This window comes from Pinus tabuliformis, chromosome 8, assembly GCF_031772625.1.
Source record: "Pinus tabuliformis cultivar Carrire ecotype Pingquan chromosome 8, CPIR1, whole genome shotgun sequence".
Taxonomy (NCBI): Eukaryota; Viridiplantae; Streptophyta; class Pinopsida; order Pinales; family Pinaceae; genus Pinus; species Pinus tabuliformis.
Genome location: NC_142294.1, coordinates 396,473,212 through 396,617,390, shown reverse-complemented (window position 1 = coordinate 396,617,390; position 144,179 = coordinate 396,473,212). Strand labels below are relative to the sequence as shown.

The following is a 144,179-nucleotide window of genomic DNA, read 5'->3' as shown; positions in this document are numbered from 1 at the left end:
TCAAATTTGGGTATGTGCACACGTGAAGCCCTATTTCGAAAATGGTTCCACTAGAAGTACCCATATACGTAGTCATATTCATTTCTCAAATCAAAATAGGTTAGTGTAGAAAATAAATAAATAATGACAAATAAATGCATTATGTTTTTTGTAAAAATAGTTGTTTTTGTTGCAACACGCTGTCAAAATCAACATCGGTGATAATTTTTTTAATTCATTTGTGTATGTAGATGAATCATAATGGAAATAATAAGTTCTACAAACACTCATTTTCATTTTTATCACCAATTTGAAAAATTGCTTGAATATCATTTTTTTTTGCTTGCGGGCTTGATGAAATTTTTGAAAAACAGTTGGGACAGTCATATTTTGAGGGACCAAAAGGGAATATTTTTAAAACAATTTTCTATCCTAAGTAGCCCTTGATGTCTACTTTCCAACCCAATTTGAATCACTCAATTTGGATTTGAAACGAAAAAGTTAGAATCGAAATATTGACAGGGTGTCTATTGGGTAACCGAGGAACAGAGTTGGGACAATCAGTTTTTGGAGGCCTAAATGACCATATTTTTAAAACCTATTTCTATGGTATATTCCCTATGAATCTAGTTTACAATCAATTGGAATCACTCATTTTCGATACTGTATGAGTAAGTTATGATCAAAATACTAACTGTCTATAATAAATCAACACTCTTAAAACTTTGTCTTTCCGGTTGTTCCTTAGAATATTTTACCTATAAATTCTTCTTGTCTTCAAAACATATTTCTATTGGAGATACATAAATGAATCTAATTTCATTTCCAATTTGAATCATTCGAATCCGACATCAAACGAAAAATTTATACTTGAAATATCAACTGTCGGTCTAAGCTGGAAAATCGAAAATGACTTTGTTATGCAGGTTGTTCTAAGTAAAATTGACATAAAATATCATTGAATTTTTAAAAACCTATTTCTATTAGAGATAAACCTTTGAATTAGATCTCATTTGGTTTTGGAATCACTCAAATCGGACGAAAAACAAAGAAGTTATGATTGAAACGCTGCTGGTTAGCATGATTGGCCACTGCTCTCCCGCACGTAATAAATTAATTTTACTTTGTCCGTGGATTTGTTCTACAGAATAACTACTTGTTAGTTTTTTGCATAATTCTTGGATTAGGGGAGCCCGCACAGGCCTCTTTCTCCATGATTTAATGTTTTACTGCAGGTAGATACTTGTTTTTTGTAGGTCCTAGGAAAAAAAGGTCAATTTATGGACAAGTGATTCTTGAAAGAAATTTTAATGAAACAAGGGAATTCTATCCAGCTCATTACTCAACAGATTCATAATAGAAGAAATGAAGAATTGATTTTCATTTGAAAATTCATGTCTTGTCATTGCTGCCAAAACATTTTTCAAAAAGATCATTTTTTTTACATCATAGGTGTTGTAACTTAATTTATTTATTTACATAATATTTTTAAATAAAATGTTGTTTCTTTTCTGATTTCTCTTATATTTTGTGTTTCACGTGTTCCTTCCTTCAAATTATAACCCATCCTGAGCATCAATACCCTGAACAACTAATTCGTTTTTTTGCGTGTTTGCATTTTATGATTCTGCATTTCGTTGTTCCTTTTCAAAAAAAAAGAACAACATTTTCACACTTTTGTTGTTCATTTTCAAAGGAATAGCACTTCTGCATTCTGTTGTTCCTTTTCAAAAAAGGAATAACACTTTCACAATTTTGCTGTTCATTTTCAAAGGAATAAAACTTCTGCATTCTGTTGTTCCTTTTCAAAAAAGGAACAACACTTTCACATTTTTGCTGCACTTTCACGTTTTGTTGTTCTTTTTTAAAGGAACAACACTTCTACACTTTCACATTTTTGCTATTTCTTTTCAAAGGAACAACATTCTGCACTTTCACGTTGTTGTTGTTCCTTTTTAAAGAAAGAGCACTTCTGCATTTTCACGTTTTTGCAGTTCCTTTTTAAAGGAACATCACTTCTGCACTTTCACATTTTTGTAAGCAACAACATTTTTGCGCTTTCACGTTATTGTTGTTCATTTTTAAAGGAACAGCGTTTCTGCATTTTCACATTTTTGTTGTTCCTTTTTAAAGGAACAACACTTCTGCACTTATTTCTTTTCAAAAAAGGAACAACACTTTCACATTTTTGTTGTTCTTTTTTAAAGGAACATCACTTTTGCACTTTCACATTTTTGTTGTTCCTCTTTAAAGGAACAACACTTCTGCACTTTGTTGTTCCTTTTCAAAAATGGAACATCACTTTCACATTTTTGTTGTTCCTTTTTAAAGGAACAACACTTCTGCACTTTTACGTTTTTGCTGTTCATTTTTGAAAGGAACAACACTTCTGCATTTTCACGTTTTTGTTGTTCCTTTTTTAAAGGAACAACACCTTTACATTTTTTTGTTCTTTTAAAAAGAAACAACACTTTTGCATTTTGTTGTTCCTTAGAAGAATAGAACTTTCACGTTTTTGATATTCTTTTAAAAAGGAACAGTAGTTCTGCACTTTCACGTTTTGTTGTTCCTTTCCGAAAGGAACAACACTTCTGCACTTTCACATTTTTGTTGTTCCTTTTCGAAGGAACAACACTGTCTTGTTTCTCTTAGGGAACAACACTTTTCACATGCATTTTTTTTCTGTGTATTTTTTGTGTGCATTTGCTTTGTTGTTCCCTATATGGAACACCACTTTTTTTGAGCGTTTTTGTTGTTCCTTCAAAAGAGAAACACTTTGGGAGTATTTTTGAGAACAACCCTTCCTTCCTCTTGTGGGATTATTCATAATTCATCTCAACCACATTTTACTGATTCCCTTTCATGGCATGAAATACACTACTTTTATGAGGAAAAGAATTATGGATTCTATTGAAGCAAGTTAATGTCATTCACGTTATGATCTTTAAGAGGACAGCTCCTTGATGATAGCTTATTTTCAAAAGGGACACAATTATTTATATACTACTTTACTGCATTGTTTTCTGCTATACATGATACTGATTGATCATCTTAATACCATGTTGGTTCCACCCTTCCTGATTATAATCTTCTCTATCTGTAATAAATAAGATTATGGGTATATTTTTTCTAATGACATATTCAACTTCTTTCACCATCCCTGCTCTTAAAGAGTACTAAGCCTCCCTCTTTTTATCATAAAAAAGTGTAATAACAAAAAAATGTTGTTCGCAAATGGAAGATAGGGGGTTCCATTACGAGCAAGCCTACCATGTTCATAAGGTTGTAACAAAGTGACATTCCCATTATGGCCACCACACCAAGGTTATGATCCATTGGATAGCCTAATTATCCTTGGAACATGAGGTCTCATCACGAGTCGTCCTAATCACTTTTGCTACATCCCAGTGAATGGCAGTGTGGTTATCTGGTTACCACACCAACACATTGATCTATTCTGTAAAACAGCACTGGAACTCTCTATTTATAAATTGAGGATCCTTGCTCATACGGGTTAAAAAGCAACCCTGCCGAGGCTATGGATGCCTATTGGCAGCAAAGGCTCTCCTTATTGTATTGAAGTTATATCTTATTGTCAATTATTATTATAATACCACTTTCTTATTTTTTCTTTTTATCGAAGAAGTTATTTCTTTAATTTTTTTCCCTATTTTGAACCTTTACACATGAGAAATTATTTTCTCATTAATCACATTATTTTTCAGCTAGAATACCGTCAACAAAGCATCTTTTTGGCATATTGTTGTTCTTTTTCTTTTTCGCATAACTTATCATCAATCCCAAGCATCCTATCTTTTATTCATAACTATCTTGACAAACTCTACTCTCATTATAACCATAACTCTTGTCGTCCTATCTTTGATATGTGTACTCTGCTTTATTTACTATTGTATTGTTTATTCCCTTGCCTTTCCATCAGCATAACACCTTTCATATGCTTTATGGTCATGGAATCCTTTTTCCAATTGGAGAGGAGAATGTATGCATTATGGGATAGTGTGCGATATGATTATTGCACTCTGCCATAACTAGTTGATTTGACAAAATATCAGTATTGCATGTATAAAAAAGTTTTTCTGATTGCAATTTTTGCATGCATCTTAATCTGTTGTTATTCATTCAAGCACATTGTATGCAAAATAGTTATTTGTTTACAGGAGAACAACAAGTATTGGGGGGGAACTATATTTGCACCATGAACACACTATTGCAACTAACAGAAGAAGCTTGAGCAACTCACGAACATGAACAACTGTTCAAACGTGGCGTGCTTGCTTGGATTCCACTTTTTGCATCACTTTCAACACCAACTCTGCCTACATAAGCTTCAACAAATGCCACTACATATATGTCATTCTACATTTTTCTTTTTGGAGGTAAAACTTAAGGTAAAATAACATAATTTTCTAATTTATTATGAATTTAGGAGAATTTAATGAAAATCCATTTTGAGAATTATTTATCATCATTCATTCCACATCTTTACCACTTCCCATTTTTTTCAGTAGCATATCATCTTTCAGTTTGGGGGAGTGTTGCTTTCATTCAATTTTTTTTTTTATGACCATATCATTAATATTCATTATCATCCATTGCTATTCTTATTCATTCTCAACACCTCCCTTATTCCATGTTGTTTTACACCCGGCATAGATTTCAACAGATGGTAGCGTCCACCTCAATTTGTTTTCTATTGCATGAGGGCATGCTAATTCTTGAGAGAGGGGGAGGAATTGCTACTCATGATGGATGTTTTCTACTTTGTTTCTCATTTAAGGCATACAATTTCAATGCAGAAATTGATTTCCATATACACATAACTTAAACATCAATGTAAAAATTGTTATGCCTTCATCAAGATTGCTAAAAATGAATATTCATTAATTAAAGAAGAATACATTTGTTCTATATATTTCATGAGGTGGGATGAATAAATTTTTTTATTTGCTTGGTTAACACATGGGTTTTGTCTTTGGATTGCATGAGGACATGCAATATATTCAGTGTAGGGGTATGTTGGGCCTTGAATACCACCACTTTTTAACACTTATTTCATCCATTTTTACTCTTCTTTATCATGTCATTTATTATAATTTATTATATAAATCCATTTTATAATGATTTATGCTCTTATGGAAAAATATTATTTATTCTCATTTATTTATAATAAATTGATGATTATGCAATATTTTATCAATGATGGTTTATTATTAAATTGATTGTAACATTACTCACCATTTTTAACCTCCAAGATAATTTTTCGGTGGAATAAGAAGTGACAGTTTTGTGATTGAGATTCTGGGCAAATGAAGAAGAATCTGGAAAATCCGGAACATGGGTTTTGTCGAGAACGGACCAAATTAACTTTTTTGAAGAATAGTTTGCCCAAATTGGGCTTGTATTGAGAGAAACGCAGGGTTCTTTGAGAAAGATTCTCTTAGATTTACTGTGTGGCCGTTTTCCAAATCTCAGCTCCAAAGCCAAATTCGCCTTGCTCTTGTTGAAAGATGGATGGAAATATATTTTCTTGTTGGTCAATTGGTTAGAAACAACCCAATTTTGTAATAATGATCATATTGTAATCATCACAATTATAAATGCTCTCTGCTTTTTGTGTATTTAAATGAGAACAAAGATCAGAGAATGATGAATTCACTAGAGGATGGCTGAGAGAATGTAGAATTATGATTTGAGAATTAGAGATTCAGAATTATGATTTGAGAATTAGAGATTCAGACTTAAGGATTCATGATTCATGATAAGATAGTAAGAACAAGAGATTCTTGCATTACCATTGTAATTCTCACGGCTTTTGTTGTTGTAATAATTTCTCAATTTGATGATTAATATATAATTTAGAGGTTGTTGTTCATTTGCCTCATCTGAAGTAGACCAACAACATCCAATGGTGGCTAATGGCCCAGCCTCTAATGGATTATGTTGCTGCTATTGTGTATTATATTTTTACAATTTCTTTGGAGTGATGGTCTCACTTTATTTTTCTTCTTAATAGAAACCACTACTTTTTGCAAGCAGATTGTTGTGTTTTTCATTTCATCTACAGAGCTAAGCTGATTACTAGAGTAATTTAACAATTTTCTAGTCAATATAGCTATAATAGTTTGGTTGTTCATTTCTAATACTTAGCACTGTTGTTCATTTAATTTATGCAATCATTTAACCTTGCCTTTCAACATTCTTATAGTCAACACAATTGTGTCATTTCTATTAAGTGGGAGTAGCACGATTGATTTAGTTCTTTGAAATTTTCAATTTGTTATTTAGTGTTGTGTGTGACACCAACAACTGTAAATGACATTGGCTATCACTATCTAAGTTCTCAGATTGTGGATCTTATTTATGATTGATTTAATTTATATCAGTTAAACAAAGAATGAGTTATTGTTAGTACATCTTTGACTCATAAATTGTTGTAGTTTTCTGAGTGAATGGTTTAATTTTCAGAGTGTTAAGTTTCTTTTAGTTGTAAGTAGATTTTGTTTCAGGTATTCATTTAATTTGGATTTAAAGCACTATACTGCAAAACATTACTCTTGAATAAATAGCTGCCACTTAGTACACTCTTGAAATAAAAATTCGTTCATAAATTGAAAATTACTGTGAAGATAATTAGGAGTTAAAAAGACACATTTTTATGGTGCAACAACCCCGATTACATGAAGCCAACCCTATTTATAATGGACTTAAACATTGGTGGTTGGTACAAAATAATAGAGTTACCAGACCCTTCGAAATTTGTTACAAAATAACACATTAGCCAAACCCTTCAAAATATAAAATCACACTTACATACAAAATCACAATTACATAGAATAGATACAAAATCACAATTACATAGAATAGATGCAACCATTGGATTCAAAATCATTTTCCCTTTGCTATTCAAAAATCTTGAAAATATAAATTCTTTTCAACTTAACTTTGATTTTCCATATTGATTATCATTTTCTTTTGACAAATTTGAAAATGGTTTAATCTAGAAGCTATCATACATGATAACTACCTCTCATCATTTTTCTGGAAATTAATAGAAATCCTCATTGATATCAGAAAATTTATTTCTTCCACAGATTGCTCCCTAAAAAATGAGAGTGAGAAAGCATCAAAACTGAAAGTAAGGAAACCGAAACAGTAAAGAAGAAAAGTTCATAGATTTGATAAAGACATCACTCTTTTACTTACCGGAACAAAGAAAGGAGAAAAGCACCTTCAACGTAGCTCAGGGAATGTTCTCCTCCAATCTATTTTATGAATATTTCAAATCTAACTATTTGAGTGGCCAGACAAATCAGTAACGCTGGCCTCACAAATTCGCCCCTTCCATTTTAACTATTATTCATTCATTACTCACCAGGTTAGGAACCTTCTCTAAGTAAAGAATAAGGGTAAGCAGATCCAAGAGTTGGGCATTGGTTTTCAAACCAGGAGCATAAGCAGGAGAAGGGACTGAGGGGAGGGAGATCAAGTGTTGGGCATTGGCTTTCAATTCAAGAGCATAAGTTCGAAGAGCTATTATAGCATTTATCCTGGGAGCAAGCATTCATCTCATCATAGAAGGGAATCCGAAAAGTATCAAAAACAGCATGCTTAATAGTTATTTGCCAATGTAACAAATCATAAAATGAGATCTTGTGAGTACAACCAGAAACCCAATCCATTCAACATTCCAACTCACTATTGGGCTTCACAGTCTACAATAATTGTACCAGGCAGATTTACCAGAAAGGATTACAACTATAGAGCCTAATCCCTAGAATGTTATTTTTAAAGAATTCAACTTGTGACTTCTTAATCCTAGAGGCTATTTACCCATCTAAACTTGACCAATTGAGCTAACTCCAAAACTAAACAAACTTCAAATGTTTGAAGAACCCTCCTCAAAATTCATCCATAATTCTGCCTAATCTACCAGATTGACAATTTTCTCAAAATCTTTATTTACCAATTTTATTGAATCAAACCAATTGACAATTTTTTTGAATTTTTTTACTAATTGGCTGAATTTGGAACTATAGTATAAAGAGCAATTTTTTTCAAAAAAATAGGGGAGCCTAAATTTAGTTTTTAATTTATTTATTTTTAACAATTTGGAAGAATTTGGTAACCATAATGTAAAGAAATTATTTCGCAAAGATAGCTGGAACCTAAATCTAAACCAAAGATATTATCAACATTACTCCTGTTCTTCAAAGTTCAAAGTGCTAGACAACAATCTATTTCACCAGCTTAACAGTGGTTGAATTTTAGAGAGGCCATATGAAGACATATGCCAATGGAATGAAAATCTTGAGCAATTTCTTGTACTTGCGCACCTTAGATTTACAAGCTGTTGCAAAAATCAATATTCTGAATCAAATACACGTATAGCTTGTAAGTAGGAGGCACATTCTGATTTTGAGCGTCTTTGTTCTAAACTACAACAACCTCCATTCTTTGATTTGTTTGAACATAACTAAAAATATATTTACTGCACATAATAGACCCGTCTCTAAAACTTCAATCCAATGATAAACACGGAGGAAAACAAAAACAAAAACAGAGGCTTCAATCCAATTCTAAACACGGAGGCAAGTTCAATAACCTTATATGCATTGCCTACACCGTAGCCTCTCTTTCTAATTCTGAGTTCAGCGCACATAATAGACCCGTCTCTAAAACTTCAATCCAATGATAAACACGGAGGAAAACAAAAACAAAAACAGAGGCTTCAATCCAATGCTAAACATGGAGGAAAACAAAAACAGAGGCTTCAATCCAATTCTAAACACGGAGGAAAACAAGTGGGTACCAATAACCTTATATGCATTGCCTACACCGTAGCCTCTCTTTCTAATTCTGAGTTCAGCGATCCATCCTTTGGGCCGCCATTGTGGCGATTGAAATGATATGAAAGTCTTCCGTATTTTAAATGAAGTAGTCATACCAGGCCAACTGTTAACTTGCTCTCCAGTGGTCTGAGCTTCAGATTTTGAGATCTGTGAACAGTATGAACTTCATTCTCAGCTTTTTCAGTTTTGGTTTCCTCATGAGAAGGTGAAGCCGGCTTGGCATCCACATTGTTTTCTGACTGAATTTTAGAATAAATGTGTTTAGTCTGTACCGTGCCGAGTATTTCCACAGTGGATTTACAGGGTTAAAAGGTTCAAATTACTGTATAGAAGAATGCAAATTTGATTGCAATTTTGAAAGTAGTTATACTTCCATTTTGATGGTAATTTGCCAAATTTTTAATTCCAGAATTTTTGGCATGTTTCAAGAAGATTCAAATAGGTTTCTTTATTGAAAAATAAATAAATAACCCAGCTTAATATGGAATTTATTTATTTATCAATTCATTCTAGAATTTATATCTTAATATCTCTGGTAGGATTTTGATAAAATTTGGTGAATATTTTTCGAAGTTTGGATTACAATTGTTAAGTATCAGGATTTTAGATTTTGGTTGTAGCTTAAATGTTTCATGATGCTGATTCATTTCCACCATAAAAATGATTTAGTCAAACTTTTGAAAACAAATATCAAATTATTACTAAAAATGACAAATGTGCTGGACATTTTTGGAAGTTTGGGTTACAACTGTCATTAGGATTTTAGATTTTGGGTGTAGTTTAAGTTTTTGATGGTGTTGATTCATTTCCACCATAAAAAATGATCCAGTCAAAGTTTTGAAAAAGAATATCCAATTTCTACCAAAAATAACCCTACAAGTGAAATTGTGCTTCAATAAAAAAAGTGCCAGAAATCCATTTCTTTGTTTAATTTTTCCTCTTTTATTTTCTTTAAATTTTTATTTTATTTTTTTTATGTTTTTTTTATACCATGCATTTCAATTTATTGTAAGTAAAAAGCAATGAATAATACAATTTTACTATGGTTTTATCATTATTTCATTATTTTAATAAAAATATTAATTTTATTTATGGTTACTGTTAAATTTTTATTAATCCAAATTTTTTATAATTTTTTAATATTATCATTATTTTATTATTTTAATAAATAAATATTAATTTTATTTAAAGTTATGGTTAAAATTTTATTAATCCAATTTTTATATAATTTTTTAATATAAAAAATATATATATTTTTAGAAAACAATATATATGAATGATTTCCCACTGTTTTAATTAATATATATATATATATATATATATATATATATATATATAATTATATTGTAACTATGTATTAATTATAATTTTCATTTTTTGGGAGAGCTTTTTAGGCGAAAATCACATGATAAACCAAAATCACATGATAAACCATTTGTCTAGGTGTTTGGAACCATTGTGGTTCATAAGTTAATATTTTATTAAAATTAATTCCTACTTTATTTAAATTATTTATAAAATATAAAAGGTATTAGTTAATATAGTGTATCTTTATAATATATTCTTATCTTAAATGTATGATAATTTTTGGAATGTGTGATAATTATTTTAAATTTTATTAATATGGATGTTTTTTTAGTTGAAATTTTCTTAATATTAATTATATTCCACAGTGAATAGTTATCTTTAAGAATAATGAATATTTATCTCTAAGAAATTTTTTTGAAAGTATGGACATAATTATATTTTTATTTTGTAATACACAATATAATTGGAATATGCCATAATTATCTAAAACTTTATTATTATCCGTATATTTTCATCTTGAAAATTGTGTAGTTATTTATAAATTTTCAATTACTATAAATAATAACAAACAAAAATAATATATTCAATAAAGTCTTTTGGTAAAAAACTCACATTCTTATTTTCATCTTGAAAATTGTGTAGTTATTTATAATTTTTCAATTACTATAAATAATAAAACACAACAATAATATATTCAATAAAGTCTCTTGGTAAAAAAATCACATTTGTGGATGAGTCACACCTAGTGACATCCTTAGGATTGAGGATGTCTTGAGGATGTGTTTTGTGGATGAGCCACACTGACTGGTTTGAAACAGGTCAACCCACCAATAATTTGAAAGTGATTTTTTACCCAAAGACTTTCTTGAAGACAAAAGTAATATTTCAAGTTAAATACTATTAGTTAATATAATAACGCTTTTTTGAAATAAAATATTATGGAACCGATGTATATATACTTTTGTGGGAAGAAATCCACATAATTATATCTATGTTGGAAGAAGTCAACATAACTATATCTTTATAATGTTTTTATTTTGATATGTACGGTAATTATTTAAAAAAAAATATTATTGTTATGTTTTCATCTTGAAAGATATGTAATTAGTTATAACCTTTAAATTATTATAGACAAAGAAAAATGAAAAGTAATATTTCAAGCTTAAGCTTATTTATTTTATTACATAATTTTTTCTTAAATAAAATATTATAAAAAACATATATCCTCTATTTACCCCACAATACAGAATAATAACTTTTTAAAATTTATTATTATTATTATTATTATAAGAAGATTAATACTTTTTAAAATTCATTATTATTATTATATATTATCTAAGTCCTCGTTACTAGGTGCAAGCCCGGGAAGTGATGATTGACACTATGTGATTCATTTTACTAGTTTCAATCCCACTTCTTCACCCATGTGAGCATCACCCTATGCAATGAGTGTTAAGTGGACTATTCAAAAATCATGAGAAATTAGTACCTCTCATAGAAATGGTCATACATGAATGACTTACTTAACCCACTTGAATGCCAAAATGATATCTAATATAATGCATTGTGAAAACCCCAATACTTAATTCAAAAGAGTGAAGGGAACTCTACATGAATGGTTCATGAGGCACAATACTTGCTAAGGTTTTTTAAATGGGGTAACAAGCTAAGTGGGCTTGAGTGTGGCGAAAACTCGAGAGTTATGCACAACTCCAAAGTTAAGCGCGCCTGGGATGGGTGACCTCACCGGAAGTCCTCGTTACGAGGTGCAAGCCCCAGAAGTGATGATTGACGCTATGTGATTAATTTCACTAGTTTAAATCCCACTTCTTCACCCCAACCCCTATGAGCATCACCCCGGATGTGATGATTGATGCTATGTGATTCATTTCACTAATTCCGATCCCACTTCTTCTCACCTGATGCAATGAGTGCTAAGTGGACTAGTTGAAAATCATGAGAAAGTAGTCAGTTACGACTACCTCTCATGGAAATGAAATTGGAAGTGATGATTGACGCTATGTGATTCATTTCACTAGTTTCAATCCCGCTTCTTCTCACCCAGTCAAAAATCATGAGAAATTAGTACTACCTCTCATGGAAATGAAATCATGAGAAATTAGTGAGTTATGACTACCTCTCCTGGAAATGGTCATAGAGGAATGACTTACTTAATGAAGTTGAATCCAAAAATGATATCCAATGTACAACTATTTTTTAAATTTTAATATAATAAAATAAAAAGTAAAAAATAATATTTTAGATCAAAAATTCATACAATGTTAATGCTATGGAGAAACATACCCCTCACTATCAAAAGATGCATTCATAATTTTTTGTTACCAAGATTGTACCAACATAATTATACGTTTATATCATGTTCTCTATCCGTGAGAATTATGAAGCCATGTTCTCATCTTGAGATGTACAAGAATTATAATATTATGATGCATGAGAATTAGGATACTATGTTCTCATTTCTAAATGTAAGAGAATTATTATACCATGTTTTCATCTTGATATGCAAAAAAATTATTATACAATATTATTATATTTAAAATTAAGACAATTATTTGAAACTTTTTTATGACTACCTTGCTTTCACCTATAAAAATGTGTAATCATTTATAAATTTTTAATTCTTAAAAAAAAAAACAAAACATTTTAGTTCAAAACCTATGCCACTTAACCTTTTTCCAAATAAAATATTATGGATAGATATTTACCCCTTCATTTAACTCACAATCACAAAGCAAGTAAGGTACATCCAACCATGTAATCTTTTTATATAGAATTAAGTTAATAAATAGATTTATTTTTTTGAGTAAAGTGAATTTATACTTTTTTCTTTTTCTTTTTTCTTGAATATTTTTTAAATAAACTAAAATCTCATGAACAAAATTCCTTAAATAAAGTTCTCATTAATTAAATGAAATCTTAACTTTTTAATAAAGTTTCTACCTTTATAACATCTTTTCATCTCAAAATGCATAATAATTATGATACCATGTTCTCATGTCAAAATGCATGAGAATTATTATACCATGTTTTCAAAATTATTATAGAATTTTATCAATAAAAAATGTATGATAATTATTTAAAACTTTACATACATTTTCATCTAAAAAGATGTGAAACTATTCATAAATTTTTAATTTCAAAAAAATAAAAATAACATTTTAGTTCCAATCTCACCTTGCTTAGCCTTTCTTTCCAAATAAAATATTATAAAGAGACATACCCTTTCATATAAAAAAATATGGAGAGGTATACCCTTTTATTTGATTCATTATCACAAAGCAAACAATATGTATCTAACACCTTAGCACCTTGAGATAAGTTGACATAATAAAGTAAACAAGAGTAAAAGTTCGTTGAATTTCAGGAGTGATATAATAAAACTGCAAGACATTATATAACAAGATCAAATGATACAATTGTAATTATGATGAAAATGTTGAACTAAGTCCTTGGTGGTTTGATGCCTTTTCTCAAAATTATCGCTATTATCATAAGCTGAAAATGGCAATATACATATATGTACATGTATAAGGGTATGAGAATATGAGAAACATTTGACAATGAACGGGTATATCACATTTTGTTGTCTTAACATGCCTATGGATGGTGGGTTCAAGTAAAACCATGATTAAAATGAATAAATCATGGAGTAAGATATGGCACCTAGTTTAACTAAATTTAAAATCGAGAAAGGAGAATGTTAATGGCACATTAGCAAAAGTAGTATTCACACTTGCTTACATGGAATAAATAACTCAATCACGGCCTTGTAGATACAAATGGAGTTGAGTTAAATGATTGACTAGAACTATTGCTTACAAATACCATGTCGAGATAACTACACCAAGGTAATGTATTGAGAAATATTGTTGCAAGACTTGGTGATTTTAAGAATAATATATTATTTCACGTAGTTCCTTTAAGTCACCATATTGATTCTATTAGCACTATTATGTGCTTTTAAGCATAAATAAGAACAAAATTAAAGGAGGGAACCTTTTAAAAAAACACTAATTGAATTATAAAACTTTGATTAAGAATTCTACGTGAAATGGTAAGTGGTGAGCGGATAAATAGTGTGAACAAAATCATGTCCACTTAAGCAGAACAAAAAAAATTGTTAGCAAAATGAATACTGCGAAGAGTTAAGAATGTTAATCCTTTTACCAAACCACATGAACCTAAAGGCTACATGAATTAAGTAACTTGCTAACTGAATGAAGTGAGTATATATATATATATATATATATATATATATATATATATATATATATATATATCACTTCATTCAGTAGCCTTTAGGTTCGTGTGGTTTGGTAAAAGTTGATATATATGGGAGCAAATGATGTACAACATTTATGCAAGTAAGCCAAAACTGAATGTAGGTTGGAAAGTGAACTCTGTGTTGCATTAGATTCCAAATAATTCAATTACTAGATAAAAAGGGGGCAATCGAGGATGAACATAATTAAGCTACTTTGAAAAGTAGACATCCTTATATTAAAGGAAAAGAATAGAAGGCATCCTAAACATTACTCATGTAAAACTAGTATGCATAAACATTTGAATGAAGGTAAAGGCATAGTAGTGATAATTAGTACAATTTCTCATGAGGGACAAGAATGATTGAATTTTGATCATATTATTATTGATTAGTAAGTAGCACAAACAAAGTTGATACCTTTGTGGATAGAAATTTGTAGAACTACTTGGAGTGGTCTTGTCGATTGGTGAAATCATTGAGTAAATAAAAGAATCTACAATGATGTGGTTATAATGATGCTAGTAACTCATAATAAGTTCAAGTTATTGACCCTTGTTGTATTATGATGTGTGCTAATGATATTTGATGGGTATATAAATAACAACCTATAATGTAGTAATGAAGATTGAAACAATATATGTATATATGATCTTAAATAAGTATTGATGAGAAACTAATGACCACAAGGGTGGTGAATGTAAGCCAAACTAGAAAGGACAACCATAATTGAACCTATACGTGTTCTCATTTAGAGGAAATGATGCTACAGAACAAGTAGTTATTGCGTTAAATACAACGAAGGTACTTTAGCCGGGAAAGATGATCTGATTGGGAAAATTAGTTTTGTTGTGCTAAAATTCCTTTTTAGAATATGTTAAATGTGCTTGAGAATTCATAATATTGTTTGCAAGTTTAAACATGGGTTTTTGAGTGCTTTTATGTAAATTTTATGTGAAAATTAACATAAACAAATGAATTAACAACAAAATATAACAAACATAAACATCACCATAAACAACATCACAACAACACATGATGAAGGAGTTGACCGCTCCTAGGCTACGTTTCCTTGGTCAAACTTCCAATGGCTTGGCCCTCTCTATTATGCTCAAAAATGTAAATACATCAGTTTACAATGTTTAGAAAGCTCTCAAACCTATTCCAATAGCTTCAGAATGCCCAAATTGTCTGTGTATCCTATTTCTACTCCTGATTTGGTAAAAAACTGAAGAAGTTATGACCTTTCCCAATATTCTACTATCGCACTGTAAATTCCCCAAAATTTGGCACCATCCTACAAATTTGCCCAAAAACACACCAACAGAGCGACAATTTCACCCGAAAACGGCGAAATTGTCAGACATTTTAAATGTCCTCTAACACCTTATATCCGAAAAATTTGGGCACGTGGGGGACTAAGGCCAACGGCCGGCCCCCGTTGACCGCGCCTCCGCTCCCCTCTAGTAGTGGCCATACGATCGTGTGAGACCAAGGGTTGGCCCCCATGGGCTGGCCCTACCCCCGAATGGCGCGTTTGTGAAATTCAAATATGGGCGGAGTTCTTATGTAGTTAAGAACTACATGCATTGCGCAATGGTTGAGCCTTTGGACTTGTGTTGTGAGGTCATAGGTTTGACCCCCATTGTTGCTGCCTAGACTTCGACCCATAACTTTGGTGGCCCTCGGGCTACCACGTGGCAGCCTCCAGCTTGGCCATGTGTCAGCCCGTGGTTGGCCACCAATCCATCCAATCAAAAACATTGAATTTCACTCAATGGGAATGTGCCACCTGGCACAATACCATTCGCTAAGCTTGTTGACTAGTCAAAGTGCCATATAGACCTCCCCAGTCAGCACCATGTCAGCAGTACAGACTACTGACTGGGCAATCAAATTTTTACAAAACTTCGCATGTTTGGGAAATTGAACAGAACATGATTCTGGAAGAATACGGTGTCTATTTCGCTCAAAACAAGTTGTTCTGGACTCAAGATGACGAGCACTACGCGGCCATCTAGGTTCCACACTGATTTAACAACTTTGAATTTTAAGCTATTTTTTTGAGCACCTAATCATTCCTCCCCACTAGAAGGAGACTTAGGCAAGTATACGAAACATGCCTCAAATGGAGATGTTTGAATTGAAGAGTGCTTGGCCCAGTTGTAAGCATGTTGAATGTAGTATAAATGTTCATCCCACAACTTAGGATGCTTGTTGCAATACCCATGAAGAAGATGTATCACTGTCATGTTCACCACCACTGTTTGACCATCTGTTTGCGAATGAAATGTTGTACTCTTTTTCAATTTGGTGTCTATGAATCCCCACAAGCTTGACCAAAAATTCCCAACAAAGCGAGAATCTCTATCTCTAACATTGGATGTGGAAAATCCAAAATGCACCCATACATTCTAAAAGAATAACTGAGCAATTTATTCAGCTGTAATTTTATTTTTACATGGCATCAAAATACACATTTTGTTGAACCTATCCACAACTACATACAAATAATCATGACCTCTTTTTGACAATCGAAAAACTCCTACAAAATCCATAGAAACACTCTCCCACAGTTGTGAAGGAACCCGAAGTTGTGTGCAATCCTAACTTCCTATTGCTAGGCTTACTGATTGCACATAATGAACATCCTTTAATAAAACGTGACACACTTTCAAGCATACGAGGCCAATAACAGTACCTCTGTAGATCTGCCACCGTCTTACTTACACTGAAATGGCCAGCAATAAGAGAAGTATGTTCCTCTCTTATGATGTTGAATCTTTTTGTTTATGGAATATGAATCTTGCCAAGATGGTACAACAAGTTATCATGCAAATGATAATCCAATTCCTCTACTTGGTTACCTTGACTCAAGCTTGCATAAACATCCCGAAATTAACTGTCTAATGCATATTTCTCAATATAACTTTCATGCAAAATAGAATTATGCTTGAGTAAAGTAGCTGCACTAATAATAGGCCTAGAAATCATATCAACAACTTTATTGTAGATACCTTTCTTATATTACCAAGTGGAATTGTTGAAGAAAACCCATCCATCGGAAGTGATTTGATTGCTGCAACTTAGATTGAGATTACAAGTATTGTAATGGCTTATGATTAGTGTGAATGATTGTTTCCTTACCCATAAAGTAGTGTTTCCACTTTTTCACACTTTGCACCAATGAATACAATTCCTTGTCATATGTAGAATAATTAATCATTGCACCATTGAAAGTTTTCGAATTATAACAAATAGGCTTACCATGTTGCATGACGACTGCACCCATGGTGTAGTCACTAGCATCAGTCTAGATCTCAAATGACTGTCTAAAGTCTGGAAGTGAAAGTACTGGAGTTGAACTGATCTTTTCCTTCAATTCATCAAAGGCATTTTGTTTTTTGTCTCCCCACTAGAAAACCTTTTTCACACTTGTCAATGCATGAAAAGAAGTAGCTATAGAAGAAAAATTAGCAATGAATTTCCTCTAATATTGGGTTGCTCGCAAATTTTTTTTTATCTCAGTAACTGTCTTAGGACTTGGCCAATTCAAAATGACATCAACCTTGGAGGGATCTATTTTCAGCTCACCTCCTCCAACAATATGACCGAAGTAAACTAAAGAATTTTTTCCAAATTCACACTTTGACATCTTTAAATACAATTGTTCTTTATTTAATACATCAAGTACTTTTCTCACATGCATGACATGTTCATCACGAGATTTACTGAAAATTAAGATGTCATCTAAGTAGACTATTAAAAACTCATCAAGAGACAGCCTCAATGCATCATTCATCACACAAATGAAGGTAGCAGGAGCATTACATAAACCAAAAGGCATAACTAGCCATTCAAACAAACCTTGTTTTGTTTTGAATGTTGTCTTCCAAATGTCTCCTTCAACAATTCTAATTTGATGGTAGCCACTGCTTAAGTCCAACTTAGTAAAATACTTTTCATATTTCAATTGATCAGGTAAATCATCTATTATAGGCAATGTGTAACAGTTCTTTACCATAATCTTGTTCAATGCATGGAAGTCCACACACATGCACTATGTTCCATCCTTGTTTGGCACCAAAACAATAGGTGACCCACATGGTGAATAAATTGGCCTAATGATGCCTTTATCCAATAATTCTTGAATTTTCTTTTTAATTTCTACACTTTCCATCACTGACATCCTATACATGCCAATGTTATGAAGAGGACTATCTTGTTGCAATTGTATCTCATGTTGGATTCCTCTCTTGGGAGGCAATCCTTTTGGCTCCTGAAACATCTCATCATATTGGATAACAACATCAACCAATTCAAATTGCAATCTTGAATCACAACCTTGAAAAGCTTCATTATCAACATCATTCTTGGGTTTGATCATTAGAAGCAAAAAATTCTTGCTTGAATTCACTAGTCTTTTCATCTACCCCACATTAACAAGTGAAAGATTTAGTTTCTTACTATGATCTCTCACAATGTATTCTACTCCATCTTTGAACAAATGTTATTTGTTTTCATGTCTATGGAAGATAGCTTTTCTGTCATAGAGATACAGGTTGCCCGAAACTATATCACATATGTCTAATGGCACAACATCAAGCTCCACTTCTTTTATGAAATTTGCAGTAATGGCAAATTTCAATTTACACTTTCTAGTTACTTGCAATTGTGCATTGTCGCATACCCATCCTAGTGGATATAGTTTATGATGTGGAATGGTTTCCAGGTTTAAACTTTTGACAATGTTTTTAGAGATAAGATTGGCTTGAGAGCCACTATCAAAAAGAATATCAATTTTTCTATGTTTTGAGATTACCCTTATTTGAAAAAGTTCTATCCTCATCTTTTCATTTGGATTTTCATTGTGTAAATTTGAAGTACAAGTGCTAGAAATGGATTATTTTCCTTTCATACCAATGGCTGTAATTTTAGTTTCACCACCTGAAGCGGATCCCAAATCCTATTGAGTGGTTGCAGTTGTCTTTTGTTTTCCCTTTTTGTTGAATTTATTCGGTTTCATCTTGGGATGAATCTTCCAACAATGAGCTTCATCGTGACCCTCTTTGGAAAAATGCTTGCATTTTAATTTCTCTCCTTCCTTCTTAATGGATGCATTTTTCTTTCCCTTCCCTTTGAAACCAATTTCTTTTCCTTTACCCTTAAATGGATTTTTACTACCCTCTTCTCGAGTGTTTTTCCCTCTTGCCTCAATATGAGTGGCTTGCACATACACCTCATCTAGCTTATTGTGATTAGACATAAGGATAGTATGCCTAAGATAACTACGTAATTCCCCAATGTACTTTAGCAACATGTCTTGTGATTGCAAATCTACACCAAACATTAGAGACCTTTTTCTGAATTATTAGGTGTAATCTTGCACATTTTGACCTTTAAGTTGTCTAAAGTTCTGCCAATTCATGATCACTTTCTACATATAGGATAGAGGGTATAATTGTCTTTTAATTGCAACAATGAAATTAGACTAAGGAATTGGGATCTTACTGTGTCTTTTTATCTCTTCTTGTGTCTTTGATTCCCACCAAACTAGTGTTGCACCCTCCTGCCTCAAGGAAGCTAATTGAATCTTTATGTCATCCTCTTGAAGGTTTTGAATTCTACAATAGACCTCCAAATGATGAATCCAATTTTTAATCTTCTCTGCATTCACTTCACCATTATACATGAGCAGTTCAAATTTAACATCAAGTTTTAATAAGGGTGATTTATGAGTTCCTTTTGAGGTATGTTGATGAGTATGAGTAAGGTTTGTGTTAATGGAAGAGGGTGAAGATGCCTATGAAGAAGAAGTTGAAGAAGATGGTGGAGAGGGTGGAGGTTTACCTCCATTTCCATTACCTCCTCCTCTTGAAGAACCTTCACCTTTGGGAGGTTTGGAGCTTTCACCATGTAGTCTAGTATTCCTCTCTTCAGAGAGGACCTTCACGATCTCTGTCATATCAAAGAAAGCCTTCCTAGTGAACTTCTCATCCTCTATCATGTTTGTAAGCTCTCCTTCATGAGAAATTCTCACTGAAGTCTCAATTGCAATTTGAGGAAGAACTAGTGGTGGAGATTGTGGCAACCTTGCACTTCTTCTCCTTGACACAACTTCAAGGCCTTCAACCAGCTTTCTTTCTCCTCTCTTGAGCTTCAACCTTGTAAGCATGAAATTCACTTGCAAAACATTTCAATCCTTCTTGCACAAAGAAAACCAAGATCTCTGATACCTAACTTGATCTAATTGGGAAAATTAGTTTTGCTGTGCTAGAATTCATTTTCAGAAATGTTAAATGTGCTTGAGGATTCATGAGATTATTTGGAAGTTTAAACATGCGTTTTTGAGTGCTTTTATGTGAATTTTATGTGCAAATTAACATAAACAAATGGCTGAACAACAACATATAACAGACATAAACATCACCATAAATAGTATCACAGTACCACGTGATGAAGGAATTCACCCCTCCTGGGCTACGTCCCCTTGGTCTAGCTTCCAATTGCTTTACCATCTCTATTATGATTAAAAATGTGAATACATCCATTTACAATGCTCAAACATCTCTGAAACCTATTACAATGGCTCCAGAATGCCCAAAAATTCATGTGGCCACTTTCTACTCCTGATTTGGTCAAAAACTAAATAAGTTATGGCCTTTCCCAATATTCTGCTAATCGCACCACAAATTCCCCAAAATTCGGCACCAACCTAGAAATTTTCCCCAACACGCGCTAAGAGAGAGACAATTTCACTAAATTTCAGGCGAAATTGTCGAATGTTTTAAATATCCTCTAACGCCTTATATCTGAAAAATTTGGGCATGTGGGAGGCCATGTACCTGGGGCTAAGGCCAACGACCCGCCCCCACTGGCTGGGCCATTACTCCCCTCTAATAACAGTCATATGATGTTGCAAAACCAAGGACCGACCCCCATGGGCTAGCCCTACCCCCCAAATGGCACGTTTGTGAAATTTAAATATGGGCAGAGTTCTTATGTAGTTAATAACTACATGCATGGCGCGATGGTTGAGGCTTTGGACTTGTGTTGTGAGGTCGCGGGTTTGACCCCTGCTACTTCTGGCTAGACTTCGACCCATAATTTTGGTGGCCCCCAGGCTGCCACGTGGCGGCCTCCGGCTTAGCCACATGTCAGCCTGTGGTTGGCCATCCAACCAATCAAAAACATCGAATTTTGCCTAATGAGAATGTGCCACTTTGCACAACACCATTCACTGATCTTGTTGATTAGTCAAAGTACCACATAGACCTGCCCATTCAGTGCCACATCAGCAATACAGACTGTTGACTCGGCTGTCAATTTTTTACAAAAAATTGTCTGTTTGGGAAACTGAACAGAACATGATTTTGGGAGCATACGGTGTCTGTTTCGCTCCAAACAAGTTGTGTTGGATTCAAGATGACGAGAACTACACAGTCGTCTAAGTTCCACACTGATCCGATAATTTTGAGTTTTGAACTATTTTTTTTAGCACCTGATCAAAACATTACCTGTGAATATGGGAATAAAGATTTTATCCATAAGCAAATTCCAACCTACGTTGAAGGCTAGGAAACACCAAGGATGGTGTTTCACTCAAGAGGGGGAAGATGTAACACCCCCAGTGAAAAGAAAATAGTTAACTTACTTTTACTTTAGTAATTCTATGAACTTTGGGAAATTTAATATTTTACTATTTACTGCAGTTAAAAGAACATGGTTTTAATTGTGGGTTGAAAAGGCTAAGCCATATAAATGGACATATACAAATGCATGTTTGATTTTGTTAAAATTTCATAATGTATTTTCCTTGTTATGAATCAGGATTGGGATGAAATGCTAGAGAAAGCTTACCCCAGGTAGTTGGACAATTATGGGCAAGGTAGTTACCTACCCAAACTCCTCCATTGGAAATAAAAACTTCCAAGAGAAAGCCAAGAAGGTATTGTGTGAACTTGAGGCAAGAGGAGGAAAGAGATAGAGGAATCAAACTCTTGAGTTGGTTGGCCAGTGGAGTCTGTCTGAGGCTTTAAAGCTCAGACTTACGGTTTTGGGTTAAGTTTGGTTAGGATCATATAGCCTAAACAAAGTTTATTAAACTATCCTGTAACCTTCCTGGGTGTGTAGCAAGATCGGGGGAGGTGCAAGGGAAAGTTTGGTCTCAAGGTTGGGAGGAGCATTGTTTTCCCAATAGTTGCAGTTATAATGATTTTAGAAGAATAATAGATAAGTATTTTTGATAACCCTGTATCTGAATGTGATTATAGATTTGGAATGTGAAGATTTATTATTTGAATATAATGCTTTTAATAGAACAACAATTAGATCTGGAAACTTTATTGATCTCACAGGAGGTAGTAACCTCTGAGAGAGAGTATGAAAAGTGTATTCAAAAGAAAGAAAAATTGCGTAATCTTAGAATAATTGTAGAGAGCATGTTGTCATGTGATAATCCTTGGTTAGGTTAGGGTTTTAGTAAACCATTCGAGGAAACAAAACAAGAATTAAAATAATAATTAACTAAGTTATTTGAAATACATAGTTCAATATTACAATGATTAGGCCATGGAGGAGAAGGGTTAGTCCTCGGCCCCAGCCAAGGAATGGAAGACCTAGTGACAGTCCCTAAACTATCCACGACAAGAGAGTACAAATCCATATTGGTGGTGTTATAATGTAAAAATGAAAAAGGGAAATACCCGGTGTTCTTTTACAAATACAAATATTCGATTCTTAAATACGAACAATAAATATAAATAGTGATTCATGTGTTCATGCATAAATGCCAGTTTCAAGTGCTTCAATGCAAACAATAATTGTAAGGGAACAGTCTCATTAATTTCTTCCAAGAATAGACAGTAAAAGGTAATCAAGAACAAGAAAAGCATTCAACCAAATTTCATAAGAAAATTTTATCTCTATATTGATAAAAGGAGACTCACGCTTAATTATCATATATGCTTTCTTGACAGAAAAGAGAACAATTTAAATCACTTAAAGAGATTATCTGTATTAACACATTCTTTCCTTCTCCTACAAAGGGTACGAATGTATAATTGGATGAACAATACAGAGTGAACCCATAGGGTTGTTCTGTTTTAGTGGAGACTATTACAGTCTATCCTCAAAATTTATAAAAAACAAAACTGTGAAAACATAGAAAAATTCCCTATTGGGTTTTCTTCATTGAAAAGCAAAAATTGCAAGTTTATGAACTTCTTCCCATCTGGAATTTGGGAGAGGAAAATTTCACACCGGAAACCATGTAGGGAGATCAGACAAGAATTTGTGAAAGCTACAAAACAAATTTCCCAACACAACCTAGACTGTGGCATACATGTGTCATACAACAACAGTAGAAAGGATAAGCTTAGTTTGAAATTGAGGATTCTTTAAAAAAAAAAAAACCATACGTAGAATAACCTGTTGAAATATGGCAACAAGAATATTCAAATTTAATGTCCTTGAAATAAATTGTGAGTTAAAATCGAATTTAGTCTTAACAGCTACTTGGAAATAATTAATTAATTTATTTTAAATTAATTAATTGGAGAAATTAAAGTTAGAAGTCTTTCTGAAGTCATGCAATAGTTATCCCTTAAATTAAGGAGATAAGATTGAGTTATATTTGAGTTGTAATTAGTTAACTCAGTTTACTGAGTTAAGTCCAGTGAAATTAGTTCCAAACTATTTGAGGAAATAATAGTGAGTTAACAGTTCATTGATGCATTAATGAAATCAACTAGTGCTACTCCAGTTAACTAAAGATTACCTCATCAGAAACTCATGCATGTCTATTTTGAGAAAGACCCAATTGAGATTAATGTTTAAGGACAGTGTATTATCAGATGCATGCGTTTTCTCATGGAGAAAAATCATGCATTCATTCAAGGATTCATCCTTGAGGATTGTGTAGTTTTGAAGGCTTGCTTTTCCACTTGGTAATAGGCTAATCATCCACAAGGAATAGCGCAAGGAAATAGGAGCTTTGAGGGTGGAGAGGAAGGCTAGAGAGAAGCCAAGATTGCCTCTGAGCATCTGTGAGGATTGTATTGAGAGTTGGCTAGTTGTGAGAGCTAAGGTTTTGTATAATTCCTATGTATTTCCACCATGTATGATATTACAATAGTGTGGGGTTTATGTATGATATTACAATAGTGTGGGGTTTTTATCTGAGACTTTCCCCAAAGTATTTTCATGTGTATTGTGCCATTGAGTCTTCTTCTTCTAGTTATGTTGTTTAGCTCGATCTTTAAGCTTCCACAAATTCATAGTAGAAGTAGGTTATAGTATTCTGTTTTTATTTATATTGCATTATCGAGTTAACTTATCACAGATTTTCTACATGGTATCAGAGCTGTGAACAATATACTAAGAAGAGAATTCGAAGTTTGAAGTTCGGGGTTGCATGTGAAAATCGAATTCATGTCATACTTCAAGGTTGGCCAATGTCGTTCTATGGCTTGAGATTCGAGTATGCCTTGGAAGGTAGCTCGAATTACATAGCATGGAAAGATAGAATGGGGGCTGTATTAGAAGACAATGACTTGAAGGAATTCATTGATCAAGAAATCCCAAAGACAACTTCAACTAATGCACAAGAGTTGGCTGAGTGGAAGAAGTGTGTGGCGAAGGCGAGACGGATCATTCTTGAGGGATTTCGAGACCATATTGTCTTGAGTCTCCATGGGAAGGTGTTGTGGCCAGCAACAACCCCCCTTTTTATTTAGTTTTAATAATAAAGCTAAATAAATGGGGACCCTCCTAAAAAATAAAAAACTAGCACTTATGTTTCCCTTTGAATAAAACATGCTATCATAAACTTAGGAAAACACCTGCAAAACCTAAAAAAACTAAGTTTTATGATAAGTTCCGAATAAAATCATTCTCTTAACAATAAAACATCACATCACAAATGGTAATGGGGAACATCATATAAACAAGCTTTCGAAATTGCGAAAACGTGATGCAAGATCACACGCCTTAAAGACTCATCACACATCACAACTTTCATACGCCGCAGGTATCACCTAAGGTAATATATCCCGATCCAGCGATATGCGATAAGACATCTCCCAAATCGCATCTCGCAGACACATAAGATGATGAATGATTGTTGACAAAACATATTAGTGATATTTCAATCTACGATATTGCGATCTGCGATATTGCGAAGCAAATTGAAAAATTGCTTTATCATAGATCTGCAGGGCTTATCCTTCAATAAAGTTTTTCTCGTAATCCGATACCGAGTTATGGGCATTAATGTCAATTTAGTGGTTAGTTGGTGGTCATTTATGAGATAAGATTTGAATCTGATCAAAAGGTTATTTCACGTAGGGTGGTATATTGGATATGATTTCAAAATTAAAGAGCTTTCCCATCACTTTATCTCTTATCATTATTTTTTCCTGACTCGTAAATTTGCAGGAGCGGCAAGCAGAGTAATATATGCAGCTATGTGCAGAACATAATGGGAAAGAAGGGAAAAGCTCTCATTGCAAAAGACAAAGAGATGGCGCCCTTATACATATACACCACCTGTAACAAAGATGTCGGCATAACTACTTGGGAAGGCATATACAGTCTACTCGAAGAAGAAAAGCCAAGAATTATGGAGGTTAAAGCAATCGCAGAGTCACGTGGGTCATCTGAGGCATCAATCACTAAACTTGCATGTTTGTTCTTGCACCGAATAGCATCAAGACTGAAGATTCTTCCATACACAGACATGGTCAAGTGGGTACTAGATAGTGCCAATATAATAGACAGACAATTCAAGACTCGAGGCCAAGATCTCATTGGGTCATTCACTGCATAAGATTTAAGGCTTATTTATCGTCTACCAGAGCCACAAACAACCTACAACAAGCAATTCATGGAGAATTTTACCAAAGAAAATGAATATTTGGCAGAGTGCACCAAGAACTGGCCGGTAAGGGAAGAACCAATTAAAAAAGAGAAACTTGCACTGACCAAGGCCCGTCGAGATTGTGCAAAAGGCAAAAAATAGCACCTGGGAAGCTGGGATCAGGAAAAGGAAAGCCCCCGAGTGCTCAATCACATGTAAGCTAGAAAATTGGGGGGAAAAGCGCTAAAGACTAAAGGCGGGACCCACGCTTCAAAATCGATGGTATTTATCAGGCATACCCTTAGGCGGTAAGTGGATTTGGCTGAAATCTAGCGATTCTATTCAGCACTCGACGCGTAGCAGCAGAAGAAACGGCTACAGCGGAAAAAAAAATGAAAACCTTCACAGAGAAAACATCATTTCAGACATTGCTCCCGGATTCCTCCCAAAGGCACAACAACAATAGATAAGCAGGAGACAGAAAGCTGAGGAAAGGGTAGAGTCCATGATCTGGATTTAAACAGGAATGCAACAGATTACAGAGATAACCATATACACAAAGATGCAGCGGAAATAATACTTCATTTCATTAATGGAAAATACTGAAATATGCTTACAATCAAAAATGGAAATAAACCAGCTAGGGCGATGGTAGCTTATCTCTGAGAAGAGATGTGATGGCTACATGCCTCTAAACTGTGTTACAATGAGGCTCGAAGGCCTATTTATTATTGAGAAACAATGGAAAACCCTTAACATTCCAAAACCTAACCCTAGGAGATGAAACGCCAAACTATGGGCCGCATTTGGGGGTAAGTTGGTACATCAACTTCCCGGGGTCGTAACTTTGGCACATGATCTCCGTTTGACGCATACAATAGCTCATTAGAAAGATCTATCCGAGCACTATCATTGTTGGAACGGGCAACATCGGTCCATTCGATGGACCCATGTTGCCCCCGGATTCCCCAAAAAACGTCATTTAGGGCCTCAAAATGGCTCCGGAAGTTCACGACCCGAAAAACTGCTAAAAATAGTAAGTTGTGCTACAATTAAGGAAACTGAAAATGTTGAGAAAGACAATGGTGGGGGTCCAGGTGGACTTGGCAGGTGGCCACCAATATCCACCTGGACCAGTCCATTAAGAAGTTAACCAAGTTAAACTGGGATACTTACTGGCAGTACTTGGTTAAACCACACAGTCAATGCATGACTCTCAAATTCCTTATGAACTTTGTCGAGAAGATAGCGCCACCACTTGCCGATTTTGTTTTCACAGGGCAACTAAAATTGGAGGTCGGCCAACCGACGCTACTTAAGCCGATGCTGAATTCTTACGACCTCAGAGAACATATACATAGATAGTTAATTTCCAAATTTAGTTTTAGTTTTAATTTTGATTTATTTTTGCCTTAGATGAGGATGGTCATTTAAACCTCCTCCTATATTTTTGTAATAAACTATTTTTAGTATTTAGGAAGTAGTATTTTAACCCCTCTCATGCATTTAGAGAAGGGTCGTGAAATTTTTCAAAAAAATTTCCTCAGAACATGCACTTTTGTACCCTCAGAGGAGGTTTTGATGAATAAATTGAACGAGATTTATTGATATCTTTGTTTAATATCTGTTACTAAAATGCACTTTTGTACTCTTAGTAGATGTTGAATTAGGAAGAGATAAATCTATGTTGAAGCTCATGAGTAGAACTTGTTATCAATGGTACTTCTATCTCTTAATGATTTCTGCTTATGTGTCAAAGTAATATTTTATGCTTAGTTATTTATATATGAAAGCTTGAATGTTTGAGTTATTATTTGGCACTTTTGTACAGTAATGACTATTCTATTTATGCTCAATATATGAATGACTTATTATGCGATATGCTTCTCACAATTGTTTTGGCTAACTTTTTATACAAAACAATTCATTTTTATCGAATTCTTTTCTTGTAGCAATTGAATGATCTTTATTACCAATTGTTGTTCGAAATTATTTTAGATCGCATAAGTGAATAGTGAATCCCGGGTTAGTTTTAGACTTAAATAATTTTGTTCATTAGAATACAATTGCATTTTTTAAATTAGACTTAGAATAAAAGCATTTTACTTAGAAATCTTTAGAAAACAGAAATATCAATTCTTATCAACACACACAAATTGGGAAACTGGTCCCATTATCCCCAGTCAGACCCACCATCCCAAACGGAAAAGGAGATGCTTTCAAGGTCCGGACCAGGTGGGTATCCCCCTTGTTGTAGACCCGATTTTCGGGGCTTCAACAGAAGAATACTCCATTTTCAATGTGGAAGACATTAAAGGACCTCTACCAAAATAGTAGTGACTAAAGGAAATTGATGCCCGAGGATAAGCTTCGAAGAATCAAGATTGAGAAGGGTGATACTATTTCCACATATCTGAACAAGCTCACCACCTGAAAAGATGAGCTTGGTAGTGTGTGAAAAACTACTACCGATGATGATATGGTGAGCCTCACTCTCCTTGGCTTTCCAAAAAGTTGGAATAGCTACCAGGACTCTGTGAATGGAAGGGAGAAACTGTCGGATTGGGAACGAATGTGGTCAGATCTTATGCAGGAGAAGATTAGGAGGAGCACACGAGATGGTTCTTCATCCAAGAATGATGATGAAGAAAATCTGGCCTTAGCAAGTAAGGCAAGGAAAGGGAAGGGGAAGGCTTCCCAATTCAAATCAAATTCTTCTCATGGAGGGAAGAAGGGTGACATGTCTAAAGTAAGATGCTTTAATTGTCACAAGATGGGACATTATGCGGCTAATTGCCCATTGAAGAAGTCAAAGAAGGGATCCTTGGAAGGATTGGAAGGTGAGGCATTAGCCTCTCAGTTCGAAATGGAATTTACCCTCATTGCATGCATGGTGTCGTCGATGATGGGTTGTGTCTGGTATCTTGACAGTGGAGCCACATTCCACATGACTGATGATAAAACTTTATTCAGTGCCTTAAAGGAGAAAGACCTCAATATTTGCATAGAGATGGGTGATGACGGAAGGTATAGTGTTTCAGGAGTGGGCATGGTTGCTTTACAGAGGGAGCATGGAGATCCTCTCACCTTGACAGATGTGATGTATGTGCCTAGACTGAAGAAGAACTTGGTATCGATCGCGATGTTGGAGGAAAAAGGCTACGATGTTGTCTTCAGTAAAGGAAAGGCAATCCTAAGACACATAGCCACGTTTCAGACCAAGAGGATAGGGATTTGGGTGAAGAATCTCTATAAACTAGAGGTAGATGATTGTGCAGCACTGAGTACGAAAGTAGAATTGGTGCAAAGCCAATACATTGGTGGTTGTGGCACAGACAGTTGGGCCATTTGCATCATGGGGCTTTGAAGATAATGCAGCAGATATCTACAAGACTTCCCAAAGGTAAACTTGAGCAATTTGACACATGCAAAGGTTGTACCTTGGGAAAGTACATCAAGTCTTCCTTTCATGATTGAGACATTTGAGCAGAGGCTGTCTTAGAGTGAGTTCATACTAATTTGTGTGTACCAGTCTCGACAACATCCACAGTGAAGCAAAGGTATTATGCTATTTTCATTGATGACTATTCTCATTAATGCTGGATTTATTTCATGCAGAAGAAGGACCAAACTTTCACAAAGTTTTGTGAGTTCAAAGCTTTGGTCAAGAAAGGGTCAGGGAAGAAGATCAAGGCCGTGAGATGTGACAATGGTGGAGAATATGTCTCTCAAAATTTTAAGGAATTCTGTGCAGTGGAAGGAATTAAATGAGAGTTTATGGCACCTCATAACCCACAGTAAAATGGGGTGGCCGAGAGGAAAATAGAACTATTATAGAGGCAGCACGGGCAATGTTACATGACCAAGGGCAACCACATCACTTGCGGGTTGAGGCATGCAACACAGCGATCTATTTGCAGAATAGAAGCCCGCATCTCATACTTGGGATGAAGACACCAGAGGAAGCTTTCTCCAGTAAGAGACCAGATGTGGGTCACTTCAGGATCTTTGGCTCATCAATATATTTCCATGTGACAAAGGATGCATGGAAGAAGCTTGAGCCGACAACAAAGTTGGCGATATTTGTGGGGTACACTGATACACCTCATAACTATCGGGTGTACTTGCCTACTAGTTAGAGGATAGTGGTTCGCAAAGATCTCAAGTTTGATGAGAAGAAGGCCATGTGAGTTTCCCTTGAGAGGGAGATCCAATTACAGGCTATGGAGCAATTGTTGGTTCCTAAGGAGGAGGAGCCTCAGACTGATGTGGAGCAGCCGCATGCAGAGGTTCCAAGAGTTGAGACATCCACTCAAGCAGAGTCTTCCAGAGATGGACTAAAGTGCACAAGAGAAGCTGATAGATTGTTGGAGGATGCGAGAGAGAATGTGGGAGCACCATCTTCTCAGTGAAGATAGAAGAGATCACCTGAGAGGTACATTAGATACATGGCGCTTGCTGGGGAATGTGTTGAGACCAAGCCATCTTCCTTTGAGGAAGCAGTGCAACAACCGATTTGTGTTGATGCTATGGTGGAGGAGTATGACTCCATAGTTCATCACAGTGTTTGGGACATGGATTTGAGATCGAGAACAAGTCAGTTGTGAGTTCCTGATGGCTTTACAAGGTAAAGCAAGTTGTTGATGGTAGTGTGGAGAAGCATAAGGCAAGATTTGTTGCCCATGGCTTTTCACAGGTCAAGGGGATTGACTATGTTGAGACTTTTTCTCATGTCGCATGGTACTCATCTATCAGATCTATGTTGGCACTATCAGCACAGATGGGTTGGAAGATCCATCAGATGGATGTGAAGACTGCATTCCTCAATGGCCAGATTGAGGAAGAGGTGTACATAGAGCAGCCAGAATGTTTTGAGACCTTCGATCATGAGTTGCATGTTTGCCAACTCAAGAGAGCGTTGTACGGGCTTAAGCAAGCACCTCGTGCTTGGTACACCAGGGTAGACAACTATTTCACCGGGTTTGGCTTCACAAAGAGTGAAGCGGATGCAAACCTGTACCACATCATGGTGAAAGGTAAGTTTTTGATCATCGTACTTTATGTTGATGATCTCATATTGACTGGTGATGATCAGTTGATCATGTCTCTCAAGGAGGACCTTGCAAGAGAATTCGAGATGAAAGACATGGGTCTCATGCATTACTTCCTTGGCATGGAAGTGTGGCAAAATGATGGGGAGTTTTTTGTATCTTAAGGAAAGTATGCCAATGAGATACTCAAGAGATTCCACATGGAGAAGTGCAAGCCCATCTAGACTCCTCTAGCAGGTAACTGGAGGAAGGAGGGTTCTACTTCAAGAGAAGTAGTAGAGGCTATTGTCTACATGCAGCTTGTGGGTTCGCTGATGTACTTAGTGAACACATGACCAGATTTGTGTTATGCGGTGAACTAGATGAGTCAAGCGATGGTTCAACCTACTAAGATGTTTTGGAAGGTGGAAAAGCATGAATTGAGATACCTTAGAGGCACATTTCAGTATGGATTATGGTACAGATGGAAAAAGGGAGTGAAGCTACACGGCTTCACTGATGCAGATTGGGTAGGGATTCCATCATATCAAAAGAGCACATCAGGAGGGGTTTTCATCCTTGGGTCAGCGACAATTTCTTGGTACAGAAAGAAACAGAGGTAAGTTTCACTCAGCTCGACAGAGGTAGAATACAAGGCTACAAGTTAGGCATCATGTGAGGCCATTTGGATGTGGAAAATCCTAGGGGGTTTGTTTGATCAGAGGATAGATCCAACCGTGATCTATTGTGATAATCAGAGTTGTATCAAACTCTATGAGAATCTAGTATTTCATGATAGGTCCAAGCATATCTACATCTGGTATCATCATCTTAGAGATTGTGTAGCGAGGAGGATCATGTTGTTGCAGTATATTTCAACAAAGGAGCAAGATGCTGACATTTTGACAAAGGCATTGTCAAAGTGTAAACTCGAGTTCCATAGAGACAAGATCAGGGTGGTAGATAATCCCTTTCTTGTTGAGAGGGAGTGTTGAAATATGGAAACAAGAATATTCCAATTTAATTTGTCCTTGAACTAAATTTTGAATTAAAATCGAATTTAGTCTTAATAGCTACTTGGAAATAATTAATTAATTTATTTTAAATTAATTAGTTGGAGAAATTCAACTTAGAAGTCTTTTTTAAGTCATGCAAGAGTTATCCCTTAAATTAAGGAGATAAGATTGAGTTGTGATTAGTTAACTTAGTTTACTGAGTTAAGTCCATTTCAATTAGTTCCAAAATTGTTTGAGGAACTAATAATGAGTTAACAATCAGTTGATGCATTAATGCACTCAACTAGTGCTACTCCAGTTAACTGAAGATTCCCTCATCAGAAACTCATGCATGTCTATTATGAGAAAGTCTCGGTTGAGATTAATATTCAAGGACAATGTACTATCAGATGCATGTGTTTTCTCATGGACAAAACTCATGCATGCAGTCAAGGATTCTGTATAATTTCCCGCAAATTCTCTAAAAATCTACCTCTGAGATCTATGTAGAAAATCTGACTGTAGATTAACTCAATAATGCAATATACCAAAGCAAAATACTTTAATCTACTTTTACAATCAAACTTGCGGAAGCTTAATATATTTGAGCAAGATCAAGCGGAACACATATAACCAGAAGAAGAATCAATGCACATGAAATAGAGAAAATACTCAAGGGAAAGCCTCAGCTAAAAACTCCACTATCTGTATTATCATACAATATGGAAATATCTCAGAATTACACAAAGCTTTAGCTCTCGCAGCTAGCCCGCTGTCAGTACAATCCTCCTGGATTCTCACAGGCAAACAAGGCTTCTCACAAACCTTCTCCTCTACCCTCCAAGCCTCCTATTTCCTTGTGTTGTTCCTAGTGGATGATTCTCACCTCGCCAAGTGGAACACTACTCTTACACACTGTAAAACTGTGCAATCCTCAAGGAACCTTATTCCTTCTACATGGATGACTTTCTTGTTAAAATTGGCAAATAGGGCAAAACTTCATGTAGGTCATCTTATTCATGGCTGATAATATTTTTATTAGATTCCTCTTGTCGAGAGGTGTAATATTTATATAAAGATCGTCTGATTCCGATAAGTATTCATAGAGGTATGAATTTATTTTGATTATGGAATTATTATCAAGCCGACCTACAACTCATGTAGGCTCAAAATCCCAAAAATTGCATCTATTCAAACACCAACATTGTGTATAAATATAGGAGGAATTTTCCTCATTTCGACTCACTCATCTTACCACATATCTCTCTCTCTCTCTCTCTATCTCTCTCTCTACTACGTAGAAAAGGGTCTCTCCCTCACACATGTGAAGCCAGAAGCTGCTGAATCTGAAGGTGCAACTGCAGAAGTAAAGTTTGACCTGTGTGGACTATAATATATCCTAATCTAAACTATGTTGTAGTTTCATCTGAACCTCCTCTAAAAGCCGCAACTTTTGGTGGTCAAATCAAGTCAATCCAACGGACGGTTTGCAAGATATCGACTACCCTAGTTTGAAGGAAGTTGTTGAAATTGAAGTTGTAAGTGCAGAAGTGAAGTTTGACCTACATGGACTAGAATATCTCCTCATTTGAACTATGGTGTAGGTTCATCTGAACCTCCTCTAAAAGCCACAACTTTTGGTGGTGTAATCAAGTCAACCCAATAGAGAGTTTGCAAGATATCGACTGCCCTAGTTTGAAGGAAGCTGCTGAAACTGAAGGTGGAACTGCAGAAGTAAAGTTTGACCTATGTGGACCAGAATATATCCTCATCTGAACTATGTTGTAGGTTTATTTGAACCTCCTCCGAAAACCGCAACTTTTGGTGGTGGAATCATGTCAATCCGATAGTCGGTTTGTGAGATATCATCTGCCGTAGTTTGATGATGAAGCCGCTAATATTGATGTTGTTGATCTAGGCTTTTCTACTGCTGATATAAATCAGATTTATTGTACTAAGTAGAGAAGAGAAGGGTCATAAGAAGGGTCAGATTTATTGAGACCCTTTGCTTCTCTACCCTTATTTCCTCCAAGGGCTCAGATTAAGCAGTTGAGACCCTTTGCTTCTCTACTTTGCTTCTCACTATGCAAGGGAATGCCCTGATAGAAAGGACTCTCACTGTGACGATGATCAAAATCCCTCTCATGGTAATTGAAGGGATGGAAAATTCAATAGCTTTTGGCTTTTGGATCTCAAGCAAACATGCAGTTTTCATTTAAGCTTTGATGGAAATGGAATGAAGCTAAAAGTTATTGAGCAGATCCCAATCTCTTTAAGGGATGTTAGTGAGTGTTTGTTGTGAGGGAGCAGAGGGGAAGTTAGACATACAACATCTGATCTATCATCACACCTTTGGCATGGCATTAGAGATATCCATGAAGTAGATCATATTGAAAGAGATGACACTACTGACAGACTTGTTTCTGCAACTTCAATCTACTTACCCATTCTACAATTCCTACCATTGTTTCTTCCTTTTGATTGGGTGCACTTGAACTTGCAAACCCTAATTTAGCTCTTTTCTTTTGACTGTCCTCCTATCTAGTTCTACCATTATTGCCTCCAAGGGCTCAGATTAAGCAGTTGAGACCCTTTGCTTCTCTACTTAGCTAGTTGAGACGTATTTTTTTTCTTAGCATGAGAAGAAAAGGCAGCAAGAGGCCCTTCTCTTCTCTACTTAGTGGAATCATGTCAATCCAATAGTCGGTTTGTGAGATATCATCTACCGTAGTTTGATGATGAAGCCACTAATATTGATGTTGTTGATCTAGGGTTTTCTATTGCTGATATAAATCAGATTTATTGTACTAAGTAGAGAAGAGAAGGGTCATAAGAAGGGTCAGATTTATTGAGACCCTTTGCTTCTCTACCCTTATTGCCTCCAAGGGCTCAGATTAAGAAGTTGAGACCCTTTGCTTCTCTACTTTGCTTCTCACTATGCAAGGGAATGCCCTGATAGAAAGGACTCTCACTGTGACGATGATCAAAATCCCTCTCATGGTAATTGAAGGGATGGAAAATTCAATAGCAAAGGTAAAAGGAATGCTAGAAATCAAGGAAGAGGACAACCATTCAAGAAGGCTAGAAATTCGAGGATGTATTAAATGCACCTGACCTCAAAAAGAACCTGGTGTCCATCTCGCCAATGGAAGACAAAGGCTACAAGGTAACCTTCAGCGATGGCAAGGTACGTATATGAAAAAATTATGTTAAATATGCCTTTACTCTTGGGTTTCGTGCTAATTCATTATATCAGGTCGATGGAAGCCCGCTAGGTGTCATGTCTTATGACACATCTCTTTAGTCCAAACTTTGGCATCGGAGGTTTGCCCACCTTCATTATAAAGCTCTACTCGGTGTAAGACAAATGGTGACAGGTGTTAGGTTCCTATACCAATAGGTATCATTTCTCATGATTGACTATGGAAGTGCCAAATATGATCATCCTTTCCATGCTACAAGGATTCCATATTTCGTATATAGATAAAGAGAATTAAAAAATGTAAAGAGGGTATTCCCTAAAAGAAAAATCAAAGGGCAAGAAGAATGAATTGGTCGACAAAAGAAAAAGAAAATGAACCCCAAAGAAAGACCAAGAAAGTGTCCAGTCAAAATGCCACTACTATATTATTTGTGCAAAGCAAGTTCACAAAGTGCAAACATTGTTTCATCAAACTTGATGGATAGCCCAGCAGTTCAATCTGGGCCAGTCCATATTTAAATTTCCTGGTTAGAATAGAGAATGAAGGTTTGTCCAAACAGTTTAAGCTTAGCAGATCACTAGCTAAGTAGAGAAGCAAAGTGTCTCAACTGCTTAATCTAAGCCCTTGGAGGCAATATGGGTAGACCTAGATAGGAAGGCAATCAAAAGAAAAGGGCTAAATCAGGGTTTGCAAGTTCAAGTGCACCCAACCAAAAGGAAGAAAAAATGGTAGGAATTGTAGAATGGGTAAGTAGATTGAAGTTACAGAAACAAGTCTATGAGTAGTGTCATCTCTTTCAATATGATCTACTTCATGGATATCTCTAATGCCATGGCAAAGGTGTGATGACAGATCGGATGTTGTATGTCTAACTTCCCCTCTCCTCCCTCACAACAAACACTCACTAACATCCCTTAAAGAGATTGGGATCTGCTCAAAAACTCTTAGCTTCATTCCATTTCCATCAAAGCTTAAATGAAAACTGCAGGTTTGCTTGAGATCCAAAAGCCACATTTCTTGTGTAAAAGTTTTGTTTCTCCTAACACCCTAAAGCCTAGGTGATTCAGTTTTATACACCTAGCACTTCTCCCTCATATTCATATTAATATTCTAACTTTACTATATAAATCCCCTATATTTCCCCTCCCGTTATTATGTATAAAAATCCACAAAAACACAAAAATATTGTAAATACCCCACCCCGGCCTAATATGGCTATAAAGATTTTTTCGGGAGTCATTGGTCCACCTGGGACCAATAACAACCCACCATTTGTCACCCTGGGATTCGTTAAACCTCCGGTTGAACGAATAACCACAACTGCCACACAAGAAACATTGGAATTTGGTTAATATTTGGTTAATCAAATAACCACAACTATTAAAAAGCTCTTAACCCAAAGTTAATAACCCCACTAAACTTTATTAAGCATTAAAATAATGTGTGGGTCCCCCGGCGTAAAGCCCCACCACCTACCTCTCCCGTCAATCGTCTGATCCGGCATTGTAGATCCAATGACCCTCGTTGATATCAGAGCCGCCCCCGCACTTGCACGTTAGCTCCCGATGGAAATGGTTTTGTCGTCATACGCGGGGATGCGTGTCCCATTCCTATTTCATGGGGCCTGCTCCGACAGAAACCGCCCCCGTACCAAAAGTGGTCCAATGGAAACCATTTGCCGCCTGTTCTCCCCGCCGTGCACGTTGTCCCCACATCTGCGTCTGCCTCAGCACCCCCGCCACTGTGTCCTCCACCGTGTCTATCCCGTCACCCATCCACATCAGCTGCCACGTTACCCTCCATACCCGCTATGCAACAAAGCTACGTCATGATGACGTCATCCCAAAAAAGCGCCAAAAAGGCCCAAATTTTGTCAAAAGTCGCAAAAGTCATGGTTTTTTTTTTATTTTCTATTTTATTGGTAGTGGAGACTGTGCATGTGAATTACGTTGAATCCACCATCAACGTCCCCGTCCGCCACCCAGGCGTCTTCATGCTGCAAACCTGACCTCCTCAGCTCCGTCTGCAACTGCGTTTCACACCAAACTCTCGTGAAAACAGGTATTTACCCGTCAGTCACCCATAAACCCTATTTTTTATGTGATTCCTCTGTTAAGATCACCGAGAGAGATGAATTCAACTAAAATACGCTGTGGCCTGCAAACCTCTGCTCTCTAACTCACTGTTTGACCGTGTTTCCGGGAAAAAACTTGCCAATTCTATGGCCCTCTGATAAATTGTCCATTGAACTTAAGTTCGAGCTCATGTCCGCTGGCAAAACCACCAAAAACACTTGCAAAAGCTGCATTTTTTCCACTATTTTTTAGCTCCCTCATTAAAAGAACTCTGTAGATTCTGTCCTCCCTTTGAGTTCTACTCAGTAAGGCCACTTTCATACAGAACTCAAATTGCAGAATTCCTGTTAAAAGCCCACTGTCAGTACTCTATTTCCTATTGAGACACAGACACAAAACCCAATTATAAACATAGTAAAACATGGAGGCTCCAGTGGCCCTAAACATTGCAACCGTGGATGCACCTCATAAGCAGTTGGAGTGGTTACCTCTTGCTGATAGGGATTTCCAGATGGATGACATGGAGGGTCAAAAGCCTCACCTACAAGCTTTTTGTGAAATAAGGAATAGTCATAAGAACAACACTGACATATTTAGAATCTGGGAGTCTAATATGCCTATATACTACCTGCCTTCAGTCAATGTCTTCCCTGACGTCATCCATCAATGTTGTCCTAATTATGAGCCTTCTCAAAGGGCAGTGATGGACCCTACTAGAAATGTCCTCTTTTATATCACCCCTCAGTCTATAAATGAGATGTTGTACTTCGAGCGAGCTCAGCCTTTGGTCCCTCTCACCATGAAAAATTTGCTGGACCAAGCCTCCAAGTTGTCCTCTGCAGAAGTTGACCGAATTTCCAAGTTGTTTATGCCACCAGATTGCTACTCCAGGTACAAAGTCCCCTATCACCATTCCTGGTTTACTGAGGCTGGAAAAATGCTCATAGACATGATTTCCTACATCTTGGGATTCAGAACAAGTGAGATTGTAGATGAGACTGTCTTTGCTTTCATGTCCATGTTTGCTCTAGGACAACCCCCTACTGTCAAATATGACTATGCCACCTTCATATCTAACAAAATTCACGAGCAGTTCATGAACTTAGAGAGGGAGAGAGTGTTCAAATACACTGCATATATATACCATTTGATGTTGTACTATCAACCTGATAGTTTCCGAGTTCCCCTTAAAAAATTGGATGCTAAGGGGGAGCGAAGTTCTGTAATATTTTGGTCCTCAGTATTCCATCATGTTGGTAGCTCCCCATACACATATTGTGAGTTTATTGACCTTTTCATATATCCAGCCACCTGTTTATTGTCAATAACTCCTCCTGCCAGGCTCTCTATTGAAATCCAGAAAATCTTACACCCCTCAAAGGAATACAGCATTGGTGATTGGCATTTTTACCAAAACCATACAGTGATCAGGATCTATGGTTGTCAATTGACTCCGTACAAAATTAAAAAATATGTCCCTATGAGACTCTTCACCCTGGAATACTACCGACAATTCAGTAGTTCAGACTTGACTCATTTCTATGTTGCTAGGAAAAAGGCATAGCTCAGGATAAGGCACTAATTGGGCCCTTTTATCTTTAATAAAAGGGAAGAAGCATGGAAGGAGGCTGATACTATTTTGAGAGACAAACTTAAGCTGAAACAAAGTTTTCTTTGGTCCCCATATGACCCTGAACATTTCATAAGCTTTAAGAGAGTCAAACACAAACTTATAGGATATGTGCACTATAGTATCCCTCAAATTGAAAAATATGCTAATCAACAGGAGTGGATAGAAGGCACACTAGTTGAGGAAATTACTGAAGAAGAGAGATTAGAAAAATAAATGAAAGAGTTTGAAAAGACACTTGACCTAAACTTTGTTGGATAGGTGTTTTTTACATTTCCTCAACACCTTGGAGCCGGCACATCATCTTCCACAACTTCCCAGCAACCTACCCAAGAAAATGCTCCACTTGTAGGGACATCTAAAGGCAAGGACGTGTAGCATTCATAGCAGCATGAGATAATGGCAGACCGACCAGATACAACAAAAGAACAAGGACAAGCGCAAGCCCCTTCAACACAAGCAAAAGCACCTGAAGTCCCTGTCTTACAAACTCCTCTCAATAAGGAAAGAGCCAAGAAAAGGGACAAGCAGGAAGAGACACCCAAAGGAACCTCCACAGAATAGCAAGGAGAGAAAATGCAAAGGTTGAACCCCTACTCTGAGGAAGAATTTACAGAGGAGACAGCAGGCAATCAAAGAGGTGAGGAAACAACCGAACAACGGATTCCTCCAAGCATGGAAACATCAGCTAGCTCCTTTCAGCAGGAGCAAGAGAGACAAAAAAGTGTGGAGGTTACCTCCACCAAGCAGCAGGGCAAGCAAGGGTCTGACATAAAGAAGGCATTCACTGAAATCAAGGCCTGAAATGAGTCGGTAAGGTTCAAGCTCTATAACCAATTACTAAGAATGGCTCCCACCAATCAACAGAGGCTAATGGCAGCCTATGATATCTAATAAGGGAAAATGACCCTTAGTCATGTTAGGCCTATAGTACAGCAGCCCCAGTCAGCTACTGATTATATCAGGACCAATCTGGAAGTCCTTGCTAAAGACATCCACCCAATGGACCAGATTGAGTTACACAAACAAACTGGAGAAATGGTGTACTCCAACCTGGAAGATAAGGCAATATTGGCCCACAGATTACAAAACTCACTTCACAACACTTCTGCCCAATTGGAAATGGAGAAAGCCTCATCACAAGCCAAGGACAATAGAATCAAATCGTTGGAGGAGATCATTATGGAGCTGGTACATGATCCCAACGATCCCAAGGGGGTACAAGCTTTAATTAAGAAGAAAGAAGAAGACATAGCAGCCCTCAGAAAACAACTCAGGCTTTGAGCCACAATACATCCTCAAACTACAGAAGTAGCACAATGGAAAGAATAGGAGGATGTAGTAAGTTTTCTTATGAGGATGCATGAAAGACTGATAGAAACAGAGAAAGCCTTGGAGGCATCACTGCAAGGAAGACAGGGAGAGTTGGCCTCTCAGCCAGCTCAAACAGCTTTAACTCTTGGAACTTCTCCTCTTACACTCACCACAGCAGTCCCTCCTACTGATCCAACATCAACAGCAGGTACCTCAACTCCAGCCTCAACTTCAGCAACAGTTACACCAACAACTACAACAGTAGCAGAACAAGAAGCCAACACGAGTATGGAGGAGATGATGAAAGAAATAAAGTCTCCGGAACTGCAAATGGCAGAATTAAAAGAAGCCAAAGAAAAATTTGCCAAGATTGAGGTGAGTTATGACAAGTCAAAAATGGCAGTGGCTGAGAAAAAAAGGGAAATAAAGGCCTTGGACAATAAAATAAAGTCCTTAGAAAATTAGCTTACTCTAGATAAAACTCTAGCTGAAATCAAGAAAATTTTGTGTGCCAAAATCAGCCAATCTATCACTGACCAATGGCAATCGATTCAGACTATACATGAGCAAATAGAATTGATAGGCTTAGCTCAATTTGAGACTCAAAAGGCCAGAGGATCATTGGGAAATATGCCTGAGCAAGCCAATAGAATGATTCAATTTTTGAACACTCATACCAAAGAGCAGTTGGCAGCTCTAGATATCAGGAACATGACATACACCATTTTGATAGTGAAAAAGGTGCTGACCCTGAGGAATTTTGTACAGACTTTAGAAAGAAAGTGCCAAGAAATGCAGGCAGAAATAAATGCCTTCAAGCTAAAGTTTGCAACATTGCAGAGCAAGGGATTACCCAACTTGTTAACCAACAGTGGAAGACTGCTAACACATGAACAATATGCCAACAGGGTAAATAAGTATGTCTCTAATCAATTTAGAACATCCTCAAGCACCTCAGGAGAAACAGGGCCTCCCTCTGGAAAAAGTCTTTATGAAAAATTAGAAAATTTGTTCTACATTGACCATGAGATAAACCATCTTTTTGAAGTCTAGCCCAGTTTTTATAGATACACTGAAGCTGATGAAACACTAATAAAAATACAAAGACATCAGTTGCCTATAGAGGACTGGTAGAAAGGAATGCTAGAGGTTTTACCGAGGTAATTTTGTTTCTGTTTCCTTTTTTTGGTCAGTTACAGGTTAGCAAACTCAAAAGCACGGGCCACCTGTCAAAGGGTAAAAACAGCAAAAAAGAAGAAGTCAAATTGTGACTATAGCTCATTAATGAATAACCAAGCACTGATGACAAGGCCAGCACAGCAACACAGCAAGACATCAAGGCAGCGAATGCAGGAAACGTAGAGTAAAGACGCAACTACCAGCCGACTCACTCAGTCCAAAAGGTCAAAAATCTCTGACAAATTGGACAGCCAGCACACCAACATTTACCACGACATTTATTTCTCTCATCAACTTCTTCTGAAGAGTTGGTAAAGGAAGTTATGGCTTGAGAACTTATCTACACGATATTTCGTATCCCCTTTTTGTATAAATACCTCCCCATAATATGTATTTGAGGTTGGTGATTTTCTCTCTAGACTGCGCTGTAACTTTGAGACTGTCTAATACAAAGGTTGTTGAAGTTCATTGTTGCTGGACCGTCTGAATGTGGATTTGATGTTCTGGGAACTGTTACAGAATTCTTGTGTCTTTCTATGGATCAATAAGTTTCTCTAACCTACGTTTATGTTTTCTATGTTTTCAAATTTCATACATGTTTCATGATCTTAGTAACAGAGAAAAAGAATAGCCCATAATTTGTTTAAATACACTATGTGTTCAATCTATGCTATTAATTATGTTTTTTCAGAGTTAGTCATAAATAGGAATTCTTAGCTGCTCCTATTTTCACTAATTCTTTCATTTTGAATACTAGTTAGGAATTCTTAACTGCTCCTTGATAATATTCAAGCACCTTCCCTCTACCAGCATGATCAAGGATCCTTGACTGCCCTTCATCCACTGGCTTATATTCCATAAATTTCCATATCTAAAATTGTTCCAAGACTGGTTATCTTGCTCTGTAGCATTTCCCTTTAGCAAAGAAACATTTTCAGCAGTACATCATCATTGACCTCATTGCCCAATGGTATAAACTATTTTGGACTTGCATCCCAGCTTTATTTGAGATCACCATCCCACAAACTTAAAACCAAACTCTGTGCATCATAACTAGCATAAAATACTTCAAATAAAATATAAATCATAAAGAGAGAGCCCTCTCTGGTTGCAGATTGGCTATAATCTGCAACTAAAAGATTGGTTAGTGGTTACCTCGGTTGTATTCCCTTCTGGAGGCAGGGAACAACCTGAGTGATAACATCATTGGTGACTCCGCTGGGGATCTGAATGATTGTTTGTTACTAATGTCTATTTTCTAAAGCTACAGATGGAGCCTGAAGTTAGCTAGGTAGCCTTTGAAACTATTTTTGCTCTGCATTTACAGTAGTAAATAAAAGCTGCTTCATTCAATCTCCAGTATAGCTTTAGGCTTTAAACAGTTGTCCCAAAGATTTGATCAGTTACCTTGTTTCAACATATTCAAAGGAAAGCCCAAAGCCTCCTATATTTCAAAGAGTTTCCTGCAGAATATTGTCAAAAACTGTGATCCCTAAACATTCCCAGAAAATACCAAAAAACGCATTTAGAAGCTAGCTCCAAAGAAGAAAACTCGTTACACCAGGTCGAATCCTGACCCAGACCCTCCAGCTATTTTTGAAAATCCCAAATTGATCTCTAAGACCCTTAGAAAATAAGAAAAACTTGAAAAATCTGTTGATTTAGACCTTGATAGACTTCAGCAAAACCCTACAAAATCTAAGTTTTCCCCTGGGAGAGCAACATTCCTTTCAACAACCTCTCCTAGTTCCTCATCCACACCTCAAAGTATCCTCTCCACTCCCCCATCCACTGCACATATTTCCACTACTGTCCCTGTTGTTCCAGCTGTCTTATTTCTTCATGTTGTCCCATTTATCCCTGTAAATATGGCAAACCGTTATGCTCCTCTCTAGTTACCTGGAAATCCAGGGGCTATGCCTCAAGATTATCAGAGCAAAATCACATATTTTGATGGTACTAGCTCTTATACAACCCAGCAACACACTAAGAAAATGCAAGATTATTTTGAGAATTATGAAATTGATGATGATGATGTGAGAGTGAAGATCTTTGTCCAAAGTCTAACTGGCGATGTAAGGATTTGGTTTAGAGCACTTGCTGCAAATTCTATAACTGATTCAGAAGCTCTTTATCAATCCTTTTTAAACAGATGGGAAAAGAAGAAAGACCCTTTACACATTTTAACAGAATATGACAATTTGAAAAGAGGCCCACAAGAAACCGTCCAAGACTATTGTACTAGAGTCAACAATATCTATAATTCTATTCCTCAGAACCTTAGACCTCCACCTGATTTGGCCTTGATCAAATTCCCTAATGGATTTGATTCTGACATGACATATCAACTGAGGGAAAGAGCCCCTCCAAGCTTAGCAAACATGCAGAATATAGCCATTAATGTGGAGGCAAACCTGATTGCTAAACGAAATCGGGCAAGAGCTGAAAGAAGAACAACTTTCAAAGAAGAGCCTTCAGCATTTGAACAAAAACTGGATGCAATGATCAAAGGTATGGACAGGCTTGGAGATAGAGTGGAAACTATTAAAAGGAAATCATCTTGGGAAGGTCAACCAAGTAACACTGCAAGAAACCCAAACTTTAGAAAAAATCAAAATCCAAATGTCGGAAGGGCTGGCCTTGACCAGAACATCAGACCTCCATTTCAAGAAAACTATGTCGAAGCCTCAACATCTAGTGAACCAACAGAGGACACCCAAATCAATCTAATGGGGTTAAAAAGTCAGCAACAAATCTTCCTAACCCAAGATGACCAAGAAGCTCATAATTTCAATCAATTTCAAACCAAATCCGGAGAGTCATTTTATTTCATGGAAGGCTATGATGCAGCGGTCTATGAGGTTCATAAATAGTACAAATTAAGAAGCAGAATGATAGATGTGCCTAAACCTGCCAAGCTGAAAGATACTAAGCAGCCAAAGAAAACAAAAGACAAAGTTGTCCTGAGAGAACTCCCAGCTAGAACAGATCCCAACCTTAAGGAGGCCACTGTTGAGGACATATCAGAGTTACAGCCCTAAAAAAATCAACCATGCACACCCTCTACTCCGAAAGAAAATGTAACCAGCCCTGCTGAAAATAATTTCAAAACAGATTTAGTTCGAAACAACACTCATGATCAAGAAAAGGTCACTGAAAATGCAGCTGAAAAGGAAAAGTTTGATGTCCATAACACAAGAATTCAAGTGGAAAAACCTTTTAGCCTAGAGACAGAAATAGGAAAACTGAAAATAGCCATCCTCTATCTGAATTGGCTAAAAATGAAGTGTATAGGGAACAAATCAATAGGTCAATACAAATACCAGAGAATATGGATGCAGTCAATGTTCTATATGATCAACCAGAACTGATTTTTGGTCCTAAAATCAATGGTAAAACAGTAGATGGACGGGTTCCTCCATTCTATGTGAGCTTAAACATTCATGACAAAGTGTTGCATAATGCAATGTTTGATTCGGGAGCTTCCCATAACCTAATGCCTAAGTCGTTCATGGAAAGACTAGACATAGATATTACAAGGCCATACAAAGACTTGTTCTCATTTGATTCCAGCCAGGTAAGGTGTCTAGGCCTAATTAAAGATCTTTGTGTATCTTTGGTCCAATACCCAGCCAAGACAATCTTTATGGATGTGGTGGTAGTTGATATTCCACCTAAGTATGGTATGATTTTGTCCAGATCTTGGGGTGCAAAACTCCAAGGATCTTTGCAGCTGGACATGTCCTATGCCATTATTTCAGTATTTGGCCAGCCAAAGATATTATACCAGGAAACATTAATGAAATATGTGGTTAGCAGTCAAGAGAAACCCCAAAACTTCCCCATCTATTCGATGCATTCCGATATGAATTCATTCATTTTATATAATGCTGAGATGTGTTCCAAAACTGATGTCAAACTCCTAGAAATAGCACAAACAAAAAGCATAAATGAACAATCTAGTGCCCAAGATAAAAAGCTTGATGTGACTAATACAAAAAAGGAAAATGACATATCTTATGAGTTACAAGAGCCAAATCTTCCCATTGAACAAGCTTCCAAAGCTCTTAAAGCTATTCATAACCAAAAAAGCTTATGGTACTTAGAGTTTGATGTCTCAGTGAACAAATTAGGAGCAGGGGTAGGAGTTTGGACACACAACATGCAAAATGACCATGCTAAAGGTCATGCATATAGGTTAAATTTTAGATGTACAAACAATATGGCCGAGTATGAAGCCCTTTTGCTAGGACTCAAACTGATCAGAGGTCTAGGGGCAACCAAGGTTTCAATTCTAGGGGATTTAGATTTGATTATCCAACAAATGAAGGGAAATTTTGTTACAAATGATCTTAGGTTGAGAGCTTATAGAGGGGCAGCCATTGAAATACTTAACACCTTCTCAGAATCTCAGCTCACCAAAATTCCAAGAAAGCACAATTTACATGCACATAGCTTGGAAACCTTTGCCAGCACTTGCAAGCTACCTTTTGAGCCCAACCACCACTTCACTGTTGAAATCAAACACAGACCTACTATCCCAGATAATGTCAAAAAGTGGCAGGTCTTTGAAAATGATACACAGATAAATAATTTCCTGACTTCGAAAGAGGAATTCTCAAGTATAAACATTGACACTAGCACCATTGATGATCAACACCAAATAGAAAAAAGTGAGCAAAGTATATCAGCTGAAGCAGCAAATTCAATTCTGCATCCAACAACCTTTGACTGTAAAAATTTACAAGAATTGAAGCAAATGGACCTTGATGAAATGGCTGAGGGAGAATCTGAAGTAATTGAACTAAAGGATAATTTTCTGCCCACGGGCTTAACTCCTTTGGAGGATATATTTGATTCAAATGATATCCCAAGAAAACCAAAAATGCAACCACTGAATGTTGAAATTGAGGATTGCAACATTGGAACCACAGAAAATCCCAAAATGGTAAAACTATCCAAAATATTGCCTCCTGATTAAAAGTTGAAATACATTGAGTTGTTTAGGGAGTTCCAAGATGTCTTTGCATGGAGCTATGAGGACCTTAAGTCCTATGATACTTCTGTCATCCAACATACTATACCTTTGAAAGAGAATCAAAACCCTTTTAAACAAAAGCTTAGAAGGGTGAATCCTGTCCTCCTTCCCCTGATTGAAAAGGAAGTTAAATGAATGTATGAAGCCAGAATCATTGCACCTATCAGGTTCTCAGAGTGGATTTCAAATCTAGTACCTACTAGGAAGAAAACGGGAGAGATAAGACTGTGTGTGATTTGAGAAATTTGAGCAAAGTCTCTCTCAAATACCATTACCCTTTACCAAAAATGGATCATATCCTACAAAGGGTAGTAGGAGGTTCTAGGATCTCACTATTACATGGATTCTCAGGATTCAATCAGATTTTAGTCCACCCAGATGATCAAGACAAAAATGCCTTTACAAAACCTTGGGGAACCTTCAAATATGTGAAAATGCCTTTTGGACTAAAAAATGTTGGGGCCACATTTCAAAGAGCAATGGACATAGCCTTTTCCAAGGAGATCCATGATTTCTTAGTCATATGCCTTGATGATCTCACTGCTTTTTCAAAATTAGACCAAGAACATTTAGAGCATCTGAGACAAGTGTTCCTAATTTACAGAAAATATGGCATATCATTGAACCCAAAGAAATCATTGTTTGGCCTAGAAGAAGGCAAACTCCTAGGTCATATAATCTCAAAACATGGCATTAGAATTGACCCAGACAGAATACAAGCTATCCTCCAAGTCCCTCACCCAAGAAACATCAAAGAGCTGCAAGATTTTTTAGGGAAGATCAATTTCCTAAGAAGATTCATTCCCAATTTGGCTGAAATAATAAGACTATTGAATAATATGCTGAGGAAATATTCTAAAGTCAAATGGACAATGGAAGCTAAACAATCCTTTGAGGACATTAAAACAGCTTTAACAAAAACACCAGTCCTCACAAGCCCCAAGTTTGATAGAGACTTCATGATTTTTTCCTTTGCATCTGAGCATACTATTGTTGTTGTCCTATTGCAAAAAGATAACCAAGGATGTGAAAATCCTATTGCTTTCTTCAACAAAGCACTTAGAGATGCTCCACTCAAATATCAGATCATAGAAAAACAAGCTTATGCCCTTGTAAAGGCCATCAATGATTTTTGAGTTTATATCTTGTACTCACATGTGATAGCCTATGTTCCAAATGTCGTGGTTAAAGATATTTTAACTCAAGAAGGAACTGAAGGTAAAAGGGGCAAATGGATAGTCAACATCTTAGAGTATGACATTGAGATCAAGCCTACAAAACTCATGAAAGGACAAGGGTTAGCTAAATTAATGACTGAAACCAATTTCCAAGCCCTTGACATCAACGAACTGGATAATGAATAGGAGATGGCGACTCCACAGATCAATCAAGCCTTTTTACAGTCACCTTGGTATGCTGACATATGTTTTGTATTGTTAAACCTGCAAGCTCCTCCAGGGTTATCCAGGACTAAAAATAGATTCTTGAGAATGAAGGCATCAAAGTTTTGTATTATAGACAATGTTTTATTTTGGAAAAACCATGAAGGTATTTTGCTGAATTGCCTATTTCAGGATGAAACTGACAAAACACTCAGGGAATTTCATGCAGGGGACTATGGAAGACACTTGTATTAGAATTCAACAGCTGATAAAATTCTAAGAGCTAGCTTTTATTGGCCCTCCCTATTTGCTGATGTGAAAATATTTGTAGTTTCATGCCACAAATGCCAGATCTTTGAAGGCAAGAGAAAGTTGTTGCCTTTACCCCTCAGGCCCATTTCAACTAAAAGACCATTTCAACAATGGGGTCTAGACTTCATTTGATAAATTCATCCTTCCTCTTCTGGCGAACACAAGTGGATTTTGACTGCCACAGACTATTTTACCAAATGGATAGAAGCCATCCCTTGTAGGCAAGCCAATGACTCAATCATCATGCAATTCTTAGAAACCAACATCTTGTATAGATTTGGCTGTCCGGAGAAGATTATCACTGACAATGCTGCAGCCTTTAAATACAAAAGAATGATCAATTTTTTTCATAAGTACCACATCACCATGGGCCACTCCACAGCCTATTACCCTCAAGGTAATGGCCTAGCTGAGTCATCCAATAAGAGCCTGATCAACATCATCAAAAATGTTTTGGAGGAGAATAAAAAGAATTGGCATAAAAATCTTGTAAATGCACTCTGGGCAGATAGATTGACCACCAAAAGATCTATTGGTACCAGCGCATATGAATTGGTATATGGCTTGGAGGCTGTGTTCCCCTCCTCCTTGGGAATCCCGGTGATAAAGTTATTGCAAGAAATACAAGCAGAGCCTAATGATATTCATAGAAGGATCAATCAAACTATTTACTTGCAGCAAACTAGAGAGGAAGTATATCAGAGAACATAGGTCCTACAAGATAAACTCAAGAAGATCTTTGACAAAAGAACAAAAGCTAAAGATTTCTTCATAGGAAACAAAGTGCTGAGGTGGGACTCTAGGAGGGAAGACAAAGGAAAGCATGGCAAATTTGATTTCCTATGGAAGGGACCTTATGTCATTCAGGCTGTACAAGGAAACAACACCTATTTTTTGAAGAGTTTGGATGGCACAGAAGCTGAGGAGGGCCCAGTCAATGGGCGAATGCTCAAGCATTATTTTGATTCTCTTTGATCAACATAACACAACTGTATATTGTACATAAATAGTTGTCTTTCCAGCACTTTTCATTTACAACAATTAGATAAGGGACAAGATGCAGCAGAATTTGAGAAAAATGTCAAGGAATTATACCACCTTTATGTATACTTTGAATTCATCAGAAGAGAACAAAAGAAAACTTGGGAATTATAAAGATGATGATAAACACTCAGAGAAACCAGCAAAAATAGAGCTGTAATTTTGCACAGATCAGCTCATGAGAAGTGCACACATGCTACAAAGGTTCAGATTATTGGTCTCTAAGAGAAGGAATTTTCAGATTACAGCAAGCAACTAAAAATAAGGCCATCTAACCTATTGTTCTTAGCTTTTCGCCTGGAAAAGCAATCCCCAAGATGAGCCACTGTTAGGTTCCTATACCAATAGGTATCATTTCTCATGATTGACTATGGAAGTGTCAAATATGATCATCCTTTCCATGCTGCAAGGATTCCATATTTTGTATATAGATAAAGAGAATTAAAAAATGTAAAGAGGGTATTCCCTAAAAGAAAAATCAAAGGGCAAGAAGAATGAATTGTTCGACAAAAGAAAAAGAAAATGAAACCCAAAGAAAGACCAGGAAAGTGGCCAGTCAAAATGCCACTACTATCTTATTTGTGCAAAGCAAGTTCACAAAGTGCAAACATTGTTTCATCACACTTGATGGATGGCCCAACAGTTCAATCTGGGCCAGTCCATATTTAAATTTCCTGCTCAAAATAGAGAATGAAGGTCTGCCCAAATAGTTTAAGCTTGGCAAATCACTAGCTAAGTAGAGAAGCAAAGGGTCTCAACTACTTAATCTGAGCCCTTTGAGGCAATAAGGGTAGACCTAGATAGGAGGTGTATTGGTTCCAGCTAGGGTACTAGACTGGACTCTATATTTAATATCGGCTGAGGTGCGTAAGCTTAGAGGCGTGGTCTAAAATATATAGACATAAAGAATTACCGCCCAGGTGATTATGAGGTAGATTGCAAGGCTTCTTTACGGAAGACCGTTATATGCAGCCTATCCTTCACACACCTAGATTACCCTATTGATATATTTGACTGCAATGCTGGTTATGAGATGCATCTATCAAGGCAAACTATGAATCTAAGTACTGTGTATGACTGTGGCAATGATTCTAACCTCCTTACAGAAGTATCACTTAGAAAACCTTTGCTTGGTAAACACACACAGCATGCAAGATATTTACACTATTAAACTATATAAAAAGAACATAAATAGACTGTGAAATGAAGCAGAGTTTATAAGCATGCATCTATAAATCACACAGAGACCGAATCCCTTACAAGACTCTCGTTCCAGATCCTAGTGCTGACCATTCAACATAACCATAAACCCTTCATATGCGCACACCATATACATGTACTGAAATTCAAAGGATAAAGGAATCGAAAGCTTATATGACTGCAACCCGTATGCTATGTAAATCAACAGTTATGTAAATTGAAACTATGATGCAACCCATGTGATACATAAATCGAATCCAATACAACATTGTGCAAACATATAAATCGAATCTAATACAACGTTGTGCAAATATATATGAACTGAAATGTAACAAAACGAAGAGCAGTATACCAAACGAAGAACGCAGGGCCCGTCCGCGCCTAAGGGTATACTGACTACCACCGTTTAGCAATCAACCAATGCAGAAAAAGGGTATACACACGTTGTGACTGTAAATGGTTCTGTGTATTAACTAAAACTCTGTTCTGAGAAAATGTTTCAACGATTGATTAACCTTCAAACATTGAACTAACTGTATTTACACACATGCGTACACACAGCCATGTCATCGATACATTGAATGTACATAGTGTTGTTGCCGCGTTTATTACATAGCCTTTTCAAAATGTTTCCATACCATATGTTTCAAAAAGAACAAAAATCAAAATGAAAATAGAACGATGTTGTTGCTGCTTTTATGCGCCAGAGTACCCTTCTTTGACTGAAGTTGACCGCATGCATAGGAGGCTCGATTTGGCTGGGTGAGAGGTGTTTGTCCATGCTTGGACATTCTGCTTTTCGCCCATGCCTTTCATTCTCGCTCATCTGCTGCGCCACATGTCAAACGGTAAGCCCATTATAGGATGTGGGTACTTCCTGTAATCATGTCATCAAAAACCTCTAATTCTGGAACATAAAACCCCTAAATTAATTTCTATGCAATTTAATAACTATAGAACAATTAATAATCAATATTCAACGATTTTGAGGGAAATATGATGAAAATGTATGGAGAAATGATGTGTTTTTGGGAAGGAAAAAGGATCTTAGGATGATACCAACATCTCTCCCCGACTTAAGGACTTAGCATGTCCTCATGCTACCCCAGAAGTACTCCCCTTGAACTCTGTGCCTGCATGGATCTCTGCTGCCTTGAGCAAGGTATCTACATTCTTCTTCACCTGGTGATCCTTCTGTCCCTTGAGTTCCTGCTTTAACTTTTTATATTTCTCTTTAAGAGCCTTCTTCTGATTGTACCACTTAGTGGCCCAGTTGGAAATCTCAGATTGCTCAGTCTCCAACTCACTGATTCTTTCTTTGAGCTTTTCATTTGTCTTCTGTGTTTCTTTGCTTTGTGCCCTGAGCATTTCATTTTCTCTTTTAATTACCTTTTCCAACATGTTAGCTTCCATGAGCTCTTCTTTCAATTCCTCAATTTGTTTTTCTAACTTCTTCTGTCTTTTCGTGGGAGGTGGTGAACATTTTTCTTGTTTGTTATGGCTTTCCACCTCTATGTCAACTTCTGGTGCTGGTGGTGAATGAGCACCACTTTCAACATCAATTTGTACAAGGGCATGAGATTCGAATTGGTCTTCTTGCAGCTGAGTTTTTGGTGTCCTCCTTGTTCTTCGGGAGTAGGTGGTAAAAATTTTGTCTTTCTCAGCCCTCTTGGCATCCTCTTTTTGCATGTTCCTGGTCCTTATGATGCCCACAGCTTGAGGTGCTTTGCTGGCCTTGGACACTGGAATTTCCTCATCTATGTCCTTCATAAACCCAGAATCTTCTTGCACTTCTTCTTTTTCCTCCTCATCTCTGATTTGGTTGACAGTTAAGAATTATTTCCATGGCTTCCCTCGCTTCTGCAACTCATGTTCAATGAGGATTTTAATTAGGCCAAAATGGTACAGGCTTTTATCCTCATTCCCTTTTTTTTTCTGGATAGTTTTGGCCATCTTTGTTAAACTTTGCAGCAGAAAATATGGCACACTGATTACACATTGTTTCTTTAAATGGAGGAGTAGCTTGATGTGATAGAGATAAACAATGTTGTATCTACCTTCACATGTTATAAACTTTTGGATAATGTAAACCATTTCATCCCAAGGACGAACTAACCAGCTTCTTGGAACTCCCTTTTTCCAGTTTACTGAGGAAACTCTAGACCTGGACATGAACTGTGTCCATGATTTCTCCTTGAATTGTTTAGTTTTAAAGTACTTTTCTCCCTCAAGGCTGAGTCCAATTGCCTGAGCTATGGTATCCTCTGAGATTTTGAAGGAGAAGGTGCCTATTAGGGCCTTTTCTCCATTGAAGGTAAAGGCAAATTGTTTTGTGACTTCTTCATTACTCCCATGGAATTTTTCCAGAAAAGGTAACCACTGTGCTTCTTGAAGAATCTCAATGCAATCGTTATGGTATTGTGAGCTATCAAATGTACTGGGTTCGACCCTATTAGTCATGGATGTTATAGACATTTTTGTGCCTAACAGCATGGAGCATGAAATGTCAATAATCTGAGGGATCCAAAGTCCCTAAACATGTTGTTCTTACCCTTAGAGGAACAAGGTCAGCAAACCACAGCACTGAAAATCAGTTCTCCACCTGAAAACACTCAAAAACAAGCTATTTCTGGATCATGTCAGCTACTCCACTCTGTACTTGCGCTAAATGTCAAAACTAATGAAGGCTACCTGCGCTGGGCGAGATTGGCCAAGTGGCACAGTCATTCTGCAAGGTGTCAACTGCCCAGGAAGCTTCCAAACTGACACTTGGGTCAAGGAATTCGCCTTGTGATGAGTAAGAGGGTCTTGATCTCCAAGTGAAAGCAAGAATCTCCAAGTGGACTCAAGAACTGAAGATTAACTGAAGTAGGAGAGGACACTAGTCAGCTTCATGTCAGTCTCAAGCTGACTCATGCTTTCTCCAAAACTTCTATATATAGAGCTCTCTCATGAGGTTTATGGAGGCTGGAATTTTGTGCAAGTAAGGAAGTGCTGTTGGTATGAGTATAGAACTATTGGGTGATTTGCTTGAAGGAGGTGAAGAGGAGATTTCTTTCTGCTGGGAGGTGTTGCTGGATTGGGCCTATTATGGTTGTAACCCTCTCAGAACTTTACTTCTATTAATAAAGTATTTGAGGTTCTTCTATATGCATGCGTCTTGATGATGAATTGATGCTTGTATATTTGATTTATGCTAATCCCTGAATCGATTATGGATGTATGCTTCTTGTAGTTTCCTTTTCTGGAGCTTTTACAGGATCTTTGTGTAGCTGGGTCGGTGAAAGAGCAAGGAGCTAGGAGCAAGCAGCAAGGAGTGAGGATTGGATCGACTATTAGCGCAAGATAACGGTTAGTAGATCATTCTTATCTTCTCTCTCTCATCTCATAAAGAAGGAATCTTGAATAGCTTTGCATTCAGTTGTTGCTGAGGTACTATCACCCTTAGAGTGGGATAGGGTCATTCCGTATTGGATACTTTTCCCAACAACAAATTGGCGACTCCGCTGGGGATCATATCTTGTTGGTTGTTTGTGTTTTTGCTATTCATTTCATAAACAAAGGGAGTACCGAATCGAACTGTATTTGGATCTTTCAAATAGAAACTAGAGGGCAGCTACTCTAGCTCAGTTTCTGGGCAAGTTTATGATTTGAAGAGCTGATCCACAAGGACTCTAATAAGCTCTTAGTGATAGATTTTCATCCTCCTTTCCATCCCTTAGTGTGTCCTTGACTGATAGCTTCTGATTTGAGCAAAAACTGTGAATTTTTGAGCAATCTGTGACCCGGAAACCAAGAGAAACGAAAGTTTCATTCTTCAGTGCAGGCTATACAAAGGTTGTCTGCATTTCAGCGCAGTTCCCGAAGGGGCTACCTGCGCTGAAGGTCAAACAGGCAGTCTTCCACCTGCGCTGGGCCAGTCTTGCCTTGTGCTACTGGGGTTTCCTGTTGTTCCTTGCCCTGTTTTCACTCTTGTTTTTGTTGTTTGTTACCAGTCAAAGTGCCTATCTGAAACCAACTTTCCTTATCACTATTCTGCCTCGGTTGTATAAAGAAATTGTGTTTTTTCTTTTTGTATTTCTTGTGCATTTACAGTTTCCCATAACGAAAGTGAACCAGTCTTGTTGTGGCCTCTTAGATCTAGACCTGTGATTAAGTGTCGTTTTGATCTTAAGAGTTAGTTTGTTTGTTGTTCATAGCTGATTGAGCTTGTCACTTTTGTCATATGGTTTGAATTCATATATTTCTAGTGTCGAATCAAGTAAATCTTAAGGTGTCTTTTGATTTTGGACGAACTTGTTTTCTTTCGCTTGAAATTGAATTCAAAGTTATACAACAACTTTCTTTTTGTATTGCACAAACATTAAGGAAGAGAAAACAAATACTTGCATTTTGCATTTTGCATATCAGTTTGTATGTTGATTTAGGGAAAAGTGCATTAGCGAGTGCTCTTTGATCTGTGTGAAAAGATTTTTGTCTCTCTTTTCCCTCAGTAGTTAAGATTTTCATAAGTCGAAAAGATTGAAAAAGCTTGCTTCTCATCTTAGACTGCATTTAGGAATTTGTATCAAAACATCTCGTGGTGAACCTTGAAAGGAAAACTTTAGAAAGATCAACTTAAAATATATTGAATGAACCTAACAACGCTTTGAAACATAACGCAAACATCTAGAGGTCTAAGCTAGAGACGTGCTCCGGCGTCATTAAACGTAGTGACTGTTGATCTTGACGAAGGTGGGTGATTCCTCCTGAGAGTCGGTGGCACTAATACGGACTTGTGCTCCCACGTACCGTCGCGTATATATTGGGAGACCCCTATCGGATCAAAGCCTTTATCCATAGGAAACCGTGTCGGCCGCCCTACTGATCGCAATGCAGTGAACACAGCATTCACGAAGATCGACCACTCGTACCGTAAAACGTATTCTATGGTTTTGCGAAAGGTTTGACACACCCTCTGCCTAGATCTCCAGAGAAGTTTCTTTTGGCCTTTTTCAAACTCTATAACTGAAAAATTCCAACCGAGAATTTGTCACTTCGGGCTCGTTAATACATCGAAAGAGACTAGAGTCATCTTTAGCTTTTTCTCGACTCTTAAAACGTGAAAAAGCAAGTTGTGTCTAAAAGCGTCTAATAAAATTCATTCGATTCGGAAACACAAATTTCCCCTTTTAATATTTTGGTTGATCGAGTAATCCGCAATCGTGGAAGAAAGTCAATTGAAACCCCGTCGTTCGCGGAGGCTTACGAGTCAACCGTCTTTTTCCCCGGAATCGAAAAATAGTACGGGAAAAGCGAACTCGTTTAACCGGTTCAAAATCTCCTTTGAAAGTTAGAACAAGTGTTCCAACTACATCTGAGGTTCTGGTTACTCCTAACATTTCTGGAAACCCTGCCTCTCTAGAAGAAGTTCAACAGCCACAGAAGGACAGTAATACTAATCCTAGTCTGGGGATAAATACTTGTGTAACTGAACCAGTTCCATCTGTAACCGGTCCAGAGAGTTTTGTTCCTCAAACAACTGTCGTTGTCGAAACAACCACTTCTTCGGCACCAGAAATATTTTACGGACCTGACGGTCTTCCTCTTCCACCAGGTTTGATTGCGATAGAGGAAATTGCAGAAGATCCGCAAGCAAGTACTCCAACTCATTTTGGAGTCGAGGTCACTCTATTTCCTTCATCAGAAGTTAATCCACCACAAGTGGAAGTTCCTGTAGAATCATTAGGAAATCTATTGGATAGACTTAAAATGTCTGAACAACCGTCATCATCTAGGACCGTGTCAAATGACACAGTGACAGCAGAAGCTCCTGTCGTCACTCCGACGATGTTTGCCGGCATACCAGCTGTCCCAACTAGTTCTCAACAGCTAGAAGGAGTCCACCAAGGGACTATTTCGACAGTGTGGTCTGTTCCAATTTGTTCATCCGGAGTAATGCCCAGTAACTCATATGTTGAGACTCAACAGATTGATCCTCATGGGGGTCAATCTGGGCCATCAATCCCTTTTAATTCTGGATTGCTACCATATGGGGGGCAATATGCCCTTTCATTACCCCCTCCGGGAGGGTACCCATACGTGAGTTCGCAACAATGTTCAGGTTATGCTGGAATTGCATCAAGTAGTTGGGTACCTATGCTACCTCAACAACCAAGGATTGTATATTCTATGCAACAGTGTGTACCTGTGACGAACATCCTAACCACACTGGCAATTGTAACCGTGTCGCAAGTTCAAGCGATACCTGTTGCGTGTCAACCTCAGATTTCTCAGGTTGTAATGCAACAGTCGCTTGACCATGGGTCACAACCACAATCGCCAACTGGTGGGTCGACACAAGTAAAAATAGGTACAATTACCCCACACCTTGGTCCAATGGTTAGCATGGCGCAACAAAACATGGCGTCACAACCATGGCTTGTACAATACCAACAACCGCAGTTCCAGCAAGTATACCAAGGTTCTGAGCAGCAGATCTTTGCGAATAGTGGACAACCGTATATCCAAAACGGTCAAAACCAACCACTTTACAGTGGTCAAGTCCACCAACCGTATCAATCATACCAACATCAATTACATTATGCTGGTATGCAAAGACCCACGGCTCAAGTGATTCCATCGTACCCTGGTTACGCTTCGCCTAACCTGAATCAACAGTTACCATTCGTGGCGACTCTAGAGTTACCTGATTTACATCGGTTAACGAACGATCTGATTGCTTATGCCCCTTGGTGGCCAGCGATTCCTCATAAACTTCCATCTGACATTCCTAAATTCAATGGAAATCCAGGTGAAGACCCGTCGAATCACGTGATGACCTTTCATCTGTGGTGTTCGTCGAACACCCTTAACGACGATTCGATAAGACTTCGCCTTTTTCAGAGGACATTGATAGGTCCAGCGGCTAAATGGTATATTGAATTGCCAAGAGCCTCTTTCGACAACTTTAGTTCCCTAGCCACGACCTTCTTAACCCACTTTCAATTACCGATAAGGTATGAAACGGGAACAAAAATATTAACCAACTTCAAACAGACAACTGCTACCCATATATCTGATCATATACCTGAGTGGCGTCGTCGTCGTAGGATGGTGAAAACATATGTTCCCGATCAGCTATTAGCTGAATGGTTTATAAAGTCGTTACTTCCAGCTATTACAGAAGATGTGGCCAAGGGGGGAGTCATAACAGAGGAGCAAGTTATTGCTCGTGCACAGTATTTGGACTTGGTTTATACCCAGTCCGGCACACTCTATGACAAAATACCTGACGCCCCTAGACCGGAATTTTCAATTCCTCCCCCTCCTAAATCAAATAGTGACTCTCATGTCGGTGATGGCGTGATTGGCACCGCAAACACGAAATCGATAAAGGCTTCCGCAAAGAAGGCCCGTAAGAATTCGGATCAAAATGCAAAAGGAGAAATTCTTGCTTCGGAAGTAAATGCCGTATCGGAAGATAAAGGCAAAGAAACCAATCAACCAGGAAGCAAGAAGAAAAAACAAAACAAAGGGAAGAAGAAAAAACAAGGTGAATCATCGCCTAAGGAGAATTCTTCAAACCCTCCTGGGAAAGGGAAACAAATTTATCCATGTCAGATATGTGATGATGAGGATCATTACACAAGGAATTGCCCATTCAAAGCTGAGTTAAAGAGGTTCTTTAAAAGTTCCCAAACATCAGCTGTGTTAACTGATCCATTTCCTAACCCAGGTCAAAATCTGGTTAATAGTGGAAATGCTTCCCCGTCACAAGTACTTATGTTGTCGGTCTCGAAACAGCAGAATGATGCTTTGATTTCGACAAGGAACAAAGATTATGGGAATCCTCAGGTGTCGAACGAAAAAGGTAAAGATCAACCAAGTAGTTCGACAACAACTTCGACAGAAGTTGTACCACCCATCATCCCTGAATTAACAATAAAACCGCCAAAGGGTGTAGTACATAAGTCGACATTTAATCCTCGCGCCAGAGCAGCGCAGCATTATAACATAGTGGAAGATTTGGCCCAATCGCCATCCGCTATGTCGAATCTTGAGGTGCTACAAAATTGTCCAACCCAAAGGTAGGCGTTGTTATCAGCAATTGGTGGGATAGATCCTAAGGATTCAAATCTTGTATCCTTTGATCACAAGGGATATGATCCTCAGTTACCGACTCAACTAGCTTTCCTTATTCAAGTGAAAGCCCTCAACAAAACTGTTCACAAAATGATTATTGATGAGGGGGCATCGACATGTATTATGTCGATGAGCTGCTGGAAAAATTTAGGATCTCCAACCTTGTCTCGATCATCTACGACATTAAAGGCTTTCGACGGAAGGACTTATACCCCCTACGGTATCCCTAATAACTTGAAAGTTGAACTTGGAGGAAAAAAAGTAGAAATTGATGTTGAAGTCATTGATGGAAATCTTGATTATAACATCCTACTGGGAAGACCATGGATTTATGCCATGGCAGCTGTCATGTCGACTTATTTTAGGAAGATCGCATTCCCGTTTGAAGGAGGGATTACTATCGTCGACCAACAGAATTTCCTCCCAAATGGTTCACAAGTTACAGGAAGCATTCCCATGATCCATGCGAGTAACCACTCAATTCAAGATATCGGAGTAGGGTTATTGAAAGACCCCATTTTGATGGGAACTTTCGTGCTACCACCTCCTGTTTATTCAGGAAATGTACCGTTTGTAGCAACCTGCAACATGATATCTTCCACGAAGGTCAACATGGATCATGCAATGGTATTGTCCCCAAGCCCTTTGGAAATATTGTAGCAATCAATGTCAGGCATGGGAGGCGAGCCCAAATCAACGCTCGTCAAGCGTTTGGGTAGATAGGTCTAGAGAATATGGAACCCCACTAGATCCTTGGTCGAAAGTACATGGGACTGACGAAGGAATCTTACGATCAATGATGATTGAGGGGGCGCCATGGAATGATCACCACCATCGTTCCCTTCTTCCGGAATATGAAGAAGATACTCAAAGTGACCTTTATCACCCTTCAGTATTTGAATTCCTAACAAATACTGTAAATACGGTGGATTCCGAGCGAAACCTATCCAATATTGAAGAGACTATAGCCATAAATATCTCGACCAAAACAGATGTTGTAGAGAATATTTATGTCGGCAAAGGTTGTTCCCCTTCAGAACTGGAAATATATAACGCTCTTTTTCGCAAATTTAGAGATGTCTTTGCTTGGTCATATGAAGAAATGCCAGGCATCGACTCGAGTATAGTTGAACATGAAATTAAAATGTATCCCGATGTCAAACCAGTAAGACAACGGCTTCGGCAGGTGCACCCGAAGAAAGCCGCTGCCATTAAGGCAGAAGTTGAGAAACTTTTCCATGCTGGATTCATCTACTCGGTTCCTCTAACCGATTGGGTATCGAATATTGTCCCTGTTATGAAGAAACAAGGGACAATTAGAGTGTGTGTCGATTGTAGGGATGTAAACCATGCTTGTCCGAAGGACAACTACCCTACACACTTCATCGACCAGATAATTGATGAATGCGCCGGATGTGAAATCTTTTCATTTATGGATGGATTCTCCGGGTATAATCAAATAAATATCCACCCACAGGACTAGTCAAAGACTGCATTTATTTGTCCGTGGGGCACATTCGCTTATCGAAAATTACCCTTTGGTTTAAAGAACGCAGGGGCGATGTTTTAGAGGGCGATGAATTATGCCTTCCATGACATCAAGAACATTGTTCAACCTTATCTTGACGATCTTCTGGCTCATTCGCGAAAACGGACTGATCATCCGCAGCATTTAAGAGCGATATTTCTACGTTGCCGACACTACAAGATAAGACTCAACCCACACAAATGTGTGTTTTGCGTCAGTTCTGGTCATTTACTTGGCTTTATAGTCTCTAAAGATGGGATTCGTCTCGACCCCTGTAAGGTTCAGGCAATCATTAATTTGCCTCCACCTTCAAATTTGCTTCAGATTCAGAAACTCCAAGGGAAAGCGAACTTTTTGAGGAGGTTCATTCCAAATTACGCAGAACTTGCTAAAGGTTATACTCGTCTGTTGAAAAAGGATGTACCTTTTGTCTGGGACCAGGTGGCGCAAGCTTCCTTTGATGCTCTGAAAGATTGTCTAGTAAAAGCATCATTAATGTACGCCCCAGACTATCAAAGAGATTTTAACCTGTATCTGGCTGCAGCGGATACGACCATTGCAATGGTTTTAGTTCAAGAAGTCGATGGAATTGAACATCCTATCTATTATTTAAGTAAAAACTTAAACGTTACAGAGAGTAAATATTCTTATGTTGAAAAACTAGCGCTTGCAGTTGTTCAAGCGATTCAAAGGTTTCGACATTATGTCCTCTTTCGAAAAACTACCATCTTGTCAGATTGCAACCCCATGACTTATATACTGTCGCGACAGTTACTGGGGAGCAAATATTCAAAATGGATAGCGATCCTTCAAAAGTTTGATCTGGAATTTGTAAAATCCAAATCAAAGAAAGCTCTAGTTTTCGCAGAATTATTATGTGATTTCCCATCGTCGTCCAACGATGAAACATCGGAAGAGTCAATCGTGGACGAAAGTTTGTTTCTCATATCTGCAAGCGATGAGTGGTATGGAGATATCATAGTTTATCTCCAAACCCAAAAATTTAGGTCTAATACCTCTCACTCAAAACAGAAACGTATACGATACCAAGAAAAAGACTACATGATCGTCGGTGATACACTTTACCGTCGTGGTGTCGATACAGTTCTGAGGAGGTGCCTTATCCATGAGGAGGCTGAAAAAGCCCTTAATGATTGTCATTCAGGCACGTGTGGGGGGCATCAGTCTGGATATGAAATAGCACAAAGAATCTTACGAGCAGGATACTTCTGGGCAACCATGTTCAAAGATTGCATAACAGCAGTCAGAAGTTGCCATGCTTGTCAAATCTTTGATAGCAAAACCAGACGACCACCCACACCCTTGCAGCCTATAGTTGCTGTTGGGCCCTTCGCCAAGTGGGGCATCGATTTCATGCAATGTAACCCCACCTCGACCGGGGGGCATGGGTATATAATAGTCGCTGTTGACTATTTTACCAAATGGGCCGAGGCAATGCCTACATTGGATAACACTGGTGAAACAGTTGCCCTTTTCTTTTTCAATCATGTAGTCGCCAGGTTTGGCGTACCACAAGCTATAGTTACAGATCATGGATCGCATTTTTGCAATCACATGATGGTCGAATTAGCTGCCAAGCTAGGGCTATCTCACGACAGCTCTACCCCATATTATCCGCAAGCCAACGGACAAGTTGAGGCAATCAACAAGGTCCTGAAGCGTATGTTGCAAAGGATGATCGGGGTTCATAAAAGAAGATGGCACCTAATCCTGTACTCAGCTTTGTGGGCTTACCGGACCTCGGTAAAGAACACAACCGGGTTCACACCTTTTCAACTGGTGTATGGCCTGGAAGCAGTCTTGCCAATCCAGTGCGAAATTTCGTTGCTTAAACTCGCGATCGACCTCCTCCCCGGAACTTTAGAGGAAGAGGCTCGTTTCTTGGAATTAATCCAGTTGGATGAAACCGTTTGTGATGCCGCTTTGGCTAGCGAGGCCCATAAGAAACGAGTCAAGGCTCAGTTCGACAAAAATGTCAAACCCCGTGTCTTCTCAGAAGGTGATTTGGTCTTGATTTATGATCAAGAATCTGATAAATTGGGAGCAGGTAAATTCAAGTCCTTATGGATGGGCCCCTATATTGTTAAAAGGGTGTTAGCAAAAGGATCCTACGAGTTAATGGATTACGATGGAATTCCACTGGCGCAGCCCCGCAACGGGTTGTACCTCAAGCGTTACTATGCTTAAATAGTAACCTGCATGCTTTTGTTGTATTTTGTTTTCGCTAAAGTATTTGTTCTGGTCGAGTGATCCACCTTTTTCACTTATGGCATATGTCGAACCTTATGGAGACATGTGTTGGATACGCCGACGGAGCGATTCGTAGTTCGCGAAACCTGTCTTCCATAGCCTGGGCCATTTTTGATCCAAGCGGCGAGTTAGTAAGTTTCAGAGGTGTATGTATTGGGCAATCAACGAATAACATCACTGAGTATAGCGCGTTGATAGAACTACTCTCTGATGCCATCACACGTGGCATACGCCGACTAATTGTCAGGCTAGACTCACAGCTCGTGATACTACAACTCAATGGTATATACTCTGTTCGCAATCCATCTATTTATCGCATGTTCCTAAGGGTTAAGATCTTGGGAAGGCGATTTGATTCAATTCAATATCAACATATTTCAAGAAATTTAAACACGTTAACCGACTCATTAGAAAACTATGTGTTAGATAGACATTTGCAACATTTATAAAAAGGACACATCATCAAAGATTGTACATATGGATCACGTAAATCAACCAGAATAAAATCCGAAAATCAAAATATATAAGCTGTTTATATAAGTTCATACATAATGTTCTGTAACCAAGAAAAAATTGGTCATGTGACCTAAAAACTCAAAAAGATGCTAGGGGGCACCCTAGCCTAGTGGTGCTCATGATAGTACGTCACGACCTGTGCAATCATGCGCAAGAGACGAGTCCATCGTCTAGGCACGCCAATGGTATGACGCTGCATCTGTAAAGGTAACTCGTCGATCTGTACATCCGGAAGGCCACGAGTGATCCAGGTGGATATTGGTGGCCACCTGCCAAGTCCACCTGGACCCCCACCATTGTCTTTCTCAGCATTTTCAGTTTCCTTAATTGTAGCACAACTTACTATTTTTAGCAGTTTTTCGGGTCCTGAACTTCCGGAGCCGTTTTGAGGCCCTAAACGACGTTTTTTGGGAAATCTGGGGGCAACATGGGTCCATGGACCGATGTTGCCCTTCCCAAAGTGGTAGTGCTCGGATAGATCTTTCTAACGAGCTATTGTACGCGTCAAACAGAGATCGTATGCCAAAGTTACGACCCCGGGAAGTTGATGTACCAATTTACCCAAACGGGGCCCACAGTTTGGCGTTTCATCTCCTAGGGTTAGGTTTTGGAATGTTAAGGGTTGTCCATTGTTTCTCAACAATAAATAGGCCTTCGAGCCTCATTGTAACACAGTTCAGAGGCATGTAGCCATCACATCTCTTCTCAGAGATAAGCTACCATCGCCCTAGCTAGTTTATTGCCATTTCTGTTTGTAAGCATATTTCAGTATTTTCCATTAATGAAATGAAGTATTATTTCCGCTGCATCTTTGTGTATATGGTTATCTCTGTAATTTATTGCGTTCCTGTTTAAATCCGGATCAGTGGTATCAGAGCGGTCTGCTTTTTCTCTGTTTTTCTTTGCATGTCCCCAACAAGGTCGGGATATAAGGAGTTAGGGCTTGAACTGGTTGAACCTTTGCAAGACCAGCCTCGCAAATCCCGACGGCCTCCCATGGCGGACGAGAAGAAAGACGAGGGGGCAGGAGATCCCATCAAAATCTTGCTCGAAGAAGCGCTCGAGCGACAACGGAACGCGATGATGGACAGCTTTGCGCAGATCCTTCAGCGGCTACCCAGAAGCGGCGCATCGGCTTCCAGTAGCTCCTCTGGAAACACCACACCCTTTAAGGTACAAGTTAATTTTGAAATCCCCATATTCGAGGGTCAGATAGACGCCGATGCCGTAGATAAATGGTTAAATCTGCTAGAGGGTTATTTTTCTGTTCATGAATTTTCGAGTCGGGAAAAGATTGTTTTTGCTCTTCTCAAAGCAGCCCCCCACGTCAAGGACTGGTGGGAAACCTACTGCGAGCAGAAGGATGAAAGTACTGGCTCACTGTTTTCAGCCGCACCCACCTGGGATTCATTCCGGGATGCCATCAAGGAGCAGTACTACCCTGTCGGAAGCTATGAGGATGAATACATAAAGTGGACCACGCTGCGGCAGGGAAGGGACCAAGACGTGCCGGAGTTCACCAATCTTTTCCATACCCTTCGCACAAAGTTGGGTATCAAGGATTCGGAGCAACATTTGATACTCAAATACCGTGGCTGCCTGCACAAGTACATCCAGGAAGAAATACAGTTCTTAAACATCCCCTCGCTCGGCGCAGCATACCGGTATGCCGTCAAGGTCGAGCAGAAGTTTAAACAAAAGAAGCGAGACTTTGGATCTGCGAATCCAAAGCAGGGGAAAGGTGCCCCTAAACCACAGAACAAAGGACAAAGCCAAGGCGGGACAGCCCAAGACAACCAGCCGAAGCTGCAAGCAAAGAGCAACGCCGCGAAGCCGAGAAAGGACACTGGAAAATGGTGCGAGTTCCATAAGAGCTCCACTCACAACACAAGTGAGTGTCGGGCCAAGCAGTCACTGGTGGCTGAGCTAAAGGTTTCAGAATCAGATGCATGTTCCGACTCTGAGTCAGAACCCGATAAGGGGTATGAAAAAGGGAAGCATATCATTGATGCGGATCCCAGCGCCACTGTTGCTACCGCAAAGATCCAGAAAAATGAACCCGAAGATCCAGAGGAGGAGGAGCGTCTCTTCCACTCCCAGATGTGGGTAAAGGGCTCCCCGATACAGTTCATTGTTGATAGCGGGAGTCAAAAGAACCTCATTTCGGCAGAGGTCGTGAAGCGGTTGGGCTTACCGACCACAGCACATCCACAACCATACACCATTGGGTGGCTTCACCAAGGGCGAGATCTTCGCGTGAGCCAGCAGTGTCGCCTTCCATACAACATCAAGCCCTTCACGGATGAGGTATTGTGTGACATTGCTCCCCTTGAAGTTTGTGATGTATTACTAGGACAACCATACTTGTGGAAGCGACATGCTGTGTATGAATCAAGGCCCCGTGCTGTTATTATTACATTGGGAAATAAGTTGTTCAGGATACCAGAGGTAGCACCACCTGCCGCCATCTCTTTGATTACTGCAAAACAATGCAGTAAGATCATTTCCAAAACCAGGAAATTTGTTTTCCTGATGATACGCCCTCAAGGGAAGAAGAAGACAGTGGCCACGGCCTCCAAACGGGGTTCCTCTGCACGGCAGCTACAGATGGACAAGATTGTGGAGGAGTACGAAGACATTTTCACCTCCCCGGCAGGGGTTCCTCTGCACTGTCAAGTCAAGCACTCCATCGATCTGACCCCAGGTGCGCCGCTACCCAATGGACCAATTTATCGGCGCTCCGTACTGGAGAACAATGAAATCAAGAGACAGATTCAGGAGCTCCTGCAGAAAGGTCACATCCGTCCGAGTTCTTCGCCCTGTGGTAGCCCGATAGTGTTGGTACAGAAGAAGGATGGGACGTGGAGACTCTGTATTGACTATCGGGCACTGAACAAGATCACTGTCCGTAATAGGTACCCGATCCCGCGGATTGATGACCTCCTAGACCAACTAAAGGGGGCGAAATATTTCAGCAAGATCGATCTGAAGTCAGGATATCACCAGGTACCAATTGAACCCTCAGATGTGTGGAAGACTGCCTTCAAATCCAAGGAGGGCCTCTTCGAATGGTTGGTCATGCCTTTCGGATTGACGAATGCTCCTGCAACCTTTATGAGGCTAATGGATGACATCTTGCGGCCATTCACCAACTCCTTTGTAGTAGTATACTTGGATGACATTCTGATCTTCAGCCAGAGTTGGGAAGAGCACCTCCACCACATCCGACAGGTTCTCCAAACACTGCGGCAACACAAGCTATGTGCCAATTTGGAGAAATGCACTTTTGGCATGACCAAGGTTCAGTATCTGGGATACATCATTGATGAACAGGGGGTGCATGTCGATCCAGCCAAGGTCCAAGTCATTCGGGATTGGCCCTCTCCAACCACTCTAACAGAGCTCCGCAGCTTTCTAGGTCTTGCCAACTTCTACCGCAGGTTTGTGTTGGGATTTTCTCATATTTCTTGGCCCTTGAGTCAAGTCACCAAGGGCGGGGCGAAAGCAAAATTCTTTTGGTCTGAATCTCAACAGAAGTCATTCAGGGAGTTGAAGGATCGCCTCTGCACGGCACCAGTGCTCGCGTTACCAGATTTACAACAACCATTTGAGGTCGAGACAGATGCCTCTGACTATGCTGTTGGGGCAGTCCTTACTCAACATGGACATCCAGTGGCATATCACAGTGAAACACTTTCAGACACAGTCCGGAAGTACCCCACTTATGATAAAGAGATGTATTCCATTGTACAGGCCTGTCGACAATGGAAGCATTACATTTTGGGGAAGGAAACGGTCATCCACACAGACCACCGACCTCTGCAGTTCATACAGACCCAAGGGAAATTGCAGAATGATCGCCATCAGAAGTGGTCTACATACCTGCAACAGTTTCACTTGAATATCAAGTATAAAAAGGGCAGCACCAATAATGTTGCAGATTGCCTCAGTCGACCACCGATCATGGCGCTAACCACCGTGCTCAACTCTTGCGGGCACGAGACTTCTGATTGGCCACTTCTCTACAAAAGCGACCCAGAATTCGGCCACACATACCAGACACTCTTGGAGGGTCGGCAAGTTGCAGATTTTCACCTCCAGGATGCCCTATTATGCCACCTCGGTCACCTCTGTGTTCCTTCAAGCGAGCGTGCCAAGATGATTTGGGAAGCACACTACAGTCGGGCTGCTGGGCATTTCGGGGTCGAGAAAACAGTGGCAGTACTGCAAAACTATTTCTATTGGCCGAATCTTCGACAGGATGTTGGGAAGTACATCCGATCATGTACTGCATGTGCCATTGCCAAACCGACCATTAAGAAGCAAGGCCTCTATACCCCGTTGCCTACCCCTAGTCGACCTTGGGAATCCATCTCCATGGATTACATGTCAGGCCTTCCTTCCACTAAGCATGGAAATGACTGTGTTTTTGTGGTCGTCGACAGGTTCTCAAAGATGGCCATTATGATGGCCTGCAAGAAGAATATCACAGCAGAAGCCACTGCTAAACTCTTCTTTGAACGAGTGTGGGTGCACTTTGGGATCCCACAGTCTATCATCTTAGATCGGGACAGTCGGTTCCTCAGCACCTTTTGGTCCAGTCTCTGGTCAATGCTGGACACCAAACTCACGAAGTCCACAGCCTTCCATCCTCAAACTGATGGCCAGACGGAGGTTGTCAATAGGATGATTGTGCACATTCTGCGCATGTATAACTCAAAGCATCCACGCACATGGGACGAGAGCCTCCCCTACGTTCAGCACAGCTACAACCGAGCTCTTCACAGCTCCACTGGCCATAGCCCTTTTCAGGTGGGTTTGGGATTCCAGCCACTATGCCCCATTGATGTGGCCATGCCACTTGCAGCTACTCACATGAATTCAGCTCATGTCCAGTCCGAAACAGATAAGGCCACCAGCTTCATTGAGCGAATCCAACATATTCGCCAGCAGGTCCATGACATTCTTGAGAAATCAAATGCCAAGTACAAGCAGCGACATGATCAACATCGGGTGCCACACAAGTTTCAGGTGGGCGACAAAGTCTGGTTGCATTTGCAAAAGGAACGCCTTACTGGAGCCTATCGAAAATTGAGACCACTCCGATATGGTCCTTACACCATTACTAAGGCTATGGGAGACAATGCATTTGAGCTCAGCATTCCCCCATTCCTTGGCCTGCACCCAGTATTTAATGTGGACCGCCTTCGGCCATACTTTCCACCATTGTTAGACACATCCGACATTGCAGAACAGCTCAAACCCACAGAATTAAATCCAGATTGCATGGAACAAGCTGCAACTGATCGGATCATGGACACACAGATCAAGAACACTCGCCAACAGAAGATCCAACTGTATCGAGTTGTCAAAGCGGGCCAACTCCTTCAGCAGGGCAAGTGGCTCACCAGGGAACAAGTTCAGCAGAAGTTTCCTCATCTCATGGAGGAGCTCAACGCAATGGGGACCATTGCTTCCTAAGGGGGGAGGAATGATCCAGGTGGATATTGGTGGCCACCTGCCAAGTCCACCTGGACCCCCACCATTGTCTTTCTCAGCATTTTCAGTTTCCTTAATTGTAGCACAACTTACTATTTTTAGCAGTTTTTCGGGTCCTGAACTTCCGGAGCCGTTTTGAGGCCCTAAACGACGTTTTTTGGGAAATCTGGGGGCAACATGGGTCCATGGACCGATGTTGCCCTTCCCAAAGTGGTAGTGCTCGGATAGATCTTTCTAACGAGCTATTGTATGCGTCAAACAGAGATCGTATGCCAAAGTTACGACCCCGGGAAGTTGATGTACCAATTTACCCAAACGGGGCCCACAGTTTGGCGTTTCATCTCCTAGGGTTAGGTTTTGGAATGTTAAGGGTTGTCCATTGTTTCTCAACAATAAATAGGCCTTCGAGCCTCATTGTAACACAGTTCAGAGGCATGTAGCCATCACATCTCTTCTCAGAGATAAGCTACCATCGCCCTAGCTAGTTTATTGCCATTTCTGTTTGTAAGCATATTTCAGTATTTTCCATTAATGAAATGAAGTATTATTTCCGCTGCATCTTTGTGTATATGGTTATCTCTGTAATTTATTGCGTTCCTGTTTAAATCCGGATCAACGAGTAAGGCTCTCAACCGGCTCCTGCACAGCTGTAAGGGTCTCAGTGTCGTCAAGATCGCAGATAACAACTCTCCTAGCAGGCTCCCCTGCTGGGGCAGCAGCTGGCGATCTCGGACGAACTGCTGGACGAACAGGACCAATATCTGCATGCACCCAAGAGTACAATTAAAAGTCTTGATAGAATAAATCACAGGAACGTTATGAATAAAAACAATAAACAGTAATGTGGTCAAAGAGTTTACCAATGGCACCCCACTGCTCGCCATCCGGTAGAACGAAATTCGGATCACCTCGGAAATCCATACCCACATATGGATACTCACAAAACGCCATCTCTTGGTGCTCGAACCACCTAAAGAAGGCCTCAGTAAAAGTAATCTGAGGTTGACCTGCATGCCTAGACATGTGGTCAACCCACCTCTGCATGCATGGCTCGGTCGGAGAAGGCAAGTCAAGTATGATGTACTGAGGCTGCATCAGTGGGATTTTCTCCAAGGCAAAGGCAATCAGAATAGAACCAAATCCAAAGTTCTTCAGCTTCCTGTCCTTTACCTTGGTCAATTGACTTTTCATCTGAACAAGTACTGCATCACACCAGTTGAATACTTCCGGTTGGAGACACTCCAGGGCGTGCTGCATATAGGACCTGTTGGCAACATGTAAAGCTGCGCTGCCGGCCATCCTACCAATAGTGAACAAAATGGACCTGAGAGCCCGATCAGTAATCTCACAGATAACAATCTTGCCGTCTCTGCTCAACTGAGAACCTTCCCTGCAATACTGGCGGACATAATCTCTGGTGGAATCAGTCCCCCGGGTCGTACCTGATAAGGAAACGAAGGCACATCGTCTTGACAACCCAGTCAAGAAGTACTTGTCCTCTATGGTCAAGGGGATGGTCTTCCCCCTAATCTGGAATACTTGGTTAACAGGATCCCAAGCATCAAGCATATACTGCAGTAAAGAAATCTGTGCTCTCATACTAGAGATACAGAAGAACTTCAGCAGGCCACAGTTCTACAGCGCGTTCACCGTGACCGGGTCATGGAGGGAAATCATGTCCTCCTCTTCATGTTCTCGTTCTCTCCATGTAAGGGACATTTTGTTCAAGTTTCCCTGCAAAGCAAACAAGAGAAAGAGTGAATTCCTGTTTTGGTGAAAAAACTGGCGAAAAATCATCAAAATGACCTGGAAACTCAGTCCTTTTGAGCCCAGCGCAGGCAGAAGGTCCTCTACCTGCGCTGAGGGTCAGACTGCCTTAAGGCAGGTTGACCTTCAGCGCAGGTTTCGAATGGGGAACCTGCGCTGAACCTAGGGCGCCCTGGAAAAACCCCAGGGGCTCAGAAAGACCAGAAAATAGGTGAAAAACAGGGAAATGAAACCGTGAAAAGAAAGAGCTAGGGTTTAGCTCCTACCTGGTCCAGACGGCGCCGAAAATCGTCCGCAGAATCTCCCGGAATCAGCTGGTGAAAATCAAGGGGGAAGAGGCACCTCTAGAGCTCCAATAAACCAAATGCAAATGAAATAGTAAATGAGAGGTAAAAACACCTTTTAATGGCTTTTTACATAGTACAAAGTGAAAAATTAGGGTTATAATCTCATTTTCATGCAAATATTATTCATTTCTAACATAGTTTGTTGCAGCAATTGAAAATACAGTACTATATTTGAAAAGAGAAAAGCTAGTGATGGTAAAAAATAAAAAATTTGACCATATATCGAGAAGTTTTAGCATACAGTTCATGCTCGTTAAAAAATAAACGCAAGATCCGAGCAGTTTTACGGCGGAATTTATGCTCGTTAAAAAATAGAAAAGCGTGAGCAAGGGTTCCACCAGAGTTCAAGCTCATTAAAAAATGAACCTATCTCGATAAATAACCATTGTGATCGTAAATTTATTAGCCATAAAAGCCTTGGTCGTGTTTGCACTTGCCACCTCCATTCCATTTGGCCAATCATTCACCCCTATATGATTGTTTACCCATTTTGAGGAACAGCTGCGAAGAGTGATTTCACTTGGCCATCCTTGTGACACTGCCGAGATTAGAAAATTCCAACGTGTACCTGGAATCTGCTGCTATCCCTGTTTATCACTCGTTCCTCAAAAGACGAGTCTTCTTTGAGCTCTTTTCAATTGACTCGTAAAATATGAAAAGTTTGTCGAGTTTTGGCCTTCCAGCTCGTTAAAAGGACCGGAAGAGCTATCCCTCCTCTAGATTTTAATCTTTTTTGACCTGAGGGATTATTGCACAAAAAGGTCGAGCGCTTGTTTTATTAGGCTCGTAAAAGTTATCGAAAACTCATCCCTTTTGTATTGTTTTATACTTTTTCGGACTTAAGGGATTAGATGACAAAAAAGGAATTTTGGAGTTAACTTTCTGTACCTTTTTAGACTCTCTAAAAATGAAAAGGACCGAGTTGTCGTTGTCGCTAGACTCGTTAAAATGATTAAATAGCGACAAACTTGTCTTTAGACGAGAACGAGTTTCCCTATCGCTAGGCTCGTTAAAACATAGCGATGGGCTTGCCCGAAGGGCAGGTTATAGAACAAGCATATGTTATCCTCCTCAAGCTTGACAAAAATAAAGAGGTACTGGTCAGAAATGACTGGGGAAAAATTGGGAGAACCTCAAAGCTTTAATAGTAGCAAGTCACTCTTGAACATGACACTCTGTCCTCCGTATCACATCGGGTTGGGTTGTTTCATTCACCGGTCTCATCACCATGGTCTTCGCCAAACCATCCGTATTTGGGGTAATGCTACCGATCCATCACATCAGTGTCGTTATATGTTCAAGAGATGTTGTTCACAAAGAGTCAACCGTGTCCCATCCACTGCCATACATTATCCTTCATCCACCCATGATCACCACCCTGAATCATATCTCACAGATTGTTTTCACCTCCACTAAAATCATTAGCTCTGTTCTGTGTCACTGATGTGGGATTCATTAAGGCCCTCCTTTGACGGATCGCTTCTTGTCGACTTCAGCTCATTATCCAAGAAGTTGATCTAGGAACACCCCCCCCAGTACTTTGAAGCTTGCATGCCTCAATGGCAAGTTTCTCACTTCCGGCGACAGGTATACATCAATGACATTCGACCAGAAGATTTTGCGTGGTGTTCGACGCCAAGTCCTTTATTCACACCACGTGAATTGTACTGCAGTACCTTTAGGGTCATTGTCATTATCGGTGATTCCTCTCGTGCTTGTTAACAGTTTACATTATTGGCCGGTAATCAAGCGATGTCTTTCCATGTTCGACTTCAGCGTAATTCTCACATGGATCGACTTGTACTTAGAGTGAAGATCGAACGAGATTGAAGACCCCGAATCTAGTTTCATACATCCGGGTTGCGATATATATTCCGGAAATATAAAGACATTTGATATGTACATTATTGCAGCAGATGATCATCCTACTCAAAGGATGATAATTTCAGCAGAGAATTATCAGTCTATCATCAGACAGCCGTCTGTTATATGTACCAAAATGAATTTATAAAGCTGAGCATGGGAATGCCCACCTCAGCTAGATCATGAAAGCAGAATGAAAAAAATAATGTATTGTATTGTATTTCATTGCAGGGCACCTCTCAGCGATTGAATGAACTTCGGATCCTCCTGATAAAGCATTTCACCCGATAAACGACCTCATACTTTAGGGGGCAACTGTTATAGACATTTTTGTGCCTAACAGCATGGAGCATGAAATGTCAATAATCTGAGGGATCCAAAGTCCCTAAACATGTTGTTCTTACCCTTAGAGGAACAAGGTCAGCAAACCACAGCATTGAAAATCAGTTCTCCACCTGAAAACACTCAAAAACAGGCTATTTCTGGATCATGTCAGCTGCTCCACTGAGCATATGCGCTGAATGTCAACTGCTCCACTCTGTACCTGCGCTGAATGTCAAAACTAATGAAGGCTACCTGCGTTGGGCGAGATTGGTCAAGTGGCACAGTCATTCTGCAAGGTGTCAACTGCCCAGGAAGCTTCCAAACTGACACTTGGGTCAAGGAATTCGCCTTGTGATGAGTAAGAGGGTCTTGATCTCCAAGTGGAAGCAAGAATCTCCAAGTGGACTCAAGAACTAAGATTAACTGAAGTAGGATAGGACACTAGTCAGCTTCATGTAGGTCTCAAGTTGACTCATGCTTTCTCCAAAACTTCTATATATAGAGCTCTCTCATGAGGTCTATGGAGGCTGGAATTTTGTGCAAGTAAGGAAGTGCTGTTGGTTTGAGTATAGAACTATTGGGTGATTTGCTTGAAGGAGGTGAAGAGGAGATTTCTTTCTGCTGGGAGGTGTTGCTGGATTGGGCCTATTATGGTTGTAACCCTCTCAGAACTTTACTTCTTCTATTAATAAAGTATTTGAGGTTCTTCTATATGCATGCGTCTTGATGATGAATTGATGCTTGTATATTTGATTTATGCTAATCCCTGAATCGATTATGGATGTATGCTTCTTGTAGTTTCCTTTTCTGGTGCTTTTACAGGATCTTTGTGTAGCTGGGTCAGTGAAAGAGCAAGGAGCTAGGAGCAAGCAGCAAGGAGTGAGGAATGGATCGACTATTAGCGCAAGATAACGGTTAGTACATCATCCTTCTCTTCTCTCTCTCATCTCATAAAGAAGGAATCTTGAATAGCTTTGCATTTAGTTGTTGCTGAGGTACTATCACCCTTATAGTGTGATAGGGTCATTCTGTATTGGATACTTTTCCCAACAACAATGGTGATGGCAGAGGGTTATGCCTCGAACCCTTCTTTGTCTATGCTCTTTAAAATTTAAACACAGAAGTGTCAAGTTGGTTACCTGGCATATATCGCTTCCTTCAGTCTTCAATTTATGGTGCTTGGTTGGTCGATGTGACTGTGGTGGGAGTTAGAGACAGAATGGTGATGCTTCCCTTTTCGGCGCTCACCGGTTTCACTGTGTAAACCGACCTCGAACAGTGATACTCTCCTCGGCGCTCCTTGTTCAGATTTTCACTTTGTAACCCCACTCAAATGATAACAATCTCCTCGGCATTCCTTGCTTCACTCTTTTACTTTGTAACTCTACTCGAATGATAACAATCTCCTCGCGTTCCTTGCTTCAAACTTTCACTTTGTAAGTTATGGGAACCGAGGATGTGAAATACCCTGTACTCGCCTTATAATGCAATCATTCAAAAAAATAGAGTGTTGTACGCTTGTATGCATGTTAGCATAAGAACGCTGAGAGCGTACCCATAGTGCTGAGCTATAATGCTGGGTGGCGAGGTCATGATTCGGGTGTGTGCGGTGTAAAACATATAGGCTGCTTGTTATAATTTGACTGTATGGAGTGAAGAATATATATAGGCCGCTTCTATCTCATCCTTTATATTTTTTTTTTTATTTTTTTTTTTAAAACACAAACAGCTCACCACGTGCCCTTTTTAATTATACTCGGTCATGTAGAGAATGTTGGTATGCCTGGAGGGTATATGACATGGTGAATGTGTTGGTGATGGGTTTTAGGGATAGGTTGATGTAGGGAAATGATGAAAATTGGTGGGATAAGGGTGATGAGTGGATGTATGAAGATGTCCTTGAAATCAATTACAATAGCTTATAGTCACTAAAATTACATTAAAAACTAATCTAGGAAATTAAATGCCCAAGAACAGAAATACATTACTCTTTTGTTGATCATTTGACATGCTGAATTGCTAATCCTTTTGACTGTTCTTTTTGACAGGTCCTCTGAGGGAGGTTGAATACAAAGGTCCTTTGAGAAAAGTTTTGAAGATGTAACAGGTCCCTCTGAAAAATTGGAATGTACAGGTCCCTTTTTGAAGACTGAAGATGCAATAGGTCCCTTAAGAAAATTTAAAGATACAGGTCCCTTCAGAAAACTGTAACATGTTCCTTGGAAAAACGGAAGATGTTCATGCAGCTCTTTGTATTGTTACAGGTTCACGGAGCTTGCAGTTTGCTGGAGTGTTGGTGCCCAAATCTTTGTAAAAGCTTGGTGGAAGTCTGTTGAAGTAGCCTTTGATGCCAAGAAAAAAATTTTAACAGGTCCCAACTGAATGTTTTAAACAGGTCCCTTACTGCTGGTTGGAATGTCTCAAACAGGTGTCAATTGCTGCTGGTGTTAGTAGCATAGATGTCTGATCAAAACAGGTCCCCCTGCAAACTATTTATAACCAGGTCCCTCTGAAAATCATGACAGAACAGCTTATTTGTTAAAGTCTAGAATGCTGGAAACAAGCTGCTGTTGAAAATTTACAGTGAAATATAGGATAAGAAATCTGAAGAATTTACAAGGGAGAGATAAAAGTAACAGAACAGATGTCTCCCTCTCCCCGACTGAAAGTTTGACTTGTCCTCAAGTCATGATGCAACCGAGAAATGAAACAATGAACAACATAAATAGAATTCATACCCGCCAATAAATTGGTTTTCAGGTAGGAATTCGAGGTTAGAGTGTGCCAGATATTGGTTTTCACATCTAACCCATTATTATTATTTTATTTTTTTTTAGTTTTTGTTTTATTTAGTTTTTATTTTTATTTTTTTTTTTATATTTTATTTTTTTTTTTTATTTTTTCTTCTTGATTTTGAAATTGAAAGAAAATGAAACTAAGGCAGTGATACTGCAGCTGAGGGTTGCAGTACCTCAACCTCTTCTTGGTGAGATAGTGTATTGAGAAAATCTTGCTTGCTGATGGGCTTGTTGTACAGCTTCAGGCGATGACCATTGACTGTGAAAGAATGACCTTTGGCATCAATAGTTTGGAGTTTTACTGAACCATTGTCATAAGCCTGAACAATTTCATAAGGGCCCATCCAATGGGTGGTGAACTTAGCTTTATGATCCTTGAATTTTGAATCAAAAAGCAGAGCCCAGTCACCTTCTTTGAAGTTCTTCTTCTTAATGTGTGAATCATGCCATTGCTTCCGGTGCTTTTGCATGAGGGTGGTGTTTTGTTCTGCTTGCTGCCTCATCTCATCCAGCTGGTTCAACTGCTAGATTCTCTCTTTTTGTGCTTGATCCAAATCAATTAGTAAATCTGCAGCTAATTTAAAAGTGTGAATTTGGAATTCAATAGGAAGCATGACATCCTTACCGTACACCAACTGGTATGGTGTAAATCCGGTGGTATCTTTCCAAGTAATCCGGTAAGCCCAAAGTGCCTCTTTGAGCTTTTCCTCCCAGTTTTTGCGGTTCATTGCAACAATTTTGGTAATGATCCCCTCCAAAGTCTTGTTGGTGGATTCCACTTGCCCATTGGCCTGTGGATGGTAGGGGGTACTTTTCCTATGCTTTATGTGGCACTTGTCTGTGATGTCCTTCATGAGCTTTCAGGTGAATTGGGTACCTTGATCAGTGACAATTTCTCTTGGCACCCCATACCTCACAAAGATCTCCTCAAAAACGAAATTGACTACTGTGTGTTTGGTTGCTCTTACCAGTGCTTTTGCTTCTACCCACTTTGTGACATAATCAGTACACACTAAGATGTACTTCTTACCATTAGAGGCTGGGTTGATCGGTCCTATGAAGTCCAGAGCCCACTTATCAAATGGTTCCAAGTGAACTTGGGGCTGAAGGGGCATCTGATCGGTAGCTGTGGGTCTGCCCATCCTTTGGTAGCTGTCACAACTCTTTACATACTTCTTGGCATCCTTGAAAATGGATGGCCAATAGTATCCAAGAGTAAGAACTTTGAAGGTTGTCCGCTTCGCTCCAAAATGCCCACCACACGGTTCATGATGGAAATATTTTAAAATGTCAATTACCTCATCATTTCGTACACATCTCCTAATGATCATATCAAAACCAGTGTAAAAGATATCGCCATTGAGCCATGAATATCTAACACTTTGTTTGATCAGTCTTTTCCTTTCCTTTGCAGTGAAATGTGGAGGTGTCCTACCTGTAGACAAGTAATTAGCTAAATCAGCAAACCAAGGAGTTACTATGGAAATTGCGAATAAGTGCTCATCCGGAAAAGAGTCCTCAACAGGAACAATCTCACCTGGAATTTGCAGTCTAGAGAGGAAATCTGCCACCTATTTTTCTTTGCCTGGTCTAGCTAACACTGTGATGTTAAATTCCTGCAGCAATAGTAACCATCTGGTAACTCGGCCACTAGTTATTGGTTTATTCATGAGATGTCGAATGGCAGAGTGATCAGTATGTACAAAGACTTCATAACCAGTTATGTAATGGCGAAATTTATTCACAGCATAAATAATGGCAAGTGTTTCCTTTTCTGTAACTGTATAGTTTAGCTCGGCAGGTGTGAGATTTTTACTAATGAAATAAATTGCATATGTACAAGATTCTTCTTTTTGGCCTAAGCATGCACCTATGGCAGTGTCAGATGCATCGGTAAAAATATGAAATGGTAAACTCCAATTAGGCCCTCTCAGGACTGGTGCAGTAGATAGTTTCTTCTTAAGTTGTTCAAATGCATGCTGGCAGTTCTCAGTCCAATTGAAAAATACATCTTTGGCAAGAAGTTTAAACAAAGGTAAGGCTATCTTGCTAAAATGTTCAATGAATCTGCGGTAATAGCTAGCATACCCGAGAAAACTTCTTACCTCTCTCTGGTTCTGTGGAATAGGCAAATCGGCAATAATCTGTATCTTGGTTGGGTCAACTTGGATGCCTTGAAAAGAGATATAATGGCCCAACACTATCCCTTCATTTAGCATCATAAAACACTTTTTGTTGCTGAGGGACAGGTTAGCTTCAATACGCCTTTTCAAAACTCTCTCTAGATTTTTTAATGCATGTTCAAAAGAATTGCCATATACTGAAAAATCATCCATATACGCTTCAACACAATCATGAATCAAATCAGCAAAGATAACTAACACAGCTCGCTAAAATGTAGCTGGAGCGTTACAAAGTCCAAATGGAAAAAAATTGTAGGCATAGGTGCCCCAAGGACAGGTGAAGGTGGTTTTGTCCTGGTCTTCAGAGGCAATCCGTATCTGGTTGTAGCCACTGAAACCGTCAAGAAAGGAAAATGATGATTTGCTTGCTAGGGTGTCTAACACTTGGTCAATGAATGGCAGTGGGAAGTAGTCTTTGAGCGTGGCTTTGTTTAGCTGTCTGTAGTCAACACAGATATGCCACTTGCCATTCTTCTTAGGCACAATAACCAATGGGGATACCCACTGACTGTCAGAAATAGGATATATAAAGTTGACTCTTAAAAGTTTTTTCAACTCCTCTCTGACAATGTCTTGGAGCATGGGGTTCATTCTTCTTTGTGGTTGCCTCACCGGTTTAATGGTGCTGTCAGTGTAAATGTGGTGAGTGCATGTGTCGGGGTGAATCCCATGCATGTCAGTGTAATCCCATGCAAAGGCTTTTTGGTACTTCGTCAAGAGTCTAATCAATTTTTCTTGTTGAGATGAGTCAAGGTTGTTGCCTATGTTCAAAGTTTTGCCTGGACTGATCTCTATGACTTGACTCTGTGCATTGGTAATGGATTGAACTGGAAAGATTTCATGAAATGTAGATTGTAAGGAATGGATAGTGCATGTTTCTTGAAAGTTTTGAGCTAGAAGTACATCTGCAGCATTATATTGTTCATTCCTCACATTTTCAGATATATCAGGCTGTGAGAGAAATAATTCTACCAAATCAGTATTGTCTTCATGGAAATCATAGATCTGGTCAATACTAAAAACAGATTGTACCTCCTCTTTGTCATTAAATTTGTCATCAAGCCACAAGTTATGTGTCACTGCAGGTGATTGTGCCGATGGATAGAGGGTGAGTTGTTTCCTTTCGGTCCCTCTAGAGATAATCATGTTACCTGATCGGCATCCAATAAATGCATCAGCAGTCGCTAACCATGGTCTGCCTAGAATGATAGGATGTCCTCCTAGATTGGATTTGGGTTGAAGGACTAGGAAATCCACCGAATACTCCCAGGAGTCCAGTGAGACAATGATATCTTCCAAAATCCCCTCAGGAATGACTTTGGACCTATTAGCTAGTTCAAGAACAATTGTGGTATGTTGCAAATTCACAAGCTGGAGTGTTCTCATAGTTTCAAGGGTCATGACATTGATTGCAGCTCCAAGATCTATCAAAGTGTTTGGTATCCGTATGTTGTTAATGATGGTGGTTACTTTTGGAATGCCTGGATCAACATACTTCTCCATGGAGATGGTATTTGTCATAAGGCCTGCTAAATTTCCTAAAACATGAATGGTCTGAGGATCAATCCTCTTTCTAGCAGGTTTCTTGAGACACATGTCTTTGATGGCTTTGGTGTAAATAGGAATGTCCTTTATAGCTTGCAGCAAAGGGATTTTTATGTAGACATTTTTAAGTTCAGCCAAGACATCAAATTGTGGTGGAGGCAATGGTGGTTTTACGTGAACCAAACGGTCCGGAAAAGGTGGTTGCAGTGATTGCATCTGTTTGTCCTTGGTTTCACTGCTTGGTTTTGTTTGAGTGGTCATTTCATTTTCTTTTTCTAAGTTTTCTTCTTGCTGATCTGTTATTAGAGAATCCTTCTGGAGCACCCTACCAGACCTCAGATTAATGTTTTGCAAAGGCAGTGTGGAGTAGGAGGTTCCTTCCTCTACATTATAAACTGGCCTCTCTGCTCTATTGTTCGGATTTGGGACAGTTTGAGCAGGTATTTGTGTGGGTCTGGGAGGTTGTGGGTTAGTTGGAAATTGAAGTTGTGGTACATTTATTTGTGGAGGAGCAGGTAAGGTCTGTTGAGAAGGTTGGGGCTGATAAACAACCGGTTGAGGGTGCTGCTGATATGACTGTGATTGTGATGGATATGGTTGTTGGTACTGCTCATATGGCTGTGAGTAAGGTGGGTATGATTGAGGATACTGATGGTAGGATTGGGAATACTGTTGAGATGGTCTCCATTGATTTTGTGATTGGTTTCCATGTTGCCATGGCATAGGTATATTCCATGAGTTTTGTGCATACATCTGATCATTCATAGGAAATTGCATATTTTGATTAGGAAACATACCTTGGGGTGCTTGCCTTGGTTTCCATGGTCGCTTTGCACCCATGTAGTACACGTTCTCCATCTCTGTGCTGGCTGCCATGTTACAGTTCTGCACAATTTTAACTTTAGGACAGTTAAACATATCATGATGCTAAGTACAGAAAGCACATACTTGTATATTGTCTAGAGGACAGTCTTTTAATGCATGCTTCTTGCGACACTTGGGGCAGAAAATAGCCATTATATTGTCTTCTTCCTCTTGTTTCTTTTTGGCTTTTAAGGTATCAATTTGGTTTCCTAGAGTACTCAACAAATCTGTTTTGAACTCTTCTAAAAGATTACCAATTTCAGCTCGGGTGACACTAGCAGAGGTAGTTTTTATGACCCTAGATGACAAGGTCCTCTTTCCCATTTCGGCTTTACTTCTTGAATATTTTTCACACAGTTCAGCTATTTCTTCAAAGGGTAGGGCAGAGATATCACCTTTGCCCATTAAGTTGAGATCATCCATGTATTCTTCCCTGATACCTTTCAAAAAGATTGTGCGGACTAGATCAGGAGGCATGGTTCGGTGTTTAGATTTTTGCAAGTTATAGACAAACCGTTCTAGATATTCTTCTAAGGTTTCATCCTCCTGCTGACTCATTCTAAAGATGTCATCTTTAGAGTCTTTGGATCTGCAATAAGGCTGATATTTCCTCAGAAATATTCTCCTCATGCCATCTCAATCCACTATGGCATGCTCGCCTAGCCCCATAAACCATTTCAAGGCTGCTGCCTTTAATGTGGCTGGAAACAATCTCAGTTTGTGAGCATCATTAGTATATCCATAAGTTCGACACACAATATCGAACTCGAATAAGAATGAGTCCGGATCCTCTGATGCCATTCCATAGAAATTGGGTAGCACGAATGGGGGTATATTTTTCATTTTGATCTCTTCATCCTCCTGTGGTTCTTGTATAGGAATTTAAAAGTGGATTCCTCCTCCTCTTGATGGGGAACTGATCTAGATCCCTCCTCAGCCATTCTACTTGGTTTCTTAGTGTCTCTTGGTGGAAAAGAGAGAAAGGAAAATTGTTTGGTAATGGTGCTACTTTTCCCTTGTGTAGAAGAGTTAGGAAAGGGTGGATGCTGTGATTTATGTGCAAATAGAGTTTCCCTCTCAGCAAGAGTAATGTGATGTCCTGAATAAAATTTCTCAGCTATTGTTTGAATATCCTCCTCAGTTGGTGTTGTTTTCCCTAGAGAGTCCGCTCCTGATGATGATGGGTTAGTGTTGAGATGGTGGGGGGTTCTCACAAATCTCCCTTGAGTGTCTCTAAGTCTAGGCATATATGAACATGATTCTAACTGTGTTTTTGGTTGTTTTTGTGTATTGAAATTTTTTCTCTTTTTGTTTGAATTCTTTACGTACGCCTCCCCGGCAACGGCGCCAAAATGTAGTGGTTCCAGCTAGGGTACTAGACTGGACTCTATATTTAATATCGACCGAGGTGCGTAAGCTTAGAGGCGTGGTCTAAAATATATAGACATAAAGAATTACCGCCCAGGTGATTATGAGGTAGATTGCAAGGCTTCTTTACGGAAGATCGTTATATGCAGCCTATCCTTCACACACCTAGATTACCCTATTGATATATTTGACTGCAATGTTGGTTATGAGATGCATCTATCAAGGCAAACTATGAATCTAAGTACTGTGTATGACTGTGGCAATGATTCTAACCTCCTTACAGAAGTATCACTCAGAAAACCTTTGCTTGGTAAACACACACAGCATGCAAGATATTTACACTATTAGCTATATAAAAAGAACATAAATAGACTGTGAAATGAAGCAGAGTTTATAAGCATGCATCTATAAATCACACACAGACCGAATCCCTTACAAGACTCTCGTTCCAGATCCTAGTGCTGACCATTCAACATAACCATAAACCCTTCATATGCGCACACCATATACATGTAATGAAATTCAAAGGATAAAGGAATCGAAAGCTTATATGACTGCAAACTGTATGCTATGTAAATCAACAGTTATGTAAATCGAAACTATGATGCAACCCATGTGATACATAAATCGAATCCAATACAACGTTGTGCAAACATATAAATCGAATCTAATACAACGTTGTGCAAATATATATGAACTGAAATGTAACAAAACAAAGAGCAGTATACCAAACGAAGAACGCAAGGCCCGTCTGCGCCTAAGGGTATACTGACTACCACTGTTCAGCAATCAGCCAATGCAGAAAAAGGGTATACACACGTTGTGACTGTAAATGGTTCTGTGTATTAACTAAAACTTTGTTCTGAGAAAATGTTTCAACGATTGATTAACCTTCAAACATTGAACTAACTGTATTTACACACATGCGTACACACAGCCATGTCATCGATACATTGAGTGTACATAGTGCTGTTGCCGCGTTTATTACATAGCCTTTTCAAAATGTTTCCATATCATATGTTTCAAAAAGAACAAAAATCAAAATGAAAATAGAACGATGTTGTTGCTGCTTTTATGCGCCAGAGTACCCTGCTTTGACTGAAGTTGACCGCATGCATAGGAGGCTCGATTTGGCTGGGTGAGAGGTGTTTGTCCATGCTTGGACATTCTGCTTTTCGCCCATGCCTTTCGTTCTCGCTCATCTGCTGCGCCACATGTCAAACGGTAAGCCCATTACAGGATGTGGGTACTTCCTGTAATCATGTCATCAAAAACCTCTAATTATGGAACATAAAACCCCTAAATTAATTTCTATGAAATTTAATAACTATAGAACAATTAATAATCAATATTCAAGGATTTTGAGGGAAATATGATGAAAATGTATGGAGAAATGATGTGTTTTTGGGAAGGAAAAATGGTCTTAGGATGATACCAACAGGAGGGCAGTCAAAAGAAAAGAGCTAAATTAGGGTTTGCAAGTTCAAGTGCACCCAATCAAAAGGAAGAAAAAATGGTAGGAATTGTAGAATGGGTAAGTAGATTGAAGTTGCAAAAACAAGTCTGTCAGCAGTGTCATCTCTTTCAATATGATCTACTTCATGGATATCTCTAATGCCATGCCAAAGGTGTGATGACAGATCGGATGTTGTATGTCTAACTTCCCCTCTCCTCCCTCACAACAAACACTCACTAACATCCCTTAAAGAGATTGGGATCTGCTCAATAACTTTTAGCTTCATTCCATTTCCATCAAAGCTTAAATGAAAACTGCAGGTTTGCTTGAGATCCAAAAGCCACATTTCGTTTGTAAAAGTTTTTTTTCTCCTAACACCCTAAAGCCTAGGTGATTCAGTTTTATACACCTAGCGCTTCTCCCTCATATTCATATTAATATTCTAAATTTACTATATAAATCCCCTATATTCCCCCTCCCCTTATTATGTATAAAAATCCACAAAAACCCAAAAATATTGTAAATACCCCGCCCCGGCCTAATATGGCTATAAAGTTTCTTTCGGGAGTCATTGGTCCACCTGGGACCAATAACAACCCACCATTTGTCACCCTGGGATTCATTAACCTCCGGTTGAACGAATAACCACAGCTGCCGCGCAAGAAACATTGGAATTTGATTAATATTTGATTAATCAAATAACCACAGCTATTAAAAAGCTCTTAACCCAAAGTTAATAACCCCGCTAAACTCTATTAAGCATTAAAATAATGCACGGGTCCCCGGCGTAAAGCCCCACCACCTACCTCTCCCGTCAATCGTCTGATCCAGTGCTGTAGATCCAACGGCCCTCATTGATATCGGAGCCACCCCTGCACCTGCACGTTAGCTCCCGATGGAAAGTGGTTTTTCCGTCGTACGCGGGGACGCGTGTCCCATTCCTATTGCATCGGGCCCACTCCGACAGAAACCGCCCCCATACCAAAAGCGGTCCAATGGAAACCATTTACCGCCTGTTCTCCCCGCCGTGCACGTCATTCCCACGTCTGCGTCTACGTCAGCACCGCGACCACTGTGTCCTCCACCGTGTTCACCCTGTCACCCGTCCACATCAGCTGCCACGTTACCCTCCGTACCCGCTATGCGACAAAGTTACGTCATGATGACGTCGTCCCAAAAAAGCACCAAAAAGGCCCAAATTTTGTCAAAAGTCGCAAAAGTCACGATTTTTTTATTTATTTTCTGTTTTATTGGTAGTGGAGACTGTGCATGTGAATTACGTTTAATCCGCCATCAACGTCCCCGTCTGCCGAGGCATCTTCATGCTACAAACCTGACCTCCTCAGCTCCGCCTGCAACTCCATTTCGCACCAAACCCTCGTGAAAACGGGTATTTACCCGTTAGTCACCCATAAACCATGTTTTTTACTTGATTTCTCTGTTAAGATCACTAAGAGAGCTGAATTCAACTAAAATACATTGTGGCCTGCAAACCTCTGCTCTCTAACTCACTGTTTGACCATCTTTCCGGGAAAAAACTTGCCAATTTTGTGGCCCTCTGATAAATTGTCCATTGAACTTAAGTTCGAGCTCATGTCCGCCGACAAAACCACCAAAACCACTTGCAAAAGTTGTGTTTTTTCCACTATTTTTTAGCTCCCTCATTAAAAGAACTTTGCAGATTTTGTCCTCCCTTTGAGTTCTACTCAGTAAGGCCACTTTCATACAGAACTCAAATTATAGAATTCCTATTAAAATCCCACTATCAGTACTATGTTTCCTGTTGAGACACAGACACAAAACCCAATTATAAACACAGTAAAACATGGAGGCTCCAGTGGCCCTAAACATTGCACCCTTGAAAGCACCTCATAAGCAGTTGGAGTGGTTACCTCTTGCTGATAGGGATTTCCAAATGGATGACATGGAGGGTCAAAAGCCTCACCTACAAGATTTTTGTGAAATAGGTTATAGTCATAAGAACAACACTGACATATTTAGAATCTAGGAGTCTAATATGCCTATATACTATCTGCCTTCAGTCAATGTCTTCCCTAACCTCATCCATCAATGTTGTGCTAATTATGAGCCTTCTCAAAGGGCAGTGATGGACCCTGCTGGAAATGTCCTCTTTTATATCACCCCTCAGTCTACAAATGAGATGCCGCACTTCGAGCCAGCTCAGCCTTTGGTCCCTCTCACCATGAAAAATTTGCTGGACCAAACCTCCAAGTTGTCCTTTGCAGAAGTTGACCGAATTTCCAAGTTGTTTATGCCACCAGATTGCTACTCTAGGTACAAAATCCCCTATCACCATGCTTGGTTTACTGAGGCTGGAAAAATGCTCATAGACATGATTTCCTACATCCTGGGATTCAGAACAAGTGAGATTGTAGATGAGATTGTCTTTGCTTTGATGTCCATGTTTGCTCCAGGACAGCCCCCTGTTGTCAAATATGACTATGCCACCTTCACAGCTAACAAAATTCATGAGAATTCATGAACTTAGAGAGGGAGAGAGTGTTCAAATACACTACATATATATACCATTTGATGTTGTACTATCAGCCTGATAGTTTCCCAATTCCCCTTAAAAAATTGGATGGTAAGGGGGAGCGAAGGTCTATAATATTTTGGTCCTCAGTATTCCAGCATGTTGGTAGCTCCCCATACACATATTGTGAGTTTATTGACCTTTTGATATATCCAGTCACCTGTTTATTGTCAATAACTCCTCCTGCCACGCTCTTTGCTGAAATGAAGAAAATATTACACCTCTCAAAGGAATACAACATTGGTGATTGGTATTTTTACCAAAACCATACAGTGATCAGTATCTATGGCTGTCAATTGGCTCCCTACAAACTGCCAAAATATTTCCCTATGAGACTCTCCGCTCGGGAATACTACCGAAAATTCAGTAGTTCAGACTTTACTCATTTTTATGGTGCTAGGAAAAAGGCACAGCTCAAGATAAGGCACCAATTGGATCCTTTTAGCTTTAATAAAAGGGAAGAAGCATGGAAGGAGGCTGATACTATTTTGAGAGACAAACTTAAGCTGAAACAAAGTTTTCTTTCGTCACCATATGACCCTGAACATTTCATAAGCTTTAGGAGAGTCAAACACAAGCTTACAGGATATGTGCACTATAGTATCCCTCAAATTGAACAATATGCTAATCAAAATGAGAGGATAGAAGGCACACTAGTTGAGGAACTTACTGAAGAAGAAAGATTAGAAAAAGAAATGAAAGAGTTTGAAAAGACACTTGACCTAGACTCTGTTGGACATGTGTTTTTCACATTTCCTCGACACCTTGGAGCAGGTGCATCATCTTCCACAACTTCCCAACAACCTACCCAAGAAAGTGCTCCACCTGCATGGACATCTAAAGGCAAGGAGGTGCAGCATTCAAAGTAGCAGGAGACAATGGCAGACCGACCAGATACAACAAAAGAACAAGGTCAAGGGCAAGCCCCTTCAACACAAGCAAAAGCACCTGAAGTCCTTGTCTTACAAACTCCTCTCAATGAGGAAAGAGCCAAGAAAAGGGACAGGCAGGAAGAGACACCCACAGGGACCTCCACAGAATAGAAAGGAGAGAAAAGGCAAAGGTTGAACCCCTACTCTGATGAAGAATTTACAGAGGAGACAACAGGCAATCAAAGAGGTGACGAAACAACCGAACAACAGATTCCTCCAAGCAAGGAAACATCAGCTAGCACCTTTCAGTAGGAGCAAGAGAGACAACAAGGTGTGGAGGTTACCTCCACCAAGCAGCAGAGCAAGCAAGCGTCTGACATAAAGAAGGCATTCACTGAAATCAAGGCCCAAAATGAGTCGGTAAGGTTCCAGCTCTACAAACAATTACTAAGAATGGCTCCCACCAATCAACAGAGGCTAATGACAACCTATGATATCCAAGAAGGGAAAATGACCCTCAGTCATTTTAGGCCTATAGTACAGCAGCCTCAGTTAGTTGCTGATTATATCAGAACCAATCTGGAAGTCCTTGCTAAAGACATCCACCCAATGGACCAGATTGAGTTACACAAACAAACTGGAGAAATGGTGTACTCCACCCTGGCAGATAAGGCAATATTGGCCCACAGATTACAAAATTCACTTCACAACACTTCTGCCCAATTGGAATTGGAGAAAGCCTCATCACAAGCCAAGGACAATAGAATCAAATCGTTGGAGGAGATCATTATGGAGCTGGGACATGATCCCAATGATCCCAAGGGCGTACAAGCTTTAATTAAGAAGAAAGAAGAAGATATAGCAGCCCTTAGAAAACAACTCAGGCTGCCAGCCACAATACATCCTCAAACTACAGAAGTAGCACAACAGAAAGAAGAGGAGGATGTTGTAAGTTTTCTTATGAGGATGCATGAAAGACTGATAGAAACAGAGAAAGCCTTGGAGGCATCATTGCAAGGAAGACCGGGAGAGTTGGCCTCTCAGCCAGCTCAAACAGCTTTAACTCTTGAAACTTCTCCTCCTACAATCACCATAGTAGTCCCTCCTACTGATCCAACATCAAAAGCAGGTACCTCAGCTCCAGCCTCAACATCAGCAATAGTTACACCAACAACTACAGCAGTAGCAGAACAAGAAGCCGGCCTGAGTATGGAGGAGATGATGAAAGAAATAAAGGCTCTGGAACTGCAAATGGCAGAATTAAAAGAAGCCAAATAAAAATTAGCCAAGATTGAGGTGAGTTATGACAAGTCAAAATTGATAGTGGCTAAGAAAACAAGGGAAATAAAGGCCTTGGACAATAAAATAAAGTCCTTAGAAAAAGAGCTTACTCTAGATAAAACTCTAGCTGAAATCAAGAAAATTTTGTGGGCCAAAATCGGCCAATCTATCACTGACCAATGGAAATCAATTTAGACTATACATGAGCAAATAGAAGTGATAGGCTTAGCTCAATTTGAGACTCAAAAGGCCAGATCATCATTGGGAAATATGCCTGAGCAAGCCAATAGAATGATTCAATTTTTGAACACTCATACCAAAGAGCAGTTGGATACACTAGATATCAGGAACAGGACAGACACCATTTTGATAGTGAAAAAGGTGTTGACCCTAAGGAATTTTGTACAGACTTTAGAAAGAAATTGCTAAGAAATGCAGGCAGAAATAAATGCCTTCAAACTAAAGTTTGCAACATTGTAGAGAAAGGGATTACCCAGCTTGTTAACCAACAGTGGAAGACTGCTAACACATGAACAATATGCCAACAGGCTAAATAAGTATGTCTCTAATCAAATTAGAACATCCTCAATCACCTCAGGAGAAACAGAGCCTCCCTCTGAACAATGTCTTTATGACAAATTTGAAAATTTGTTCTACATTGAACATGAGATAAACCATCTTTTTGAAGTCCAACCCAATTGTTATAGATACACTGAAGCTGATGAAACACTGATAAAAGTACAAATACATCAGTTGCCTTCAGAGGATTGGTGGTAGGGAATGTTGAAGGTTTTACCGAGGTAATTTTGTTTTTGTTTCCTTTTTTTGGTCAGCTACAGGTCAGCAAACTCAAAAGCATGTGCCACCTGTCAAAGGGTAAAAATAGCAAAAAAGAAGAAGTCAAATTGTGACTGCAGCTCATTAATGAATAACCAAGCACTGATGACAAGGCCAGCACAACAACATAGCAAGACATCAAAGCAGCGAATGTAGGAAACGCAGAGTAAAGACGTAGCTACCAGCCAACTCACTGAGTCCAAAAGGTCATAAATCTCTGACAAATTGGACAGCCATCACACCAACATTTACTACGACATTTATTTCTCTCATCAACTTCTTCTGAAGAGTTGGTAAAGGAAGTTATGGCTTGAGAACTTATCTACACGACATTTCGTATCCCCTTTTTGTATAAATACCTCCCCATAATATGTATTTGAGGTTGGTGATTTTCTCTCTAGACTACGTTGTAACTTTGAGACTGTCTAATACAAATGTTGTTGAAGTTCACTGTTGTTGGACTGTCTGAATGTGGATTTGATGTTCTGGGAACTGCTACAGAATTCTTGTGTCTTTCTATGGATCAATAAGTTGCTCTAACCTACGTTTATGTTTTCTGTGTTTGCAAATTTCATACATCTTTCATGATCTTAGTAACAGAGAAAAAGATTAGCCCAGAATTTGTTTAAATACACTCTGTGTTCAATATCTGCTATTAATTATGTTTTCTTCAGAGTTACTGATAAACAGGAATTCTTAGCTGCTCCTGTTTTCACTAATTCCTTCATTTTGAATATTATTTAGGAATTCTTAACTGCTCCCTGATAATATTCAAGCACCTTCCCTCTACCATCATGATCAAGGATCCTTGACTGCCCTTCATCCACTGGCTTACATTCCATAGATTTCCAGATCTAAAAATTGTTCCAAGACTGGTTATCTTGCTCTGTAGCATTTCCCTTTACCAAAGAAACAATTTCAGCAAGACATCACCATTGGCCCCATTTCCCAATGGTATAAACTGTTTTGGACTTGCATCCCAGCTTTATTTGAGATCACCATCCCACAAACTTAAAACTAAGCTCTGTGCATCATAACTAGCCTAAAATACTTCAAAACAAATCTAAATTATAAAGAGAGAGCCCTCTCTAGTTGCAGATTGGCTAGAATCTGCAGCTAAAAGATTGGTTAGTGGTTACCACGACCGTATTCCCTTCTGGAGGCAAGGAACAACCTGAGTGATAGCAACAGGGATGCCTAAACTTCGAGTAGAGAAAGAAGGTTTATGTCCAGGATGTGCTGAAGGAAAGCTCAAAAGGGTACCATTCCCCTCAAGCCTAAGCAAGACCTCTGATATATTACAGTTGGTTCACTCAGGCATATATGAGGCTGGCATTAAGAGGGAGACTACTACAACACATACTCTTGAGCAGAATGGTGTTGCGGAAAGGAAGAACCGTACAATTATGGAAGTTGTCTCTATGGGTAGATGATGTAACAATTCCTGATGTGGAGGAACCCATGGATCTTATTTATCCACTTGAGCCTCCCTCTTCTAGGAAGAGGCCTTCATGGCTTAGGGGGATACTTGATGATACTGAAGGACATGCTACACCCCGAGGAACCTTCCATGAAAGTAAGAAACCTATTAGGTATCAGGGATACCTAACCATCATGAGCACGATCATACAAAATGAGCCTTCATCATTCTCAAATGTCGTCAAGCATCAAATATGGAAGGATGTTATGACCTAAGAATATGAGTCTATTATGGAGAATGATGTCTGGGAAGTAGTTCCCAGACCCCAGGAAAAGATAATTGTCATTTCTAAATGGCTTTACGAGATAAAGCATGCAGCAGATGGAAGTACAGAAAAGTATAAGGCTCATTTTGTTGCTCATGGTTTCTCCCAGAAGGAAGGTATAGACTATGATGTGATATTTGCACCTGTTGCTAGATATACGACCATCCACTCGATCTTAGCCCTTGTAGCTTCACCAGGATGGAACCTACCTCAGATGGATGTCAAGACCACGTTCTTGCATGTTTCGATCAAAGAAGAGGTCTACGTGGAGCAACCCGAAGGATTTGAGATTTAGGATTGAAAATCTCATGTATGTAGGTTGAAGAATTCTCTCTATGGGCTGAAGCAAGCACCCCAAGCATGGTATGAGAGGATCGATAGCTACTTGATGAAGTTGGGATTCACTAGGAGTGAAGCCGATCCTAACCTTTACCTTAAGGTTGAAGATGACAAGCCTATCATACTAGTGTTATATGTGGATGACCTCTTTCTAACGGGTGTAGACCCTCTCATTCACAAATGTAAGAGGGAGTTGGCTTCTGAATTTGAAATGAAGGACCTAGGACCGATGCACTATTTCCTAGGACTTGAAGTGTGGTAGAAGCCAAGGGAAATTTTCCTATCTCATGGAAAATATGTGGCAAAGATATTGGAAAGATTCGGTATGATGGACTGCAAGCCTGTGACTACCTCGAGGATCTTAACTTTTCGAAGTTATATGGTAGTGATGTCAGACCAGATTTGGGAAATGCTTTTGAGTTTCATAAACTCATTCACATTGATGTTCTTGGTGAACCTTCGTCCGAACATATGTTTTGCAGTTAGCATTGTGAGCTCATATTTGGTTGAGCCTCATTGGATTGATGCCAAGAATATTCTGAGATATCTTCATGGCACAATTACTAATGGTTTAAGATACACTTCCAGAGATGTCAGACTGCCTGGATATACTGATGCTGATTGGGCAGGCAGTGTGGTGGACCGTAAGAGCACTTCCGGGTGCTGTTTCACCTTGGGATCTACTTCGATATCCTAGATGAGCATGAAGCAGAAGTCGGTGGCTTTGAGCACCGCCAAAGCAGAGTATATTGCTGCTAGCATGGCCTCTTGTGAGGCAATCTGCTTGCGAAAGCTCTTTAGTGAGTTGTTTGCATTTACATTGGATACCATCGTGATCCTATGTGACAACCGGAGGTGGGATTCAATTATTGAAGAATCTCATATTCATCGATTACTCCAATAGATAGACATCATCTGGGATATGGTAAGTCGATGAGCAAGGAGGCTTCATCACATTAAGATGATGTACAGGTTGATACACCTTGTCAAAGCCCTGAGGAAAGATCTAATCTGTGATTTTCCCAAACGACTTGGAATCGTCAAGAAATTGTTGTACAAGGGTCCTGCATGTTTCATACATTGAGCTCTGAGGGCTTGTGGTTCTTGTGGAACTGGATGATTCGCTCTCCTGTGTAGTAGGATGATTAGTTCTCCTATGAGGCCTGGATTGATGTGTTCTCCTGTGAGTATAGGATTGATTAGTTCTCCTGTCGAGGCATCCTACCCATGCAGACTGGGACTCATCGGACGTACCTCTCATCTGATCAATGAGTAGGGAAATGAAGTTAGGGACCATAGTAGTACCGATGGACACATCGTTGTATCTACTATACTCCCTATTCTAGGATGACCTCCATTGATCTAGGATAAATAATACTAGTCTGGGACCAGTGGTAGGAATTGTACCATACTATGACACTGACTTTGAGTTGGTTGAGACTGGTCTACTACCAGTGGTACATACTTTGAGACTGGCTTCGTGTCAGTGCAATACTGGTCTGGGACCAATGAGAGTGGTACATAGTATGACACTGACTTCAGGTCCGTTGAGACTATTTTGGGACCAATGGTACACTCTCTGAGACTGCGATACTGGTCTGGGACTAGTTGTAGGAGTGGTACTTACTATGAAGCTAACTTCGGGTCAATTGAGAGTAATTTGAGACTAGTCTAGGACCAGTGGTATGCACTATGAGACTGACTTTGAGTCAATATGATACATGCTCGATCATTTCTTCTTCTTCATAATTTGGACAAAAGAAGAGCAGAACATAACAATGTAAGGGCAGAGTAGAACAGAGAAAAACAATGCATATCAGTACAAGGTAGAACAAGACAAAGCAGAATAGGCAGAATAGAGCAGAGCAGGGCAAGGGTCAGGCTGTACAGGGTAGTACATTTGATGGATGAATAGTAACGACCAATAGATAGATTGCAGATGAAGTTATCCCTAGTTGAGAGGGAGTGTTAAAATTAGCAACTAGGACCAAACTTCATGTGGGTCATCTTATTCATGATTGATAATATTTTGATTAGATTCCTCTCATCGAGAGGTGTAAGACTGATATAGAGATCATCAGGTTCTGATAAGTATTCATGGAGATATGAATTTATTTTGATTATGGAATTATTATCAAGCCAACATACAACTCATGTAGGCTCAGAAGCCCAACAGTCGCATCTATTGAAACACCAACATTATGTATAAATATAGGAGGACTTTTCCTCATTTGGACTCACTCATATTATCACATCTCTCTCTCTCTACTGCGCAGAAAAGAGTCTCTTCTCTACTGTGCAAAAAAGGGTCTCTCCCTCACACATGTGAAGGCAGAAGCTAATGAAACTGAAGCTGAAACTGCAGAAGTAAAGTTTGAACTGTGTGGACTAGAATATCTCCTCATCTGAACTGCGTTGTAGGTTCATCTGAACCTCCTCTGAAAGCCGCAACTTTTGGTGGTGGAATCAAGTCAATCCGACCTACGGTTTGCAATATATCGACTGCCCTAGTTTGAAGGAAGCTGCTGAAACTGAAGCTACAACTGTAGAAGTGAAGTTTGACCTACGTGGAATAGAATATCTCCTCATTTGAACTATTTCATAGGTTCATCTGAACCTCCTCTGAAAGCCGCAACTTTTGATGGTGGAATCAAGTCAATTCGACAGCGGGTTTGCAAGATATCGACTGCCCTAGTTTGAAGGAAGCTGCTGAAACTGAAGCTGCATCAGTAGAAGTAAATTTTGACCTGCGTGGACCAGAATATCTCCTAATCTAAACTACATTGTAGGTTCATCTTAACCTCCTCTGGAAGTCTTAACTTTTGGTGGTGGAATCAAACCGATTTGACGGTTGGTTTGTGAGATATTGTATGCCCTAGTTTGATGATGAAGCCGCTAATGCTGATGCTACTGATCTAGGGTTTGCTACTGCTGATATAAATCAGATTTATTGTACTATTTATCTCTATTTAATTATTGAAGATAAAATAAGATTTGATCAAAAGGTTTCCCTACACATTGTGGGGTTTGTCCCTGGCTAGCCTCCACATCTTGTGTCTCTTGTCTTGGCTTAATTTCTGTAGATCGTTTAATGTTCTATATGCACTTTACTTTATGTAAATGTGATTGCTAATCTATGGATAATAATAAGAAAGAAAAGTAAACTGCTATAAGCATAGAACATACCATAACTTAACATTTCCTTTATAGGAAAACTCATGCAACTGATAGTAACCTGTCCCTTTCTTTAATCTCAACTGGGTCTTTCTCTGAATAGACATGCATGAGTTATTTATGAGAGAATCTTCAGTTATCTGGAGTACATTAGTTTGATGCATGCATGCATTAATTGACTGAACTCACAATTAGTTCTTCAAACCGTTTGGAACTAATTTAACTGGACATAACTGGTTTAACTGGAACTAGTTTAATTGGACATCGCCCCACCTCACACCTAGAGGTATGGCTGCAAGTGATCCCATTGATAACTTGGCTTGAAATTTCCCCCTATTGGAGGTCTCTGTATGAGTGGATGCCTCCACTCGGTCTCCTCTTAGCATCTCCAATTTTGGCTCCTCCACAATTGTCTGAAACTTCTTCTCGGTCTGCATGTTGAGAGGTAATTTACTCTCCTCTCAACCACCAAGTCTCTAACATTTGCCTTGCTCCTCAAGGCTTTGCATGCATCTTGAACCTCAAGAGCATACAGGTTCTTGACTCATGAACCGATTTGTTTCACTTGTCTCGTGGTTATGTGTCTAAGGAAAACCTTTCCCTTACTGAAGACAACATCGTAACCTTTGTCCTCCAACATCGTGATCGATACCAAATTATTCTTCAATCTAGCCACACACTTCACATCTGTCAAGGTGATAAGAGCTCCATGCTCCCTCTGAAAAGAAACCATGCCCACTTTTGAAACACTATACCTTTCATCGTCACCCATCTCTATGTGCATCTTGAGGTCTTTCGCCTCCAAGATACTGAATAAAATTTTATCTTCGGTCATGTGGAATGAGGCTCCACTATCAAGAAACTGTTGAGGGCCCCGAAGTCGGGTCAACAACAAGGGGGATACCCACCCGGTCCGGAACCTGGTTGGCGGCTCCTTGCCCGTTTGGAGTAGCGGGTCCGACTAGGGATAATGGGACCAGTTTCCCAATGTGAAGGGTGTGTGTGTGTGTGTAGAGTTTGATGATATTAATCTAAAAGGTTTCTCTGAACTAGTCTTAATTCTAACAGCTAAACTACTTCTATACTAATGTGATCTAATGAAGAGAAAACAATATATCTAATCTACGCTAACCCGGGGTGTTCTCTTTTGTTATGCGATCTAGAAAGATTTCTAACAACAGCTGGTAATAAAGATCATTCAACTGTTATCAGAATATAAATCGATAAAGATAAACCATTCTGCATAAGAAGTTAGGCAGAGCAGTTGTGAACAACATATCGCATAATCAGTTTTCTATATGTCAAGCATAAATAAATGACTCCACCGTACAGAAGTGCCAAATGGTAATACAGACATTCATACAGTAACATATGAAGAACTCAGCTGTATATCACTTTGGGGATACTAGCAGAATTTAGTCAAGAGATAAAAGTACCGTTTATGACTGATTTCACTAATAAACTTCAAGCAATAATGATTTACTTCTACTTGTTCTAATATCTGTTAAGAGTACAGAAGTGCAACATCAGTAACAAACATTAAAATGCAAACATAAATAAATCTCGATCCATCCATTCATCAAAAACCTCCTCTGAGGGTGCAGAAGTGCATGTTCTGAGGATAAGTTTTTTGACAGATTTCCGGACCCTTCTCCAAATGCCATGAGAAGGGTTAAATACTACTAGCTAATTGATATTAATTACACGAATCTAGGGAATCGGCTACAAATGACCGCCCTTTACTAAAAGCAAATTTATTTCTAAAACTTTAAATCTAATTTCTGACCGTTTCTGTATATTCTCTTTAGTGCTGTCAACTGCGCAACGCTTTCCTGGGAAGAGTCGGTTGACTGCCTTCTTCTTTTGCTCTGGAGATAAAACTGGAAATAACAAGAGCTGACACCTCCTTCTGACAGACCAGAAGATATTTTCGAAAACCTTTCTCTAGCTGGGTGTATTCGCCGCGTGTATACTTAGCACAACCCAGGTTCTTCTCGAACTGATTTTGTTGTTGCTGTTTCGGTTTCTGGTCGTGCAAATGACTGAGTGGGTTAGGAGTCGCGCTGTATGGACAACCCTATGTTTCGAGAATTGTTTCCGCTCTGTGTTCCAGGCTTTTCTGGAGCGTCCCCCTTCTTTTGCCTTTCTCTTTTTGCTTTACCCAGTCTGAGCTTCAAGATCTTTTGTGAACACGCTGCTTTTGTGCGCCTTTGACTCTGAGTCCTGGATAGTCTAATTTCATCAGTGCCGGTTGTCTGATAGTCTGGAATCCGCGGTCCTACTGCATGTGGCATTCGTTTGCGGGGGCATCTTCTCTCTGCTATTTAATTGGCGCTTTCCCCTTTCTCTCAGATGTTTCCTGCATATAGATTTATATCAGTTGCGTGTCTTGCAGTCTACGCAAAGAAGAAGGGAAATGAAAAGATTGACATAAAAAGCATTAAACTATAATGAATGCATAATCCTGACATGCATCATGACTTGACTCTTCGATAAATGCGATGCAATCATTCCTTGATACTCAAGCATGCGGTCATTAATTTCCTTTAAGGCGCGCGCTTGACCTTGGGTTTATCGTGTGATGAGTCTTTTCGGATCGCAGATCGCAGATCGCAGTTTACTGATATCGCAGATCGCAGATCGTGTATTTTATTCAATGGTTCATGGTGCCATAGCGTGACGTTTGTGATGTGCGATGTCGCATATCGGCGATCGGCGCTTCTTGGAGGTCTTCCTTTTAGAACACGTTTGAGATGCATGCGACGCGATGAACTTTGCGATGCGATTTAAGCCTTAGGGAGAAAAATACAAAAATTTAACAAAATATTTTTTGGGATTTTTTGTTCAGGGTCCCCCCTTTGCTTGACGTTATTGCTAATATCAAGCAAAGAGGGGGGGGGGTTGTTGGTGACCACAACAATGGCGATTCACTGTGAAGAACCAGTTATCTCTGCTTGTTCTATTGCATTTTCACTTCCAAAACAGAAAAAATTTCTTATGTCTAAATTTTGTTATGGACGGATAGAGTATTACCCCTTATCTTGTCAATGATGTTTCGTCACAACCTTTTATTTCATTCCGATTGTTTGCTTCCTCTGGGTTATTTCTTGTATTCACACCTACACATTACTCAGTTTTTTCAAAGACAAAATAAGGTCTTCTCTGCGTACTGGCTTTGTAAAGTATGCTCATTTGTCGTAGGTAGAGCCTCTGCTTCCCGCAAGCATCCATAGCCTCGACAGGGTTACCGTATTATCTAGCAATGATCCTTTTTCCTGCTTGAGGTTATCTACAACATTCCAGAGAAAAATCCTTTTGACACTTTTCTTTCTTTTTTGATTTTTTTATTCTCTAAAGAACAATGTCTTGGTTTGGTGGCCAAATTATGACACAGTCATTCACTTGATTTACACTTTTGCTGAACAAGCTGGCTCATGATGAGACCCCTTGTCTTTTGATTGCAACAATATTGAGTCGTTGCCCTGTTTTGATAGACAGTAGTGGCAAAGTCAACAAGTTATAATATCTGTGATCATGATAAGCCGGCTCGTGATGAGACCTCTTATTCTTTGAGATATAGTGTTTTCTTGGATTATTTCTCTGGATGTTGCGATTTTCCTTAACAGGGAGGAAGTCATTGTTTTTCCTTAAGAAAGCTCTGGACGACAATAATAGAGTTTAAGAACAACAGTTTTGCAGAGAATACTTATTTTGCTATTGATGATACTTTTCATTGCGTTGGCATAAAACAATTTTTTGCCAAAAGTTACTTTCATCCCAGATTTCTTTGTGAAGTTGAAACCAACATCATATTCAGGCTAAAGTTAACTCTATCTGTCAATAATAAAAGTCAGATTTTTTGAAAAGTTTTACTATTTATACAAGTGAAAGAAAAATCTAATAGAGAAATGGTATATTCTTCATAAATACAATTTATGATGATTCACAACCAACCTTATTTATAAAAATAAAACTATAATTATCCTACAAAAATTAGAAGGATAACCTTCTATGGAAAATACATTTTGAGGACTTGTCCATTTACAGGCAGAGAATCTCTTCTGCCTGTCGAGTCCTGCAACACAAAAGTTGGCGGGCCTATGACCTCTACAATCTGGAATTTCGTATGTTTGCCCTTTTCTTCATGTGCCTTATCCCACTTCAAAACTAAATCTCCCATCTGAAAGTTTTTTCTGGTCATTATGTTCGAATCAAAAGAGGATTTTATCAGCGCTTGGTGGTGAGCATGGGTTTTCTTGGCCTGTTCTCGTTGTTCTTCTAGCTTGATTATTTCCATTTGCCTTAGTTGTAAGGGAGAAGTGGATACTTCATCAATGTATTGTACTAAGGACAAGGAGGGAATGACTAAGTGAGTAGGAAGAACTGCTTCTCTCCCGTAAACTAAATTAAAGGGAGAAGTGTCGATAGAGGCTTTCTTTGTAATTCTGTCTGCCCATAGAGCGTTTACTAGCGCTTTATGCCAGTTCTTTTGGCTTTGGTCGACTGTCTTTTTGATAATCCTGATTAGGTTCTTGTTCGTTGATTCAGCCAACCCATTACCTTGCGGATAATAGTTGGCAGAATACTTCAGTTTGAACCCTCTTTTGAGCGCGAACTCAGTCATGGTGTTTCCAGAAAAATATGAAGCATTATCGAATATTAAGGCCGTTGGCAATCCAAACCTAGTAATGATAAACTGATCTATGAATTCAATAATATTTTCATAATTAGCTGTCTTGAGAGGAACTGCCTCTACCCATTTATTAAAATAGTCAGTTGCCGTGAGGATATACCTATGCTGTTTAGAGGAGTGAGGAACGATCTCACCTATTATGTCCAGGCCCCATTGGCTGAACGGTTGTTCGATGTTAACCGGCTGCAGTGGCATGGATGACTTCTTTTGTTTTCCTACAGCAGTCTGGCAAACTTGGCATTTTCTTACGTGATTGTACGAGTCTTTGAACATCGTGGGCCAGTAGTATCCTGCACGTAAGATTTTGTGCGCGGTGGCTTCTCCAGCATAGTGTCCACCTGCTGGTCCATCGTGGAGTTCCTGCAAAACCTTTTCGGCTTCAGTTTTCTCAAGACATCTAAGAAGCACATAATCATAATTTCTTTTAAACAGGACATCATTCACGAGTTGGTATTGTTTGGCTTTTAATCTCAGGGCTCTCTTCTTGATGTGATCCAGGTGAAATGGAGCATGCCCGTTCTTTAGAAAATAAATGATGTCAGCATATAATGATTCTGCGTCGTTTAGGCTTACCTCATACGCGTGTACCTCTTCAGACGATTCTTCAGGGATTTGCGATGCTCCAGCTAACATCTTGTAGAAGCCTTGGCCTCGAACGATGTGCGTCGGCTTGATCTCCAGGTCGTATTCTTGCAAGGCGGTGATCCGATTCGCTCTCTTTTCGCCCACATCCTTCTATATCAGGAGATTTATTACCGCTGGGAACGGTACTATGACCTTGGTATGGGCTTTTAGCAAGAATGGTCTGAAATATTTAATCGCTTTAAAAACGGCATATGCTTGTTTCTCTACGTCCGAATATTTCAGCTCAGCACCTTGTAAGTTTGAGCTAAAGAATGCGATCGGAGCCTCTACCTTTTCTTGATTCGCTTGAGTCAAGATTGCAGCATAAGAATTCTCTGAGGCAAACGTGTATAAGACAAAAGGCTCTGAAAAGTTTGGGGTTGCTAGAGATGGAGCATTGATGATGGCTTGTTTGATTAAATTAAACGCTTCGTGCTCGTCTAGACCCCATTTAAAGTTTGAATTCTTTTTTATCATTTTTTGTAAAGGAGAAATAATACGTGAAAAATCCGGGACAAATCTTTTTACAAAATTGATCTGTCCTAGGAAAGATGGCATGGTCTTTTTGTTATGGGGCATGGATATCTCGGAAATTTCTTTGATTCTGTCCAGTTCAATGTGAATGCCAGATTTTGGACACTATGAATCCTAGCAATTTTCGTTCACTCAACGCGAAAAAAGATTTCTTCGGGTTAAGCGAGATCCCATATCTTAAACATCTCTGAAAGATTTGCTTCAAATCTTTGAGGTGGTCGTTTCGGTTCTTGGAGTACACAGTTATATCATCCAGGTAAATCACTACCGATTTGTTGACTAAACCTTTAAAAGCGATGTCCATAGCCCTTTAAAAAGTAGCACCGGCGTTGATCAGACCGAACGGCATTTTCCGATACGCGTAGGTACCCCATTTAGTTCGGAAGGTGGTTTTTAACTGATCATCTGGGTGTACCAACACTTGGTTATCTCCTGAAAATCCGTCCAGGAAAGACATTAACTCTGAGCCTGCGATTGCCTGTAATATTTGCTCCATAGGTGGGAGGGGAAAATTGTCTTTCTGACAGGCTTTGTTGAGGTTCCGGAAGTCGATGCAGATTCTAATATCTCCGTTTTTCTTCCTAACGGGTACCATATTGGATACCCATTTGGAATGTATGACCGGGAAGATTATTCTGGCTCTCAACAATTTATTCAGCTCAGTTTTTATCTGACTTTCCAAGTTGGGGTGGATTTTTCTGAGCTTCTGCTGGACAGGTTTCTCGTTGTCAATCATGCGGATAGTGTGTTGAATGATAGAAGTGTTGTAGGTCTTCAGCTCATCGTAATTCCAGGCGAAGACGTTTTTGTACTGTCGTAGAAGACGGATATATGCTGATTTTTCTTCAGGAGCCAGGCCTTGGCCTAGATTAACGTTTTGCGGCTTCTCATCGGTTCCTAGGTTCATTGATTCATAGTTCATAGTCGAATTGTAAAGTTTGGCATTAGCTGACCTTTTGAACCGACTTTTCAAGTCGTATAAATCTTCTAGTTTGACCACCGATTTGGGTATAGCATTAGCAGTGCTATTTTGTTGTATCTGGTGGTCATGACAGTCTTCGTCGATTATTTGGTTTGAGTAGGATCCTTCGGAGGTGAGGAAACTTACGATGTCTGGGTCGTCGTTGAATACTCTCCAGTTAGTGATGTTGTCAGGGATGGACGGTTTAAAGATCAATTCTATCGAAAACCTATCTGGACTAAAGTCTTCTGAGGGAATGAGTCTGGAGGCTACGTTAGCTAACAGGTCTACGCTTGCGTTGTGAAGTCTCGGGATTGACGAGATATTGAATGCTGTAAAATGTGCAGTGAGATCTTGTACTAAAGATTGATAGTGCTTTAAATGACTAGACAGGCAGTGTATGGTGTTACGTACCTGTTTGACGACGATCTCGGAATCTCCAAAGACTTGAAGATATTTGACGTTGCAGCTGATTGCTTTATATAGGCCTTGCACCAAGGCTTCGTATTCCGCTGTGCTGTTCGTGCAATCGAACTCCAGTCTGCATGTGAGCATGGTCTTATTTCCGTCAGGGCTAATCAAAACGCATCCTGCTCCTGCTCCCTCGTTGGATTTAGAGCCATCAAAATATAATTTCCAAAATAAAGAAGTATTTACAGGGTTATCTAAGAAACTAACACATTTTGAATCATCAGACTGGGAAAAGTTTTCTACTTGGGACAAAACCGAATTTTCTAAATATGGTGATATGTGAGCATTGAAATTTCCGAGGAAAGAGTCTACCAAGTAGTTGCCTATGATGCTGTTGTTGTATGCTATGGCTTCGCTCTCTCCTTCCAAATCCGTCACTATGTATTTTTGGTGCAATTCTCGTTCAATCTTTATTTGATTTGGTTTCCCATTGAAGGGTAACCACATGTGCGACTAGTCGATTGAAAAGTATCCGTGGAGTTTCTCGGACCAGTCCTTGCTAAGAATCAGGCCATAAAATTCAGGGATGTCAGCCACTAGGATGTCGATAACTTGGCATACCTTGGGGTTAGACGACAGTCTTATGGTCACTAGATTCAGTTCGCCTATCACTTCGACTTGTGATCGATCAAGTTGAACTATGCGCACTGTGGATTTTTGCGGTTGAACGTTGAGTTTGGCACATATTGACTTGGGTAGAATATTGGTTGAAGCACCAGAATCAACCAAGCAGTTGTTCAAGTTTCTGTTAAAGATTTCATAAGTGAGGAGGAAAGGAGGAGTATGAGATCTAGATCTCCCTCCAATCAAAGCGATGTCATTTGGATCGATTTTATTGATCGTGTTGATTGGAGGTCTTCCTATATTATGGGAAGCTACGGCTGTAGGTAAAGGCGTAGTAGGTACGGCGTCTAACTCTTTCATCATGATTTTCTGTTGGTGTTTCAATTTGCTCAACTCGTACAAGGTGATATTAGCCCTAGTCCTTTTCATGTCATCGATGATGTTATACTCCATTTCATCCGACACTATTAGTGTCTTTGATGGAGGCATTTGCTCTGATTGGACTGGGCTAAAAGAGGTCGCTTTAGCAGTTGTTTTCTTTGGTGCGACCCTTTCTTTTGCTGCAGGTCTTGCGCCCTTCTGTTTTGTGATATTCTGGGGAGGATCAAGCTGATTTCTGCTTCGTGTGCTGACCGGAAGTGCTTCTTGATCTTTCTCTTGTGGGAGGATGAAATCCCACATTCCTTGCAGTTCCACCACTTCTTCATCGTCGGTCTGCGTTTCGATGGTGCTCTCTTCTTCTTCTTCGTCAGATTCCACGTTTGACACCACGTTGGGTGGCTTCGTTTCCATAGGAGGATTTCTCTTAAAACTCCTAAAAGGCTTTCTTGGGGACGATTCTGCTACTTGTTTCCTTATATCAATCATCTCATTGGACATGGCCTTTAATACCTTTTGTAATCCTTCCATGTCGAAAGGATCTTTCGTTTGCTTCTTCTTGGTGTCTTCTTTGAAAGAGATTTTCTTAGATTTACGCTCTTCGATTGTAGATCTCTTTTCTAGGGCTACTACGCGTCTTTCAACTGCCAACGCTTCAGCCAAATTTTCGACTAAGGTTGTCTTGCTCGCCCTGTCTACGAAGATGGCCAAGTTTGAAGGTAAGGCCGTGATGTACCACTTGCATCTTACTTCCTCGCTGGGTTGAGAAGCAGCGGGGATTTTGTTGAGGACCTTGTTGAACCGTAAGTTAAAATCTTTAATGGGTTCTCTAGCCTTAGCTTTGAGATTGGATAAATCGTTGATTAGTGTCGCTGTCGATCTATTATCGCCGAATTTGGTGAGAAATTGATTTTAAAAAATGTCCCAGCTGGTGATAGATACAGAGGGCAGCGAAAAGTACCATGACCCGGCTGTCCCTTGCATTGTATAGGGGAAAAGTCGGACCACGACATCTTCGTTGGTAACTCCGTTGAGATTAACAGAAAGCATGAAATTATTGATATGTTCTTCAGCTAGCATTCCTGTTTCTGGATTGAATTTCGGCAGCCATTTCTTAGGATGGGCAGGTATTGGACTTAGGGGTGGAGGCATTAAAACTGCCCCAGGATTGTTCCATGGAGATTGGGCCATCGTTGAGTGACTAGTTAACAAAAGTGCAGAAGATGATCTTTGATGTTGAGAAGATGGAGATATTACGACCTTCGACGATTGCGGAGGAAGGGTTGTGGGAGATGGATGATTGTTTTGAGGTGACGACGTGGGTGGTAGACTTCGCGGAGAGGGAGTTGAAATGGACGAAGTGGATGAAAGAGTCTCTCTGTCAGAATCTGGAAGTGCTTTCCTTGCTCTTTTCCTAGTAGGGAGAGGGGTTTCAGTTGGCTGGATGCCAAACTTTTCACTCTTCAATCGGGTCAGGGGATGAGCAGGGTTGTATTGCGAAGTCAAGCTGCCTTTAGATTTATCAGACTTCTGGGTGAAAATAGAGAATCCCTGGAGTTTACAGATTAACGTTTGAACTTCAGGGGGATCGATAATAGGACGGTCTGATGTATCGGGGTGTATAGCAGCGGTGGATGTCCGAGCGGCTTCTAGTTCCGAGTTTAGTCGTACTGGAGAAGTCGGGGAAGTTGGTGAGGGTGATTTGCTCTCAGAATGGTATTTGGATTTTGAATTATGTGCCATTCATAGCTCGTGCCCTCCTTCTAGCGCCAGAAATGTTGAGTGCCCCGAAGTCGGGTCAACAACAAGGGGGATACCCACCCGGTCGGGAACCTGGTTGGCGGCTCCTTGCCCGTTTGGAGTAGCGGGTCCGACTGGGGATAATGGGACCATTTTCCCAATGTGAAGGGTGTGCGTGTGTGTGTAGAGTTTGATGATATTAATCTAAAAGGTTTCTCTGAACTAGTCTTAATTCTAACAGCTAAACTACTTCTATACTAATGTGATCTAATGAAGAGAAAACAATACATCTAATCTACACTAACCCGGGGTGTTCTCTTTTGTTATGCGATCTAGAAAGATTTCTAACAACAGCTGGTAATAAAGATCATTCAACTGTTATCAGAATATAAATCGATAAAGATAAACCATTCTGCATAAGAAGTTAGGCAGAGTAGTTGTGAACAGCATATCGCATAATCAGTTTTCTATATGTCAAGCATAAATAAATGACTCCACCATACAGAAGTGCCAAATGGTAATACATACATTCATACAGTAACATATAAAGAACTCAACTGTATATCACTTTGGGGATACTAGCAGAATTTAGTCAAGAGATAAAAGTACCATTTATGACTGATTTCACTAATAAACTTCAAGCAATAATGATTTACTTCTACTTGTTCTAATATCTGTTAAGAGTACAGAAGTGCAACATCAGTAACAGACATTAAAATGCAAACATAAATAAATCTCGATCCATCCATTCATCAAAAACCTCCTCTGAGGGTGCAGAAGTGCATGTTCTGAGGATAAGTTTTTTGACAGATTTCCGGACCCTTCTCCAAATGCCATGAGAAGGGTTAAATACTACTAGCTAATTGATATTAATTACACGAATCTAGGGAATCGGCTTCAAATGACCGCCCTTTACTAAAAGCAAATTTATTTCTAAAACTTTAAATCTAATTTTTGACCGTTTCTGTATATTCTCTTTAGTGTTGTCAACTGCGCAACGCTTTCTTGGGAAGAGTCGGCTGACTGCCTTCTTCTTTTGCTCGGGAGATAAAAGTGGAAATAACAAGAGCTGACACCTCCTTCTGACACACCAGAAGATATTTTGGAAAACCTTTCTCTAGCTGGGTGTATTCGCCGCGTGTATACTTAGCACAACCCAGGTTCTTCTCGAACTGATTTTGCTGTTGCTCTTTCGGTTTCCGGTCGTGCGAATGACTGAGTGGGTTAGGAGTCGCGCTGTATGGACAACCCTCTATTTCGAGAATTATTTCTGCTCTTTGTTCCAGGCTTTTCTGGAGCGTCCCCCTTCTTTTGCGTTTCTCTTTTTGCTTTACCCAGTCTGAGCTTCAAGATCTTTTGTGAACACGCTGCTTTTGTGCGCCTTTGACTCTGAGTCCTGGATAGTCTAATTTCATCAGTGCCGGTTGTCTGATAGTCTGGAATCCGCGGTCGTGCTGCATGCGGCATTCGTTTGTGGAGGCATCTTCTCTCTGCTATTTAATTGGTGCTTTCCCTTTTCTCTCAGATGTTTCCTGCATATAGATTTATATCAGTTGCGTGTCTTGCAGTCTACGCAAAGAAGAAGGGAAATGAAAAGATTGACATAAAAAGCATTAAACTCTAATGAATGCATAATCCTGACATGCATCATGACTTGACTCTTCGATAAATGCGATGCAATCATTCCTTGATACTCAAGCATGCGGTCATTAATTTCCTTTAAGGCGCGCGCTTGACCTTGGGTTTATTGTGTGATGAGTCTTTTCGGATCGCAGATCGCAGATCACAGTTTACTGATATCGCAGATCGCATTTTACTGATATCGCAGATCGCAGATCGCGTATTTTATTCAATGGTTCATGGTGCCATAGCGTGACGTTTGCGATGTGCGATCTCGCATATCGGCGATCGGCGCTTCTTGGAGGTCTTCCTTTTAGAACGCGTTTGAGATGCATGTGACGCGATGAACTTTGCGATGCGATTTAAGCCTTAGGGAGAAAAATACAAAAATTTAACAAAATATTTTTTGGGATTTTTTGTTCAGGGTCCCCCCTTTGCTTGACGTTATTGCTAATATCAAGCAAAGAGGGGGGGTTGTTGGTGACCACAACAGAAACCAACCACAACCCATCATCGATGACACCATGCATGCTATGAGGGTGAATTCCATTTCGAACTGAGAGGCTAATTCCTCACCTTCCGATCCTTTCGAGTATCCCTTCTTGGACTTATTCGATGGGAAATTACTCGCATAATGTCCCATCTCATGATAATTAAAGCATCTCACTTTAGGCTTGTCACCCTTCTTCCCTCCATGATAAGAATTTGATTTGGAATGGGACGCCTTCCCCTTCCCTTTCCTTGCCTTACTTGCTAAGGCCAGATTTTCTTCATCATCCTTGGATGAAGAACCATCTCATGTGCTCCTCCTGATCTCCTCCTGCATTAGATCCAACCACAGTCATTCCCAATCCAGCAGTTTCTCCCTTCCATTCACAGAGTCCTGGTAGCTATTCCAACTCTTTGGAAGGCCAAGGAGAGTGAGGCTCACCATATCATCATCAACAGTAGTTATTCCCACACTGCTAAGCTCATCTTTGCAAGTGGTGAGCTTGTTCAGATATGTGGAAATAGTATCGCAGTTCTCCATCTTGATTCTTTGAAGCTTATCCTTGAGTGCCAATTTCCTCTGGTCGCTACTATTCTGGTAGAGGTCCTTCAATGTTTTCCACATTTAATATGGAGTATCCTTCCCATGGAGACTCGAGACAATATGGTCTTGAACTCCCTCAAGGATGTTCCATCTCGCCCTTGCCACACACTTCTTCCATTCAGCCAACTCTTGTGCATTAGTTGAAGTTGGCTTTTGGATTTCTTGATCAATGAAATCCTTCAAGCCGTTGTCCTCTAATACAACCTCCATGCGATCTTTCCATGCTATGTAATTTGAGCTACCATCCAAGGCATACTCGAGTCTCAAGCCAAAGAATGCCATTGACCAACCTGAAGTATGAGATGAATTCAATTTGCACCTGCAACCCCGAACTTCAAATTTCGAATTCTATTCTCTGTATATTGTTCACTACTCCGATGAACTCAACTTTGATACCATGTAGAATTTCCTGCAAATTCTCTACAAATCTACCTCTGAGATCTATGTAGAAAATATGAATGTAGATTAACTTGATAATGCAATATATCAAAGCAAAATACTTTAATCTACTTCTACAATTAAACTTGCGGAAGCTTAATATATCTGAGCAAGATCAAGTGGAACACATATAACCAGAAGAAGAATCAATGCACATGAAACATAGAAAATACTCGGGAGAAAGCCTCTGCTAAAAACCCCACTATTTGTATTATCATACAAGGTGGAAATATCTCATAATTACACAAAGCTTTAGCTCTCACAGCTAGCCAGCTCTCAGTACAATCCTCCTAGATGCTCACAGGAAAACAAGGCTTCTCACAAACCTTTTTCTCCTCTGCCCTCCAAGCCTCCTATTTCCTTGCGTTGTTCCTATTGGATGATTCTCACCTCACCAAGTGTAACACTCCTCTTACACACTGTAAAACTACATAATCATCAAGGAACCTTATTCCTTCTACATGGATGATTTTTCTTTATAGGAAAACTCATGCAACTCATAGTAACCTGTCCCTGTGTTTAATCTCAACTAGGTATTTCTCTAAATAGACATGCATGAGTTATTTATGAGAGAATATTCAGTTATCTGGAGTACACTAGTTTGATGCATGCATTCATTAACTGAATGAACTCACAATTAGTTCCTCAAACTGTTTGGAACTAATTTAATTGGACATAACTCAGTTAACTGAGCTAACTAATTACAACTCCATTATAAATCATCCTTATCTCCTTAATTAAGGGATAATCTCCTTAATTTAAGGGATAACTATTGCGTGACTTCACAAAGACTTCTAGCTTGAATTTCTCCAACTAATTAATCCAAGATGAATTAATTAATTATTTTTTAAGCAGCTGGTGAGACTAAATTCGAATTTTAATTCTCAATTTTAATTCAAGGACAAAATAAAATTGGAATATATTGGATTCTATTTTTATCATTTCTTGTTGCTATTTTTTACAAATTCATCATTGAGGATTTCACAGTTTTGAAGGCTTGTTTTTCCAATTGGTAATAGGCTAATCATCCACAAGGAAAAACTTAAGGAAATAGGAGCTTGGAGGGCAGAGAGGAAGGCTGGAGAGAAGCCAAGATTACCTGTGAGCATCTATGAGGATTATACTGAGAGCTAGCTAGCTGTGAGAGCTAAGGCTTTGTATAATTCCTATGTATTTCCACCATGTATGATAATACAATAGTGTGGGGTTTTTATCTCAGACTTTCCCCAAAGTATTTTCATGTGTATTGTGTCATTGATTCTTCTTCTTTTGGTTATATTGTTTAGCTCGATATTTAAGCTTCTACAAATTCATAGTAGAAGTAGGTTATAGTACTCTGCTTTGGTTTATATTGCATTATCGGGTTAACCTATCATAGATTTTCTACATAACCCTGACCTGGTAGTTTGAACAGGGGGAACCCTACTGGAACAGTCAATCCTGTGTTATAAAATGATCAGGGTGGGTTATGTTCAAATAATACCTTCAGCATAAGTGAAAAGAGAGAATACCTCCATCCATGGGAAATTTGATACCTATACAGAGACTGAGAAATGTAAGGGAAACCTAGAATCAGTTGAGGAAAAACATATCTGAGCTCCTACAAGGGAATCATGTCAATTAAAATCCCAGTGAGCAAGTTACTAAAGAAATTGCAGGAAATATGTAAACGTGTACTACAGGTAAAACCTAAGGGAAAGAATTTATTTATTTGAGGAGTTGGACCACCGCCATGGAGAAGATAGAATGTCCAGAGAAGGGACAAGATATTTGAGTGGTTAACACTGTTTGAATCCCTGCTAAACCAGCAAACCCCCATCAGAGCAGGAGTCGAGACTGGAACAACTGAGCAAGAAAATGAGACTCGTCAGTGGGGAAGGGTTGGGTTAGTTCCTCTCTAACCACCCTGATCAACTTACACCATCTGATGGGCCCAATTCCAAAGGTTCTTCGATCGACAGATAGATTACATGGAGAAGCTACCAAGTGGACGGTCAAGTCTTGCGTTTGGAGGATTCAAAACATTTTTAATAACCATGATTGAGACAACTAGGGTTGCGGAGTTATGTAATGTAATTTCTACATTGAATGCTTTAAAATATTTATCATGACAACATCCTTATGGTATGTCAGACTTATGGTAAGGTCGTATGATTACTTTAAGGCAGTAAGTATTTTAAATGTGAAAATTTAACTTATAATGTTTTCCAGTTGTGCGGAACTTCGTGAAACATTATATTACGAGCACTTTTGTATTGTCTATGACTTAACATAGTAGTAACGTGTAAGATTTATAATATAGATATTCATCTTTTTATTTCTTCAACTATATTCACCTTGGGGTGTGTGACAAAAATTCTCATGAAACAATGAATTGTTGCTCAACTTTACGTAGGACAAATGATCACAAAAGGGAAATATAGGAATGTTCTCCATCACTCCAAGCTCAAGAAGAAATTTCTGGAGTTGCTTCATAGCTCCCAGTAGAAGTAGCAACATACTCAGCCTCTGTAGAAGATAAATCAACACATGCTAGTTTCTTACTAAAAGAAACCATTCCATAACCCAAGGAGAAGTAATACCTTGGAGTGGACTTCTTATAATTCTCATATCTGACCCAATCTGCATAAGTTAACCCATGAAGACAAACATCCATGTCTCTTTCATAGATAAGGTTGTAAGAAATGGTCCCACTCAGATAAAAAAGAAATCACTTACGTGCCTTCTAATGGACCTTTTTTGGTTTCATCATAATCTGACTTAATATATCACAGTGTTTGATAAGATAAAGTGACAACCACATTATATTTTTATCTTGATGTCTTCATAATATAGTAATAAAATAATTTGTAATATTGAAATTATAGCATTTTGATATTAAGTGTAAGTAGTGGTCCTGAGACTTTGAAAAATGTGATCCTGAGAGTGGAGTGTGATGCTAGAGGATTAGGTGGACTATACAAAGGACCCATTTAAGGGGGTTCACATTTTGACTTCTCCTTGTGCATTTAAGACCCTTGACCATCCTTGTAGTAGGTTCTTCCATTCGAATTCCATGGTATTTCGTGTTAAATATTTAAAAATCCTTAGATTTGTATGGAGAAAGGTGGATTAGGTTTGTAGGTTTTAACCCTGTACAGAAATTACCTGCATACGAATTCTAAAAACAGAAAATAAATAATGCGATAGAATAACACATAAAACACATATATATAGATATTTTCCCCTAGATCCCAAAACTGGGACTACCATTGCATCCAAAACCATGGACCGAAAACCATCGCGTCCAAAACATGTGTATAAACCATGCAAAAAACCATAGTAGGTCTACCCAACCTAATATAGGGTCCAAAAAAAATTTCCCCAGGGCGCTGCCTCGAACCTCTTAGAGGGGGGATACCCACCCCCCTTAAACCCCCCCGCTACGCAATTGACGCAATGAAGGGGGGGCTCCAGGCCCCCTCTAACCCCCCAGTTAACTCCATGGGCTAGTCATGGAAAGAATATAACACAACCCAACAAGGTTGATTTTGAGAGTTTTTTGTGACATTGATGTTCATATACCAATCAATTCAAGCATCTTTGAAATTATATGAGACATATATTTCTTGATGGTATTTTTCCTTGATGTCATGGTATATTGACAAAATAATACAGGTCTCTTGAATTTTACTTATCCTTTCTTGTAGTGATCCAGGAGGATCCATCGATCCAATTGTACAGATGTTCAAAGTGTCGTCATCAGTGTTCATGGGTGTCGTTCAGCATCGTCATCACTTCAGTTTAGTTTTGACAGTATTGGCTATGATCAGGTTGTTCAGGTAATGTTTGTAGTTATGGTTTTATGGCGTTCAACAGAGATGGTTTAGCACCTGGTTGTCAACTTGAATTCGTTGACAGTTCCCCAGAGTTTGGTCGACGACATGTGTTTTGTCGATCCACTTTGCATGGTTTGGTGTGTCGACATCAGTGTCGTCAGTGGCATAGATTCATCATCCGAGTTGTCGTTGCAAAGACAGCTGGAGTTGATGAAGTGTGTGGGTCGTTGTCGTGGTAGAGGATCGATATCGTCATGTGTCAACGATCGACATGGGTTTATTGTCTTCATGTGATGAAGTCACGAATGTCGCATTGTGACAATGTTTTACACATGGGTTTTTAAAGTAAATCCTAAATCTGTGTATTAATAATAAATCTCTAAGACTAACCTAAAGTTCTTGCAACCTATCAGCAAACGCATTCAAAACCTATGTTAAACCTATCGCATACAAATCCTAATGCCAAAACCTAGTCCTAAAACTATGTGTTAAACCTATGTGCTATAGCTCTCGGCCTTTTACATACAAATACATTGTTAAAACATTATAAAACAAAACAAACACAGACCTCTGACCGCGTGGTCAGCCTAACTGCATCGGAGGTCATGTGTACAAAGTTTGCTAAACCATCGGAGTTCACTGCAATCCCTAACCGCTATCCTAAACCGTATCAGGATCACGTATGTGAACAGAATTGGGGTTAACCATTAGGGTCTCATAACTGTAATGGTGTCAGAGGATTAGCCACTGGATAGATGTCACATGCCAACAGTCAACGAACCGCTACCGGAACCACCGGGAGAAGACCGCTAGTTGGCACCTGGTGGTTAGACTGCCATTTTTCACATGCAACGGCTAGCGCCCTCTAACCAATTAGCTACCAGCTAACAGTTTCGGGCCAAAAACTATGTATTTTTGGGTTTTGTTTGGGTTTTTATGGTTTTAATTGATTTTAATTAATTAAAAGACCATGACTAGGCCTAAAGGTGGGAAACAAACCCTAATTAGACCCTTCAAGTCAGCTGATTCATTACAAAGATGGAAATAGGTGGTTTTTATACATGTACAGGCCTTTTTAAGGCGAATTTTCCTTTGAAGACAAGGAGGAGTACTTTCATCCTTTGTATGCAGGTTCTGGAGGGATAGAGGCGATTTTGTTTTTCGTGTTTCAGGAGCATTGGGAGTCATATTTTGAAATCGTAAGCAGCATTGGAAAGCTCGTTTAGAGAGCTATTTGATGAAAGTGACTAGAAGTACTTGTGAGCACATTCAATCTAGTATTTTCACTGTGTAATCCACTTCTTCTTTCTCATTCTTAATAAAACGGTTGCCCATCTTGAAAGCGAACCCGGAGACGTAGTCCATCAGGGAAAAACTTTGTAATCAATATTGTTTTCTGGTATATCTGTGTTTTCGTTGTTTACACTACTATTTTGCATCTTTCATATGGTTTATCAGTTGTCGTAAAGTGTTCTACTCCAACTATTTTCCTCATTTTCCATGTTTTTGGTTTTCATTCAATTCACTAATGGCTAATAAACTCTACATCAGTATTTAATATATGATCACATCAGATCATATAATTTGGTATCAGATCAGTTTTTCGTTTGTAGAGTTTTCATTTAATGTTAACCAAGTCTAAGTCGCAACGAGGAGAAGGAATCATTGAGAAGATCAATCCAGAAATTGGAAAGCGACGAGTCGTTCGGAAAGCGACCATGTCACGATCAAATGCAGGTGAAAACACTGAGACTAAGATGAGTGAGGAACACTTTCAGTAGGCATTCTTAACTATGCAGCAGATTGGTGGGCCCTAGTATTGTATCAATAATGCTACAACTCCTGGAACTCCCTTCTTTAATTTTATCAACCCGGTAGTTCGTAACAAACTTGGAAGCGACGGTGTTGTATGCACAAGTAATAGCTCTTGCCGCAGCTGTCACTTGGTACGCTGGCACAAGTCTGCTAGGGGCTTAAGCCAACCTCTATGAGCTCTTAGAAGAAGCTTTTTAACTGATGGATGAAAGCTAACTCAAAGGGAACTAATCTACTTGCGGAAAGAAACTGAAAGCGAAAAAGAAACGCAAACCCTAGCAAACCCTAATTCTACCAGCTAGTCCTACTAACGCAAAGGAGAGCATGCAAACTACTGAAAGAGATTCCATTACTTCTATGAAGGTAAAATAAATGTGTCTAGACTACCTCTATCTGAAGAAAATATCTTTTTGTATTTTTGTTCAAGTTGTTGGAGTTATCATGCATGTGCTTCTAACTCGCTTTTTACTGTGCAGGGGTAGATCAAGGGGAGAAATGCTTGGGAACGGTTGGGAAGGTTCAGAGAGGGTCTAAGGGGTCCCTAACACCCTTACAGAGAGTTTCACAAAGTTTGGCTGCCAAGAAACCGCGTTTATGAGCTTCTACAGGAAGTCTGCAGGGGTTCTATAGGATGTTCTGGGATTTCTACAGGATGTTCTGTAATTTTTCTACGTGATGTTTAGAAATGGAATTTTGGAGCATGGATGGAGGGAAAAAGGTGGAGGAATGAGTATGGAGGTGAAATAGGGGTGTAGGGGAGTTCAACACTTGGAGGATGGAGTTGAGGAGAAGGTGTAGATGGCTGGACTTGTTCTAAGAAGACTGGAATAATGCTGCACAAAAGGTAGGGTTATGAGGGAAATGTGGAAACATGAGGCAAGAAACCAAGTTAGGAGATGGAGAAGATGGGTTTGAGGGGGTCTGGGCAGATAGAGAAGTGGTACAGGTGCTCTGCAATTTGTGTTTCCAATTAAACCAACAAAGACATGCAAGAAAACAAAGATTTAGTTATGCTACCCTAATATGATCTGCCTAATAGTAACGAGAATGGACAACAACTTTATTTTCAAGGAAACCATGTATATTAACTATGAACTAAAGCATTCAAAGATCTGAACATGTAACCAACCTCTGCAAATGAAAACAACACGCTAACGATTGCATGGTAAAGCAAACTAGTGTTTTTGTGGGCAGCAAAGTCATCCTAGTCACAGCTCCTGATCCCACTGAGGGAGAGGTGAAACCACAGATGTTTGTTGGCCCTTTCCTTGAATCTTTTTCTGTTAACAACCTATCAACTAAATCTAAGCATGAAAAGCTATTTTACTCATCAAAAACAACCTAAATAACAAAACAAGATTTAAATCTAAATAGCATATTTTATTCTAAGAATGCAACAAAGACACATGAAACTAAACAAAGGAGGTATTGGACGCTTGAGATGGGCCCAACCCCAAGAGCTACAACCTCCTAAGAGAGATTTAGAGCTGGTGCAAAGCTGGATTCATCTTTATTGAGCAAGAAAAGAAGAGTTACACCAAAACTGTCCACAAGGAGAACTTGAAAATGTGCTGAGAGAAAAGCTAATCTACTGCCTAAAAATCGAACTACAAAATGACTACAAAATGAATACAAAATGACTAACTACTGGCTACAAAATGAATAACCACTAGCTAACCAAAATGAGTCCCTAAGCCTTCTTATTTATACAAATTGAGGACCCCAACAGTCCTCCTAAACTTTAGGGACTCGGCTGCCCAATACTTGCAGTTAACAGCAGTCCTACTTGACTTGCTTGGCTGCCCTTGTGCTGATTGATTTGGTGGCTCTTGAACTCCGAGCTGATGGTGGAGAATTCGAGGTAAGGGCCCATAAATGAAGGGGACACCTTCCTACAAATCCTCTCCCTTGTTCTCCCACAAATTTGGCTGCCAAGTGCTCATTAAAACCTTCAATTTTGTCTTCAAATTGACCAAAAATGCTACACAAAGCACACATTAGACTTGTTGGCATAATGACTAACCCAATTCACTCTATTAGCATAAATATAATAAAAAACATGCAATAAACTAATGAGAATGGTGGATTAAGTCGAATTAGGAGGTTGAATGAGCCCAAATAATTATCCATTTTTGGGGCTCATCATCACCCCCCTACTGAAAGTGTTGCTCATCCTCTGAGCAACAAATCTATCTCCTCATCTTTGATGGCCCTGGTGGCCTCCCTGTCATGCCAAGCTTTTGAAGTGATGCCCTCTTCTTAGTCATGAAACCATGCTTTTCTCTTTGCTTCTTCCCACTACTTGCTCCTTTTTCTAGAGAATTCTGAGCTTTGGTATGATTGTGCAAATATATTCAATCTGATGGTGGCAATGGTGGTGAAAGGAGATGAAACCAGTGGAGGATGGAAGAAAAGAGTGGTTGCATGCCTCCTCAACAAACTTCAAGCTTCAAATCCCTCTCCATAATTGATTATGGCCTGCCCAAAGGCTTCTACAGGATGTTTCTGGTAAAAATATAGAACTTCCTGTAGAAAGTCCTGTAGCTTCCTGTAGAAGGTTGAACCATGAACAGATTGTGTCCGAACCTTGAAAAAATGAGTGTTCATGGATGGGATGGATGTGCTTAGGGTGGCTAGCACAGGTGCTGCCTCCCTAGCTAAAATCTCGGCCAATTTCTCCTTTTGCTGCCCTCTCCCCAAACTTCCTTGTATGCCAATCCCAAACAACGCAAAGCCTTTGAACTCATTTGATGAAACTTCCTCAAGAGTAATTCCCTTGATGCATCATCTAATTCAACAACTGATCCATCTGCATGTTGTTGAAAATCACTCCTTTCAAGCAAATTTTCCATGGCACCCTTCACTAGCAGACGATTTTGTCCCATTGGTTCCATGACAATAACACCCATGGATTTTCAATCACAATAAAACTCCAATAAAGCCCGCCTCTTTGATCTTTGTATCCACCAATCACAATTGCCCAATTTCACTGTGCCACTGTTGAGAATGGCACTTGTATCACCTGCCATTGGGTCTGGAACTCCCATTTTTTCAACCAATACCTTCAAGGCTGCCTCAATGGGAATACCAGTAGCATGGAACTGGTGACCTTGACAAGATATTCCTGCATCATTCCAAACTGTAGCAACTTCTACCAGAGTTTCTAAATTTTCCCCCATATTATGTGCAGGCCAATCCAATATTTTTCCATCCTCAGGATTATATGTTGTTCCTTCAACAATAAACTCTCTAAGTGAACCAACACTGTGCATTATGGCTATAAACTCATTGACAGACATCTGATTGGTTGTAAGAGTACCTGTCTTATCAGAGAAAATCATTGTGGTGCAACCCAAAGTCTCCACGCTCGGTAACTTACGCACAATAGCATTCTTTTGTGCCATCTTACAAGTGCCAAGAGCCAAACATGTAGTAATCACAGTAGGCAATCCCTCTGGTATAGCAGCAACTGCAAGAGCGATAGCAATCTTAAAGTAGTACGTACATTTCTCAAAGGAAAACCTGATATTTTTTTGGCCACCCATCTATGAATTCCCATGAAAGAAAATATTTGTAGTTCATGATCCAGACAAGAATACAAATGGCACCAATCACTGTTGTCAGTCTTTCACCAAATTCATCTAACTTTCTTTTCAAAGGGGTATCATGACATTCCATTGAAGCTTCCTGAATTTGTGCCTGAATTTTACCTATTTCTGTAAACATGCCAGTGCTCACAACAATGCATGTGCAGCAGCCATTGGTAACTGTAGTTCCTGCAAACACCATGCATTCTTTTGACTGCAACTCACAGTCACACAAGGTGGTTGGATATGTTCTTTTGACCACAGGCATGCTCTCTCTGGTCAGGGAGCTCTGCTCCATCCTAAAGGTGGATGCCTTAAGGGACACAATTCTCATGTCTGCAGGAACCTTGTCTCCCACCTTCAGTTCCACTATATCTCCTGGAACAAGTTCTCTGGAGGGAAGATATACAACATAATGTCCATCTCTCAAGACCTTTGCATGATCAGATTGCATTTCTTTGAGAGCTTCCAAAGCCTTCTCAGAATTATTCTCCTGCCATACTCCAACAATGGCATTAAGGATGAGAATCAGGAGAATGACCAGGGGCTCTACATAGGCTATTATGCCCTCCTCAGAAGACACATTATCATGAAAGTAGGCGAGAAGAAATGAAATGCCAGCTGCCAACAGAAGTATTTTAACAATTGTATCATCAAATTGCTCCACTACCAGCTTCCACAAAGGTGTACCATTTTTCTTCTGGAGCTCATTCCATCCATATATTTGACAGCGTTTTTCCACTTCAGGAGAATTTAAACCATTCTTTAAGCTCACATCATATTCTTCTAAGCATTCTTCAACAATTTTAGACCAAGCAGGGAATATCTTGTCCTCCATGGACTATGAAATAGATGATCAGATTCTGAATTCAAACAGATTGCTCCACCATTAACAGATCTATAATGCATTTGAAAAACTCCAAAATCAATACTTTCAAGAACCCTAGTAACCTTGGACACGATATTTAACTACTTTCCTCATTTCAAGTTTGAATTTTGACAAAAATCTCGGGTTTTCCTTCTGCATACGTGTTTTCTGCGTTTCGTGTAGACGACTTCCTGTAGAAACGCCTGTAGAGTGCCCCTGCACCTCTAAGCGAGCCCGATACGCTGGAGAATTATGAACCAGGCCACAAAGCTCAATGGAGGATGATGGGTTAATCATTTTGTGGAATCAGAGGATGCATACTTCAGCTGAAAATGTTGCAAGTGCAAGTTAACGACAGTCTGTGAGTTTCAGCTGAGCGTTCGTTAATTGCTGCGTGATTTGTGGTGAATGAGTGAGGTGGCCACGTGTACATGGCCACATACAGATGACAATGCTATAATGAACTGCATGTCCTCTTCTTGTTAATCAGTTGCACTGGAGTTAAACAGATCTTCCACTAACTATGTTTTTCAACTTCCACATGAATGACTTACCCATGCATGCTGCGTGATTTTTGCCTGGATGAGTGCAATCGAATATGGCTAGCTTTCTGGCTGAATCCCCCAATCTCATTCGTTCATGCAGTTCTTAGATTAGATTCATGCAATAGAGGAACAAGGTTTAGTCACGTACCTGAAGTCAGATGGTTTCTATGAGGTGCGTTTTGCTACTGCATGCTCATATTTTGCTGCTGCATGCCTGGATCCTTTGGTTGCATGAGGGCTTGGCTGATGATTTTTGGTTTTTTTCCTTGTGCAGGTGTCCTCTGGACGGATGCATGCTGCAGGAGTTCATTTCCACGTTCAGATCTGCACCTTCAAGCTGATGCTACCGAATTTTCACAAGACCAGAACTTGTTTTCACCATTGCTCCCAAACGGTAAACCGGATCGATCTGAAACTTTCTGAGCACATTCCTATCATCATTATGCATCTCCCATAGCAAAATCGCGATCAATGGATGCACAGGTTTCGAGAAAAATGGAAAATGGCTGAAGATTTCAGAGATCAATTTCTCGGAAACTATGCATCGGAATTGGCTGAAACTGCTTGGATAGGTTACTATCACCCATATGCATATCCCCATGAAACAGGTTTTGAAACCGATGCACGGATATGGAGAAAATGCAGAAATGACTGATGGTGATGGAGGCTGATTTCTTGGAAATCGTGCACCGGAATGGCCTGAAACTGCTCGAGCATGTTACCATCATCCCTATACAATTCTCTGTAAAACGGTTTTTCAAATGGATGCATGGTTTTCAAGTTATGGCAAAAACAAATTGTGTTCTATGTATTTTCTCTTCAAAGCATTTTGAAAGTTTTTGCATGGAAAGAAAAACTGAGCTTGGGCTGTGATGCAGGTATGGAGATGATGGAGGAGAAGTTTGAAGATTGCAGGAGGACTTCTGAACCCTTGAGGAAGCTACCATGTTCTCCAAACCACCTTTTTGAAATCCATTTCTAGCTTCCTACAATTTCTACAGGAACTTCGTGTAGAAGCACAATGAGGTGGAAAAGATGATGGAAAAGGGTGAGAAATGGTAACATGGATGCTTGCAGGCATAACCAATGGATTCCGAGCTTTAGACCCCCTTCCAAAATCGAATCTGGCTCGCTTGAAGGTTCTACACGATGTTTCCTGTAGAAATATAGAACTTCCTCTAGAAGGCACAAAAATTCCTTTGTCTTTGTTTTGAGTGATCCTCCTGACCTGCAATGTCATTGCTGCAACTTGAAATTATTCAATGGAAATTAGATTTATTTTTCTCTTTTCGTTTTCTCTTTTTTTGGAAAAACAACTAGGGCGCCTCATGGAGGTTTTCACCCTAATTTCCTGCCGTGGGCGCCTCCAAGGGAGGTTTTCACCCAGAGATCTTATTCTCTTTTCTCTTTTTTCCCAACCCATTGACCGCCTCATGGAGGTTTTCAATCAATGAGCCAATCTAAGGCGCCTCCGAGGAGGTTTTCACCTTAGATTTCTATTTTCCTCTTTTTTCATTTTTTTTTTTTTTCTACCCTACCCTACTTGAAAAACAAAATCGTTCTCAAGTATAAGAATACTTCCAATGGAGCCATGTGCACATCGAGATTAGAGATAAACTGATGTGGAGGCTTGAAATGCATGCTTTGACAACTATCTGGATCTCAGAGACCAAATGATTTGACTTTGAAGGGATCAAACATAGCTGAAGAAGAGAGTACTACTGCAACTTAGTGACCTTCTGAAACCATATCTCAATATAGCTCTGATATCCTTGGTTCTTTTGCTGATCTGGATCATGTTTCATGCCACCCTCTAACATGACTTTCTCATCTTCCTCTTTTTGTTGATCTTTCTCTTGAATACATGGAATCTTTGATGGTAACCATGAGGGATCTTTCTTTATCTCTGATTCTGATCTCTTCTCTTCATCATGTACAGCCCATGGTTCTTTGATCTCCTCTTTGGAATCTTCTTTTGTCGGATGTTGTCCTTCAATGGTTTCAAGATAATATCTGCTTTGCAACACTCTTCCTGAGCTATGGTGAAGATCATTGAGCTCAAGAGGAGTCATTTGGACATGTTGTGTCTCAGCATTGTAATTTTGTTGAGGTACTCCATGGTATGGTTTTGGAAATGGTGGTACGGGTAGTTGAGTGGAGGTGTGTATTTGAGATGGATGCGGATGGGGTTGTGGTTGGGTAGGCATTTGGGGTTGCCTTGGTGGAGCAGGAGGCGATGGTTGTGGATGAGCAGGTGGTGGAGGAAAAGAAGCAGGAGGAGTGTTGTATTGGGGCCTCCACCCCTGATGAGGTGCATTCCACTGAGGTTGTGGCTGAGCATAAGAGTGAAATGAATGAGTAGCTAGTTGGGCATAATATGGATCTGTGAAGGAACGAGGAGGAGGTGTGAACCAGGAAGGATGAGTAGGGCGACCCCAAGAAGGCATGAAAGTGGCTTGATAGGGGTCATAATAGGTCTCGGGTGTCCCTTGCAGTTCCTGCTCGTAAGATCTAGGTCCATGCGGCCTCCTTTGGTTCATATAATAGAGTGATTCAATGGATCCTTTGGCTCTTTGATATGCAGCTTTGATTCTTGGTAAGGAAGGGCACTGATCTGTAGGATGGTATTCTTCACATACAAAACACACTTCTATGGAGTACAATGGACATTCGTTCCTAGGATGCCTTCTAGTGCACCTAGGAAAAAAAATGGCCAAAGCCCTCTTGGCTTCTTCTTGCTTCTTTTGGATCCGCAAGGTATCCAGTTGCATGGCAAGAAACTGCCTCATATCACTCTTGAAATCGTCGAGCTGAATTGCAAACTCGTCTTTGGTCAAGGTACTCCTCCCAACATTTCTCCTTGTAGCCATTTGCTCCAGAGGAATGTTTTCTTCTTCTTCTCCCCTAGAGGTTCTTCAAAGATGTCTTGATGTCCACCTAGGGCTTCTTCTTAATCACAACCATCGAAGAAGAGAGAAGGTTGGCTGTGTGAAGTAGTGGGGGGTGTTGTGCTAATACTTTTCTAAATTATCTCTACTCCTACAAGGCATGAAATGAAATCTTTTTGGTTGATTTTTGCTTTTTTCTACTTCTACCTGCAAAACTGAAACAGAATGAACTGCAACTAACTATCTTGCTAAAATGAAAATGCGGAATTGAAATGAAAGCACGAAAGGACTAATCTATTTTGCTCAAATGAAATTGCAGGAATGAAATTCTAGTCTACACTTGCGGAATTGAAATGCTAATCTATGAAAGCGGGAAATGCTAATCTACTTTTGCATAAACAAAATTGCATAATGGAAATGAAATAAACTACTTAGCAGAAGATTGTAGTGGAAAATAGAAGAAAAGCGGCAATCACCAATACTCTGACACTTCCCCGGCAACGGCGCCAAAAATATGGTGGGCCCCAGTATTGTAGCAATAATGCTACAACTCCTGGAACTCCCTTCTTTAATTTTATCAACCCGGTAGTTCGTAACAAACTTGGAAGCGACGGTGTTGTATGCACAAGTACTAGCTCTTGCCGTAGCTGTCACTTGGTCAGCTGGCACAAGTCCGCTAGGGGCTTAAGCCAACCTCTATGAGCTCTTAGAATAAGCTTTTTAACTGATGGATGAAAGCTAACTCAAAGGGAGCTAATCTACTTGCGGAAAGAAACTGAAAGCCAAAAAGAAACGTAAACCCTAGCAAACCCTAATTCTACGAGATAGTCCTACTAACGCAAAGGAGAGCATGAAAACTACTGAAAGAGATGCCATTACTTCTATGAAGGTAAATTACATGTGTCTAGACTACCTCTATCTGAAGAAAACATCTTTTTGTCTTTTTGTTCAAGTTGTTGGAGTTATCATGCATGTGCTTCTAACTGGCTTTTTACTGTGCAGGGGTAGATCAAGGGGAGAAACGCTTGGGAACGGTTGGGAAGGTTCAGAGAGGGTCTAAGGGGTCCCTAACACCCTTCCAGAGAGTTTCACAAAGTTTGGCTGCCAAGAAACCGCGTTTATGAGCTTCTACAGGAAGTCTGCAGGGGTTCTACAGGATGTTCTGGGATTTCTACAGGATGTTCTGTAATTTTTCTACAGGATGTTTAGAAATGGAATTTTGGAGCATGGATGGAGGGAAAAAGGTGGAGGAATGAGTATGGAGGTGAAATATGGGTGTAGGGGAGTTTAGGACTTGGAGGATGGAGTTGAGGAGAAGGTGTAGATGGCTGGACTTGTTCTAAGAAGACTGGAATAATGCTGCACAAAAGGTAGGGTTATGAGGGCAATGTGGCAACGTGAGGCAAGAAACCAAGTCAGGAGATGGAGAAGATGGGTTTGAGGGGGTCTGGGCAGATAGAGAAGTGGTACAGGTGCTCTGCAATTTGTGTTTCCAATTGAACCAACAAAGACATGCAAGAAAACAACGATTTAGTTATGCTACCCTAATATGATCTGCCTAATAGTAACGAGAATGGACAACATCTTTATTTTCAAGGAAACCATGTATATTAACTATGAACTGAAGCATACAAAGATCTTAACATGTAACCAACCTCTACAAATGAAAACAACACACTAAGGATTGCATGGTAAAGCAAACTAGTGTTTTTGTGGGCAGCAAAGTCATCCTAGTCACAGCTCCTGATCCCACTGAGGGAGAGGTGAAACCACAGATGTTTGTTGGCCCTTTCCTTGAAGCCTTTTCTGTTAACAACCTATCAACTAAATTTGAGCATGAAAAGCTATTTTACTCATCAAAAACAACCTAAATAACAAAAAAGGATTTAAATCTAAATAGAAGATTTTATTCTAAGAATGCAGCAAAGACACATGAAAGTAAACAAAGGAGGTACTAGGCGCTTGATATGGGCCCAACCCCAAGAGCTACAGCCTCCTAAGAGAGATTTAGAGCTGGTGCAAAGCTGGATTCATCTTTATTGAGCAAGAAAAGAAGAGTTACATCAAAACTATCCACAAGGAGAACTTGAAAATGTGCTAAGAGCAAAGCTAATCTACTGCCTAAAAATCGAACTACAAAATGACTACAAAATGACTAACTACTGGCTACAAAATGACTAACCACTAGCTAACCAAAATGAGGCCCTAAGCCTTCTTATTTATACAAATTGAGGACCCCAAGAGTCCTCCTAAACTTTAGGGACTCGGCTGCCCAAAACTTGCAGTTAACAACAGTCCTACTTGACTTGCTTGGCTGCCCTTGTGCTGATTGATTTGGTGGCCCTTGAACTCCGAGCTGATGGTGGAGAATTTGAGGTAAGGGCCCATAAATGAAGGGGACACCTTCCTACAAATCCTCTCCCTTGTTCTCCCACGAATTTTGCTGCCAAGTGCTCATTAAAACCTTCAATTTTGTCTCCAAATTGACCAAAAAGGCTACACAAAGCACACATTAGACTTGTTGGCATAATGACTAACCCAATTCACTCTATTAGCATAAATATAATCAAAAACATGCAAAAAACTAATGAGAATGGTGGATTAAGTCGAATTAGGAGGTTGAATGAGCCCAAATAATTATCCATTTTTGGGGCTCATCACAGATGTTGGGAGAATTGTACAAAGACAAGAAGGCGTGATATGCATTATCCTCTTCGAAGGCCTCGAAGAAGGACAAAGGTAAAGGGAAGGATGATAAACTTCCTTCACCCCTATCATCTCCATCATCCTCTTCTTCTTCTTCTTCTTCTTCCAGTGCAACATCTGAAACAAATAATAAACATAAGAAACCATTGCTTTTAAAACTTGATGTTAAATTTGAGTTACCTATTTATGATGGTGAAATGAATCCTGAAAAAGTTAGATAACTGGATAAAGCAGTTAGAAGTGTATTGTCGCATTCAGAACATTTCTAAAGATAACACTAAAATTTAGTTAGCTACACTTAGAATGGGGGGAACAACTTTAATCTGGTGGGAAAGAAAAACACAGCTAGATGTAAAGCAAATAGGAAAAGTTATATCTTCATGGTCTAAGCTTTTGAAAGCTCTTAGGAGACAATTCTATCCTTTAGGATACATGCAGCAAACTGTTATTGATTGTCAGCATATGACGAAAGGTAAAGGGTAGAGTGTTTAGGAGTTTACTCAGGAATTCAGGAAGAAAGCGTTGACGCTTGGTATTTCATTGGATACACGAGAAACTTTGTTAAAATATATCGGAAGTTTACATTCATATTTGCAACATACTTTATTAATGTTTAATCCTAATGATTTTGACGAGGTGTGTGTTCATACCATACATATTGAATCAGGTGGAAGACCATTCAAGTTGTCATCTCAGTCATTCAAAGAGATGGAAAACAGAGAATCCAGAGACATTTAGGGGAACATTTCAAAGAGAAAGAAATCAATGATCATTCAGAATGAAAGACCTACCTGTTCTCATTGCCATAGAAACGGTCATAATGAATCGAAGTGTTGAAAACTTCATCTAGAACTTAAGCCCAAAAATTTCCTTAAGGCGAAGGATGAAAAGAAGTCCATAGTAGCAGTCCAGTGAGACCTCGATTCAGATTCAAGTGATGAACGGAAAATAACTGCCATGGTTACGACAGGTAAAACTTTTGATACTAGTTCAAGTTCGAAATCTAATGTATCTTCTTCAAACATAAATCCTCCACATGAGCATAAAAGAGTTGAACTATTCCACATAAGGATAACTTCTAAGCATACAAATATTGACACAATGTTTGACAATGGGTCGCAAGAAAATTTAATATCTCGACATATAGTTAATCAATTGGGATTGGAAACACAAAATCATCCAAGACCATACCCATTAGGTTGGATTAATAAATCAACTCAGACACATGTTACAAAGAAATGTTGGTTAAAATTTGCAATTAAATCTAAGTACATTGATGAAGTGGACTTAGTTGTGGTCCTAGTAGACATTTGTGGAGTTGTCTTAGGAAGTCATTATCTTTATGATAGAGATGCAGTCTTTTACAGAAGAGAACATAAATATCACCTAAAGAAAGAAGGGGTTTAATTTATTGTTAGGGCACACAAAGTCAAATCAAACTTGGATTTAATTGTTTCAAATCAAGTTAAACAGTTTATAAATTCAAGTAAATATGTACTCATGGTTATTAGGGAACAACATCAGGTTGATTGTTCAATATGTGAGTTTCAGTTTATAGATCAATTGGTTAAGGTGGTTAATTATTTTCCAAGAAGTCTTATTCATGAACAGGATAAGCAACATGAGATACATTTAATGTCCTACGAACATCTTCTTAAAGACAATGAATCTCAATTCATTCATTCAATTGAAATCTAGAATCTAGCATCAGCAGCAGTGTATTGCAGGGAATGGTACATGTGAGTCTAATGAGAGACTTCTTTCAGATGGTAGGTTTATTTTTAGTTTCAGGGGTGCAGGTCAGTATTGGGGAAAGTAAGTGTTACATTTCTTTGGTATTGCATCATAATTTCATGCTTTTAAAAGTAATGAAGCCTCTCTTCAAGTGGAGAGGAAGTCTATAAGCTTTCATGACAAAGCATTTTCAAAAGCAGATCTAAAGTTTCCTTACCAAGGTTTGAAAACTAATGCATTAACTGAAAGTGTTAATAAATGGAAATATCAGTTAATAGACATAGTGATTCAAGTAAATCAACAAATACTTAGATACTTTCAGAATCAAACTAAGTTGCAACAGTCTTTTCGTCGCAGCTGGATGAGTCATGGGCAACAAATTCACTTAGTAATCAGTCAACATGAAAGTAAATCAAGTCAAGTAATTGAGATGAAATCAAAATCAAAGGAGTCTTTGAATATTTTAGTTATTCCGGAAAGTAGATTGTTATTACCCATCAGATGTATTGAACAAAGTTCTACAAATACTGTTTTCAAAGATGTTTTGAATCACTAACTCATGATTCTTTGTGGAAAGAATTCAATTGCCATGTTGATAATAGGTTGTTTTCCTGTCATCATAAATTGTACATACTACGGATGGAAGAAACAGGTCACCGAATCAAAATGTATCATGGTCAACATCATGAGGGTCATTGCATGCAGATGATTGATCAAATGTATTGGTACATCGTTAGGTCAATATGGAAAGAGAGAGAGTACTACCCTCATCGACTATTTAATTAGTCAAATTTTTGTGGTCCAAAAGCTTTCAAGTGGAGAGGAATGATCCAGGAGGATCCATCGATCCAATTGTACAGATGTTCAAAGTGTCATCATTAGTGTTCATGGGTGTCGTTCATTATTATCACCACTTCAGTTCAATTTCGACAGTGTTGGTTATGATCAGGTTTTTCAGATAATGTTCGTAGTTATGGTTTTATGGCGTTCAACCGAGATGATTTAGCACCAGATTGTTGACTTGAGTTCATCGACAGTTCCACAAGGTTTGGTCGATGACATGTGTTTTGTCGATTGACTTTGCATGGTTTTGTTTGTTGACATCAATTTCTTCAGTGACATAGATTCATCGTCTCAGTTGTTGTTGCAAAGACAGCTCGAGTTGACGATGTGCGTGGGTTGTCGTTGTGGCAGAGGATCGATATCATCGTGTGTCAATGATTGACATGGGTTTATTGTCGTCATGTGACAAAGTCACGAACATCACATTGTTACAATGTTTTACACATGGGTTTTTAAAATAAATCCTAAATATGTGTATTAATCCTAAAGCTCTAAACCTAACCTAAATTTCTGCAACCTATCACTAAATGCATTCAAAACCTATGCTAACCTATCGCATACAAATCCTAATGCCAAAACCTAGTCCTAAAACTATGTGTTAAACCTATGTGTTATAGCTCTCAGCCTTTTACATATAAATACATTGTTAAAACCGCTCAGTTAGCCTAACCGCATCGGATGTCATGTGTACAAAGTTTGCTAAACCATCAGAGTTCACCATAGTCCCTAACCACTGTCCTAAACCGTATTGGGACCACGTTTACATGTGAACAGAATTGGGGTTAACCGTTAGGGTCTCGTAACTGTAACCATGGCGGAGGATTAGCCGCTGGACAGATGTCACATGCCCACAGTCAACGAACCACTGGGAGAAGACCGCTAGGTGGCACCTGGTGGTTAGACCGCCAGCGTTCACATGCAACGTTCAACGCCCTCTGCCTGGTTAGCTGCCATTTAATGGTTTCGGGCCAAAAACTATGTATTTTTGGGTTTTGTTTGGGTTTTTATGGTTTTATTTGATTTTAATCAATTAAAAGACCATGACTAGGCCTAAAGGTGGCAAACAAACCCTAATTCGACCCTTCAAGTCCGCTAATTCACTCCAAGGATGGAAAGAGTTGATATTTATGCATGTACAGACCTTTTTAAGGTGAATTGTCCTTTGAAGACAAGGAGGAGTACTTTGAGCTTTTGTATGCAAGTTCTGGAGGGATAGAGGCGATTTTTTTTTCAGTGTTCGGGAGCATGGGGAGTCAGATTTTGAAACCATAAGTGGCATTGGAAAGCTAGTTCAGATAGCTATCTGATGACAATGACCAGAAGTGCTTGTGAGCACATTCTGTTTGGTCGTTTCAATGTGTAATCCACTTCTTATTTCTCATTCCTAATAAAAAGGTCGCCCATCTTGAAAGCAGACCCGAAGACGTAGTCCATCAAGGATGAACTCTGTAATCAATATCATTGTCTAGTGTATCTATGTTTTCATTGTTTACACTATTGTTTTACATCTTTCTTATGGTTTATCAGCTATCGTAAAGTGTTCTACTCCAACAGTTTTCCTCATTTTCCATGTTTTCGGTTTTCATTCAATTCACTAATGGTTAATCAACTCTACATGAGTATTTAATATATGATCATATCATATCACTCCTTGATCACATAAGAATTATTTTGGTATGAACTTGGCACATTTGTGTCCATGACGATTAGAGGGAAAAACTTATAATGGATATAGCTTATTCAATACTCATCGGAAGCATATCATATCATATATCAAATCAAATGGGTCAAAATCCTTTTTCCAATGGTGATAGTTTGATGGAAAGTTTAGGTCCCTATCAAAAGTAACGAGCCTTACAATTATGCAATTATCATGAAAAAACCCTAGAATTGTTGACTTGAAATTAGTGATATCTTGACCTCTTGATCTTCGATTGAGACAACATTTAACTCAAGTATTTTTTGCATAGAATTTAGACCTACGACTTGTTTCCATGAATTCATGCCAAAAAGCTACAAAAATTTATTTAAATTTTGCGGCCATCAATTTTCCCTTGGAAATAAAATAATAATCCACAAACTAGTAAAAAAATGACCCACTTTGATTGAGGAAAGGGCTTTCATATTGCATGTTAAATACCAAAATATATCTCTAAAAATAAAATTGCACACAATAGATCCAAGAATATTATGGAAATTATCTTTTATTAATATCAAACCCTTAAGCTAGGGCAATATCTTACAGTTTTATTCCTTTTATGGAAGGAGTCCACTTATGTTCACTTGTCTCTTTGACAGGGGAACCTTCTAATGAGCTAATGCTCCAATCAGAATAATTTTCCCACAACCCATAAGGAATTATCCATCCATGTTTATAATTACCAAGATAATTTTAGAAAACTCTAACCATGATAAACTCCTAACTACCTAGTGGACCTTTTTTAATGAGGTCACAATACATTTATTCAACACTAACTGCCATAGTAGGCTTTATTTAATAATATAGTGGACCTAGTCCACCCTACATTGAATGACCTCCATTGTTATTATTCTACTATTATTCCGCTTAGGTAAACTAAATTTTAGTCCATACTTTCACCCTTGCAAGCATACTAATTGATATGAATTTGGCCTATGCCTTCTAGGGGAAATCCTATCAAATGTTAGTGAAGCTATCTAGAAATAGAAAAAAACAAAAACAAAAACAAACCCTTCAAATGCTTATGGTGTTTTGAAACTAACCACATGTTTATTTCTTATCTAATGTGATTTTTTTGGGACTGCCTCTATAAACATTAATAAAAAAAGGTTCATGAAAAATGTAAAACTTATTGCCAAAAAAATGCAAACGTGAGGCACCATATCATTTCTTCAAATGAATCTAATAATGGTCTTATTATGGCAAGAGATTCCTAGTAGGTTTGAGGAAAATCTTAGCTAAGATATGACATTACAAAAATTGGCATCTCATATGGAATATCTCTCAATCAATTAGTTTAGGTTAAAAATAATCTTTATTTGGAGCTTCTTTATTTAGTTTTGAGTTTTTGTTTTTGTTAATTCTCTAATTTTGCACGTTAATTTTTGTGCATGTTTATATGCTAACTTTATTATATGTTATCACTATTATTTGCCATATTCTAATTATGCCTTGCATAATATAAATGAGTTTCTTGTGTTTTTCAACTTTGTAGGTTGGTTAGGAATACTAACAAACAACATATTCTTTGTGAATGTGTGTTGCATTGCATATCATCTTGGATTTTGTTTTGGAAATTAGTTGTCTTATTCTTTTTTATAAACATGGTAAAATTGTCATGAGGCTCCTCAATATGTAAGATTTTGTTTCCCATTTTGAATTCATACAAAATAGACTTACTATTGATATTTTATATCTATATTCTAGAGTGAGGAGCATTATCATTTGTGAATACATCTTTTATGTATTCCCTTTTAAAGAAGTTCCTTATTTGAATGGTGTTTGTTTTCCAATGTTGGATTTGTAGTCATGGGAGTGGATGTCATGGGAGTGGAGATGTATTTTGACATATTTAAATAAATTGTGAATAGATATACATGTAATTTGCTGGTGAAAATATTGTTTAGTTATAATGATTACTTTCTCCTAAAATATAAGGATAATTTACATTAATCATAGCAGGATCAACCTTTTGCACATTTGAATACTAAACATAGATTTGTGTATTTAAGGATTTCATATTAACTTGTTTCATTAATTGTACAGTTGTAATATTGAGTTCTCTTTCTAATATAACCACCATAGATCCATTTTACTTTGGATCTACCAAGCCCCAAGAAGGATCAAATATTTTTTCGCTCTATGCTAGTTTGCATATGAGGATATTTGTTGGTTTAATTCCCCCTTTAAATAGGATACATTCCACGTGAATACCATGGGTCAATACCATTGGTTCATACCATGTGCCATCTTTATTTTTATTAATATTAATATTTGGGTTAATAAGGCTTTTTTTGCATGTTATTAAAAATAATTTGGCCCATTGTATTTGGCCCATAGGCTTCACCTAAATAAAACCTTATTTTTGAGTGTTCATAAATATAAAGTGAATTATGGAGTAAATATTTAAAAGAATTATTTTTTTACCATACCTCTAGTTTATTTATAATTTTATTAATTTACCATACCTCTTTTATAAATATGGTATTTGGCCCATAGGCTTCACCTAAATAAAACTTGTTTTTTGAGTCTTTTTTAAATATAAAGAGGTTTATGGACTAAATATAAAAAGAGGTTTTATTTATTTACAATATCTCGAGTTTATTTATATTTTTATTTATTTACCATACCTATTTTTTAAGTGTTCATAAACTTCTTTATATTTTAAATTTATATTGTGTTTATACATAATAATAATTAGATTGATTTCTTAATAGGGCCCACATTAGATTAAAAATGTTAAACTTTAAGCATTACATGTTAAATACTTAGTGTATGTTTGTGGGGTTAGTTGAGTTTATTTTATCCCTTACTCAAAAAATGCACAATGACTTTTTTTGTCCTTGCTTGAAGTGTTCTAGCTGATTTTTTTCATCACTTTTAATTTCATTATATTCTTGGTGATCTTTTATGTCATTTTTTTTTGACAGCTTTATGAGAATTTAATTGTAATCATTGATCACTTGTGCCTATAATCATTTATGAAAAACATTATTTGGTATCCCAATTTCAAAGACAAACATGTAAATATTTTAGGTTTTCTTAGAGGCCACTATTTTTTAGAATGACTCTTTCTTACATCAAGGTCAAGTTGTCAACCTTTGTGGTCAATTGGATTTAGATGTTGTTATCCTTTCCACTTGGGTTCAATTCTTGCATGTGACATGTTGAGCTTATAATGAACATTTTTTAGAATGACTCATTCTTACATCAAGGTCAAGTTGTCAACCTTTGTGGTCAATTGGATTTAGATGTTGTTATCCTTTCCACTTGGGTTCAATTCTTGCATCTTACATGTTGAGTTCATAATGAGCATTTCTTGTAATGACTTCAAACCTTGTTATCTAAGTAAATTAATTTATTCACCATCCTATAACAGCAAAGCTCAAGATCATAAACTCAACAAGTCACTGAGAAATTGAACTTAGATGGAAAAGATAATAAAATAGCTTCAGCTCATAATGAACATTTCTTGAAATGACTTCAAACCTTGTTATCTAAGTAAATTAATTTATTCACTATCCTATAAAAACAAGGCTCAAAGTCATAAACTCAACAAGTCACTTACTGAAATTGAACTTAGATGGAAAAGATTAAAAAATCCCTAAAAATTTAACAGATAAATACAAATAGACTTCAATATCTCTGAACTTTCAAGTATAAAAACCATTAAGTAAAACGAAAATGAATTATTCTCCACAATCAAGTGAAATCTCAGAAGATTGCATAAAATATTCAATGCAAAAATAGTTCTGACATAGCCCAAGGCACCAGATATATTATGTTTTAAATAGGCATAAAATAATTTTTATACTGCCCAAAAGAAAAGATATATTAGTTAAATCCAAAATCTGTGTATTGTGAGTAGCATCAAAGTAGTTTAAATTTCAAATTTGTGCGTCAATTGTGTTTTAATTTTTTTTTATTCCATATAACATGGATATCAAGGCAGAATTGATAAGAAAAAAATATTTTCTTATACTTTAAGTAGAGATTTTTTCATCTCCATTTCACTTTATTTGAATATTTTACACACTTGTCACAGCTTTATAAATGAAATTTTCATAATGAATCAAAACTTTGCCTCATACTGGATCGCACAAAAATAGACTATCTATTTTGATCAGAAAGAATTTGCAGTGGAAAACAAATAAATGTAAGCAATGCAGAATCATGCAGATTGTGCCTTAGATTTATACATGCAGTAATGATTAAATGTTAAGTTAAAGAACTGTCACTGACATAGTAACTGATTGTGCAAAATAGTTGAATCTCCCAGATACTGCCGGGCACTTAAGGATTCTGGGCCATATCATCCAATTCCAAGGTAATTCTTGCAATTTTTGTCATTGAGCAATAGAGGGAAAATTATAATTTAGCACAGGATCACCATTATTACTTTGAAATGTTGACTGCAAATTTATACTCAAATGCCGAGGAAACAGAAAAGGAACGAGACGATGGAAAATGAAGAAAATGTTCCCTTTCCATCTGTTTTACAGATTGAGATTCAAAGAAGGCTTCCTTTCCTTCTTGCTTCATCCAGTAGGCTTCTCCACAGTGAATATAAAAGGCTTCCTTTTCTTATTGCTTGATCCAGTAGGCTTCTCCTCAGCGAATATATGGACCTTAGATCCTTCTGTGCCATCCAAAAGCGATTGAAATTTTGTGGGCATCCTTCCTAGATCATCAAAACCAGTCGAAATGGTATCTGGGTTATTTGCACTCTGTAATATAGTGGAGGAATGAAGGCGTGAACTAGGTAGAGCAGTTGGTATATTTGCATTGCTAACAGCTTCTAACAGAGTGGGAAACCGAACAGATTCCAACTGAGGGGTAAACCCAAACATAGGACGAGGGTATGAAGGCAAACGGGCAGTATGTTTATTGCGAAAAAGCAAATCATAAGTATCTGACATCATGGAAGCAAATGTACTCTGTGATGCAACCGGGTCATGGAAGCTTGATATAAGTGTACCAGACTGAGGAACAATTGGAACCGTGGGGAAAGGGTGGGAAGGAAAAGCTGTATGGTTGCTGTGAACAAGCAAGTCAGAATTACCAGCTACGTGCCTTGTCATGGTATCTGATATCATGGAAGCAAATGTACTCTGTGATGCAACCGAGTCACGAAAGTTTGATATAGGTGGAGCAGATTGAGGTACAATTGGAACTGTGCGGAAAGGGTTGGAAGGCAAAGCAGTATGGTTGTTGTGAACAAGCAAGTCAGAGCTACCAGTTATGGAGGATAGCATACTAGAGGATGGCGATGATGCCAAAATGGGACGAGCAGCATACATCCTGAAATCAGTTTCAACTGAGTTAGGAAAGCTTGACATAGGTGTAGCAGTTGGTATAAACTGAGGAACAATTGGAGCAATGGGGAAAGGGTTGGAAGGCAAAGCAGAATAGTTATTGTGAAGAAGCAAGTGAGAACTACCAGATATGGGGGATAGCATAGTATGGGAAGGAGATGATACCAAAGAGGGAGAAGTAGCACCATATGGTGAAATACCACCATTATTTATTGCACCTGAATTGATCTCAGATGTTGTCCTCGACAAACCTTCTGTTTCATTTCGAAATTGTCCATCAGAGTTCATTTTAGCCGTTTGCTCATTCAGCTTTTCTGTCTCTAGAAAGAATCCACCAATATTTGAAATACTGGTATAAAATCTAGATGCTTTTCCAGACAAATATTTAGTTTCACCTCCGGCTTCTCTTCTAGGGTTCATTTTAGGCCTTCCTTTAGAACGCTTTCTCGCGTCCAGAGAAATTCCACCAACATTTGAAGCACTGGAATAAAATTCAGATGTTTTTCCAGACAGATCTTTAGTTTCGTCTCCGATTTCTCTTTCAGGGTTCATTTTAGGCCTCCCTTTATGACGTTTTCCCGCTTCCAGAGAAGTTCCATCAATATTTGAAGCACTGGAATCAAATTCAGATGGTGTTCCAGACAAATCTTTAGTTTCATCTCCATCTTTTCCTTCCGATGTCGTTTTAGATCTTCGTTTCGGCAGCGTTCCGGTATCCAGAAAACTGAGTACTTCGTTCTTCGACCTAAATTGGCGTCCTGTACCTGGTTCGTAGTAAAGCTGCAAATAAACAATTGTCACTCTCAGATTTACGGGGAAGAAATGAAAATAAAATAATAATTCGAAGCAAATACTTTCCCTTAACTTTCATGGTTTAAACGTGGTGGAATTCTGAATGGCCCACACACTTTGATTAGCAAATTATTTTCAACTTAACATTGACTTGCTAATCTTGATCAATTTTTTTTACAGATTTGATAATGGTTTAATCTGGGAGCTATCATACGCAATAAATACCTTCCATCAATTTTTTTGTAGTTTATCAGATATTTCCATTGATATAAGAAAATTTCTTTCCTCGAAGAATTTTTGCCTAAAAGAATGAGGGTGAGGAAGAACCAAAACTGAGAGTAAGGAAAATGAAACAGTAAAGAAGAAAATTTCGTAGATTTGATAAGGAAATCACTCTTTTCCTTAGCAGAACAGAGAAAAGAAATGAGGACCTTTACCATGGGCTAGCTAAAGTTCTCCCTTGATCTGTGTTATGACTATTTCGAATCTACCTATTTGATTGGCAGACAAATCAGTAACCCTGGCCTCTCAAATTCGCCCCTTCTATTTTAACTATTTTTCATTCATTACTCACCAGGTTAGGAACCTTCTCTAAGTAAAGAACAAGCGTAACCAGATCCAAAAGTTGGTCATTGATTTCAAACCAGGAGGATAAGCAGGAGAAGGGAGTAAGGTGAGGCAGATCCAAGAGTTGGCCATTGGCTTTCAAACCAGGAGCATAAGCTAGAAAAGGGAGTATAGCATTTATCTTAATATCAGCATTTATCTCATCACAGCAGAGAATATGGAAAGTATGAAAAACAGCTTACCTAATAACTATTTGCGGATGAAACAGAGCACAAAATGACCTTGTGAGTACACCGAGAAACCAAATCCACCAACATTCCAACCCGCCTCATTTATTTTCAGAACTCTCATCAAAATTTGCCCATAATTCTGCTTAATCTAACAAATTGACAAATTTTCTATTTTTTTTTACCAATTTGATTGAATCTAATAAATTGATAATTTTTTAATTTTTTTTACTAATTTAACTAAATTTAGTAACGGTGGTATAAGGAGTAGCTAGAGCCCAAATTTAATTACTAAATTTTCTTTAGCAATTTGGCCAAAATTTGGTAACTATGAGCAAACTCTTTCACAAAGTTGGCTGGAACCCAAATCTAAACAAAAGAATAGCGGGAAAACCCACAAAATGAAATGATCAACATCAGTTTTGTGTACTTCAATGGGCTAAACAACAAGCAATTTCACCAGCTAAACAGTGGTTGAATTTTGCCGAGGTCACATTGAAGACATGCTATTGAATGAAAATCTCGAGTAATTTCGTGTACTTGCGCACTTCAGATTTAAAAGCAACATACAGAGAAGTTGAAAAAATAAATATTCTGAATCAAATATAGCTATAGCTTGTAAATAGGATGCATATTCTGTAGATACCACACTGTGATTTTGAGCGTCTTTGTTCTGAACTGCAACAACCTCCATTCTTTGATTGGTTTAAACATAGCTACAAATATATTTACTGCACATAATAGATCCCTGTCTCTAAAACTCCAAACAGCTTAGCAAAACAGCCATTAAAATGAAAATAAATTAAGGCAAGATGGTTGGCCTTCTACAGTTCAAAGAAAACACAAACAGAGGGTTCAATCCAATGCTAAACATGTAGGAAAACAAGGGGGTATCAGTACCTTATCTGCATTGCCTGCACTGTAGCCTCCCTTTCTAATTCGGAGTTCAGTGATCCATCCTTTGGGCAGCCATTGTGGCGATTCAATTGACATGAAAGGGTTCCGTAGTTTAAATGCAGTAGTGGTACGAGGCCAACTGTTAACTTGCTCTCCAGTGGTCTGAGCTTCAGATTTTGAGGGCCTTTCATCAGGATGAACAGTAGGAGCTTCATTCTCAGCTTTTTCAGGTTTGGTCTGAGCTTCAGATTTTGAGGGCCTTTCGTCAGGATAAACAGTAGGAGCTTCATTCTCAGGTTTTTCAGGTTTGGTTTCCTCATGAGAAGGCGAAAGCGGTTTGGCAACCACATTGTTTTCTAACTGAATTTCAGAAGGATTTTCACGTAAAATTTGTTTAGGCTGTACCGCGCCGACGATTTCCATAGTGGAGGGTCCAATGCAGATCGTATTCAAACGGATTTACAGTGTTAAAAGGTTAAAATACTGTATACAGAATGCAAATTTGATTGGAATTTTGAGAGAAGTTATACTTCCATCTTCCCTTCCCTAAAGAACGTCGGCTAGGTGTCCATCTTCTCTATGTCCAGGGAACCACGGACAAGATTGCTCTTACCCTTAAGAGGTATAATATTCCCCTCAACCTTAGTGCCCCTCAACGCTATTCCCAAATCCTTCCTGTGAAAGATCCGGTTGATCCTAAAGATATGAAGGGTGTCTACTTGATCCCTTGTTCTTGTGGGACCCTCTATATTGGAGAAACACAGCGCTCCATCCAGCAAAGGATCAGTCAACATGCAGCTGACCTAAGACATGGGAGAACCAAGCATCACGTGTGTATTGAGGAGGCCAAAGTTATTGCCAAAGTTGCGCAGTTCCATCACCGTAAATTCAGGGACCCTATTGAAATTGAAAGAAGGCCGAGCAATCTCAATAGAGATGAACGCTCGAAGATCTGGATCCTTGCCCTTCCTTCCTAGTCTTGCTTTTTATAGTGTTCAATGTTTCCCGGATCTATTTCTTTGGAACCTTGTCTTTTCCTTCATCCTAGGGTTTCTCCTTTTGACTCGTTAAAATTTATTAATTTTTTTTAAGTTAATAGTATTCTATTATTAATATTATTTATTTATTTATATTTTTTATTTATTTATTTTTTTATTTTTCTAATAGCTTTAGAATTTTCTTAATTAAACTATATTTATATATGATTACTATTATTATTTTATTTTATTATTATTATTATTATTTTTTGTTTATTGTTAATTTTTTTTTTTTTTTTTTTTTTTTTATTTTTATTTTAACTTTTTTATTTTTTAATATTATTATTTATTTATTTATTTTGTATAGTGCTCTAACCATGTTTCGACTCGTAATACCAATAGATAATGAAGAAAGCACCTCGAACTCGAATAAGTGTATGCTCGAGCATAATAGATCAACCCCTTATACCTTTATCTTCTTAGATACAAAAGCTTCCCATAGTGGGATTGAAAAGACTGTCCATAGTTGCGTTCATAGAAGTAAACACCTCACCCGCAAGGTCTGGATTCGGTATTTTCTATTGAGTGTGGGACGAGGAAACCTCGGTATCAAGCTGCTGAATTAGCGCTATTACAAAATACATGTATAAGAATGTGTATGCCCATACTACGAATTGTAGAGAAACCATTTATTTTTTATTTTTATTTTTATTTTTTTATTTATTATTATTATTATTATTATTATTATTTATTTATTTATTTTGTAATTAATTAATTAATTTTTATTTATTTATATTTATTTATTTTTTATTTTTATTTTTTCTTTCTTTCAGGTTAACTTAATTTTAGTTCCATTGTTTTTATTAAATCTAACTTTTATATTAATAGGTCCTGTGTATAACTTATTCCCTTTTAATACTAGCTAAGTGATAATTTTTAATTAACAAACAATACCTTTTTTAACTAACCTTAGACACCGTTTAAATTATTTTATATATTTTTATTGGTAACCTAATATAACTAATTTTCCATTAAATTGTAATAATTTTGATTGTGGTCCTAAAGTCAAATGTAGTAGTTAGTGGTGATAGTCCTTGGAGGCTCTGCTCAAACTATTTAACATGCTAAGCTGGATCTCTCTCTTCAACTTGTCGTGACCATGAACCACACTAGTTTGTTCGAAAGGTGTTGGCAAATGATTTATCTTGTGATTTACGCCTAAGAATTTCTCTTAAACTTGATATGGATCACAGAAGCGTCAATTCAATATTTTGATGGTAATTTACATAATTCCAGAAATTTTTCATATTTTACGAGACTTCAAAGACAGTACACTAAGGAGACCAAGATAAGTTGAATATTGAAAAATGAATAATTTTTATTTTTAATATAAATCAATTCGTTGAATAGTGAAAAATAATAAAGTTGGACATTTTTTTTATTTTAAAACATAAAAATAAAACCAAATAAAATATTGAACTTTTTAATTTATTAATCCCTTTTAGAATCTATATCTCAATGTTTATATTCAATATAGGTTATTTATGAAAATAGTAGAATTTTTTGGGCCAAATTTTGAAAATAAAAATTTACTTTAAGTGTGTTGGAAAATTTTGGATTTTTAATAATACTGATTTTCATTATTAAAAAAACAATTAAAACTGTTCGAAATTAATTTTTTTTGAAAAAGATCAAATTCAAACTAGAAATGGCTGTCCAAGCAAAATTGCCACCTCGAAAATAGAGAAAATCCCTGTATGACTCATCCTTGTTTAATTTTTTTTCAAATCCTCGTTTTTCTAGGATGCCTTGCACTTCACTTCAATGTAAGTAATAAAAATTATTGAATAAATACCATTATAAGTAATAAAAAGTATGGAATGAATACCAGCCTAAGATTTTATCATTATTTTAATAAATAGATGTTAATTTTATTTATTTTCAAACTTAAAATTTTATATATATATTTTTAATATAAAATATATACTTTTAAAATTATATAATTATAATTATATAACTATATATATATATATATATATATATGATTTCTCATTGTTTTAATAAAAAAAATATAAAACATTACATTGTAATTGTGTATTAATTATAATTATAATTATTTTCATTTTTAAATTGAAATTTACACGGTGATTATTCATAAAATTATAAATCTAAAAAGTATGATCTAATATAATTATATTTTTTACAACACATTTTTATTTTTGAAATGGTTAATAATTTTTGAAATATGTGATAATTATTTTAAATTTTATTATTAGTGTGTTTTCATTTTGACTATTAGGATTTTCTAAACATTAATTTTGAATATTTATCTCAAAAGGTATTGTTTGAAAGTATCATCTAACAAAATTATATTTTCATAATATGTTTTAAATTTTTTATTTTTTTGTATTTTTGAGAAACTAGTAAACATCTAGGACTTTACTCCTTGTCCTCGGCGTACTATAGGGGGATTTAAACTTAGATGGCCTTGTTTCCATAATTTCAAATAACATTTTTTCAAATAAAATATTATAAAAATGTGTACCCTCTATTTAACCCTAAATATAAAATAATAAATTTTTTAAACTGTATTATTATTATAATATTATTTTTATCTTAAACAACTTATAATTATTTTTTAAATTTTAATATAATAAAATAAAAAATAAAAAATAATATTTTATATCAAATTTAATACAATATTATGCAGAGACTTACACCTTTCACTATCACAACATGTATTCACAGTTTTTTTCAAGATTACACCATAAGAATTATGATGCCATGTTCTCATTTTGAGATATACAAGAATTATAATATCAGATGCATGAGAATTATGATACCATGTTCCCATTTCGAATTGCATACCATATTCTCATCTTGAGATTCACAAGAATTATTTTATCATATTATTATAAGAAAATTTAAGATAGTTATTTAAAAAAATTATTATTAGGGCATTTTTATTGGAAAAATATGTAATGAGTCATAAATTTCTTATTCTTGAAAAAGATAGAAAATATATTTTAGTTTAAAATTTATGCTATTTAACCTTTTTCCAAATAAAATATTATGGATAGATATACTTTTCCATTTAATTCTTAATTTCAAAGCAAGTAAGATACATTCAACAATATAATATTTTTATGTAAAATTAAATTAATAAATAGATTTTTTTTTTTTTCCAATGAAGTGAAGTTTTACTTTCTCTATTTATTTTTAATTTTGATTATTTCAATAATTTTTAAGTATCCTAAAATCTTAGAAACAAAAATCTGTAACCAAAGTTCCCATTAATTAAATGAAATTGTAACTTTTAATACAAATTTTACCTTTATATAAAATGTTCATCTCAAAATGCATAAGAATTATGATACCATGTTCTCATGTCAAGATGCATGAGAATTGTTATACCATGTTCTGAAAATTGTTATATCATTTTGTTATTTAAAGATGTAGGATCATTATTTAAAACTTTACTACTAATCTGTTTTTATTTAGAAATTTGTGCAACTATTCATAAATTTTTAATTTTTATAAAAATAAAATTAGCATTTTAGTTCAAAACCCATGCCACTTAACCATTATTTCCAAATAAGATATTATAGAGATGTACCCCTTCATAAAAAACCAAAGGGGTAGGGTATGTATGCCTTCCTAGAATTAACAATCAGGGTAGAGATGGGTCCCTTGTCCCTTGTCCCACAAACAATGGGGTCTCATACACCAATTTGGTGTTTCCTTGTCCCTTTGTCCCACAAACAAAGGGGTCTCATACACCAATTTGATGTTTGGGTTGGTGGTGACCTTAAAATTGGATAATAATAATATGAAATGACCTTTCTTACCGGAAGTCAACAATAAAGTTTCAAGCCCTTCAAATTGGATAATAATAATTATTGGCTTAGTCTAACTTATATATGAAATGACCTTTCTTACCCTAATTCAACAATAAAATTTCAAGAAAGTTTGTGATTTTGTTGTTATTTAAAATACATTTTTAATGAATAAATAAATTTTTGGTGTAGTCTAACTTATATATGAAATGATATTTCTTACCAAAATTCAATAATAAAATTTCAAAGAAGTTTGTGATTTTGTTGTTATTTAAATTACATTTTTAATGAATAAATGAATTTAGCTCCTTGAATTTATAAGGCACTTGAATTTTATAGATTAAACAACTTAAACTCAATTTTTTAAAATCTCTTCTAATATTTAAAAAAAATTAACCAAAAAAATCATTTTATCTATTAATTATAATATAAGATTAATAATTCATTAAATATGATGTAAATATTAATATATATTTAATTAATTGTACAGTTGTTTAATATTTATTGTTAATTTAATTTGTGAAATATAATTATCACCTATAAAAACAATATTTTATTCTTCAAGATAATTAAAATAACAAATAAATAATCTCACTCGGATGCGGGTGTCACTGCGGGTCATTTATGAGGATTTACTCCTCGCCGACAGCTGTCCCTACACTTGGCTCGCGGACACGGATCCCACAATCCCACAGCATTCGATATGAATTTGCCAGGGTACAGAATAATGGTCACGCATTTGGTATTGAATGCGCGCTCGGCTCGAGAGACTATGCGCGGAGATTTATCCATGGCCTGGTCTCTGGTTTATGCAATTGCCCTTGGCTGTTTCTACCTCCGCCCGCTATTCTTCCCGCACCCCTGCTTCGTTCAGGCTGCTTGGAAGCTCATCTGGATTCTAAGTCTGGCCTGGTCCGCCTGCGCTCGGCCCTTTCCCCTTTGGTTCTGCCAATTTCCCTTCCCTCGTCTCTCTGTTAATTCGGGAATGGTTCATCGTCGTGGAGTCTCTCACCATGGAGGCACCACTGGCAATCGAGGTCGGGCCTCTCATTCTGCTCCCCAGAACATTGTCCCTCTCGCTTCTGCCTCCCTGTCCTCTCCACCTTCTGGTTATGCTAGACCTCTCCCGAACAACTCCTTTCAAGCAACCCGCTTCAAATTCCATAGTAGGCTCAATAAGCCCGTGTTGTCAGCCAGTATCACTATAATCCTTACTGAGGAGGAGGATAAGCCCAACAGCTCGGCCCACACCACCATGTCTCAGTCTCAGGATGATAGTGTCCTTCAGGGGGAGGTGGCTGGGGTCATGTTCAATGGCGACAACATGCAGGAAGAACGCAATGTGACTGAAGCTCCTCAGCCTCCGGCAGACTCTAATCAGCGCGAGGTACTTGCATATGAGCCGGTTCATCCTCCAGACATCATTTTAAATTTGGTAATTCCTCCAGATGGTGGTGTCACGGGAGATGTAGATAATGCGGTCGTCACGTGGATTGGCTCTCCTAGCCAGGTGGATAAGGATGCTCTCGACTCTCCTAAACATGTTTAATGATTCTGGTTCACTGCCTACTGTTGGCATTCTCGCCTCTGATATGTTTCTTTTTCTGTTATGCGTCTCTGGATACTATCAACTCTGTTCTTGTTTCAATTCTTGTTTTGGTATCGGTGCGAGCCAATATAGTCTTATGAGCAGTAACAAGTCATGGCTCAACAAGCCTTGTTTTTGCTTTAATTTTGTATATGGCGGGTATGACAGAATGTTTATCAGCAAAGCCATAGTCGACGATAGTACTGTAGTGTTAGACACAGAACTCGTTCACTTTCTTGTCTGTCAGCGACTTATAAATCATGTTTTAAGGTCTCTCAATCCTGGAAGGGCGGTGAGAAGGATCTGTATGTATCAGAATCTCTGGTTGAGGGCTGGCTTCTGCCCCCTCTGAGGTCTTGACCTCTTCGTACATATTTTTTTCTTTTTTTAATAGAAATAATCTTTACGGAGAAAAAAAAAAAATCTCATATAAATCTAAATTGTAATTAAAAATAAACTCATTAAAAATATACATTTATTAACTATTTAAAGGCATTGATAGAAACTAATATATGTATTGAACGTGGTCTCTCCTCCAACCTCCATAAACTTACTCCATATCACTTAATAAAATAAAATAAAAAAGCACACGTAAAACTCACACTTTCTCACTTAAAACTTCATTCCTTCATAAATATATATAATTCAAATCTGGATCAAGATAATAAATACATATTACAATAGCCCAAAGAAAGAGATTTGATTTCCAAAATCCAACCAACTCCAAAAAAAATTACCACAACTAACTCACTATTTAGAGAAATAAATCTAAACCAATTTTCTAAATCAAACTTAGCACTAATTATCATAGTACTAACTCTCCATCCTGAGGATAGTGCTAGGTACAAGTAATCCAACTCAAGATACACGAAATTCAAATTTGTGCTTGGGTAGATTTTTGGTGAAAATATTAGTGATATTGTCTTTTGTATAACAATACTCCACATACATCTCTTTCCTGTGGATGAGGTTTCTAATAAGTGGTATGGTCTCAGCGTGTTTAGACTTCTCATGAAACAACGAATGGTTGCTCAACTTTATGTAGGATAAATGATCAAAAAAACATAAATGTAGGAATGTTCTCCATCACTCTAAGCTTAAGAAGCAATTTATTGAGCCATATTGTTTTATAACTCCTAGTGTAAGTAGCAACATGCTCATCCTCTATAGAAGATAAAGCAACACATGCTCGTTTTTTACTACAAGAAACCATTCAATAACCCAAGGAGAAAGATAACTTGTACTGGACTTCCTAGAATTCACATATTCGTCCCAATTTTCTTTAGTAAACCCATGAAGACAAATGTCCTTGTTTCTTTCATACACAAGGTGGTAACAAATGGTCCCACTCAAATAACAAAGGACTATTTTACGTGCCTATAAATGGACCTTTTTTGGTTTCATCATAAACTCACTTGATACATTCGCATTGTATGAAAAATCAGGATGCATATTACACATGTAAAGAAGTCTTCCAATCATTTGACGATATAATGTACCATCCACTTCTTCATTTTGATCATCAACTTGTAGTTTGGTACAAGAATCCATGGGTGTGGATATGGATTACAATACTCCATTGCAAATTGTTTTCATGCCTCCATATAAAATTTAGCTTTGTCAACATAAGTTGACTCTTATCGTGCCATACTTCGAAACCAAGGAAAAAATAAAGGGGACCCAAATCCTTCATTTTAAATTCCTAGCACAATTCAATTTTCAACCACAGAATTAAACCATCATCATTTCCTATTAAGATAGGATCATCAACATACAAAATGATAATGAAAATGTTGTCATCATCACAATGAAAATATAGATTAGAATTAGCATAATATTTCTTTACACCTTTTTCCAAGAAACTACTCATCAATCCAAGTGTACCATGCACGAGTAGCTTGTTTAAGACCATAAAGGGGCTTCTTTAACATGTACACAAACTCCTCTTTACCAGCTACTTCAAACCTCTGTGGTTTTTTTATGTAAGCCTCTTAGTGCAAAACACCATTTAATAAAGAAGACCTTGTTGGCATTATGATACATATGTTGTACTTGATGGCAACCCACTCATCTCAGATAATAAATTATAGTGTAGAGAAAAGTTCACGCACTTATATGCAGAGAAAAGTTTATTTCATGTAGAGAAAAGGTCACGCACTTTTATGCAGAGAAAAGTTTATTTCATGTAGAGAAAAGTTCACGCACTTTTATGCAGAGAAAAGTTTATTTCATGCAAGGAAAAGCGTGTATATGTTGGAGAACTTACCTTTGGTTCATGGTAGTTAGTCCTTGGTATTTGAACCTATGAGGAAAAGCGCGTATATGTTGGAGAACTTACCTTTGGTCCATGGTAGTTAATCCTTGGTATTTGAACCTATGAGGAAAAGCGCGTATATGTTGGAGAACTTACC

At 38.4% G+C, this 144,179-nt stretch overlaps 1 protein-coding gene across 1 annotated transcript; it reads right to left on the bottom strand.

The window, feature by feature from the left end:
• Positions 1–37,134: 37,134 nt before the first annotated feature.
• On the bottom strand, positions 37,135–117,124 carry LOC149235760 (calcium-transporting ATPase, endoplasmic reticulum-type-like). The gene is made up of 5 exons (XM_089368652.1): positions 116,299–117,124; positions 115,667–116,168; positions 40,714–40,867; positions 37,473–37,553; positions 37,135–37,332 (listed from the first exon to the last, which is right to left on the bottom strand). Exons 1-5 carry the CDS (start codon positions 117,122–117,124, stop codon positions 37,135–37,137), a joined length of 1,761 nt encoding a protein of 586 aa, XP_089224778.1.
• Positions 117,125–144,179: the final 27,055 nt, after the last annotated feature.

Excerpts from the sequence above, each read along its gene's own strand:
- LOC149235760 (XM_089368652.1), bottom strand. The coding sequence starts at position 117,124 with ATGGAGGACAAGATATTCCCTGCTTGGTCTAAAATTGTTGAAGAATGC. Across the intron at positions 40,868-115,666 it reads AAATTGGGCAATTGTGATTG|TTCCGGAGACTTTATTTCTT; the intron begins GTGGATACAAAG and ends TGCCATTTGCAG. Across the intron at positions 37,554-40,713 it reads CAGTAGGAGGGACTGCTGTG|TTGCAGACGGAGCTGAGGAG; the intron begins GTGAGTGTAAGA and ends TGTGAAACGCAG.